The sequence below is a fragment of the Meles meles genome, chromosome 13 (assembly GCF_922984935.1).
Source record: "Meles meles chromosome 13, mMelMel3.1 paternal haplotype, whole genome shotgun sequence".
Lineage (NCBI taxonomy): Eukaryota > Metazoa > Chordata > Mammalia > Carnivora > Mustelidae > Meles > Meles meles.
Genome location: NC_060078.1, coordinates 1,576,793 through 1,719,237, shown reverse-complemented (window position 1 = coordinate 1,719,237; position 142,445 = coordinate 1,576,793). Strand labels below are relative to the sequence as shown.

The following is a 142,445-nucleotide window of genomic DNA, read 5'->3' as shown; positions in this document are numbered from 1 at the left end:
TGATATGCCTGTCGAAGTCTTTTGTCCATTTAAAAAAATCGAATGTTTGTCTTCTTATTAATTTATTAATAACATATTCTGAATATAAGCATTTATCAGATATATGTTCTGCAAATAGTTTACCCCTGTCTGTGGTTTGTCTGTTCATCTTTTTTTTTAAGATTTTATTTATATATTTGACAGACAGATGGAGATCACAAGTAGGCAGAGAGGCAGGCAGAGAGAGAGGAGGAAGCAGGCTCCCTGCTGAGCAGAGAGCCTGACTCGGGGTTCCATCCCAGGACCCTGAGATCATGACCTGAGCTGAAGGCAGAGGCTTAACCCATGGAGCCACCCAGGTGCCTCTATCTGCTCATCTTCTTAATGGTAACTTTGACAGGTAGAAATTTTTAATTGTGATGAAGTCTAATTTATCAGTTATTTTTTTTTAAAGATTTAATTTATTTATTTGACAGACAGAGATCACAGGTAGGCAGAGAGGCAAGCAGAGAGAGAGGGGGAAAGCAGGCTCCCTGCTGAGCAGAGATCCCAATGTGGGACTTGATCCCAGGACTCTGGGATCATGACCTGAGCCGAAGGCAGAGGCTTAACCCACTGAGCCACCCAGGCACCCCTATCAGTTATTTTTTGTTATGATTTGTCCTTTTTCTGTCTTCTTTCAACAATCTATATCTAACAAAGATTGCAAAGAATTTCTCTTTTATTTTCTTCTAGAAGCTTTATGGTTCTGTTTCTTTTCATGTAGACTTGATTCATCTCAAGTTATTTTTTTATTTGTGCAGTGAGACAGGAGTTGACTTTACTTTTTTCCCCATAAGAGCAGTCAGTATTTTCAGCACTATTTCTTTAAAGAATTTCCCATCACCATTGAATTATTTTGGGAACCTTGTCTAAAATAAGTCAACTCTAAAAGTAGACCTATTCCTGGACTCCCTTCCTCCTATTGACCTGTGTGTTCTTTGTTGTGCCTGAGTTTTCGCCTCTGAGAGACCACCAAGGAGCCAAGCACCGATGCAATCACACGAGGGTTTATTTGACAAGCTTAAGCTTGGGCCCAAGTATACCCGGCACAGCGGAGTAGGGACTTGGACCCCGAACGGGATTACAGTCAGAGTTTTTAAAGGCAGAGTAGGGGTGGACTCTGCGGTGGGTGAGGACAAAGGGGGTTATGGATGATGTAAGTCTCTAAGGAATTTTGGAAGCAGGTCTCCAGGACCTTGAGGGGCTAGCTGTTGTCTGGGGAAAAGGTTATTCATTACCAATAATAAAAATCTTCTCGTGAGACCCTTTAGATGTATATCAGTGGGTCATATGCTTGGGAATGATCGCTGACACTATCTTGGAGGGTTAGAGATAAAGTTTCACATTTCTCCTCTCAAGTGTCCTTGTTAGTGAGATTTAGGTTAGGAGAAATTTAACTTTATTTAGGGCTTGAGGAACTGAGTTATTTGCCTCTGGAAATTGTGCTATTGTTAACATAGCTTCTTTGTTGTAAATCTCTAGGACATTTATAAACCAAGGGAGACTCCTGCTTGCAGGATTGTGATCTTTGCAAGTTAACTATTTGCTTTTCCCCTAAGGCAGCCAGGGGTGGCCGAGGAATGTCAACATACTACCGAGGGGAGGGGAGCGGGTGGAGAGGGGGTGCAAGGTGCCAGCTTTTGCTTTGCCAAGATGGCTGTACTTACGCTAAAGCTAAACTTGAGGTGGGATGGCCTTAATTTTCTCGGCCTCCACATTCTTCCCTACACAATAGCACATGGACTTGATGATTGTGTTTATATCAGGTCTTGAAATGATGCAGTATAAGTCTTTCAACATCTACTTCAAGATAATCTTGGCCCTTCTAGGTCCTCTGAATTTTCATAAAAATTTTAGAATTAAACTTACTATTTCTTCTCCCAAAACCTGCCATAATTTTGGCAGGCTTTCCATTGGAACTATAGATCAATTTAGAGCAAATGAACATTTTATTTTAAGACATTAATCCTTCTAATCCATGAATATGGTCTATCTCTCCACTTCTTTGTATCTTCTTTAATTCCTCTCAAAAATGTTTACAGTTTCCAGGGTAAGGCTCTTGCACATCTTTCATTAAATTCACTCTGAGGTATTTGAATTTTAATGTTATTGTAAAAAGTATTATTTTATTTTTCAATAAAATAAAATCATTTATTACTTCACCTGTGTGCTTTGGCATGTTCAGTTCTAGACAAAGGGCATGCCTTTCTCCTGCTACCTCTCCTTGCAAGCATCACCCGCTGTAGGAAGTCCCTCTGTTTTCCTGGCTTGAATTAGTAATCTCATTTCAGTGTTATAATAAAGGTCTGTGGGGGCTCATGATACTGCAAAGATCCTACCATATTTAACTATGTGTTTATTGTCTGTCTCCTAACTAGACCCTGAGCCCTTTGAGAGCAGCCAGATGCATTTTCAGTCTCTGTTCACAACATTGAGTGAAGCCGTCAGCATGTAGACTCAAAAGTCAAACAAGGACATCTTCAAGTTGTAAAGAATCTCAGATGTCATCGTGTTCAATTCTCTGCATGAAACTCTGCTGTATCTTCGCATGTCCAGAATGCAGCCACCTGTCTAGTTTGGGCTATGGCCAGATATAATGCCCTTTATGCCACTCTTTGTGTCCTTTAACAGTAGATTCATGGGGGCACCTGGGGGGCTCAGTCCATTAAGCGTCTGCCTTCAGCTCAGGTCATGATCCCGGGGTCCTGGGATCAAGCCCCGCATTGGGCTCCCTGCTCAGTGGAGAGCCTGCTTCCCTCTCTCTCTCTCTGCTGCTCTACCGGTGCTCTCTCTGCACATCTCTGCCAAATAAATAAATAAAAATCTTAAAAAAAAAAAAGTAGACTCATGGAAGATCCTGCCATTAGAACTGAAGAACGTTCCAGAATCTACTTGAGTGGTAAAGATCTAGTGCTAAATCTACCTGAGTAATATTCCCTCCCCTTTGTTCTTTGGTTCTAGGCACAGTTAAAACAGTCTCATTCCTTACGTATTAAGGAATGGTACCATTCCTGTCCAATTGGTACCATTTTACAGTTTAGAAAGTTTTATCTTTACATTTCCCCATTTAATTTGAAATATTTACAGGCTTTTGGTATTCATGCCAATTCCAGGCAGTATTCCCCACTCTTATAACCCTTCCTGCAGGGGAGCCTCTCACACATCGCCACATGGTGGTTCAGTATTATTTATCATGGAAGGCATCTTATGCCCCTTCAGATTTTGAGAATCAAAAATACAAGGGAACCAGGGGCACCTGGTGGCTCAGTCGGTTAACTGGCTGCGTTTGGCTCAGGTCATGATCCCTGGGTTCTGGGATCAAGCCCTGTCTTGGGTTCCCTGCTCAAGGGGAAGTCTGCTCCTTCCTCTCCCACTGTTCCCTGCTCCCACTTGTGTGTGCTCTCCCTCTCTCTCTCTCAAATAAATACATAATATATTTAGAAAAAAAAAATACAGGGCACCTGTGTGGCTCAGTCAGTTAAGCAACCAACTCTTGATTTTGGCTCGTTTTGATCTCACGGTTGTGAATTCAAGACCTGCATTAAAAAAAAAAAAAATACATATGACATCTCATTTTCAAAAAGGCATTCCAGTCAATGCTGGTAAACAAATAGAAAATACCAGTTACTGGGGGAGGGGTCACCTGAATGCTGAATTGTCCATCAGGTATTTCTTTTTCTTCTCCTGGGTATCAGATAAGGGTTCCTCCAGTAAGAAATCCATTTTGCACATTCATGCATTCATTTCCTGCACACCCCCCAGGGGGTGTCAGTTGTCCCGGGCACTCACTGAATACATCAGTCATTCACCGTATCACTTGACAAATTTCCTAAGAACGCACTCGACACAAAGCCACCATTGTGGACACTAAGTTTCCGTAGGAAGGAAGAGCACACACTGGAAAGCACAAGGATGGGAGAACCCTGTTTCTGCACGGCCCCTTCAAAGACGCAGAGAAACACATCCCCACATGGGCAGGACAAGTGCTAGCCAGAGCTGCCCTTCAGAGCTGCCCTTCAGCCACTCACTTGGAATCCAAAGTGTCCATCAGCCACACAGTTGGGGAGCAAGTTCTCTGCCAAGCCAAATGAGTGGTGTAGTCTGGCCTGAGATGCCCTCTCTCTGCGTGGGGAAGCAAGCAGCTCTGTCCCACTGCCATCCACATCTCATCCACATCTCATGCTCCCTTAAAAAAACACTTTATTGCTGAAAAATGCTAACCACCATCTGAGTTTCCGGGAGTTGTAATCTTTTTGCTGGTGGAGGGTCTTTCATCAATGTTGATGGGTGCTGACAGATCAGGGTGGTGGCTGCTGAGGGTTGGGGTGGCTGTGGCCATTTCTTTAAATAAGACAACAATGAGGTTTGCTGCATGTCTTGACTTTTCCTTTCATGAACCATTTCTCTGTAGCACACAGGGCTATTTGATAGCATTTTACCCACAGTAGAACTTCGTTCAAAATGGGAAGTCAATCTTCTCAAACCCTCCAGCTGGTATATTTACCAAGTTTATACAATATTCCAAATCCTTTGCTGTCGTTTCAACAATCTTCACAGTGTCTTCACCAGGAGTAGATTCCATCTCATGAGGCCACTTTCTTTGCTCATCCGTAAGAACCAACCACTCATCCTTTGAAGTGTAATCATGAGATCGCAGCCATTCAGCCACATCATCCGGCTCAGCTCCACGTCTAATTCCAGTTCTCTTGCTGCTTCCACCACATCTGCAGTGAGGGTTGGGATCAACTTCTTCCAAACTCCTGTTATTGTTGATGTTTTCACCTCCTCCCATGAGTCATGAATGTTCTTAATGGCATCTAGAATGGTGAATCCTTTCCAGAATTTTTTCAATTTACTTGGCTTAGCTCCATCAGAGGAATCACGGCATGAAAACCACATCAATCTCATTGTGCTTCTCCATCAGAGGTCTTGGGTGACCAGGTGCGTTGTCCATGAGAAGTCATATTTTGAAAGCAATCTTTTTTTCTGAGCAGTAGCTCTCAACAGTGGGTTTTAAATATTCAGTAAACCATGTTATGAAGAGATGTACTGTCTTCCAGACTTCGTTGTTCCATGTGTAGAGCACAAGCAGAGTAGATTGAGCACAATTCCTGAGGACCTTGGGATTTTCAGAATGGTAAATGAGCGCTGGCTTCAACTTCAAGCCATCAGCTGTGTTAGCTCCCAACAAGAGAGTCAGGGTATCCTTTGAAGCTTTGAAGCCAAGCATTGACTTCTCCTCTCTAGCTATGGAAGTCTTCGATGGCATCTTCTTCCAAGGTAAGGCTGTTTCGTCTACATTGGAAATCTGTTGTTGGGTGTGGCCTCCTTCCTGAATGCTCTCAGCTCGACCTTGTGAAGAACCTGCTGCGGCTCGTTCCTCAGCCCGTGCTGCTTCACCTTGTACTTTCTGTTGTGAACGTGGCTTCTCTCCTTAAAGCCTCATGAACCCGCCTCTGCTAGCTTCAAACTTGTCTTCTGCAATTTCCCCACCGCTCTCAGCCTTCCTACAATTGAAGAGAGTCAGGGCCTTGCTCTGGATGAGGCTTTGGTTTAAGGGAATGCTGTGGTTGGTGTGATCTTCTATCCAGACCACTAGAACTTTCTTCAAATCAGCAATAAGGCTGTTTTGCCTTCTTATTACTCATCTGTTCCCTAGAGTCGCATTTGAATTTCCTTTAAGAACTTTCCCTTTGTGGCGCCTGGGTGGCTCAGTGGGTTAAAGCCTCTGCCTTCGGCTCAGGTCATGATCTCAGGGTCCTGGGATCGAGCCCCACATCAGGCTCTCTGCTCAGCGGGGAGCCTGCTTCCTCCTCTCTCTCTGCCTGCCTCTCTGCCTGCTTGTGATCTCTGCCTGTCAAATTAATAAATAAAATGTTTGAACAAAAACAAAAACAAAAAAGAACTTTCCCTTTGCATTGACAGCTTGACTAACGGTTTGGCGCAAGAGGCCTAGCTTCCAGCGTAGCCTGACTTCAGACATGGATTCCTCACTAAGATCAATCGTTTCCAGCTTTTGATTTAAAGTGAGGGATATGCAGCTCTTCCTTTTACTTGAACACTTAGAGGCCATTGCAGGGGTGTTAATTGACCTGATGTCAGTGCTGTGTTTTGGAGGGAGAGAGGGCAACAGTCAGCTGGTGGAGCAGTCAGAACATACATGCCATTTATCAATTAAGTCCGCCATCTTACAGGGGCTTGATTTTTGAGTGGGCCTGTACGTAGCCTTTTCAAACTGACTTCTCTTAGTTAGTAATAGGCATTTAGGTTTCCTCTGTGTCTTTTCATGGCTCCATAGCTTATTTCTTTTAATCTTTGAATAATACACCCTTGTCTAGATATGACATGGTTTGATGTTCATCTTATAGGACATCTCTTGGTGACTTCCAGTTTTTAGTGATCATGAATAAAGATGCTAGAAAACATTCACATACAGTTTTTGTTTGGACATAAGTTGCTGACTCAGTTGGATAAATTGGCAGTGAGAGTGTCAGATGGCATGATAAAAGTATGTTTAACTTTGTAAGAAACTACCAAACTGTCTCCCCAAGTAGCTACACCCAATTTTTTAAAAAAGATTTATTTATTGGGAGCCTGCTGCGGGGCTCGATCCCAGGATTCTGGGATCATGATCTGAGCCGAAGGCAGATGCTTAATGACTGAGCCATCCAGGCACCCCAGCTGTACCCAATTTTGCATCACCACCAGCAAGGAATGAGAGTTCCTCATTCGCACTGCAATTTGGTACATTGGTTTTCCAGGGTTTTAGCTATTCTACTAGGTGTATCTTCTACTACGTGTTTCATTGTTTGAATTTGCGGTGCCCTGACAACAAATGATGTTGAGAATCTTTCCATATGCTCTTCTGCTCTCTATATATCTTCGGTGATGTGTCTGTTCAGATCTTTTTTTCTTTCATAATTGAGATTTTATTGGTTGTTCTGAGGATCAGTACACAGATATTATGAATAATTTGTACATAATTCTTTTTTTTAAGATTTTTTATTGACTTATTTGACAGAGAGAGATCACAAGTAGACAGAGAGGCAGACAGAGGGAGGGTGGGAAGCAGGCTTTCTGCTGAGCAGAGAGCCCGATGTGGGGCTCCATCCCAGGACCCTGGATCATGACCTGAGCTGAAGGCAGAGGCTTAACCCACTGAGCCACCCAGGTGCCCTATTTGTACATAATTCTTAATGCATGTACCAAAATATAAGAAGCTATGTTATTTTTTTCCTAAACAACTACTCTAGAGACATTCCTGCTTAACATTTTCAGGTAAGTTTTTCTTAATAAGATACTAGGTAACAGTTTCTTCAGAGGTCGATAAGCTGTTACTTCGTAAGTCTCAGTAATTCACGTTTCACTACCATTTATCCTACATGCTCCAAATTTCAGTCTTTCACAGCACAGTGACAAAGTTATTATAAAAACCGGACTTCCATGACAAAAAGTCTTTTTTTAAAAAGATTTTATTTATTTATTTATTTATTTGACAGAGAGAGAGACAGGGAGAGAGGGAGTACAACAGAAGGAGTGGGAGAGGGAGAAGCAGGCTTCCCACAGAGCAGGGAGCCCGATGTGGGGCTAGATCCCAGGACCCTGGGATCATGACCCGAGCCGAAGGCAGACGCTTAACGACTGAGTCACCCAGACACCGCCATGAGCAAAAGAATGCACACAGTCTGAGAGCTATGGGAAAACCAAGATCAGGCAGCAGTTTCCCTGAAAAAGCAATTCTCCTGAAAAGAATATAGGAATCGAAGAGTGGTTTCATATATTCGAGATTGAGTGCTATTCCAAGTCAGCAGTGGCATCCATAGCCTGCCAGTAGCCCAGAGGAGGCCACAGGCTTCCAGTGTTCCTTCCTCTCTCTGCAAGTTGTGAATCACCCCCTCTCCGTTGCTTCTTCTGCTCCTGCTGCTGCCCACAGTGGGCTTTTCCTGTCTGTCTCACATTTAGAAGCCCTGAGAGAGGATGTGATCAGTTCAGTTAGTGCCTATCATCCAAGGTGGATCGAGCTGTCTGATACCCCTGATCTCATAGGTCACAGGCTAGCGTACACATTGGCTGTCTTTGGGAAAGATACCATCCACCCCACCCCAGCCCCGTTCCAGGCTAATTACCTGTAACGAGAAGCTGGGGTCACATGTATCAGACAAGGAGACATAAGGGTAGAGGCTCCTTGACTCCCAGAAAAGGGAGGAGGGCCACAGTGTATGTGCAATCTAATTCAGATTTTTCCTGGGCAAAGTTAGTAATAAGGTTTTCTCCAGTGGTAGCCTCTCCTCCTCGTCTTTCCTGTTGACAAATATCCACCCTTCCCCCAATACATGAACATGTGAACTAAAGATGCTCCTAAAGGAGACCACCTGAATCTGAATGAACTTCTGGTCTGGGGAACCTGTCCCTGCCATAAGGCAACAGTCTGTCCCAGAATTCAGTAACGCACCTGTTGCCCTCCTACTCTTAGGCATGATGGACCGTGGACCCTGTAACTTGCAAAAGAACTTGTCAGCAAGATCAAGAGTGAAAGGGGAAGAGGGGTATACTCTGGGCTCATTCTGTTGGGATTTCTGCTATTTTGCTGTGTATATATGCTTTATGCCTACTGATAATCTCCACCGATGTTTGTATAGGCTTTATTTTCACATGCATTCAACCTTATGACATCGCACCATGTAGATACCATGTTCATTGTGTAGAGGAGTGAACTAATGAGGGGAAAAATTAAGTCGTTCGAGCAAGATATCAGAGCTGGTAGGTGAAACCACAATTTAGATCCTCATGCTAGGAGGGACCCACGGAAAAGTGACGCTATCATGGTCTCCTCGAGGAATTTCTAACAGTTGGTGTCTTTGGCTTGGGTTTTGTTTTCCTGTGGGACATGTGTGTGAGCTTGTGTGTGTGTGTGAGAGAGAGAGACATGATCTCTAACAAGTGTACAATGTGAGATGTGGGCTGGATGTGGAAGCGAGTACAGAGAAAGACACAGGATGCAATCGTGTCTCTGGTACCTGGTTTAAATAGCTCGTATTTCCCAAAGGGGAGATGAGGCATTATCACCAAAGCAAATGTCATTTCCCATGAATTGTAGCTTGTTTTGTGCCTCTGAGACACCTTCAGAAATATTCACCAGCTTTCTCTAGTCTCTTGAACAAGACACTGTCCACAGAATAATTAATACATCCCCTTTACCTTCTCTAACTATGTCATGAGGAACGTAGCTTCCTGGGGTCTGAAGCAAGGTATCTATCAAAGGGGAGAAAAAAAAAATGCTAGGCAAGTTTGTTGCCGACATGTTTCCCCCTTCTCTCTGTGTGTATTTTAAAATGCACTTCGGTCTTGGGCCAAAATGTTTCATTGCTATTGGATCTTTCTAATTTCCACTTAAGAGCTTGAGCTTCACAGAAAAATCACAGGGCAATTGTAATTAAAGTGAGTCACATCTGCATTTCAAATGAACTCGATCCATTTCAGTTCCCATAATATTGGGGGATGAATAAATCATGCTCTCCAAGCTGTGAATGGCTGCAAAACCGAGTCCCAGGAGAGAGAGCAACTGTAGGTTTCAAAATGCTCCGAGTTATTCTGGGCAGCAAAGGTGTCACTTTGAGGACTCATTCTAAACCCGGGTATTATTCTCCTTGGAATAATGTCCTGAAAAGTGCATCATTGACCCCGTTCTCTTAACCTTCACGCAAGAGCGATCCGCTCTTTCCTCACTTAGAAAAATTTATCTTTCGCTTGTGACAGGTGACCATGTCAGACATGCTACCATTGGTGATTTATTATAAATTGGTAATTTATTGTTTTGATTTTCATCTCAAGAACCTGTCATGGAGGACAGATGGAGCATGAGTAGTTTTCGATGGGCCATTATAAGACTGTTTGTATTTGGTCACTGGGTCACCAAAGAGTTTCTGTCAAAACTAAAAGCCAAACTTCTGTTTCTGGCAGTCAGGCAGTTGGGCACCCTGTCCAACCCTTCAGATTGAAGTGACCGTATCAAGTTGTTCCTTTTAAACGCATTGTTGGAGAGCACCAAAGTAAGAAATGCACAGATACACAAAGCAAAATCAAAAGCCTTAGGAGTTAAACAAGTGGAAAGCTAGCATTCACTTAGGAGGTTTCTGTTGAACAATGGAGACCTTGAGCTTCTGCTTTGATGAGTATATGGGTGAGAGGCCAGATTAAAATCTTAGAGGCCACCCCAAGGAAGGAAGCCAGAGAAAAATACCTGCATGAGATTGGGAATCCAAAGGGCTGTCATTTCTAGGGTTAGAGTGAACCAGAAATAAACCTAATTGCAGATGGTTAAAGAAAGGAAATTCTCTATCTAGACTTATTGCTTGGGAAAAGAAAAAACATTCCCCTGAGAATTCATAGCTATAAATAAGATATTGTACAAGCTTTCAGACTAAATTCAGAAAATCTCTGTACCTGCTAAAACCCACCAATAGATAATTTTATATAAAGTCGTCTCCAGGATATTGTGAAGGGCAAATGTGAATCCTCTTTGAAAGAACTCAGCCTTAGGCCAGGACTCCAAGAATTTCCAGAGGTAACAGGTCAAGGAAATAAGTGGCTCATGGCAAATCACAAAACCCACAAGGAACTAAAGCACTATGTGTGAGAACCAGCACAATCAACAGATGTGGGGAGAGAAGTCCTCAAAGAGAACTTGAAAATATGACCTAAGAACAGCAGAACACACAAAATGACTATGAGGGTGTTTTTTTTTTTTTTTTTTTTTTTTTTTTTTTTTTTTTTAAGAACAATTAAAATAAAAAGCAACAGGTGAAATGAAATTTCAATAGATAGATTAGCCAGCAGATTAGAGATAGCTAAAGAGAATTCAGTAACTACTTGAAGATAGGTTGAAAACATGTTCTAAAATGCAGCCTAGTGACACACAGGGAAACGAAACATGGAAAAGGAGATGGGAAACAGAGAGGCTGTAATGATAGGGTGTAAAGTATGTCTTAACAGACTACAGCATGATGTAGGGAGGACAGATTGTATTTTTTAAAAATTACAGATGAAAATTTATCCAGAACAGTGGAAGGACACCCATTTTCAGATCCAAGGAATCAGGTGAATCCCAAAGTGCTAGTGGGTGGGAGACCTGTTATACAAGAGAAGAAATTGATGAACATGTCAGTAAATCTAATATACATTTATAACACAAAAATGTTAATACTAGTAGACTTCTGGGTCAAAAAGTGTAGTATTAAAATTCTAGACAACAAATGCTCTTTGGAAGGGGATTGGTCATTAAAGTTTTTGAAAGCCCTTATATATTTCAAGAAGAGGTGAAAGATGCCTTTTACTTTTAGTCCTTGTAAGCAACATACATGTACTTGAAGACCTAGGGTAGCTTTTATAATACTAGAAGCTACTTTAAAAATGGAGAAATGGTAAAAAAAATAGTTATTTATTACTATGTGCTATGCATAATAACAAAATACCAAAAACAACCCATATGTTCACTGGTAGGTGGCTGGTTGACTAAACTATGATATATCCATGCATGGGAGTTCTATGAAAGAATGAAAATATAATTTCTAAACAAAGCATATAAAAAAAATGAAATGAGTGGGTAGCAAACTCTCGATCATTCCAAAAGAAGGCAGAAAAAGGAGGAGGAAAATATAAATAGAAAAAGTGAACAAAGGTAAGTATATAATATTATAGTAATATAGAAATATGAATAGAAATCTGGCATATCAGTAACTATAATAAACATAAGATGACTAACCTCTACAGTTAGAAGCTGAGAGTGTAAGACTGAGTTAAAATAATCCTACACATAGTCTGATTACAAGAGGTATACCTATAAGATATTATCTCGAGTGACTAAAAGTCAATGAATGGGAAAATATGTATGGGCTGAATATTAACTTCCCAAAAGCTGACATAAAGAATTTAAAGAAAATAAGTTCCACTGGAGATTCACTAAAGATAAAGATAATGAGGAAAGTTTCAATGCCTAAGAATGAATTTGTGGGCTCCTTGGTGGCTCAGTTGGTTAAGCATCTGACTCTTGGTTTCAGCTCAGGTCATGATCTCATGGGTTGTGAGATGGAGCCCCACACTGGGCTCTGACTTCAGCAGGGAATCTGCTTGAAGATTCTCTCCTGCTGCCCCTCCTCCCATGTGCTCTCTCTCTTGCTCTCTCTCTCTAAAAGAAATCTTAAAAAAAAAAAAAGAATGAATGTGTAGGAAATTCATATTTAATTTCAAAATACATAAATCAAAAATTGACTATCAAAACAAGAAACAAAAATCCATGTTATTAGTGGGAGATTTTAATAAAGCTCTCTATAGATAATCATGGTGGACAAGCAATAATTGATAAATCAAGCAAACCAAATATTATTAAGTATATAGACAATATACACCAGTACTCATCAAAATTAAAGAAAACACATCCTTTTCAGGAACATATGGAATGCCTGTGAAAACTGATCATCTTCTAGGCTATAAAGCTTCCTACATCAAATTTAGAAGGAGGCATCACATACATATCGAACCACACACAATTATTCTGGAGCATGTAAACAATAGCAACTTCAAAAACCTGGAGAAAACCATACATCCAGACATTAAAAAGACTTTTAAACTGCTCATGGGTCCAGAAAGAATGAAAATAGAAATGGGAAAATAATTGGACATAAAAAATAACAAAAATATTAGATATCAAACTTACGGGACAGCCAAAACAGTACTGTGTTAGGTTAGGTATTAACATTATCTCTGTAATAATGAGGTAAGCACCCAACTTCCCTTTAACAAAACAACAGAGTTAATGCAGAGAAAGTAGAAGGATGGGATGATGAAGCGGATGGTGATGATAAACAAAGTTGCCGTAGAAAGAGAAGGATCAACAAATCCAAAAATTGGTTCTTTGGAAAAGTTTAGTGGATAGAAAATCCTCTGTTGAAATTTATTAACAAAAACAGAGGACGGGGCACCTTGGTGGTGCAGTGGGTTGAGCATAAGACTCTTGATTTCATCCCAGTTGTGATCTCTGGGTCATGAGATCATGCCCTGCATCAGGCTCCGTGCTCAGCCTGGAACCTGCTTGGGATTTTCTCTCTCCCTCTCCCTCTGCCCCTCCCCTCCACCTGTCTTCTCTCTCTCTCTCTCCCTCTCTCTCTCTATCAAACAAATAAATCTTAGGAAGGAAGGAAGGAAGGAACAGAGAGAGAGGAAGGAAGGAAGGAAAGATGGATGGAAGGAAGGAAGATAGAAAGAAAAAGAAAGGACAAAGACCCCAGTGAATTCTACTGGAAAAGTAAACGAGAATACACATCTACTGAGACAAAATGGGTAAGAACATATGATACACACCTTTATACCAGCACATTTGAAAAATAATGGATTGGGGATGCCTGGGTGGCTCAGATGGTTAAGCGTCTGCCTTTGGCTCGTGTCATGATCTCCAGGTTCTGGAATCGAGCCCCGCTTCTGGCTCCCAGCTCATCAGAGAGTCTGCTTCTCCCTCTCCCTCTGCCTCTCCCCTTGCTTGTGCTTGCTCTGTCTCTCAAAGGAATAAATTTTTAAAAATCTTAAAAAAATAATGGATTGGACAAATGCCTTTAAAATGCAGTTTATCAAGAAGACATAGAAAAGAGGAACAGTCTTAAAATGATTAAGGAGATTGACCCCGTAATTTCAGAATATTAGCTCAGAGAAATATTGAGTCCCAGTTGGCTTTACCAGCAGTTTTACCAAACATTCAGGAAGAAATAAGTACTATAACTGCCAGATAATATAAAGAAAAAAAGGAAAAAAATCCCTAATGCACTTTTTGAGGTCGGTATGACTATGGTACCAAAAACCTGATAAGAACAATAGGAAAAATTAAAATTATAGGTTGGTCTCACTCGTGAGTGTCAATGCGAAGCCTCAGCAGAACAACGAAAGCCAGCAATACATAAAAAGAGTAATGCGTCGTGACCCAGAGGGTCTAGCCCGGAGATTGAAAGACAAATGAAGACCACAAGGAGCTTTACACCTGTCAGAAGGGTTGCAATAAAAAACTACAAGAAACAAACAATGAATTCTGTTATGCTGAAAAGAAATTTTAAAAAATTGGGGCACCTGGGTGGCTCAGTGGGTTGAGCCTCTGCCTTTGGCTCGGGTCATGATCTCAGGGTCCTGGGATCGAGTCCCGCATCGGGTTCTCTGCTCAGAAGGGAGCCTGCTTCCTCCTCTCTCTCTCTGCCTACTTGTGATCTCTCTCTCTGTCGGATAAATAAACAAAATCTTTAAAAAAAAAAAAGAAATTAAAAAAAGTAATAATAAAATAAAATAAAACTACAAGAAACCAGTGTTGAGAAGGGTCAGGGTTAGAAAGGAGCCCTCGTGCACTGCTAGGAATACAAATTGGTGCAGCCACTGTGGAAGACAGCATGGAGGTTCCTCAAACAATTAAAAATAGAATCATCATATAATACAGTAGTTCCACTGAACCTGGACTGGATCCTGACGGAAGAACCAAGCGACTTTAGGAGACCTTGGAGGATCGGAAGCTTATTTAACGCTGGCGGGCCCAGAGAAGAGTAGTCTCCCAAGGTCTGAGCCCCAAGCACAAAGACGTTAGTTTATAAACTTTTAATTTCTCATCTGTGGCCATCTTGCTCCAGAGGCAGGTGGGGCAGGAGGGAAAACCTGGAATGGCTCTGGGGCTGGGACTGGGATTCCCCTACTGGATTGGTCGGCCACCTTAGAATACAGATTTCCCTTATCACCACCATTGGGTATTTACTCAAAGAAAATGAAAATGCTACTTGGAAAAGATATTATATATCTTATATATGTTTATTGCATTATTTACAATAGCCAAGATATAGAAGCAACCCACGTGTCCATCGATGGATGAACGGTGAAAGATGATGTGGTAGGTATACAGTAAGGAATATTATTCAGCCGTAAAAAAGAATGAGAGCTTGCCATTTACAATGACATGGATGGATCTAGAGAGAATAATGCTGTGAATTAAGTCAGATGGAGAGAGACAAATGCCATATAATTTCACTTAAATGTGTAATTTGAGAAACAAAACAAATGAACAAGGGAAAAAGAGATGAACAAAAACCAGGCTCTGAAAACACAGAGAACGAACTGGTGTTTCCAGAGGAGTGGTGGGGATGTATGAGATAGATAAACGAGATTAAGAGTACACTAAACTGTGATGTGCGCGAGGAACACGTAGAATTGTTGAATCACTATATTGTACACCTGAAACTAATATAGCACTGAGTATTAATTAATGTAAGCCCAGAAGTTATTCATGACAAAAACAAACAAACAAATCAACATATTAAAGATCTCTTCATTGGGGCACCTGCGTGGCTCTGTTGATTAAGCGACTGACTCTTGATATCGGCTCAGTTCGTGTTCTCAGGGTCCTGAGATCCAGCCCCGTGTGGGTTTCTGTGCTCAACAGGGAGTCCGCTTGAAATTCTCCCTTGCCCTATGCCCCCCCCAACTCACATGCATTTTCTTTCTCTCTCTCTCACTTTCTAATTTTAGTATATGTGCTGCCGAAGCGAGCACTCTCTCTCACTTTCTAAAATAAAATAAATCTTTTTTAAAAAATATCTTTTGATTGGCTGCCTTTAAATATAGTAGGAAACCAACTCCTTATTCCGAAAAGTACCAAATAGGAGTGCCTGGATAGCTCAGTCTGTTAAGAGTCTGCCTTTGGCTCAGGTCATGATCCCAGGGTCTTGGGATCGAGTCCCATATCTGGCTTCCCACTCAGCTGGGAGGGAGTCTATCCCCTCCTCCCTCCGCTCCTCCTGTCCCTGCTCATGTTCTCTCCCTGAAATAAATAAAATCCTTTTTTAAAAGTAGTGAATAAAGAAAACGAAGAATTTACGTTATCTTTTTTGTATGGTCTATTCCTCAGACCAACCAAATAGTTGATGCGAAAAGCTTTCCCTTATCACTGCTTATAAATTAAAGAATAAAAAAATTAGAATATCATGTATTTGGAACCTGTAATGATCATCAGTGGCTGTGAGCATCACATAGACTCAGGTAAGTCAATACTTTGTGTCTCATGGTGGATACAGCTCTCTGTGGAGTAATTCCTCCTTCCCTGCCCAAGAATCAGAGTTGAACAAGAGCATGCCATTGGACCTATCAAGTTATAGGAAACAGGGAGAGGAGAACATCCCGTTAGCATGGAGATGCAATTGGCAAAATCCCAAATGTGGCAAATCCTAAAGGCCAAACGATCTTGTTTCTTCAAGAAATAAAACTGTGAGAGAAAGCAGGGAGGAGGAAAAGGGTTTGGGCAGCAGCAGCCCCACGAATCCATCGTGTCCTGGATTTCTTCTCTCTCTCTTTCTCTCTGCTCCACTCTCCTGCAAGGGAGAGCTGCTTAGTCATGGTCACAAGACAGCTGCCAAACCTCCAGATAGAGCGTCCACAACCAGGGAGGAAGAATTCTGGAGCCTTTCCTTGATTTGGGACGTGCAGTCTTTTCCAGGGCCTGCCAACCAGGACTCAAGCAGAATTCGGTCTCCTGGAACCCCCAATTGCAAGGGTGTTAGGAGAGATGACTGGTATTAACTAGGTGCATTGGATCAAAGAAAAGTGGGGTTAAGGTAGAGGCGGGGAGTGGATTCTGAGCAGCAGGTGGCCCCTTGTCTCTAACATAGACAGATTGGTGTTGTCCTAGAGACACCGGTTCATCTGATGAGATTAGAGATATGGCTAGGGCCCAGATCACAGCTCACTGCTCAGAACAGAGGGACATTTCTGACTTGGGAGGGGTGTTCTTATTAATGCTAACCAGCCAGCATATAGTGCAATAACATACATAACCACAAACTGGGCTCCTCTCTTCCTCCAGTCCTGACTTCTTTGCCCAAATGCCATAAACATAAATGATTGTCTTAAAAATTCTACAAGTTTTGGGGTGCCTGGGTGGCTCAGTTGGTTAGGCATCTGCCTTCAGCTAAGGTTGTGATCCTGGGGTCCTGGGATGGGGCCTCCCTTAACAAGGAGTCTGCTTCTCCCTCTCCCTCTGCCCCCCCCTTATGTACTCTCTCTCTTTCTCTCAAATAAATAAACAAAATCTTTAAAAAAAAAAACTACAAGTTTTATTTGCTGCTCTCTAGACGCTAATACCCATGATAGCCTATATGGGGGGCATTTTTCATTTTTTAGATATGTCATATAAAAGAAGAATTAGATCATTTTTCTTTTTGACTTAACTATTTCCCCTCTCTTTCAGTTGAATGCGGAGAATGATATAAAATCATATGATTAATGGATTGAGCCACCCCTCACCATCAAGTCTTGGAATCTACAGGTATTACTAGTCAAATATCTATGCCAGAGAATTAAGCCAAAGCCAAGAAAGTTACTTCTTCCTGTCTCTTCCCACCTTCCTTCTATCCAGAGAAGGAAAGGGGATTTTTAAAAATTAACAAACTTTATTTTTTAGGGCATGTTACAATTTGCACTGTGTCCCCCCAGAAAGACATGTGGGAGTCTCCCGTTCCTGTGAATGTGACCTTATTTGGAAATAGAATTAAGATGAGGGCATTGGGGTGGGCCCAAATCCAATGTGACTGGCGTCCTTGCAAAAAAGGGAACTTGGGACCCAAACATCACATGCGCAGAGAGAAGAGGATAGCGACCAGGGATGTGATGGTGGAGGCAGAGCTTAAATGGGACAGGTGCAAGCTAGAAACATGAAGAACGGCTAGATTTCCGGCAGGACTTTCCAGAAGCTAGGATGGGGCAAGGAAGGAGCCTACCCAGGGTCTTAGAGGGAGCACGGCCCTACCGACACCTTCATTTTGGACTTCCAGCCTTTAAAATCATGACACAATAAATTGCTGTCGCTTTAAGCCACCCAGGTTGTGGTCCTTGGTTACAACTGCCCTAAGTAACTAATATATATGACAATTTTAGATTTACAGAAAAATGTATTAGGAAGCAGAAATTCCCATATATTTCCTCATAACATGCCCTCCCCCAACACAGGTTTCCCCTATTACTAACCTCCCCTCCTAGTGTCGCACATTTGTTACAATTGATGAGCCAATATTGATACATTATTGTGAAGTGAAATCCATTAGGGTTCACTCCCATGTAGTACCAGCTGCGGTTTGTTTGTTTGTTTTAAGATTTTATTTATTCATTTGACACAGAGAGAGAGATCACAAGCAGGCAGGGCAGCAGGCAGAGAGAGAGGGGGAAGCAGGCTCCCCACCAGGCAGAGAACCGGATACGGAACTCGATCCCAGGACCCTGAGATCATGACCTGAGCCAAAGGCAGAGGCTTAACACACTGAGCCACCCAGGCGCCCCTGCCGTGGTTTTTGTTCGGACATAAGTTTTCAGCTTCGCTGGGTAGATACCAAGGAGCACAATTGCTGGATCATATGGCAAGAGTATATTTTGTTTTGTGAGAAACTGCCAAGCCTCCTTCCAAAGTGGATGTACCGTTTTGAATTCCTACAGGCGTGAATGGGAAATTCTGTCGATCCTCATCCTTGCCAGATCTTGGTATATAGGTATATAGCGGTATGTCATTGTTGTTCTAATTCACAAATGCGTGATGACCTATGATTTGGAGCATCTTTTCATATGTATATTTGCCATCGCTGTGAAGCCCGGGTCTTTTGAAGTCCAGATCTCCTGCTTATTTTTAAGTTGGGTTGTTTGTTTTCTTGTTGAGTTTGCATGTTTTGGATACCATTCTGTTTCAGATCTGTGTTTTGCAAATATTTTCTCCTGCTCTGTAGCTTGTCTTTCATTTGTTAAACAGTGTCTTTTGCAGAGCAGAAGCATTTTAATTTTAATGAAGCATAACTTATCAATTTTTTTTCACTGTGCTTTTGGCTCTAATAAGCCATTACCAACCCCAAGGCCAACTAGATCTTCTCCTGTTATCTTTTGTGAGTTGAATAGTTTGCATTTTACCCTTAGGTCTAAGGTCCATTTCGAGTTCATTTCTGCGAAAAGTCTGAGATTTGTGTCTCTATTCATTTACCTGCATAAATGTTCCAGCAGTTTTCATTGAAAAAATTATCCTTTCCTACTGAATTGTCTTTGTTCCTTTGTCAAAGATCAGTTGCCTTTGTGTGGCTCTATTTCTGGGCTTTTCTCATCCATGGATCTATTTGTCTATTCTTTGTCCAGTAAAGATAAAAATAAAAATAAAGAGTAAAAAATACTGTCTTGGTTGCTGTGCCTTTTATGAAGTCTCAAAGTCCTCCAGCTTTGTTCAATATCGTTTTGGCTGTTCCGGGACTTTGCTTTCCCACGTCAAGTTGAAACTTTAGAGTTAGTTTGTCAGTATCCACGAAAAAACTTGCTGGATTTTGATTGGGATTATATTGAATTTATTGATTCACTTGGGAAGAACTGACATCTTGACAGTGTTGAGTCCTTCCAAACCATGTATATGGAGTCTTTCTCCACTGACTTAGTTCTTCTTTGGTTTTCTTCATCAGATCTTTGTAGTTTTCCTCATATGGATCCTGGAAATATTCTGTTAGAACACACCTAAGTTTTGTGTGTGTGTGTGTGTGTGTGGTAAGGAAAGAGGATTTTAAAAAGTATTTATGAAAGAAATAAAATTAGAAAGCTTGGCAATTACAGAGAAGTAAAGTAAAAGAAGAACAACGAAGTTGCAATTCAAGGCATAATTCCAAATGCAAAATACCACAGGAACAGAATATAGTTCTCTAAAAGGCATAAAGAAAACCCTGAAGTCTTCTTAGTGAAACAAACATGCAAAAAGCAAGCTGAATGCCCAGGGATACAGTTCGGGGATGAAACCAGCTTTCTACGGGTCAGAGAAAATTCCCCCTATCCGGCAAGGCTCTTAGCAGCCCCTGCCTGCACCATCCCCTGAAGTCCATCCCTGCAAGACAAGGAGAAGAGGGACAAAGTCGCAAGCAGGGCCCCACAGACCCCCAAACCTCTCTTCCACCACTCAGAAAACCAAGGCAAGACTCTGCGATATCACCTCTTCTGAGAGAGCCCAGGCTCCCAGAGAGACTGGCGAAATGCCAGTCCCTATCCAGAATTAGACATCTCCTCTCACACATGAGGATAACGGGGACAAAAGAGATATCATTTGTCAAATGTTGTTTATCAAGTACAACTGCTATAAAATTTTCTCCCGCAAAGGAAGGAGTCTTTGTTGATAAGAAGCTGGGCGACTGAGATTGGGCTCTGAGAGCAGGGCTTTCAGAAAGCAAGAAGACAGAGAGGACAACTTAACTGCTCTCGGGGGAAATGAACAGGGATTTTAGGGCATGGGGAATGCTGAGAACAGACAAGAGAAGAGAAATAGGGAGGGAAACTCCCCAGGAGGGGCATCTGGGTGGCTCAGTGGTTAAGCCTCTGCCTTGGGCTCAGGTCATGATCTCAGGGTCCTGGGATCGAGCCCCGTATCAGGCTCTCTGCTCAGCAGGGCACCTGCTTCCTCCTCTCTCTCTGCCTGCCTCTCTGCCTACTTGTGATCTCTGTCTGTCAAATGAATAAATAAAATCTTCCAAAACCCCCCCCAAAAAACCACCCGAGGAGGACTGAGCAGTATGGTTTGGGGTCAGAAGGACTAGACTCTGTTATAGAATCTCCGATTTCATGGTGTTTGGGGCTATTTCAAGGACTTCTGGGGGCTCTCACATAGAATGACCCCTTCCTCGTCTTCCCATCCATGGGTGATTTCTGCTCTGCTTTATTGTATTCTGTAAAATGAAGATCTGGAGGTTGGGGGGCGCTGGAAAGCAAGGAAAGCAGGATGAATTCCACACTGGGTCAGCATGGAGAAGAGAGTTATAGGAGGGAGAACAAAGTGATCTCACAGCAACCATTCAAGCCAGACATGATGGCAAGAATACAAATTTCAGGGAATAAGCGGACATCTTGGAGAAAAATAGGACATGAAGATCAAATGCTCAACTAGATCACGTAAGAAAGAAAAAGGTCTCCTCTTTAAAACTGATGGCAACTAACGTTAATTGACTGTTTCTCCTGACTCAGTTTTTGTGTCCAAGCAATTTACAAGCATTATGTCCTTTGACCTTATAGCCCTATGAAGTTAGGGTTCTTATCATTGTCTTTATTTGCAAATAAGAAAATTGAGACTTATAGAAAGTAATAACTTGCCCAAGAGCACTCAGTAAGTGACCAAGCAGGGAGCCGAGCCCAGACAGCCCGACTCCAGAGCCCAAAGCTCACCTAGATGGTTTAAAGCTATTTCTCTGGTCCATCATGGACAAGAATGACTCACAGCTAACTAAGAGGTCTTATGATTCACCGAAACTCTTCTTGTCAAGCTCACCAAATCACCTCCTGATGCAAAATCCAATGCACTGACTTCTGGGTCATAAAGGAAACAGAATCCAGTTTTTGCCTTTTTTTTCCCCCCTCCAATGACAACAGCTAATGTGAATCTTGTCCAAGCCAGATGCTGCTTCCTCCCTCCTTGAATCTTTCTTTTTCTCTACACCACTCATCCACATTTGACATTTCCTACTTAACTTCTTTGTCCACTGTGTTCTCCTCAACTAGCTGTCCCAACAGAGGCTTTTGTTCCATTAGTCCTCAGTCAATATTGGTTCAATTTTCCTTAGTGTTTAAGCAGGAATACGACATTTCGGAGATGCGTGGGCAGTTCTTGGAAAAGGTAAACAAGCATCTACCCAATGTCCTAGCAATTCTACTCCTAAGCATTTACCTAAAAGGAATGAAAATATATGTTCCCGTCCCTGCCCCGCCCCCACCCAGCATTCCTGTTATGAACACTCTGGTGTTCCGAACAAAGAAGTCAGACAGAGAAAGACAAACACCAGATGTATGTGGGCTCAACAAACAGACCCAGACTCTTACATACAGAGAACAAGCTGGCGATCGCCAGGGAGACACAGAAAAGGGTTTGGGAGAAATAAAGAGGATTAAGAGGTACAAACTTTCTCTTATAAAATGAATAAGTCACAGAGATGAAAAGTCCAGCCTAGAGGACGTAGCCTATAATCCTGTAATAATGTGTGGTGACAGATGGTGGCCACACTTACCACTGTGAGCACTGAGTAATGTAGACGATTGTCAAATCGCTCTGCGGTACCCTTGAAACTAATATAAAGTTGTATGTTAATTATACCTCAGTAATAAATAAATAAATAAATTAGAAAAAAAATGTTCATAACAACCTTATTCCTAGCAGCCAGAGACTGGGACCAACTGAAATGTCCATCAGCAGCAGAAGGGGTAACTAGGGTACATGAACTACCATAAACTAGCACTCGGCAATGAAGAGAAACAAACCACTGATATAAAAAGAAAAATGCGGGCCGCCTGGGTGGCTCAGTTGGCTAAGCGTCTGCCTTCAGCTCAGGTCGTGATCTCAGGGTCCTGGGATCAAGCCCCACATTGGGCTCCCTGCTCGGTGGGGAGTCTGCTTCTCCCTCTCCCACTCCCCCTACTAGTGTTCCCTCTCTCTGTGTGTGTGTCTCTGTCAAATAAATAAATAACATCTTTTTAAAAATAAAATAAATTATTCGTCAAAAAAGGTTTTTCTTCTCCTCTTGGAAAGCAGTGGAAGCTGGTGAAATAGGATCCCAGTTACTGCTGGGAGAGTTCCTAGCTTCCGTTCACTCACACCCAATATGAGGAACACAATGTTTGCCTGGCAGAATGCTTGTCAGGATGAAGCAAGACAAGGTATATATAGTACACTCCTTATCTTAGTAACTGGTACAGAGTAAAAGCTCCAAAACTGTTAATCCCCTGCCTTGCTATTAAAAACAAAAGATAAGGGCTGCCTGGTGGCTCAGTGGGTTAAGCCTCTGCCTTCTGCTCAGGTCATGGTCTCAGGGTCCTGGGATCGAGCCCCGCATTGGGCTCTCTGCTCAGCAGGGAGCCTGCTTCCCCCTCTCTCTCTCTGCCTGCCTCTCTGCCTCTCTCTGTCAAATAAATAGATGAAATCTTAAAAAAAAAAAAAGAGAGATAAGTCTTTACCCTGATTGCTGCACTCCACCCAGTTCCAGGTTTTGGCTATCTTTTATGACCACTGGCAATTTTCCGAGCATGCCTCTGACTTTTTGGAAATTGAAAAATTCAGTTCATAAGACCACAAGTGCTTTTGCCCTTGACACAAAGCAAAGCTGGGTCAAATGCAATCAATTTAGATAATGGCAAGGTTAAATGTCATTTCTGCAGTGTACTTCCTAACCTTCAGATCTTCTTTTTCTTAAGGCAGTGAATGACAGAAGGGGCTCGTTGACAAAAGGCTTTCACAACTGTCATTTTGATTCTCAAAGTAAGTGTCTACTAAACGTTATGAATTTGGTTGGTGCTGTTATTATCATGAAGAATAAAAGTAATTATCGGTTGATTTTGCATTATTGACCAGTGTAACGATTTCTGTCTCTGTGAAGTCCTGCTCTGGGGATCCTGTGTGATCGTTACATCTTTGATGTGACTGTCTTCCTCCGTCTCCCTAAGGGCCAGCAGGATGTCAGTTCTCAGCTGGGCAGAGAGAAAGTTCCCCCCCGCCCCCCATCCCCCACCACGGGACCTGCAATGAGCGGCCTCCAGGGCTCGGGAGGCTGGGGGTGGCAGGCAGATCTGAGGACTTCAAGCTCACCTCTGAGACCCTGCAGAATCTACGAGGTGGGAGGACCTGTAACATTTTAGAATCTGGGGTTCCCCCCCAGGGCCGACCAGAGATATCCTGACAACCTGGCTTCTGAGGACATATAAAAGAGGCCAACACAGCTTCACCCTCCAAGGCTGTGACCCTCTCTGCTTGGGGAAAGCCCTGCCCATCCCCCAGAGGGTTTCTATTCACCTGGAACAGCAACAGTGTCTGCTTTCTTTGCTCTCCACCATTAGACTTGATCAGAGGCCAGGGCGCAGGTGCACACATCTGGAACCAGCGAGAAAGAGCTAATATTAAACCCCACCCCTTCCCAGTTTTGACTGCTGGCGTCCCCTTCCACCTAAATCAGCAGTCCCAGGGTGCGTGGCCAGCCAGAGCTCTGAGATCTGCCCTCTACCTTCCGGTGTTCCTTGTAGACTGGCATCACGGGACTTCATCAGAATAAGGAATAGAGACGTGGGACCCTGCTCTCTTCCTGTCCCATCAGTGCTACATGGGGCGTTTTGTGGAGATGAATATTACAAAGCCTCTGTGTCCCTGGGCAAGTTCCTCTTTCTGAGCCTGATTTCCTTTTCTGTAAAGTGGGGAGGCCACTTCACAGGGCCATCCTGGGGATTGAAGGAAGAAAGAATAAAGTTCTAGCCCGTCAAAAGATGGAGGCTACTGAGGGTAATTAATTTTATAGCAACCTCCTAAAACCTTGTCTCTCCTTCTCATAATCCCGAAATAGTATTTTCTCCAGGCTTCATGACATGCCTTGGGTGTGTCATGTTGGTCATCTGGTCCCCCTCAGGTTGTTTTGCCCGGCTACTTCTGCACCCACTAGAACGGAGAGTCTCGTCTTTTCTCAGGTCTCCTCTCCCTTCCAAAGAGATGGAAAAGAGGGGTCCAAGGAGATAGGGCGTCTAGAAAATTCTTCTACCATCCCAAAGAGTCTTTGTGTTCTGCTATGATTCGGTTTCCCCTTATCAACAGCAACTACAGAACCACTCAGGACCCACCAGGTGAGCAGAGATGGGGGAACCAACAAGTTCACGTTCGTAAAATCTTTTGATGTCATCCAACACAAATGTCCCCAGATGGTACATGCGAGGTGTTTCATGGTTTTCTACTTTGGGTCGTTGTTTTCTTATTCCTTAAGCAGGATGAGCGCTGCAGAATGACAACCTCTTCTTGCTGGAAGGGTCCTTAGAGACCTGGTTTGGGGCACCCTGACCGAGGGCCACCAAAGGCCTTCAAGGGTTGGGGGGCTGTGACTCTCTGACACTGCACCTTATTTTTAGGCCTATGTGTGTTTGGGGGGAGAGTTTTGCCCCTTTCATGGCTTCTCAAGGATGCAATGTCCCAACCTCCTGATTGCACATACAAAGAGGCCAAGGCCTGTAGAGAACAGGTGGGGTGCTTCCAAACTGATTTAAACCTGGTTATGGCTGCAGGAAGGCTACTCTTAAGAGCCATGGATGGCTGCTTTACTGTTTCCCTGTATCTCTTCAGCCCATCTGCCAGGTCACCTCTCTCGGAATCTAGCAGGCTTGCCCAAAATTTCCAAAACTTCCCTGCTACCCATATCCTGTGCTGCGCCCTGGAGAGAGGGTTGCCAGAGTTACCAACAAACCGGCAGCAACAACAACAAAAAGGATGCCTCATTAAATCTGAATTTCACATAAAGCACAAATAATGTCCTAGCACAAATAGGTCCCATATCTGAAACACACTTTTAACCAGGCAACCCTCTATGGAGATAACCCAGCCTCATAAGCCGGAGCCGTGACCTGTAGCACATTTAAGGAATATTCTTGGGGCTCACTTGGTTAAGCATCTGCCTTTGGTTCATATCTTGATCTCAGGGTCCTGGGATCGAGCCCCGCATCGGGCTCCCAACTCAGTGGAGAGTTTGCTTCTCCCTCTCCCATTCCCCCTGCTTGTGTTCCCTCTCTCCCTGTGTCTCTCTCTGTCAAGTAAATAAATAAAATCTTTTTTTAAAAAAAGTTCCTGTATAATTGCTAACTAAAAATAGGGCCATCTGGGGGCAGAGACTAGGACCCCCCAAATTGCCCAAAAAGTCTGGAAGGAGTCCAAGGGAAGCTCAGAAATCCATGATCCAGGGGTAATTAATATTTTCCTAGGCCAAGTGTGGTGTGGGAAGCCTCTCTAAACTTAGGAAGGCTGAAACTAGGGGAGTCAAAACAGTCCCCTCTTAACCTAAAGTCTGTGAGAGGTTTGTCAGGGACTCCCCGCTCCTGGGAAGGAAAGCTGGCAGGGCTCACCCAGGACAAAAGGTTCGTAGGGACTCCCTAGACACCCTGCAAGAAGTGAGGAGAATGTCCCTTCTGGAGGTTAAAAGCCGGAATTATGAAATTACTGAAATTACTGTTTCTCAATAATAATAATAATATTCATATATAAAAATATAATATATGAATAATATTCATATATAATATATAATATAATATATATTATAATGATAATATATTATATATTAATATAATATAACTTCATTATTAAATATAAAGCTATAGGACATGGAAGACTGAATCACAAATAATTAGAAGCCCAAGCTCTCCAGACTGTAAAATAATTGAATCTCAACACTTGGCTTTCGTGGCGACATTGCCACGCTGATTCTGAGGCTCCGCCGTCCCAACGTCTTGCTTTCTGTAAAAATCGTTGCTAGGTCTGTGTGCCTTACTTGGGTATTTTAGGCCTCACGTCTTTGAAAATCAGTTTGAATCCTGAGAAACTACATCGGCAAAGTTAAATATATCCTGAGAGCTACAGAAGTATGCCGAAAGGCGTCTGATAAGCTCTAGTTGCAGATACGTTAAAAGACGCTGGCAGATGACACACTGTATTTCAGAAAGTAGCCTGAGCCTTGTAGCTCCTCACAGGCTGACGGAACACCAGTGATATCACATGGCTTATATAGGTCCTGTTTCTTTTATAGATTATACTGTAAAGTACTACATGTTCATTATAGTTCTCACATACATGGCATCTAAACCACAGAGATCATGATGCTGGGTATCTAACTTTTTTTTTTTTTAAATTTGAGAGAGAGAGAGCATGCGTGTGCACGAACAGGACCGTGGGGGTGGGGGGTGGGGGGCAAAGGGAGAGGGACAAGCAGACTCCGCGCTGAGCAGGGAGCCCAAGCTGAGACTCCATCTCACCACCTTGAGATCATAACCTGAGCCAAAATCAAGAGTCAGATGCCTAACTGACTGAGCCACCCAGGCACCCCTAAACCTGCCTTTGAAAAATGATACTGTTATATGAAATATTTTAAAAAGAGATTTTTGGCTAAGAAGACATCCAAATGGACAACAGACATATGAAAATATGTTCCACATCACTTGGCATCAGGGAAATACAAATCAAAACCACAACACGATACCGCGTCCCACCAGTCAGAATGGCTTAAATTAACAAGTCAGGAAATGACAGGCGTTGGTGAGGATGCAGAGAAAAGGGAACCCTCCTACACTGTTGGTAGGAATGCAAGCTGGTGCAGCCATTCTGGAAAACAGTATGGAGGTTCCTCAAAAAGTTGGAAATAGAACTATCCTATGACCCAGCCATTGCACTACTGGGTATTTACACCAAAGATACAAGTAATGATCCATAGGGGTGCCCACATCCCAATATTTATAGCAATAATTTCCATAATAGCCAAACTGTGGAAAGAGTCCAGATGTCCAATGATGGATGAATGGATAAAGAAGATGTGGTATACATATACAGTGGAATATTGTGCAACCATCTAAAACAGTATGAAATCTTGCCACTTGCAACGACATGGATGGGACTAGAGGGTATTATGCTAAGCAAATAAGTCAATCAGGGAAAGGTAATGATCTCACTGATATGTGGAATTTAAGAATCAAAACAGAGGATCATAGGGGAAGAGAGGAAAAAATAAAACAAGATGAAACCAGAGAGGGAAACAAACCATAAGAGACTCTTAATCATAGGAAACAAACTGAGGATTGCTGGGGTAGGGTGGGGAGAGGAGGAAAGTGGTGATTGGGTGATGGACAGTAAGGAGGGCATGTGATGTAATGAACAGTGCACAAGGGTTCCTATTTCTCCACATCCCCTTACCAACACTTGCTCTTTCTTATGTTTTTTATTTTAGCCATTTAGGCAGGTGTGAGATGACATTTTAATGTGCTTTTAATTCACATTTTCCTGAGGATGAGTGGTGTTGAGCATCTTTTCTTGTGTGTGTTGGCCATCTGGATGCCTTCTTTGGAGAAATGCCTGTTCATGTCTTCTGCCCATTTTTTATAATTTTTATTAAGTTATTTTAAAATATAAAAATATTTTAATATTTGTTTTTGTGTGTATGTTGAGTTGTGTACATTCTTTATGTATTTTGGATACTATCCCATTATCAGATAAGTGATTTGCAAATACCTTCTCCCTGGTAAGTTGTCTTTCAGATTTGTTGATCATTTCCTTTGCTGTGCAGAGCTTTTTATTTTGGCATAGTCCCAATAGTTTATTTTTGCTTTTGCTTTCCTTGCCTCAGGAGACATAGAAAAATGTTGTTTTTCTGTCAGAAGCATTATTGCCTGTGCTCTCTTCTAAGATTTTTGCTGTTTCAGGTCTCACATTTAGGTCTTTAATCCATTTTGAGTTAATTTTGTTTATGGTAAGTAGCTGTCCAGTTTTCCCAACACCCTTTGTTGAAGAGATTGTCTTTCTGCCACTGCATACTCTCACCTCTTTTGTTGAAGATCAATTGACCAAATAATCATAGGTTTATTTCTGGGCTCTCTATTCTCTTCCATTGATCAGTGTGTCTATTTCCTACTAGTACCATACTGTTTTGATTAGTACAGTTTTGTAATATAATTTGAAGTCTGGAATTGTGATGTTTTACTTTTTCAAGACTGCTCTAGCTATTTAGAGGCTTTTGTACTTCCATACAAATTTTAGGATTGTTTGTTGTAGATCTGTAAAAAATGTTGTTGGTATTTTGATAGGCAATGCATTAAGTCTGTATGTTGTTTTGGGTAGTATGGAAATTTTAACCATATTTGTTCTTCCAACCCCTGAGCATGGAATGTTTTTCCATATGTTCATGTTGTCCAAAAGTGGAATTTTTTAAAAAGTATAGCTTTTGCTGAAATCTAGAATTTATACTTTATTAAACATTAAGAATTTCTAAAATAAAATTATGTAATTGACTCTTCATGGCGTGAGGTTATCAACTCAGCCTTTCAACTGTGTATCCAATAAAATTTCAAATTTATGTTTGGTAAATGTGTTTTCAATACACTCCAACATTTCACTATTGTTGAAAATTGTTAGACAGTTTTTGGATAGCATACGAAATGCCTGTAGTTCAAACACCTTTTTGTTCTGCATTATTTCTCACCAAGTTTAAAGAAAGTGCAGAACCTGACATGAAGAGTGGGAGTCCAAGTGGAATGGAAAGGGTGTTCCTCTGTCGCCTCAGCTTGGCGTGGAGCCTCTGACCAGAGTGAGGTGAGGAGGGTACCCCGGCCCAGTGCTGGGAGTCAGAGCCTGCGTGGGATAAAGAGGGAATCCCCACAGAGGGGAAGCACAGCTGATCACCAGAGTCTGAGCAGGAGAGTGTCTACTAGAGTGGGGGCAGCACAGCACAAAGAATCCGAGCCAGTGTGAAGTGAGGTGGGATCTGGAGGGGGAGGTGCGAGTTTGGGTACATATACGGGAACTGGTCAAATTGTGTAATCATAACTAGGACATGGGGTCCTTGGGAGATGTTTAGATCATGAGGGTGGAGTCCTCCCTCCACCTCCGAGATTAGTGTCTCCATAAGAGAGACCCCACAGAGATCCCTCGCCTCCTCCACCTTGGAGGTTACAGGGAGATGGTCATCTGTGACCCAGGAAGTGGGCACTTGAACAGACATGGAATCTTCTAGGGTCTTGATCGTAGACTGGGATCGTAGATCCCAGCCTCCAGAACTGAGAGAAATAAACATCTCTTGTTTAAAGCACCTAGTTTATGGCGCTCTTGCTACATCAACCCAAACTAAGATAAAGCTTGTCTCTTATACTGAAAAATAACACAGATGCTAACAACAATAAAAAAAAAAAGGGAACATTGTGGCCAATGACATGTAATGAACATCATCTCTCCTCTAAGGAGCCAAGAGCTTAATTAGTTTGGAGCAACTCAGTAGAGTATGATGAAACCAAAGAGCAGCAAGATGTCTAAATGCTCAAGTCCTCTGCCTCGTACTTTTCTGCCAAAACAAAAGAAAAGCCCTAGGCTGGTTTTGGTTGCCACCAAGCACAAAATGGCCAAATTCCAAATTAGAAAGCTCTGGGGTTTAATTGTGAATGTATGGAATTATATAGAAGCTCTCTTTGATCATTCCAAAAGATGTTTCCCTCAAAGGTTGCAAATACATCTCAGCCTACCAACGATCTCAGGCCTACCACACAAAATATATATATACTTTTAGCATTTTGAAATGTGTCTAAATTTCAGTTTCGGATCCAGTTTCGACTATTGTTATGGGCTTAGTTGGATGCCCCCAAATTCCTATATTGACGTCCTAACACGCAGAACCGCAGAATGTGGCAGTATTAAGAGACAGGATTTTTAAGGAGATGATAAAGGGAAAACAAGCTCACTGGGGATGGGCACCAAGCCAACATGACTGGGTGCTTGTAGGAAGAGGAGATTAGGACACGGACGATACACACTGAAGGGTAATCATTTGAAGACAGAATGCAGAACACAGCTATCTGCAAGTCAAGGAGAGACATTTGAAGAATCGAACCCTACTGCCACCTTGATCTTGGACTTCCAGCGTCCAGAACTGTGAGAAAATAAATTGTATGTTGCCTAAGCCACCCAGCTCTTGATATTTTGTTTATGGCAGCCCATGACTCAGAAAACTGAGGACCTCCCACCAGACTTTATCCTAAAGCTCTGTTTCAGCTCGAGGGGCTTGTGTGATACTACTGTATCAAGGAGGGAGGCTCCTGCCATTCCCCGCACTGGGTCATTGAGACATGACACAGCTGTTCCCAGGGCTGGCTATATAATTTGCAAGCCCCATGCAAAATGAAGATATAGGGCCCTTTGGGCAAAAGCAGGGAGGAAGTGTTTGTTAAAGGTACTAAAATAGAAAGCTCATTTCCTCCATGGTCTCTCTTCTCAAGGGGCATGGCTGATGTTTTCTGTTTGCATTTCATGTCATTCCAAGCAAATAAAAATTTTAAAATGTGATTATGGGCATGAATTTTGCCATTCATCTTGGCAGGGTGCAATGTCAGTGTTAAATAATTCACGCATGCACTCTACAGCTGGGGCATGCCCACGTGCCCTCTTCTTATCAGAACCGTGGAAATCCTGCACAAGACCAGCTCGGCCGTCTTTACCTCACCTGGGGACTCACACGTGTTCCACTGACCCTGCCGCCCTCGGCTTCCTGATCAGTAAGGAACTTGAAAGGACCAGGAGCCGTGGGCTGCCTTTCTCTCCCTTTCCTCCCAAGTCACCACCTCCAAGGCTTGGCTAACACAGGGTGACATGAGTGAGAAAGGACAGGACAGGGTCTGGGCTGCTCACAAGAGGCCACCGCCTCCTGCCGGTGCTCAGAGCAAGCTCTGGTCTGTAGGGAAGGAGCGCTCCGGTTGACTTGGTCGTGGACGTCACGTGGTCCGCGGGTCTCGCCGACCACCACGCACGAGGTGTCCACTTCCATGCTGTGCTTACCGCGCAGGGCGAGCAGTCCATGCAAATGAGGAGGCAAGGAAGGGTGGACACCCACAGTGGGCTGTCCCCTCCGCTCATGCACGTGCTCCACGGTCCCGCCCACCTAGCTCGTAAAGCACAAGGTCAAAACTAAAATTTAGTAATTCCCAGACAGCGAGAGAAGCGCATTGACTTCACCTTAGAGCCTTTCTGAGGGTGGAGCCTTGGGGGGCGGGGCTTGGGGGGGAGGAATGGGACCTCCGGGGGTGTGGCTTTGAGGGCAGGGCCCTTTGGGGGCGGGGCCTTCTGGGAGCAAAGCCCTGGATGGGGGCGGTCCCTCTGGGGTAAGGGCTGTGCGCAAACCCGCAAACCTGGCCCACAGGGAAGCTGGTCAGGTCTTTCCCTCCGCCCCCTTTCCCCGGGGACTCCTAGGCTTTGGAGACTAAAGTCAAAATTAAAGCAATATGTCTAAATAGTTTATACTGTGGTTGGATAGTGTTTTTAACATATTAATTAACTGGTTTTTCTCAGTATTTGTCAAACGTTTCCCAACTCGAGGCTTTCTCTTAAAAAGCAGCGAGCGCAAGGCTGGCCCTTCAACTGGGTCAAGCTGTTTGGTGATTCTCTGTAAAAACCCACCCTCTTGCACTGCTCAGAAGGGCAGTGCTGCGTCCTAGGATAAACATAAATATGTATCAAATGTGTTTATGTATTATATTTATATGTATACATTGAATTCTATGTTTGCATATATACGTATAAAATAAAAATATCGTTTAAAATGCTGTTTCGCGGGGAACCTGAGTGGCTCAGTCCTTAAGCGTCTGCCTTCCGCTCAGGTCATGATCTTAGGGTCCTGGGATCCAGCCCTATATCCTGCTCCCTGCTCAGCGGGAAGCCTGCTTCTCCCTCTCCCACTCCCCCTGCTTGTGTTCCTGCTCTGTCTCTCAGTCAAATAAATAATTTTTTAAAAAGAAACACTTTATTTTAAAAAAATAAGTAAAATGCTGTTTTGCCCTCTATTCTGTTAAGATGGAACACATTCCCAACATGAGATCTTCCTTGACTCCGTGATAAAAATTTTACACTGTCTTAATGAACCCTCACAACATCCGCTCCACCCCCCCCCACCTTTCTTAGACATTACAATTAAGGTTCAGTGAAGTCCAAACACCTGGCCTGAGGTAATATACCCAGTATGTGGCCTCTTGCCATAGTCGAGCAGCCCAAATTGGGGGGGAGGGTGTTTGAGTGTCATTAGCCAGGATGAAAAAGCTGAAAGATGAAAAGAAGGGAAGTCTTGCTTAGTCTTTCTTTTTGGCCCAAAAAAGAGGATGTAGAAAGAAAGAGACCTATTACCCAAAGGAGGGGCAGGAGTCAGAGCAGAAGGGAAACTCCCATCACCAAGGAGAATGGGCTTCTCCTTCATACAAAAGCATAGACTCCCTCTCACCTGATATGTTTCTGTCCCATAGTCATCCCCCTACTCCTGCCCCGTAATAGCATTCTCAGGAAATGGCTGATAGATACATTGGACTTGCAGAATTATAGCAAATGAAGTAACCTGTTGACCCATCCTGGGAGCTTCTGATTACTAGGAGGGGCCAAGCCATCCTAGGGCAAATGCACTCATTTCAAGAGCCAGCAAAATGATGGCAAGAGTATCATAAGGGCTAGTGATCATGACTGGTCCAGAAATATTTCTGGGAGTCCCTCTTAACATCCCTCCCATCATTTCTTCTCGTCTCCAAGGGAATGGTACTTAGGTATTCTGAAAGAAATATGCATGACTAGTAAATTGTGTGTGACCCCTGCCGCCTAATTCATCCCTCAACAGCAATTAACACTGATGGTTTGAAGGATGGCTACCTTCCTGGGCAGGGGAAAGAGCTGAAGCAGAATGTATGAGGCGGCTCTTCCCCCTGGATATAAATAATTAAACCCAGTAGCCACCCTTCCTGCCCGGCCACTGTCATTTAGGTATTGCTGACTATCCCTAAATGGGAATGAGATGGGGGTGGGGGTGGGGGAGGGGAGCAGGTGACAATCAAAAAACTCTGGTAGTTGCCACTAAGGGTCCAACCTGGCATTAGACTGAGCTCAAGTCCTGATTCCATCATAACCGAGCTGTATGAACTTGGAAAACTGAGTTCACCTCTTGAAGTATCTGCTTTGCCCCCCTCGGAGTGAGCATAGTGAGTAGTACTGACCTCACAGGGTTTGTTAGGAGGATTAACTTAGACACTGTCCATTTAGCACAGTTCCTGGCCTGTAGAAGGCACACATAAAGGTTGATTATCGTTTTTATGGACCTCCAACTTTTAGCCTTCTATAAAGAACCAAATGGTATCTCTGAAAAATGCCAACTGCCTACAAGGTTGTAGGGAAAGTGGTATCTATGTTGACCTGATTAGAAAAAAGTGGAAAATCATTCTTGTTTAAGCCTTGTTGAAAATTTTCTAAACTCTGTCCGCTCTTCTGCTTTAGTAATTAGAACAAACGTTGGAGACTCGTGGTTTTCTGATAATTGAGTTGCTCGTTGTAACCCAGGGCAATTCAACATTAGTGTTTATAAAAAAATTACCGCAAATGAAGATAAATGGTGAGACGCGCACTAAATCTGATGAAAACCCTGACGTGAGTGTTTCTTCTTGGGATTCTCTCTCTTCTTTTTTTTCTCCTACGATTTGAGAGCTGATTGCATTCTACTTGGGTGATGGCTCAGGTCAAAGGCGTGGTTTTGCAGGTGCCTAGCCTTTCACAGACAATCTTGGAAGAACCATCATTGTCTCTGTAAGAAAACTGAGGGACAGATGTGGTTTTAACACTCAGCCTACAACAGTATGTCAGTTCAACAATCTACCAATGTGAATTTAGAAACGCTGAGCAGGTCCCCCTTTTGCAGGGAATATCTCTCCCATTTTCTTATAATACCTGAGTTTTACCACTGAGCAATCCATTCTTTTGTGTAAAACATCTGCCCAGGACTGTTTCTCCTTTAAATGCGAGTGAGCTTTGGGGATGGCACTCAGATCCCCTTCTTTTATTGGATAACAGTGGAGCAGGGGTTGGGTGTGTTTCAAGAGGGAAAATATCCACAAGGGGACAGAAAAAGGACATAAATGTACAACATCCTGTTTTCTAAGAATGTAAAAAGCTAACTTCCAGGGGCGCCTGGGTGGCTCAATTGTTCATCTGCCCTTCGGCTCTGGTCATGATCCCAGGGTCCTGGGATCGAGTCCCGCATCAGGCTCCCTGCTCAGCAGAGAAACCTGTTTCTCCCTCTCCCACTCCCCCTGCTTGTGTTCCCTATCTCACTGTGTCTCTGTTAAATATATAAATAAAATCTTAAAAAAAAAAAAGCAAACTTCCAATATGTATTTTTTTCCTTTGCTCTAAATATCTCACAATGTTCACTTGTTGAAAGCAATTGATTGAAACCCTGGGAAGAAACGGTAGATTGAAGCACTCATCAGAGTTGTTTGTGCTGTTTTGCAGGGGTCTGGCTGCACTAAATTATTTCAAGAAGTATTAATTATCTAAGCCACTCAGAAGAAGCCATTTACCTATTTCCTTTTCACTGGTTCTTGATCCTTCCCCCAAATTCTCACAGACCTCCTCAGCTGGCACAGAGTCTGCTCCCATCACTATAATCCCTGTCCCATACTCCCCCTCCATCATACATCATACATACCTGATAAAACCCCACCTTGGTAAAAATCCAGCCCTCTGTCCACCCCACGTCTGCCCCTGGCAGCTGAACGTGGTTGGAGAGAAAAGCAACGATGCTGGCGGCTTTCACATTAAATTCTCAACCACAAATCCAAGTGAAACATTTTGACTATTTCACATCTTCTCTCCTCCAACCTTAAGCCAGGGCTTCTCAACTCTGGCCTCACTTTTGAATCACCTGGAAGCCTTTAAAACACGGGAGTGCCCAGGCCCACCTCCAGAGGATCTGATCTAATTGGTGTAGAACAGGGTCTGGATATGAGTGTGCTTTTAAAATTCTCCCAGTGATTCTAATGTACAACCATTTTGTTCAGAGTGAGAACTGAATACCTTCCATCAGATACAGCTGATGACAGACCCTTCTGATAACCTCACTGAGAAAAGCAAATTGGGGGCATCTGGGTGGCTCAGTGGGGGTAAGCCTCTGCCTTCGGTGCACTTTGTGGTCGCAGGGTCCTGGAATTGAGCCTTGCATTGGGCTCTCTGCTCAGCAGGGAACCTGCTTCCCCCTCTCCATCTGCCTGCCTCTCTACTTACTTGTGATCTCTCTCTCTCTCTCTCTGTCAAATAAAGAAATGAATAAAATATTTAAAAAAAAGAAAGAAAGAAAAGCAAATTGGGTGGGTGTCTAGGTGGCTAAGTGGTTAAGCGTCTGAATCTTGGCTCAGGTCATGAGTTCAGGGTCATGGCCTCGAGCCCCACGTCAGGCTCCCTGCTCAGTGGGGAATCTGCTTGAGATTCTCTCTCTCTCCTTCTGTCTCTTCCCCTGCATGTGCGTGCTCCTGCTCTCTCTCTCAAATAAATCTTTAAAAGAAAATCAAATCGGTAAGGAAACAAGACCCACAGAATCCCACTAAGTTTACCTGGATGGAACCCTTACTCCAATCCCTTCTGAGTGAGGACAAGCCCCTCCACTTGGGGTTTCTTCTCATTTCCCTGATCTCTGAGTATGAATGTGCTCCAGGACCCACCCTCAGACCTCTCCTCTGTCTACACTAAGTCCTTGGTGACTGTCCCTCTTCTACCATCTATCTGCTGAGACTCCACATCTCTACCTCCAGTCCAGACCTGGATTTTGAACTTTCTTCCACTGACTGCTTTCCAGATCTACCTAAATGAGTTAAACCCAACATGCTCAAAACCAAGCTCTTATTCTTCTCCAGCTCTGCTGGTCTTGCAATAGCTCAAACAGGAAACTGTAGAGTCATTCTTGATTCATCTCTTTCTTTCACTGCCCATGTTTAATTCTTTGGTAGAAGCTGTGGATTCTATCTTCAAAATATATTCTAAATCTGACCAGTTCTCCATACTTCAGTTACTTCCACCCTGGTCCAAAACACTGTCTTCTGTAGCCTGAGTTATTGTAATAGTCTCCTATCTGGTCTTCTGGAGTCCATCTTTGCTCTGTTCTAGTTTATTTTCCACTGAGCAGTTAAAGCGATCCGTTTAAGACACAAGTCAGACGTTGTTATTTCTCTGCTCTAAGATCTCCAGTGGCTCCCACGTCACTCAATACAAAATCCAGTCTTACAAAATTTAACACTCAACTTCCTTCTCAATTCATCTCCTACCTCTTCACTCAGCTGTCTCTGCCTCTGCTCACCAGCCTCCTTAGTGTTTAACAGAGTACAGCAAGGATGTGCCTCCCTTGGGGGGTTGCACTTGTTTTCTCTTCCTAAATGTACCTGTCTTGCTCTCTGAATCCACTCAAGGATCTGCCAGTGTCTTCTTATCAAAGTAATTTCCCCTAACCGCACACACAGCCAGCACCAGCGCTGTCACAATCAACATAATTTCTGTCCCTCTCTACTTTTGACCTCTCATCAACAGCTGACACACTATATATTTATTTATTTACTGTCTGTTCTCTCTCTTCTACTTGAATGCAGGTGTTATAAAAAGGGTATTTGTGGGGTTTTTTCCCCCCTGATTTATTCTCAGTGTCCAGAAGAGGATTTGACACATAATACTCCGGACATAATTGTTGAATGAATGAATGAATGAATCAATCAATCAATGGAAATATCAGGTTATCTCAATCCTAAGAGAGATTTCTCTCAAGAGTTTTCTATAGTATTGCCCTATTTTATTCTCTGCATCTCTGGGGTGACTAGTAGATAAAAATCATCACTTAAATCAGTTTGAGCAAGGTTGGGTCCTTAAGCTTCTATGTCACCTAGGACTCCAAATGTCACAGTGGACCATGCACATCTGCCTCCAGCCTTCTCCCCCATATGTTGGTCATAGTCCAGCAGCTGCGGTATGGTTCAGCTTTCTTTTCCCTCCCCCGTCTCAGTTCCAGGAGGTTCTCCTAGGCTTTGGGCCCCCTCCTTGTGGGTGATGAAGGCAATGTAGGGAAAGGCAGCAGCTTCCCTGACTCACCGCTGCTTTCTCCATTCATACTGACCCAGCAACACATAGCCTGTGCAGTACAGGGCTGGCCAGGTCAGTCTCTGCCACCTTAGGACCTCATTTTTGTTCCCTGCAGCTGCTTGGCCATTTGCAAAATCAGAAATTGTAGAAGGAACAGGAAACAATACACCATATTTTATGGATTTTAAGATGCCCCTCCCCTCCCATTTTCTTTCACACCTCCAACGTCGGGAATTGTCTTACAGTTGGAGCTGAGCAGGTGGAAGTCCCTATAAAGGTACCACAGCCAGAGCCTGTGCCATGTGGTTACTGCTCCTAGGGCACTCCCGATCATCTACATCCCTTGGCATGCCAAGTCAGAGGCCTTTTGAGGACCATTTGAAGAAGGAAAATAAACTGGTTATTATATGAAAATCTCGGATAAGGAAAAAAAAAAAAAAGACAAACCCCACCAGCATCAAACCAAGCTGAATGGAGGGGTGGAAATTTGGATGACCTCAGAGTACTTTTATAAGAAGTGTAGCATGCAAGAGGCACCTGGGTGGCTCAGTGGGTTAAAGCCTCTGCTTTCGGCTTGGGTCATGATCTCAGGGTCCTGGGATCGAGCCCCGCATCTGGCTCTCTGCTCAGCGGGGAGCCTGCTTCCCTTCCTCTCTCTCTGGCTGCCTCTCTGCCTGTGATCCTCTCTGTCAAATAAATAAATAAAATCTTTAAAAAAAGAAAAGAAATGTAGCGTGCAAAACAATCTTGAGAAAGGAGAACAAAGTTGGAGGTATCAGTTTCTTGGATTTCAAGATATACTACAAAGCTATAGTAATCAAAACAGTAAGGTACTGGGAGAAAATAGACACATAAATCAATGGAAACAGGATAGAGAGCCCAGAAATAAATCCACATTTATATGGTCAATTAATCTTCGACAAAGGAGGCGAAAATATGTAACAGGAAAAAGTCTCCTCAAAAACAGCGTTAGGAAAGCTGGAGAGCTACATGCAAAAGAATGAAACGAGACCACATTCTTTTACCATACACATAAAGAAACTCAAAACGGACCCAAGATCTAAATGTGAGATCTGAGGTGTTCCTGGCTGGCTCAGCCTGTACCGCATACGACTCTTAATCTTGAGGTTGTGAGTTTAGGTCCCACATTCGATGTAGAGCTTACTTTTAAAAAAATAAACAAATAAATAAATGCGAGACCTGAAATCATAACACTCCTAAAAGACCATAGACAGTAATCACTTGGAGATTGGTCTTAGCAACATATTTGTGGATATGTCTGCTTAGGCAAGGGAAACAAGAACAAAAATAAACTATTAGGACTACAACAAAATAAAAACCTTCTATACAGTAAAGGAAATCAACAACAAAACCAAAAGGGAACCTACGGAATGGGAGAAGGTAGTGGTGAATGATCAATACAATAAAGGATTAATAACCAAAATATGTAAAGAACACCAAACCCCCCCAAAACCCAAACCCCAACATGTAATCCAATTGAAATATAGGCAGAGGACCTAAATAGACATTTTCCCAAAAAATACATACAGACATCCAACAGACATGTGAAAAGATGTTCATTATCACTAATCATCAGGAAAATAAAATCAGAACCACAGGGAGATCACCGTATACCTGTCAGAATGGCTAGTATTAAAAAGACAAGAAAGAACAAGTGTTGGCCAGGATGTGGAGAAAAAGGAACCCTTGGGCATTGTTAGTGGGAATGTAAATTGGTGTAACCACTGTGGAAAACAGTATGGAGGTTTCTCAAAAAATTAAAAATAGATTTACCATATGCTTCAGTAATTCTAGTACTTGGTATTTACCCAAAGGAAATAAAAACACTTGATTCAAAAAGATATATGCCCTCCTAGGTTTACTGCAGCATTATTTATAATAGCCAGGATATGGAAGCAGTCCAAGCATCCATCAATGGATGAATGGGTAAAGATACGGTGTGTGTGTATGTATGTATGTGTATAGATATATAATGGAATATTACTCAGCTATAAAAAAGAATGAGATCTTGCCATTTGTGACAACATGGCTGGATCTAGAGGATATTATGTTAAGAGATCCTTATGATTTCACTTCTTTTTTTTTTTTAAGATTTTATTTATTTGACAGAGAGAGAGAGATCACAGGTAGGCAGAGAGACAGGCAGAGAGAGAGGAGGAAGCAGGCTCCCCGGCGAGCAGAAAGGGGGATGCGGGGCTTGATCCCAGGACCCTGCGACCATGACCTGAGCTGAATGCAGAGGCTTTAACCCATTGAGCCACCCAGGTGCCCCTGTGATTTCACTTCTATATGGAATTGAAAAAATGAAACAAGTGAACAAACAAAAAACCAGAAACAGACTCTTAAATACAAAGAACAAACTGGTGGTTATGGGAGGGAAGTGGATGGGGGATGGGTGAAATAGATGAAGGGGATTGAGAGGTACAAATTTCCTCTTATAAAATAAATAAAATAATTTCCTTTTCTCATTTGGAGATGAAAAGTACAGCATTGGGAATACAGTCAATGATATTATAAGTTTGTATGGTGACTGGTGATGATACACTTACTGTGGTGATCCCTGAGTAATGTACAGAATTGTCAAATTACTATGTTGTACACCTGAAACTAATTTAACATTGAATGTCAGCTATATGTCTAATAATAAAATTTTTTTTATTTGTTTATTTACAGCATAACAGTGTTCATTGTTTTGGCATCACACCCAGTGCTCCATGTAGTACGTGCCCTCCCTATTACCCACCACCTTAATAATAAAAAATTTTTAAGTGCAGCATGATAGAAGCTCTGGGTGGCTCAGAGAACATATTGTGAGAAAAATCTGGGCACCGAAATCTCTCAGTTAGAAAGTAAATAAGAGTAGTGAGATTCTTAATGTGAGGTTTGGAAAAACGTTAACCAACAATTTTAACTTTTATTTTTATGTATGCATTAAGGCCATACGTGATAAAATCTGTCTAAATACTTACCAAAGAGCTTTTTGAATACATTTAAATTAAAATATTAATGAAAACATTGTATCATGGTTTGAATGGTAGCATTTTTTTCTTTCTTATTAAAATATACCAGGAAAGGATGCCAAGACTCAATGAAATATGGCTATTATCCCCAGTTTCACAAGAGCATGAACCTCTCTGGCTTAATAAAGCCTAAGGAATCTACTACAGAAATGGATTGTTCTTACTACCCTGGAGCCTTTTGTGCAGACTATGAACCAAAAGCTCAATATTAATCTTAAAATTATTTAATTATATTACAAAGTTGTATTATTTGGAAGATGTGTTTAAATGACTCAAAGTTAAAAGATCTCAGTATAATGCTGGTTCTATAATTATCCTCCCAGACAACATTACTTGTAAAACTTAATGATGTAGGACCATAATCGCAGCATCGAGTATGAGGTTGCCAAGCAGATGGGAAAGTTTTTTGGTTTTTGTTTTCCAATTGTTTTCTTCCCTTTCTTCTGCTCCTTTCACAAGGAGAATCAGCCACCTGTTTTTAAAAGGCTGAAATATTTTTACTGTTCTTGGTCAGAAACATTTGCTTAAACACAGTAATACTTGGTTGCTAAACCCTAGATTCTAAATGGACATAGCCATCTCATTTTTGTTGGGCTGGGGTTGGGTAACAATTTGATTTCCCAGTCTGTTTCTTTTGTGACCATATAATCCTCTCCCAGCGTTGCATGCTGTGTGAGCTACAAGCACTTGTGAGCTCATAAGCACAAGACTCTAAGGTTTCTTTGGGATTAGCACCATACAAATGCAAATTTGGGACAATGGAAGACTGTGTCCATCCTTGTAACTGTTACTGCTCTACTTTGTGCTTCCTCTGGGTAGCAAAACAAGCCATTGTTTTTAAAATACACACTCACTTTAGCTGCTGACTTTTTCATTGGCTGCCTGGAGAAGAGAAGGAATTCTTGCCTATGTATTTCAGTGTTTTGATACCTTTCAATTATTTTTTTAAATATATATCATTAAATTTTACAGGAGTATTACAGAATTCCTAATTGCAGAATTTGAAATTGAGCTATGGAGTCTTGCTTTTCATCTTCAATCTATGTGTCATTGACCTTTTTAAGTCTGATTACCTGTACGAACTCTCTTCAGAATCTTTCCCTGGTTAACACTGTATAGAGATGTGCTGGAAACCAGTTCTTTTCTGTGACACAATTCTTCCAATGGAGTTGAAATGATTTGCAAACAATTTCACATATATCAGCCAATTCATATAGAAAGCAATGCCGTGTGAATCCCTTCCTTTTTATATATCATCTTTCAGTGATGATCAGGAATTCAGGCCGTTACAGAGACTCGGGTTTGGGAGGAGGAAACGGGCTTGAGAGGGGAGGGCGACAGCAGAAGCTGCTCACCTGCTGTTAGAACTGACCATAGCTGGTGGTCCCAAAACCTTCATCCTTTATACATGCTTAGAAATAGCAATATGCCTTTCCCTTTCGTGTAATCATTTAGTTAATACCCAGTAGGATTTGCAAGCCCTTCACATCTCTGTGGATTTATTTTATTTCAGAGTGCAAGTGACTTTATGGCCCAATTACCATCATTGTGACTTATTGGATTATTGTGGGAGGGAGAGAGGAGCAATAAACAGCCTGATCATATGTATCGTCATCAACGGAATGAGTACCACGCACTCCTGGCCAAGGCAGAGGGATGATGAAACCTTTCTGATCTATTGTTTATCAGAACACTGAAGCCTGGGTGATTGTGCTATATTTTACCAGACAAGTGTGTCAAATGTATGGGTGAAGATGTTGTAATAGTGGTGTTAGAATAATTAATATTTGGAAGGTAATGAATATTTTGAGTTTAAAAGATGTCAAAGGTCAAAGACGGGAGGAATGACTAAGACCGGATGCTGCCCCCCCCCCCTCAAATTACAGGGGTATTGAAGCGAGACTGAGTTACCACCTGACCCCAGGAACGGACCGGCGAGGCAGGCTCCTCATTAGACCAAGGCTCCCGGAAGCCAGAGAGCCCTTGCGCTTGCAAGAGCTCGAAGCACCGCCGGTGGTGGAGCACGGAAGCAGCCACAGCCGCAGCAGCTGGGTCTTGGAATCGTGACCCTCGGGCCCGCCGCCTACCTGGAGTTTCCGCGGCGCCTGGTTCAGAACCACAGGGGCGGACAGCTCCCCGGCGCCGCCGGGCGCCGACTGCGGAAGGGGAAGGAGAGCGCGGAATTCGCGCTCCGGGAGCCGACTCGGGCGGCGGCAAGAACCGGCTGCGTGTCCCCCACCCCCGACACCCACTCGGTTCCTCCCTTCCCCCTGCGGGGCCGCGCGGGGCCTGTGGGTGGCCGTCCCGGGCCGCACGTCCCCGCGGGCGAGGAAGCCACCGGCCGCCCTCCCCCTTGCCGCCGCCGCCGCCGCTCTCCTCGCCCCGCCCGGGCGAGGGACGTGGGGCGTGCCCCGCGCAGGCCCCGCCCCGGCCTGGCTCCCCATTGGCCGGCGGGCCGGAGGTGCGAGGAGGCGGGGTCCGCCTCTGGCGGCTCGCGCCCGGGAAGGTCGGCCGGGGAGCGCGGGGTACCGCGGGAGGGCGCGCGGGGACGCGGCGGGCGCCGAGGAGACGCAGCGGCGGCGGTAGCGGCGACAGTAGCGGCGGCGGTAGTGGCGGCGCCTGGGCCCGGCCGCAGCCCCTGCCTCCCGCCCGCGCGCCCTGCGTCCCGCCGCGGCCCGCAGCCTGCGGCGCCCGAGCTCCGAGGGCGCTTCCCCGGGCGCTGGGCCCGAGGCGGCCAAGACGGCGGGCCGGCCGGGCGCGGGGCGGCGGGCGCTGTGCTGCGGGCTGCGCTGGTGGGGGGCGGCGGGCCGCGGCGCGGGCCCGGGGCCCGGCGCGTGCGGCTGGGAGGCGCTGTGGGGGGCGGGCGCGCGGGCGGCGGCCGGGGCCATGGCCGAGGGCGGCGGGGGCGCGCGGAGGAGGGCGCCGGCGCTGCTCGAGGCGGCCCGCGCGCGCTACGAGAGCCTGCACATCTCGGACGACGTGTTCGGCGAGTCCGGCCCGGACAGCGGCGGGAACCCCTTCTACAGCACGTCTGCCGCCTCGCGCTCCTCCTCGGCCGCCTCCTCGGACGACGAACACGAGCGCCCCGGGCCCCCGCCGCCGCCCGGCGCCCCCGACGCGCAGGAGTCCGACGAGGACGAGGCCAGCGCGGGTTGGAGTGCCACGCTGCGGGACCGCCCGCCCCCGCGCTTCGAGGACACAGGCGGTAAGGCGCGGTCCGCGGGCGCGGGGGCGGGGGCGGCCCGGGGAGGTGTGAGCGCGGGGCCGGGAGAACTCCAGACGCTCCGTGGGCCGGCTGGTCGAGGGCGGCTGTTCGTGTCAGCACACAGATGGGGCCGCGGCAGCGGGGATTCGAAGTGCGAGAATCAATCTGGTTGCGTGGTGGTGGTTGGTGGGGGCCGCTCCGACTTCCCCGCGGATGGAGAGGAGGAGGCGGAGGCCCGGGCCGGCACCCTGCCGCTGGCAAGGACCCACAGAGGGCCTTCCCTCACTTGCTGGGAGTGTCCAAGCCAGCCACACCTGTGGGGTTGCTCGTTAGGGGTGCGTTTGAGTTAGGTTAGTAAAGCCTGATGCAGCTTGTGTGTGAGTGTGTGTGTGTGTTGCGGGTAGGGGGTGCGTAAATCATTTTGTATGGATGGCCCCAGAGCGGCCTTACCCAGGTGCCGGGGTGGGGCAGCCAGCCCTTGGAGGGAGGCCCGGTGAGAGCCCGGGCGTCTTCACTGGCTCGTGTTTTCTCCAGTGAATCTGACAAACTTTGTCCATGCCTTTCAGGATCACTTGCTCAGAGCAGAGAAGAGTGAAAGGACAAGTTTAGCAGCGTTAAGGTGTCTGCTCTGGCTCCAGAAGGCACTTGTGTGTTCAGCTTACGGACACGGTCATGGTCAAGCCCCTGATATCTGGAGGTCGCAGGCCTGCTGGCAGTTGTGGCTGCTTGAAGCCCTCCTTTTCTGCCTTCTTTTTAGGAAGTTAGTTTTGAAACGTCTCTCCTTAGCCTGCAGAAGCTCTGTGGCCTCTGCCCTCTGGGAGAGGTGGAGACCAGCCAGCAGTTCCCACCTGTCCCCTGATGCTTTCTGTTCCTTGCTCAGCAGCCTACTGCGGCAGGCCCTTGTTTCTGCACACCATTTTCGTGTGTGGAAGAGTGTGCAACCAGTGTTGTTGAGGACCAGGGAGTGGCGGTACTGGGCCCGATGCAGCTCTCGCTGTGACTCTCCCTGATTATTGTTCAACCATCGGAGGGCAGGCCCAAGGGACCCCTGGCTGGTGCCTGGGCTTGGATCTGGACCTTGTGCCGCAGCCTGCTGGTAGGCTGATTGGGTTGGCTGGACTCTCTCAGCAGGGAGTGGTCTGCAGACCTCCCACGGACAGGCTGCAGTGTGGACACCCTGAGCTACCGCTGGGCTCGTAGGGTCCGAGCCAGCTGTGCCGTGTTTTGGAATGGGTGAATTTAACATATTCTCATTTAGGCTTCGGTTCAGAGTTTGGGAATTTTTAAAGTCACGTCACCCTGCATAATCCTTTTAAACCCCGTACATTTCCCAGAATGTCATAAGGGTTTCCAGCCCCAGACGGCTGTTTTCCATTCAATTAGCTCTTTAAGAATTGTACGTACCCTGAGCTCTGGTTTGGCAGACTTGATGCTGTGAGTGCTGTGATCCAGTTTTTGATCTTGGAACATAAGATACATGTCCTCTTGTTTCCCTCTCTCTCCGGGGAAAATAGGGGAATTGTGTTAGCTTAAGCCTGGTTATGACTAAGAGCCAAGAGTGTTGGTGTGAGAAGGATGAACGCACCTAAATACATTTTCAAGCAATATCATGTTTCTCAGTAACCTATACTTGGGAGAAATTCTGCATCAGAGCAATTTAATCTAGCCAACGCGGCACTTAAATGGTCATGAAGTTCAGGATCATCTGTCATTTAGCATCAGGTTCAAATTCTGCTTCCTTCAGATGTGTGCTGAGCTCACACCTGGACCGAGAATCACAGGCAGGCAGGCGCTTTAACCAAAGACATTAGTGGTTATTAGATTGATTTATACCCAATTTTGTTTCCCGGTTTTGTGTGGAAGCTTGCTTTTAAAATCCAGCCCTAATGAAGAATTTCCTTTTCTCCTTGAAAGTCTTTCCCTGCGGGAAATTTGGGGTGGTGGTGGAAGGGTGAGCCGGATGGTTTATTAAGCATGAGTTCAGATGGCCTGAAACAATGGGATATGATTTATGGGGCCTGGAAATAGATACCGGGCAGAGAAAACCCTTGTGCCCAGTGGTGGGGGGAGAGAGATGGACGGGTTTGTTAAGAGTGAGAGCTGTACCCTGGCCACTCTGAGAGCAGAGAGGCTCAGGCCCTGAGGTTTATTAAAGTGTCGAATCTAACCCCACTTTCAAGGAAGGCAGCTTGGGCCTGCCTTCCATCTTTGTTCCCTGATTTGTTGACAGACCTCAGTGGGCTGGTGGGGTAGGAAAGGGGGGCAAGCAGGACGGTGGCATTTGGATCTGTGATCAACCCTTGTAAAAGAAAATCCATAGCAGAAATGGCTGTTGCTGCTAGAAGCAGATGAGGAAAGCAAAGGACTTAGGGAACGGGTTTCCTGCCTGCCTTCTTCTGTAAAAGTGTTTGTGTGTGTGTGTAGATAAGTGAACGTGTATGTGTGCATCGGTGTCTTATACATAAATATGTATTGCTTGTGCTGGCTTGGGCTGGTTGGGGTTTTTGGTTTTGTTTTTACATTAGAGACTACAGGTGCTGTCTGGGAGCCCCTCTGATGCCCTAGAGGCATAGGCACTGGGCACCACTGAGCTTGGATCTGCGTCTGGAGTGCACACAGTAGGGAGGCACCTGGTGCCCAGCCGAGGGGAGGAGGGCAGGGCGGCAGAGGTGTTTCTGTGGTTCAGGTTGAGACTCGTCCGCTAGCGGCTCTTCCAGTCTTCCCAGACTCTTCCTTCTGTTCTGTCCATGCATTTAGCTTCCTGGATTAGGCGCTCCCGAAGCGCAGCCAGCCGAGATGAATGGAGCTATCCTCTCCCTCTCTCCCTTCCCTCTCCCCCTTCCCTCTCCTCCCGGGCTTCTGGTTGTGCCTGGAGATATGGGCCCCCTTGAGATGATTCCAATACAAAGACCATGCTTGCAGGGCTGCCTCTTAACCCCTGTGTGAAGGGAGGGTCAGGCTGGGAGCCCAGGGTCCAGAACCTTCTCCTGATCAGACTTACAGCTGTCCCTCTAAACTAACCCCCTCAAGCTGTGAGCCTCTCTGGCCCACTGTGCAAATAACCGGCACAGCAGGTGGGCTCACTCCTTGGAAGCAGCATGAAATTCAGGCCTGGCTGCTTTCCGGGCTTCTGCCCTTTTCCTTCATTTCTTTTTTTTTTTTTTTTAATATTTTATTTATTTATTTGACAGAGAGAGATCACAAGTAGATAGAGAGGCAGGCAGAGAGAGAGAGAGAGGGAAGCAGGCTCCCTGCTGAGCAGAGAGCCCGATGCGGGACTTGATCGCAGGACCCTGAGATCATGACCTGAGCCGAAGGCAGAGGCTTTAACCCACTGAGCCACCCAGGCGCCCCTTTTCCTTCATTTCTTATTCCGAGCAGTCTTGTGATTCGTTCCCTCCGAGTAGGCAAAGGAACAGGCAGATTCCCAGATGCTCCGGGGCTCCTGTGTGTTCGGCTTTGTCGGTGGTTCCTTTGCCGTGGCTGGCTGGATTCTGAGCTGTTTGCTTTTTCTCTTAGAAGTTGGACTTCCTAAGAGTGTTTTCTCCACTTATCGGGTCAGCAACCCTCGGTAATCATTCAGCAGGGAGGTGTGACCTTGAGAAGCTGGAGACGACCACAGGGCTTTGGAAATTAACATGGTTAAATGTTTTATCTTAGGGTTTGTTGTTGGTTTACTCGACTTAAAGTCTTTTCTGACCGACAAGTAAGAGGAGAAACATCTTAAAGCTAGAGTTCAATGGATACGCTAGTAATGGGTTTGTGAGCTGAGGTACCTGGGCCCTCGTCACTGGGGTCCACGGTGAGCCGCTGCTCCCACCTTTAGCTCTGTATGGCATTCGGTGGCTCCGGGAGGAACCGGGCGTCTGGGCGAGCGACAGGGTACGCCTTACGCAGTGCTCCCTAACAGTCAGCCACGTGCCCCTACCACACAGAATTCAGAGAAGGGAGCTTCTTGGAGGGAGGTGGTGTTCAGGCAGTGGGCACGACAGTGATCACAACCAGCGGTCCCCATTTATCGCGTTCCTTTCCATAACCACGCCGAGCCTTTGCGAGTACTCAGAGAGCCTCGATCACCTCCACGTGATAGAGACACCCGGCTGCGTCTGGGGCGATGAGACTGCCTGGGGAAGTGGGAGCCTTCTCATGAGGGAGACTTGATTAATCAGGGAACGTCGTGCCTTTTTATTTTTTTTTTCTTTACAGCATCTAAAACCTTTTGCCGTCAGAAATACTTTTGTATTTTTATAGGGAATTGCTTGTAACTTTTTCTCAGGGCATATGCAGTTCAGTGAGGTCTAATGCATGTGTGGATTTGTGTAACCAATCCCCACAGTTGGATAAGAGACAGAAAATCTGGAATGTTATCTCTTTATTTAATCCGTCTCAGCCACTGTGATGAGCGTTGATAGAGCGCTTCTGCAGGCAGCGGGGCTCTGAATCCATGGGGAATCTGGGGGTTGTGGGGGTCTGATACTCAGTTTTAGAGTCGGAAACTCACCTTTATTCTTAAGAAGTGTGATTGTATTTTTTTTCTTATTAATAAGTAATATACGTACATTTTAGGGAAAAATTACAAAATTTTAAGAAATCCCATAACCCCTCGTGACCTTAGATAATCATAGTTAATCATATTGAGTATATCCTTCATATATTTTAGTGACACCTTGTTGGGTGACCTGCTCTATAATTGTAATTAACATAGTGTAGTCATTTTCCGTTTACATTTTTAAAAGTCGATTTTAATGAGTCCACGGTATCACACAGTTCCCTCTGGGTGGGCGTTCTTGCCGCCTCCCCCTTGTATCCGTTCTGCTGTGATAAATATTTTTGAAGCCTACATCTGTGTGCACGTCTGTAGCACAATCCTTAGCAGAAAATGACCCGAAGCAGAATTGAATCAAGGACCCACTGTAGGGTTTTTGGTGTCTGTGGTGAACTAGGTCTCCAGAAACACACCTACGACGCTCCTGCTGGCCGTGCACCGGAGAGCCTTAGAAAGTCTTGCTCGGAGGACCCGCTCCAGGGCATGATTCCTGCCCGTTGGGACTTTTAGAGGACCGTTGCCTTTGGTAAAGCTTGCTGAGGTATAACACACACACACAGCGCGTGAGTCCTAGCACACGGCACACTGTGTAACTGCTACCCAGATGAGGATCAGGAACGTTCCGAGCACCCCAGAGGTTCCCTCCTGCTCCTTCCCGGTCCGTCACTCCCTGCCCCCTGCTTCTGTTCCATCACCAGCGATAAAGTTTGCCTGTTACCTCGCTCTGGTGGTTCGGTTCCTCAGGATATCTGTGGATTCCTTCTTGTTATTGCGAATGTGGCGTCTTAAATTTCATATCGTGTGTAGTCACGTAAGTACTGTAGTCGGTTATCCGTTCTCCTGTTAATGGTCTTTTACGTGGCATCCAGTGTGGGGCTTCTGTGGATAAGCTGCTTCAGACATTCTCGTGTTTTTGGCGGACGGATACATTTCCCTTGAGCATGTAAGCCTAGGAAAAGGTTTGCCAGACCCAGATTAGATTCAGGTCTCCCCCTCAGCCCTGTCGATCTCATGGGCTGGGTGATGTTTTGCTGAGGAGGCCTGTCTTGTGCTTGGCCAGATGTTGGCCGCCTCCATTTGGCTTCTCCCCACCGAATGCCCAGTGGCGCCCTTTCCTCCAATTACAACAATCAAACGTTTCTCTAGGCGTTGCCATATGTCCCCTGGGGAGCCAAATCACCCGCAGCTGAGAACCACTGTTTATTTTAAATTTATTTTAAATTTATTTTTTGAAAAGATTTTATTTATTTATTTGAGAGGGAGGGGAGAGGCAGAGGGAGAGGGAGAAGCCAACTCCTGGCTCAGGCCTCGATTCCAGGACTCCAGGATCATGACCTGAGCTGAAGGCAGACGCTTCACCGACCGAGCCCCCTGGTGCTCTGAGAACCCCTGCTTTAGTACATACTGCCACACGGCATTCCGGTTCATCCAGCCGCCAGCGACGTGTGGGACATGCTCTGTGTTAATTCAGCAACATATTGAACCCTGCTGGGATAAAACGATGAATGAGACCTGTCTCTCAGGGTCCAGCAGGAGAGACAAAGTAAAGACAAGGAGAAAGAGCCTCTGGGAAGCAGTGAGGTCAACGTTAACAGGGATTTATATGGGATTCTGGGGGGTCCACCTGGTCCAGCGGAGTTGGGGAGGAGGTGGCCCCTGAGCTGCTTCTTGAAGCACAAATAAAGATTACTCGGGTAAAGAGGAAGGAACAGGGCATCTCCAACTCGGGTGAAGGCCAGGAGGGGAGAGAAGGTATGCCACTCGGCCCAGGGGCGGGCCCACCCTTTTCCTACCCTGAGCATCCCGACCTGAGGCCTTCTCCACGAAAATGTCCTGAAACGCGACACGATGTCATCGTTCCCGCAGCGCAAGTGACTGTAGCTGGGACACGATGTCGCCGTTCCCGCAGCACAGGTGACTGGAGCCGGGACACGATGTCGTCGTTCCCGCAGCGCAGGTGACTGGAGCTGGGATCCGAGCTCCCACGTTCAGGAGCAGATACAGATGTTCCCAGCATTTCCTGGCGCCCATGGGGAGGGGAATGCCGTGGGCTCGGTGAGATACACGAACTTAGACAGGATGGAACCTGTGGAGAAGCCCTGAGGTCTGCCCTCGAAAAAAGGAAGAGGGAAAGGGAACAACTCGACTCGCGTTGGCGGGAGGAGGCTCGGTTCTGTCTCGGGGTGGGAGGGATGTCGTACTGAAAGGATAACAGGCTCCAAAAACACCCGGTAATGCGGCAACGATGTTCCGCCCCGACTGGCACGTGGCGCAGAGAGCCCCCCTCCCCTTTGTGAGTTTCAGAAAAAAACCTATTACAAAAGTAGGAGCCCGGGCCACAGTTAGCTCTCTGTTTAATACGCCACTTTACTAAAAAGTTCAGAACTGCAAACCTTTATACTCTCACTGCGACAGACTCCCTCCTTGGCCAGGATATTGGAAACTTCACCTGCTTCGATTTCCAGCTTCTATTCTGGGGGACACCCGCACCCCGTCTCCATTTCTTCTGTGGAAGAGGAGCGACTTCTACCAACATAAGCTAATCCGCTGATTCCCTGCTTAAACCTTCCCGTGGCTTCCGGCCGAAGCCACAGGGAATTCCAGAGTCCTTCGCGAGGCCTCCAACGCCCACAGCTGCTCCGTAGCCTTCCTTTCCAGTGTCCCCTGTAGTCCCCTGTCCTGCCATCTGCACAAAATCTATTCATCTCCGAGCCTTCATGCCTGTGGGGCCCGTACCCAGAATGTTCTTCATGGCAGGCTCTGCTTGTTAGTGTGGTCTTGGTTCAGATGTCACTGCCTTACCCCAGTCCCTCTTTGCTGCCACATATGCTAATACGTTTCCCTTGTGGGATGAGACGCTGGATGTCTTGGTCACAGTTAGGACACGGTGAGTCCTCAGTGTTAGTGGAATAAAGGAATGAGCAGAAGACCAGATGAACACACAGCTAGATTGCTAAAAGTGAGGATGGAATCAGCACCAATGGAAAAATGTCGACAAGGAGCTATGTGTTTTCTACCTCCCAAACAGTGGAAGAGAGGTTGGGCCACTCTTGAGGGAAAAGATCCCCTACTAGGAAGGCAGCGAAGCAAGTCTGGGATGTATTTTACAGGGTTTCTGTCCTGCATAGAAAACTGAACTTGGCCTCGGAGGAACTCTGCAACCTTGGGCTTCTGCGGCCTGCCCACTTCCTAAGAGCTAGAGACCCCCAGACAGGAGCCTCTTAGAAATTTGAAGGGAAGCCAGCCTCTTGTACCCTTTTATCTGTTTAACAAGGGCTTGTGTGTCCTGTACTATGTGCAGATAGTGTTCTAAAAACTTCGTTTTTTTTTTCTTTAAGATTTTATTTATATAAAATATAAAGAGAGAGAGAGAGAGAGTGCAGGAGCTGTAGAGGGAGGGAGAGGGACATGCAGACTCCTCGCTGAGCAAGGAGCCTGACGCAGGGCCCTATCCCAGGACCCTGAGATCGTGACCTGAGCCGAAGTCAGATGCTTAACCCACTGAGCCACCAGGCACCCCTAAACACTTTGTAACGTGTGTACTCCTCAGAACAATCTTGTGAGGTATTATTATCCCCATTTTTAGTATAAGGAAACTGAGTCACTGATTGGTCAGGTGACCTCAGGTGAAATATTTCCTTTGATTAGGGGTCAAGGAAACCCCATCCTTAGAGTGTGAATGTGGGACACAGTGTGTCTGGTCCTATCTGCTAATTAATGGTGTGTCCCTTGCGAGGGGCCCTTGAAGGCCAGTGTCATTCTCCAGATCTGTGTGACTTGCTGCCTCTCTTCCCGGTGGCAGCTCCTCGTTTCTCAGCACTCCCTGTAGTGAGAGGGGGCCGCTGCCTGGATTCAGGGCAGTGGAAAATGAGCGCAAGGGTGGGCTCCACTCTCAGGCCTGGCCGCGTGGAGGCGCCTCGGAGCCACACGTCAGGGGTGTTGGGGGCCGGCAGGCAAAAGGACCTCGTGTCGAGATCACCGTTTGGAGAAAAGCCACTCCCGCATCAGCCACAGGTGTCGGGGACTAAATGCTTTTCGTCCAGAAAGGAACTCCTTCCCCTTTGGTTCATCGTATGTTTGGTGGGGGGTGTTAGAAGAGCCGGGTTCGCCAACCCAGACACTGAAGAAAAGCGGATTCCTGGGGGGAAGTGGATTCATAGCAGTAGGGTCCACGGCGCGTTGCTGCGTGAGGACTCCTGAGGGGCGACGAGGGAAGACAACCCAGAGAATACAACTCGATCCCCTGTCTCCTCGCAGGGACGTTCCCACGGTGACTCTGGGAGCGGCCAGAGAAGGGTGCCGGGAAGCCACGTACATCCGGTGCGCTGGAGATGGGCGTTGAACCGCACGTTGGTGTTTGAGGCTGTAGACGGTTTGGAAGGGGCTCGGGGTTAGTTTATGGCTGGAGAGGACCTGGGCAGGAGGCCTGGGCTGTTCGTGGGCTCACCTGGTGACTTTGCACCAAGGGGCTCCTTCCCAGGTTTCTGAGGGTCAGGAAAGATGTGCGGGGAAGCCCAGAGCTGCTGGCTCATTCCAGGGAGCTTTATCTTTCTTCCTTTAAACTCCCTCTGTCCTGTGTGGCCAGAATGCACATGATGGCTTCTGTGCTACTTAGGAGATTTTCAGAACTTTTCAGCAACCAGGAACCTTAGAGAGGGCAAACCCAGGGTACCTATATGAGGCAGGGGAAAGCAGGCGCTGTCTTTGAAGTTGGGAGTGGGAGGGCCCCAGAGCCCCCCACCCCCACCCCAGGTCTTCCACACCCTGCCCCCGTGCCCCCCCCCCCCCCCCCCGCAGCTCCTCAGTTTCCTCATACTCTAATGTGAAGGGCCTTTGGCTGGGACCTGGGTCAGGAGGGGAGAGAGGTCTCTGAGAGGCGCCCAGTCCTTTCTGAGATGGTGAAGAGGACACTGATACGTCAATGAGATTCTGATGTTTCAAAGCCACCCAAAAGTGTCTATGGCAAAAGTGATTAAAAATTGAATTATTTTGGGGCCGCCTGGGTGCCTCAGTTGGTTAAGCATCTGCCTTCGGTTCAGGTCATGGTCTCAGTGTCCTGGGATCAAGCCCCACATTGGGCTCCCTGCTCAGTGGGAGAGTCTACTTGTCCCTCTGCTTACACGCTCTCTCTCAAAAAAATCACAATTTTTTTAATTTTAAAGATTTTAATTTTATTATTTTGGATGGAACTGGAATGGGAGAACACCTGTTTCCTTCTTTAGGAAACTGTACAAAGAGAAGATCAGGGATTGGGAGAAAGGATGATTTTCTGGGAAGAAAAAATGTAAATGAGTGTAATTGTCTAAAAGTGGTGAGAGTCTCGCTTATAGATGTACCTCCTGCATTTTGGGGAGGGGGAGAATCCGTAATATCTTCCAATTAAAGTTTTCCTGAGAATCCCCTGCTGACTTTGGCGGGGGAGCATTGTCCTACGTGAAGATCCTGAGCTTCTGTGAGTGAGCAGACCTCCACTCCAGAGTCACATAAAAAGCAATTCGCACCTCCTTCCTGATTTGTCTATAATGAAACTTGCTTTCCTCAGGTCCCAGCATTCGAGGCAGGTAAGTATGTTCCCTTTCGTTGGCTCTTACTAATACTTCAGCAAGATTTCCCATGTGCTTTCCTTGGCTGGCTGGGAAACTGGACCACAGTTTATGGCATCTTAGGGGATATGTACGTAGAATTCCAGTGGGATCCCAGAGTAGAACCTAATTGGAGATCAGAGACCATTGCGGTGTGAAGCTTTTCTTGAAGATCGGAAGAGGTGCATGTTATGCAAATATTATCAAGTGTAAGTTCACACTATGTATTGAAAATTATAGACTCATTATGGTCAAGGAGGCTGGAAGATAAGAAGTCGATTTTGGAAAAGATGCAGGTAAATTCAGGGAGGTGGCCAATTACCCCAGGGAAACTAGAATGGCTAAAGAATATGGCCCAAACTTTAAAAAAAGATTTTATTCACTTATTTGACAGAGAGAGAGCCAGAAAGCACAAGTGGGGGGAAGGGCAGAGGGAAAGGAGAAGCAGGTTCTCCGCTGAGCAGGGAGCCCGATGCGGGGCTCGACCCCAGGACCCTGGATCATGACCTGAGCTGAAGGCAGACACTTAACTGACTGAGCCACCCAGGCGCCCCCTGGCCCCAACTTCCAAAGATGGTGTATGAGATAACTTTGGTGGGAAGGAATGACTGTCCTTGATTCTGCTTCTCAGGAAGGCATTGTGATGTGGTGCCCAGGACTTTGGAGACAGACACGCGCTCGGTGCCCTTCCCAGCTCTGCCGCTAAAGCAACACCTTCTAGAGGGCAGCTGCAGGCACCAGGTGGCGTCACACAGGGTCAGACACGGGAGGCACTCAGCCACGTACCCCTTCCACCATCTTGCTGGGTTTGGAAGAGCGATATCAACGTCCCTGCTGCCAAAGAACCAACCAGAGTCACGTGCCCCATGGGGCACGCCAGCATTCCTTCTCCCCATCAGGTTATGGGCAGCAGGGTTGGAAAATTTTTAAATTGCCCGGGAAAACGAAAGCAAATGGCTCCAAAAGGATTTTCAGAATGCAGACTTCATACTATGTTTTGTGTACATGTCGTTCATTTGGCAGATACTGACAGGGTGCTTATGTGCCAGGTGCTGCTGCATTAGAAACTGACTTGAGAAGTTAGCAAGAGGGGGCTCCAGCCCTCAGCCAGCGCAGAGTCGATCAGTGGACGCAGGTGACCAACAGAGCACTGGGACGTGGAGTACTAGGTGCTCTCAGAAGAAGGGTGTGCTAGGAGCTGAGGGAACACTTGGGGGGAGCCAGACACCAACACTTGTGGAGAGCTGTGGGAAACAGGATGGATGCAGATGGCTCCAGGGGAAACCCAAGAACTTCTCAAATCCCTGCTCCTTAACAGCTCCAAGTGCCCGCCCGCTTCGGAGACAGAGTGGGAGCTGGGCGAGCAGGGAGCTGGGGTGGGCGTGCCCGCGCCCGAGTTGCGACCTGCTGCCCCTGCGCTGATTCGCCTGTCGGTTAATGACAGTCCAATAATGTAATGTCGGTCCAATGACATAGGATGTCACCAATGGAGGATCTTCCCCTGCGTCTGGGTACTGGGAAAGCACGCGAGGGCTGCGGAGCTGAAAGCAAGAGTTGGTAGTTCTAGCACTGTGCAGTGTTTTAAAAACTATCCACGGGAAAATATCCGGTCTTATTTGCACGTGTTTGTATCATGCACAATTTTTAACTGCAGTCCTCCTTTTACCTTCTCCCTGTTAAGATTCTCCTCTCCTCACCGCTTGCTGCCTTTGTCCCTGTAATCCCTGTTGACAGCCTGGTGCTCATCCATGAGCACGTTTGCCTGTATCCAGGCACTCGTGGGGCTCTGTCATTGTTTAACAAATATGGGCTTCTTTTATCTACCTCTTGATCTAGCGCTTCTTGTTTAATAATCCCTCATGAATAACATCCTTCTGTTCTTATCTTCATTTTTATAAAGAACGGCTGCTCACCTTTTATCAGGTGCCTTTATTTTTTTATCAAATGCATTTATTGCTATGGTCTTAGAGTTTTTTCACATTAATTTAGTGATGAGGTAAATCTTACCGATTTTCTGGTCTTGAACTCCCTTTATTTTCCTGGAATAAATCCAAGTTGGTCTCGGGATTATAGCCCTTTGATAGATGCCTGCCTTCTGTTATTTGCTAACATTAGTTCAGTTTCTGTTAACTAATCTGTCCTAAGCCAGATTTGTTAATAGCTTCCCCTTTCCTCCCTCTCAGGTTTGGGTATTAAAATTGTGCTCAGCTTCATAAAGTGAATTGGCTTATTATTGTTTAATTGCCTGTTGCCATTTAACAGTAGAATGACGGTAATTCAGCTGCAAACCTGTTTGGTCTTGGTACTCATCTTCTGAATTTTCCGTTCTTGAATCATTTTGATGATTTTATTTTCCTAGGAAATCATCGTTTCTTCTAGGTTATCAAATTGGTTGGTATAAAGAGCCTTGCAGTTTAATGATTCTTTTATTTGCTTTTATATTATGCATTTGCTTTTAATATCTCTGTTCCCAATCCTTATCTGTTTTGTAACTCTCTTTCTCTCTCCCTCTCTCTCCCCTCCTCCCTGAAACCCCCCTCTCCCCATCCCCCTTCCCCCTCTCCTCACCTCCTCCCGCACCCCATCTTCCCCCTCTCTTATCCTTAATAGGACATGTGAAGTTTTTTTTTATTATTTTATTAGTTTTTTCATAGAAACAACTTTGAGTTTATTTGCCACTCTTATATTTTTTATTAGTTTAAAATATGTATTTATTATAATTACTTCCTTTCTTTTGATTTATTGAGCTGCCCTTTTCTGATGGGTTTAAATGAGTACAAAGTTCCTTTTGTTTAAAAAAATGTTTGAAATTGAAGACATTTGACACTAAAATCTCCTTAGAGTATAACTTCTGGTGTCTTCTGTAAGTTTTGGTATGAAATAGTCTCCTTTTCATTGCTTTCAAGATTTTCTTCTGTCCTCTTATGATTTCTTCTTTGATGGAAGACTATATTTCTTAACTTGTATGTAGTTTCAGTTTTTTGTTACCTAGTTATCTAATTCTGATTCTACTGGATTGTGATCAAAGAACTGTTCTTTAAATCTTTAATTTGGAGGCTTGTAAAGGTTTTCTTTGTTGCCAAGTATGCAATTAATCTTTACAAATGTGGCTTTTCTTAGGTGTAAGAAAGAAATGTTTTCCGAGGGAAATAAGGATGTCTATTTTCTGTGTGTCCTTGTTTTTCCCTCCTTCTAGTAGATACTTCCATTCGAAAAGCTAAAATTTTACCTTGTTCTTGCATTTTTAGAGTCTTTAGGTATTATGTTGTTAGATGTATACCTGCTTATACCTTTTACATCTTCTCTCCAAACTCTGCCTTTAAAAATGTCCCTTCTCATCTTAGTACCTATAACTTTAGACCCAACTTGTCTATGACGAGTTTTACCATTCCTGCTTTCTCTTTTGCGTGGTATCTCCTCGCCCGGTACATTCTCAATCCCTTTTGCCATTTTAAGTACGTTTCTTGAACAGCATGGATCTGTAACCCCCCAATAGGCGCTTTGATTTGGTAGAAGAAGTCAGTCTGTATACATTTAAAGTAATGATAAACAGGCATGATTTTATTCCTGCCATCTTATTTTGTTTGTTTTTATTTTCCCCATTTTTGATGTTTTTAATCAAGTTCATTCTTTTTCTACTTGATAAATATAGAAGTTCTTTGCATTTTTCGATAACAGCTGAATTGAGATATAATTCACATGCCATACCCCTCACCCGTCTAATGTGTACAATTTAATGGCTTTTAGTGTAGTTAACTATACTATACTGAACTATTTGCACATTTTCATCATCCCCAAAAGAAAACTTCAGCCATCACCACCAGCCTTAGGCAACTGCTAATCTACTTTCGGTCTCCATAGATTTAGCTATTCTGGAAATTCCAGATTAATTAAATTATGCAATATGTGGTCTTTTGTGACTGACTTCTCTCAATCAGCAGAATGTTTTCAAGGCTCTTCTGTGTCATTGCACGTATCAAAATTCTGTTCCTTTTCAAGGCTGAATAATATTCCATGGGCTGGATAGATCACATTTTATTTATTTGTTCATCAGTTGATGAGCATCTGGTTTGTTCTCACCTTTTTGTTATTATGAATAAACCCCAAACCTTCATGCACAAGTTTTTGTGTGGACATAGTTTTTATTTCTCTTGGCTATATACACAGGAGTGATGTTGGTGTGTCATATGGCAACTCTGTGTTCAGCATTTTGAGGAACTAATAACCTGTTTCTAATGTGGCTGTGCCATTTTCCAAGCCCACCAGCAATGTACAGGTTCCAGTTCCTCACATCCTGCCAATACTTGCTTTTTTTTTTTTTTTTTTTAAGATTTTATTTATGTACTTGACAGAGATCACAAGTAGGCAGAGAGGCAGGCAGAGAGAGAGGAGGAAGCAGGCTCCCTGCTGAGCAGAGAGCCCTATACAGGGCTCGATCCCAGCACCCTGGGATCATGACCTGAGCTGAAGGCAGAGGCTTTATCCCCCTGAGCCACCCAGGCACCCTGCTTTTGGGTTTTTTTGATAGTAGCCATCCATATGGGTGGGAGGTGGTATCTCACCATGGTTTTGATTTGCATTTCCCAAATGATTAGTGATGTTGAGCATATTTTCATGTGCTTATTGGCCCATATGTTTCATATATACCTTATATATATTTATAAATATATATTATATATGAATATATAAATATATTTACATAAATATATAAAATAATACAAAATACAAAAAATACAAAATAATACAACATTTTATATATTTATATATAAATTTATGTATTTTTATATATTTGAATATTGGAGAAATGTGTATTCAAGTTTTTTGCTCACTTCTTAACTGGGTTGTATTTTTATTTGAGTTGTAAGAAATCTTCATACAGTCTGGATGTATGTTCCTTATATACGATCTGCAAATATTTTCTCCCATTTAGTGGCTTGTCTTTTGACTTTGTCGATGGGGTCCTTGGAAGCACAAAACTGGGACATTTTGGTCGAGTCCCATTTATTTGTTTATTGTTTTTTTAAGTTGCTTGTATTTGGTGTCACGGCTGAGGAGCCATTGCTGGATTCAAGACCACTAACATTTACCTCTGTGTTTTCTTCTAAGAACTTTATCATTTTAATGCTTACATTTATGTCTTGGATGCATTTTGGGTTATTTTCTCTATGGTGTGAGTCAGGGCTCCCGTTTCATTATTTACATGTGGCTGTTTGGGAGTAAAATACTGTTCTTACCGCATTGAATTGTTTGGCACCTTGGCAAACATCAGTTGACCGGTAATTTATTTTCCTTTTTTTTTTTTTTCCATTGAGGCATTTCACGTGCACATGTGTATTACATTCCTAGGAATTTTCCCTCCTGCGTGTCTTCTTCCTTCTTCATGGTGTACGATGCCAGCAGAAGTTTTCCGTACAGTGAAACCAACCTGAGGGATGGGAGCAGGTTATTCTGCCACTTTTCTAGATCTTTCAGTTGTACATCACGTCTGGGGCTGGTCATGCCACACTTGTTTAACTTGCCCGTGGGGTTCACAACAGTTTTCCTGGCTCTGTGGTCATCAGTAATTTCAAATTCGCCAATGTACTCATGCTCCGTCATCACAGGGAGGAAACCGGACGATGACTTTGGTGCAGGGCCTCCTAAGAACCTGGCCTTTGCCTCTCCTTTCAGCGTTGTTAATGTTCTTGAGGGCATCCGTCGGGACGTTCGTGCACACTGTCACCGCGGCACGGAAAGACGGCAGGAAAAGCTGTTTTCCCTTTTAGTAATACTTGGTCTCGTTCTCCTTCCCTTACCGAATGCATATTTCCCCTCCGTCATTTTGAAAACAGCGTACTGTTCTCCAGTGTTTTCCCCAGAACGAGACCCTGTGTAACAGGAATCCTTATTTCACTGTTGTTACACACAATCTGAAGGATTTATGACTATCCTCTTGTTGTACACATGCATACACACGAAGCACTAAATGCAGATTTTATCTAAATGGCTAAATGTTGGCCAAGACAGAAGCCAGTTGTAGGGGGAACTTCTAGGATAAAGATATCATCTTGAAGTTTTTGTTCTTTAAAAAAAAGCCTTCATATTTTATTAAAAATTTTAGGTGTCAGCATTCAAAAGGTTGACAATATAGTATAGGAATAATAATATAATATAATAATAATAATAATTTCTCCTGCTGCATAGTCACTCTGCACACTCGTGAAATGAGATGTTTTTCTTTTCTTTTTTCTTTTTTTAAAAGATTTTATTTATTTAATTTATTTGACAGAAAGAAAGATCACAAGTAGGCAGAGAGGCAGAGAGAGAGGCGGGGAAGCCGACTCCCTGCTGAGCAGAGAGCCCGATGCGGGGCTCGATCCCAGGACCCTGAGATCATGACCTGAGCCGAAGGCAGAGGCTTAAGCCACTGAGCCGCCCAGACGCACCGAGATGTTTATTTTCGTCTGGGGTTATGGAGGGGCAAGGTGTTTTTGGCTCTCCTGCTGGAGTAGGGACTTCTGTCAGTATTGTCTCCACCTCTTCCCCTAATAGTAGCTCTGGAAGATGAAGACGTCCCTCCATCTCCCAGACTTGAGGATTTGACCAGGACGTGGGATGGTATAATCTCATTGACACAGTCTCACGAACTAAGCCCTGGTTGATTGCTCACAGTCGTTCTCGAAGTATTTTCAGGAGTGAACTTCAGGTGTTGCCCTGACTCTAATTTTTCTCTCTGAGATTTCTGACTGCAGTTCGACTTCCTGTAGTCACTTGAGGAGAAACGAAGCATGTGGCGTCGCAACAGTGTGTTTTCTTTCAAGATGACAAAATCACTCCTTGATTTCTGTACGCATCTCAGATTTTCATAGACGAACGTGGATTTTGGTGTCTACCCTGAGGAGATGATGAGTACGGTGTGAGGAACACTTGTATTCTCATGACACGTCAGCTTGGTTACCCAGAATTCTCTGGGCCCGGCAGAAAGGCAGAAACCCGGGCAAATTCCTCATGACTCCAGCAGGCTGTCAGCCCTCAAAGGCCTTCTGGATGTGTTTGTGCATCGCGGTGTCTGCTGTGTAAGATGCAGAAAGAGCACAGTAGTTCAGGGGGACATTTTTCGGGAACACATTTTCCAAGAGGAGCCAGGATTCAGTTTGGGTGACTCTTGACCATTTTTCATCTTCTGACGACTGAAAGTGGTAGTTAGTCTACAGTCATTGTTTTAACATGCATTTTGAGTCTAAAGTTAGTTTCCGTAGACATAAAACTATAAGAATTGTCTTCCTAAAAGGCATTCGTGTAAGGCCTGTTATTTTCCAGCCTGATTAATGAAAACAAAATTTTTCTGTAATGCTTTCTTCCTCCTCTGTATATTAGTTTTCAGGGCTGGATTGGAAGTGATTTATTGTGGATGGTGTTAGACCTGCTCGTGGAATTTTTTTTCTGTTCCTGGATTTCTAAGGTGGCAGAATTAACTTTCTGGTTTTAATTTATCTTTACTAGACGAAGAATTCGCAAATAGGACTTTTTCTTGAAGTATTCATAGCCTGGGGCACCTGGGTGGCTCATTCAGTTAAGTGTCTGCCTTTGGCTCAGTCATGATCTCAGGGTCCTGGGATCAAGCCCTGCATTGGGCTCTTTGCTCAGTGGGGAGCCTGCTTCTCCTGATCTCTTACTGTTTCTCACTCTCTCTCTCAAGCAAATAAATTTTTAAAATCTTTAAAAAAATACACATAGCCTGAATTAAGTGACTATAACATTAAATTCTTTAGGGCTGTTTGCTTTAGTATGATGAAGGCTAATACATGAAGTAATTCTATAAAAATTATAATTACGATATCTTCCAACCTCTATTATTCTGCCTTATATCATTACTTAAATTTTCTGTCAGTTCTAACTTTGACATTTTAATTATAATAAGTCTTGGTGTAGATCTCTTTGGGGTTCATCTTTTTTGTATTCTTCAGTTTGTGACTTCTATTTAGTACTTTTTAGTACTTTTAGTACTTTTTTCTATTTGCTACTTTTTTTAGTCTCCTTATTGAAGTTTTCTCTGTGTTCATCCTTTTCTACCCTCCCCCCCCTTTTTTAAGATTTATTTATTTAAGAGACAAAGACAGAATGTGAGTTGAGTGCAAGTTGGGGGAGGGGCAGAGGGAGAGGGGGAGAAGCAGACTCCCTGCTGAGAACAAGCCCAGCTCAGGGCTCGATCTCATGACCCTGAGATGACAACTTGAGTTGAAATCAAGAGTCGGGCATTTAAGCGACTGAGCCACCCAGGCTCATGTTCATCCATTCCTCTCCTGAGTTCAGTGAGCGTCTTTATGACTGTTACTTTGAACTCTTTATCAGGTAAATTACTCATCTTAGTTTTGTTAAGTTTTTTTTTTCTTGTTTTTTGTTTGGAACGTATCCCTCTGTTTCTTCATTTGCTTGGCTGTTTTTACGTCTTAGGCAGAACAGTTCCACTCCTAGTCTTGAAGGAGCGGGCTAGCGTAGGGGATGAATCTGGTGGGTCAGCTTTGCCCTGGCCCTTGCTTGTCTAGCGAACCCCGTGATGGCCGAAGCAGTCTGTTTCTCGTACTTGATAGGTCTCAGTTGTTGGGCGTGTGCCAGGACCTGCCAGTGATCCACAGCTAGGGGGCGGGGGGATCTCAGTCCGCTCCTGGTTTCAGACTGATTAGAAACCTCACCCCATCGCTCCTAAGGTAAGGAGATACAGACAGTCCCATGGGGCTGCAGTTGTGAACCCTGCTGGCTTCCAGACTAGGCAGCCCAGAGGTTTACAGAAGCTGGAGCTTCTCCCCGAGGAGTGAGGGGTTTGATCCCTTGGGACCTGCAAACAGACCCTGGGCAGCAGGTGCAAAAATCAGGGCTCCAGATGAATGTATCCGCTCCTCTCTGGGAGGTACTGGTGAGCTACTGCAGGACCTGCAGAGCGTGCAGATGGTGTGTCCTAGGCTCTGCTTCCTGGGAGCACCTTCAGAGCCTCAAGACTTGTGGCAAACCTGAAGCCCGCCTCTCAGGCTGAAGCTCTAGGACAAGTGAAGAGGCTTTTTTATTCCCCCCACAGGAAATCTGGCTGTGCGTTCAGTCGGTTGTCTGTGCAGTGCCCTGGGATTGGCAGCTGGCCAAGAGCTGTCTCTCTGATTGTATCTGTTGGGTGGGAGTCAGGAAGATAAGCCCCCGCTGGGGCATCAGGGAGAGTCCCCTGTGTGGTCTGCGCTTGCTCGCTGACTTTAGAGAAGCAGCTGGAGAGTACAGGGGTGGGCACGCCCCCACTTTGGCCAGCAGGGGGAGATTGCACGGACGGACGACACACGCCTGCTCTGGCAGCGCTAGCGACGTGGAAGAAGAGTGCAGGACGGTGCCCACCAGTGCTGCCCTCCAGGAGAGAGTCCCAACAGGACCCTGCCCCTCTGGCAGACCCCTGAAGGTTAGAAGACATCTTTTTCACAGGGTGCTGGGGTGGCTCAGCTGATTGGGCATCCCACTCTTGATTTCCGCTCAGGTTACGATCTCAGGGCTGTGGCATCGAGGCCCCCATCAGGCTCCGTGCTCAGCATGGAGCTGCTTTTGCTCTGGTCCCCAGGATGAGCGAGTGTGTGCCCAAGCCCTTCAAGGGTGAAGCCTCCGTTCTCTACAGCCTTCAGGGTCTCCTAGACTTAAGCCCTGCCGGTTTTCAAAGCCAGGCATTTTGGGGGCTCATCTCTCTGGTGCAGGTCCCAACAGTTGGGATGTTTGCTGTGGGCACACAGCACACCCCCGGCCCCCCAGGGAGAAGCTCCCGCTTTATGAGAGCGCTCCTGATTGTGGGTTACTGCCCTGGGGTGGGGTTTTGGGCAAGACCATGCCTCCACCTCTCCTGCCCACCTCCATGTGGCCTTTTCTCCTCTGTTGCTGAGAGCTGTTCGGCTAGTTTTCAAGTCTTTTTCAGAGGCAGCTTTTTTATACCCAGCTGCGGATCCGAGCGTCTGTGGGAAGAGGGGAGTTCACAGTCTTCCTATGCTTACATCTTGGACGGCAAACAACTGTCGGTTCTATATAATTGTTTTTTTAAAGATTTTATTTATTTATTTGACAGATAGAGATCACCAGTAGGCAGGGAGGCAGGCGGAGAGAGAGGAGGAAGCAGGCTACCCACTGAGCAGAGAGCCTGACAAGGGGCTTGATCCCAGGACTCTGGGATCATGACCTGAGCCGAAGGCAGAGGCCTTAACCCACTGAGCCACCTAGGTGCCCCCAACCATCAGTTCTAAAAGGAAAGATATTCTTTCTAAAGTTATCTGGACAACATACTCTTAATATTTGTAATATTTGGATTCACCGTCATTCTGTTTCTCTATTATATTTTTTAAAGATTTTATTTTATTTATTTGACAGAGAGAGACACAGCGAGAGAGGGAGTAAAAGCAAGGGTAGTGGGAGAGGGAGAAGCAGACTCCCCTCCAAGCAGGGAGCCTGATGCGGGACTCGATCCCAGGACCCTGGGATCATGACATGAGCTGAAGGCAGACGCCAAACGATTGAGCCACCCAGGCGCCCCAAGGCCCATTATTCAAACTTTTCAACAAGAACTTGGTCTGGTAGTTGCTTGGATGAATATGAGAAGCCAGTGAGGGCAGAAGTTGCCCCAAAGAACCTCATTCTCAAATGCCAGTTTCAGTGACCGTGTAAGCAGAGGCTTGAAGCTCCCATTGGCAGGGGTGCATGCATTCTACGTCGACTGAATATTACCTAATTGAGGTATATTAAAATGTTGCTGCTGTGATCACAAAAGGCTTTGGATTTGGTCTTTTAGGTTAGCTTGACCTATTTTCCTCACTTTCTACCTGGAGATTAAAAGACCAGATTCTCAGAGCCAAGAGGAGGTGGGCTCTGCTGCGGGCTCAGCCGGGCTCAGAGACCCAGGCCATATCAGCATCCTCCAAAGAGCTTAGCCAGTGCCAGATCTGAGGGAACCTGGACCATTCCTGATGTAATGTCGGGTTAAGTTTGAGACTTAAAGAATAAGAGACTTCTGAGTCAAAATTCCCAAGTCTCCTTTGAGTCCAGCCAAATCCTGGAATTCTCCAACTTTCCCTTCTCTACTGATTTTGCTTGGCAAAGTGACCTAACCTGAGCCTCAGTTTTCTAATCTGGAAAATGGGGGAATAGTAGCTACCTTACTGCCTTTTTGGAAGGGGTCACGTGTCTGTTAAGCATGTGTAGGTCAAGCCCATAGAAAATCCTCCGTGAACACGCGTCCCTTTCCCTCCCCTCTGTCTGCTGCTTGAACCCTTCCAGGCTTTTCTTAAGGGTAAACAGTTATTGTGGGGCTCACTTGGTCAGTGAGCGCCCCAGGCTCCCTCCCTTTGCGGTGATTACTCACATGTGTCCGTGGATGTCGGTGTCACTTAGAGTCAACCCTCAGGGAATCTGTCGCTCATGAGGTCAGTTATAGGATGTGATGAGTAATGGTTGGCATTAGTCATTTCTTTTTTTCCAGGAAAGACTGGGGAAATCTGAGAAATCAGAGGTTTTAGCTGAACCCAAAGGCAGTTCCCCCCATCAGCAATCAGCCATCGCTCCTGGCAGGGGCTTCGGGGTTGGGGGCCTGCTGTCTTAGAAGGTGAGACAGTCTGGGAGCCCCTGGGCCCCCCACCCCCGCTCTCTCTACACTACATTCCTGTCCAGGTCACCTCCTGTCTTGTCGGAGGCTGGCAGGTGTTAGCGCTGTGTGGTGGGGGGGTGAGGCGGGGGCAGTGGACCGGTGGGCTGCACACAGGCCCGTGCATGGCGGGGGGTCTGGGAGGATCCCAGGGACTAGCAGCGACCGTGAATGTGGCTGGAGGCCCGAGGTCTCTAGTTTGGGAGATGCCGGGCAGCAGAAATCCCAGGGTGGGGAACCGAGGAAGTGTGAAACCCGATTACTTTGTAACCCCGGCATGCTTTCAGTCTCCTCCACCCTCTGGAAAAGAGTGGAGAGTGAACATCTCACGCAGTGATTTCTCCTTCTGGGTCCGGTCGCCACGTCCGCCTTCAGAGGGAAGGGCCCTGCGCTGCCGCCGTGGGGGCTCTGAGCAGGAGGCCGCATGCAGCTCCCCAGCCCGGCCGTGCTGGGGACCGAGCCCTTCGGGCGCTGTGGCTGCGCGCCGGCCTCGGAGCAGGCTGTGTGACAGGGGCCTGCTCTCAGGGCCTTCTTGGAGCCCTGCTCAGGGTCTTTTGCTGCTCATCCTCCTCTCCTGCCCCAACAGCAGGCCTTTGGTGCGAGGTCCCGCTGGAGACCGTCAGGAGCTCCCCGTGAGGAGAGCCCTGGCTGTCAGCAGCAGTCACCCAGCCAGTCTGCACGCTGAGCCCTGGGCCGCCCCCTCATACCCCGCCACGGGCTGTGAGGGTCGCCGTGTCTGATGTGCGTTGTCTGCCTCCCACGGTGGGTGAGGGTTGGAGTCAAGGTGACCCATGAGGATGCTCGCTACCTCTGTGACCCCAGGAGCTCCTGCGACTCAGGAGCCAAGGCCAACGTCCTTTCCTCAGACCATACAACCTGCCCCCGTGTGACAGCCTGCAGGGAGCTGTCCCTCCGGGGAGATGCCAGGAGTCGGGTGGGAGGGACAGAGCACTGAAGGGGACAGTAGTCTTCCAGGGTAAGTGTAGACAGTCGTGAGAAGTCGCCGGCACCCCACTGGCTGTGTCAGAATCCCGACCCTGGGCCCTCCTAGCCCAGGGACCTTTCTGAGCCCATTTTCTCCTAAGGCAGAGAATATCAAGCAGACTCAGAGGGTGGTTGGGAGAATGAACGTGTCTAACGTAGACAAAATCCCTGCATAGTGCCTGGCACAGACGAGGTCCTCAGTGAGGGCTGGCGCTTGCCCTCTTACTGGTGCTCTGTAGCCACACGGTGGACAGTGAACCCAACAAGTATTTACTGAGCGTGTCCTCGTGCAGGTACGTCAGGGGACAAAGCCGATCCTTGTGTTCTGGAGGGGGAAGCAGACAAGCAACCATCAGGACAGACAGATGGCCCATCAGAATGGAGATGTTTCAGAGGGAAGGAACAGCAGACAGGATGGGGGTCTTGGGAATGATGGACCAGGGAAGGGGGCTCAATCGTGGTATTAAATAGAGCAGACAAGGTAGGCCCCATTGGGAAGATAAGAACTGAGCAAAGCTTTCAGGATGCGAGGGAGTTGGCCGAGTGCATACCTGGGAAGTGGGTGTTCCTCCCATCCAGCTGGGCGAGTGGCTAGAGCATGAGGCCCGCATGGAAGTGTGCCAGGAGGGCAGGGCCGGGGTGGGGGGCAGGTTGCTGGGGAGGGTGTGGGGGGGGAGGAGGAGGACTCGGGGGTAAAGGATAGAGGTGGCTCGTGGGAGCCTTCGAGGGCGTCTTACGGACGTGGCTCTTCACTTGAGTGCCGTCGGAGCCTTTGCAGTGTTTCTAAGAAAGGATGATGTGGCCCAGTGTAGCTTTGGAAGAGCTACTCTGAGCACAGGATTGAGATCGGAGCGTGGGGTGGGCCGGGAGCGGGGACGAGCACTGCATGTGGCCCCTGCCACAGTCTGACAGGAGACGGGGGAGGAGAGGACGCTGCGAGGTGCGCAGATCCGAGGTGTGTGTTGGACCCAGGCCCAGCCGGGTACGCACATGGACTGGCCGATTCGACCTTGGGAACCGAGCGTTGGAGGAATCCCGCCAGTGCTGAGAGGAAGTAGGCATCACTTTGCTAGAAGTTTACATTCAGTAGTGAGTGAAGGTGCCCTCAGCAGCGTCTTCCTGACCCTGTGCAGTCACGTCTGCTGCCTCCTGAGATGACCATCACCAGCGGCAGCAATAGCCGTGCTGACGACCGCTGTCCGAGCACCAGCGTAGAACCTGTTGTGGCTGAGATCCTTGGCGTCAAAGAGGCGGGCCTAACCCCTTTCCCCTCTAAGGGGAGCACATGCGGAAGTCGCTGGACCGAGGGGAGGGGTTAGCTCTGCAGAAGCACCCTCCTGAGCAGAAGGGCTCCCCTGGGCATCTCCAGGCAGAACCTTCTGCTCACTGAGTAGTTGGCTCCCTGAGGAGATACCAAGTGGGCATCAGCACGACGGGGAGGGATTTTTTGGGGGGGATCTAGGTTCACCAGATAGAATATAGGATGCCAATTCAGTGTGAATTTCAGATAATAAGTGTTTCAGTGGGCCTGTCCATACGAAAACCTCTTTGTTATTTATCGGAAATTCACATGGAGCTAGGCATCCGGTATTACATCTCGCTAAATCTGGCCACCCTCTCTTGGCGTGTTCTTGCTAATTGATGGGTTGCCCCTGGGACTGAGTCTGCCACCTTAGTAACCTGCCTGGGTTGCCAAGTAACAGGACTTGACTTTGAAAGAACCATTTAATCTTGCGGGGAGAAGGTTCTGCGGGGTTCCTGGCTGGGTTGGTCTCCGTCGTCTGGGCGGAGAGTCAGGGCCTCCTGCTGAGCTCCGATCAGAGCACCCTGGGTGTTCTGTCCTTCCTCTTCTGTTTTTACCAGATGAGTTGCTCCAAGGGTGAGGTGTGGACCCCCTGCTGGGTTTTAAGTTGTAGCAGATGTCACGGTGCCAGCCCTGAGGGAGGTCTTTACCCCTGCAAACCCAGGACTGGGAACTCTAGGGTGGAGTCACGTGCCAGAGTGCAGACGCCTTGGGCCGGCGCTGTCCTCTAAGGGCTTGCGGTCTGTTCTGGGGAGACCTCTGCCTCCAGCCCTACCCTGAGCATCTGCTCGGCTAGATACCACCTCCTGTCTCTATGAGCTGATCGTGTCCCCCCGTCCCAGATGTGTATGCTGAAGTCCCAACTCCCAGCAGCTCAGAACGTGACTGTATTTGGAGACAGGACTTTAAAGAGATGATAGAGTTAAACTGAAGTCAGTGTGGGCCCTATCCAGTACAACTGTGTCCTTACGAGAAGAGATTAGGACACAGATACACACGGAGGAAGACTAGGCGAAGACACAGGGAAAAGATAACCATCCGCAAGCCAAGGAGAGAGGCCTCAGGAGAAGCTATCCCTGCCCATACCTTGATCTTGGACTTCTAGCTTCCAGGACTGAGGGATGACACATTCCTGTTGTTTAAGCCCCCGGGTCTGTGATACTTGTTAGAGCAGCTCTGGGAGACACCAGTCCACTCTAAGGAAGTGTGACAGACCCGGGAGTCACCAAGGCAGGCAGGCGGGACTGCAGGGGCTGAGGGAGGTGGCCTCAGTGGTGTGTGCCTTTCAGCCCTTTGCCATTTGGGACCATCAGGAGCCTGTGGGATTTCCCGGGACTGGAAGTGCCATGTCAGAGGGGAAGGTGAACTGTGATTCATCTGGTCCCCAGCCCGGGCCTTGGTGGTTCCTGGCCAGAGGGCCCTGGAGCTCGTGCTGGGCACTCTGCCCCCAGAGCCGGCTCTGTGTTTTCACAGGCTCACAGCTTTGGAGCTGGGTTCTTCCTGGCAGCGTCTTCGTGTGAACCCTACAGAAGGCAAGTCACGTAAGGAAAATGTCAGCCAGCTCAGAAGCTCCGAGACTATTGATCTTCCTGGAGGAGATCGAACTCCTTTACGTGGTTTAGCTGTAACATCCCTGCAGAAGAGTGCACGATCGTAGGTCACAGCTCGATGCGTCTCTGCGTATGTGTGTGCCCGTGTGTTCCTGGAGGTGGTTTTGAAAATAATATTGTCCTGGAGCTATTTTTATGGCAGAGATATCTTTGAGTAATTAGAACTCATAAATACCTCCCGGCCAGTCAAAAACGAGGAATTCGAGGGGCGCCTGGGTGGCTCAGTCCATTAAGCATCTGCCTTCGACTCAGGTCATGATCCTGGGGTCTTGGGATTGAGTCTCACATCCGGCTCCCTGCTCAGCGGGGAGCCTCTTTCTCCCTCTCCTGCCCCTCCCCTTGCTCGTGCTCTCCCTCTCTGTCTGTCAAATAAATAAAATCTTTAAAAAAAAAAAAACTAGGAATTTGAAGACTTGGGTTAATTGGAGGGAGGGACAGCAAAACTTGATTCTAGGTTGTTGGTCTTGTAGAATTTCTGCTTTTTCCATTTGGATGGTATTGGGGAGATTTTTGCTTTAGATTCTGTAGCTAGGGAAACAAAGTCTCCTGAACTTAAATTGGAGAAGTTAGCTGGTGAGGTTATTAGCAAAGTCAAATGGTAGTTCCGCTCAGCACATCAGTGTGGCTTGAAGCCTGCCCTCCCCTCCCCACTGGCCTTACAGAGGCCTGAGCCAACCAGACAGGAGGGGTTTCATCCCCAGAGGCAAGGCTGAAAGTGGCGAGGTTGACGGTTTCATGTGAGCATGAAGACGTGTGTGCGTGTGTGTGCACGTGTGTGGGTGGCCATAGACCTCAGTGGAGTCTCGATTCCCTCTCTCAGCAACAGAGAGCTGAGAATTTGGCATAAACCAAAAGGGAACTGTGTGTCCAGGGGCGCCAGCGTGCATCCCAGCCATCAACTTAGAAAGGACCCTGGGGGGTGCCTGGGTGGCTCAGTGGCGGCTCAGGTCATGATTCCACGGTCCTGGGATCGAGCCCCACATCAGGCTCTCTGCTCAGCAGGGAGCCTGCTTCCCCCTCTCTCTCTGCCCACCTCTCTGCCTACTTGTGATCTCTGTCTGTCAAATAAATAAATAATTCTTTAAAAAAAAAAAAGGACCCTGGAGTGTAACTCCAGACTCCTAGACGTGGTCTGTAGGTGCATGAAGTTCCAAGAGGCCATCTGATTTCTGATTGTAAAAAGCTGAGTGAGTGTTTTGCACAGTACCTTATGAAGAAGCTTGTTACACTCATCAGTCTGATCCTCACGGCCGTGCCATGGGAAGGCTCTACTCCTGGTTTAAGGGATAGAGGTTCACATGGGCCCCGAGAAGTCAGGGGCACCCTAGGTTTTGCAAGCCTGGAGCCCAGGGTCTTCTGTGACACCCCTCGTGCATGCTGTCGTCTGCCTCCATGGAGTGTCGTGGAGTCCATGTGGAAGGTCACCGACTCTGCGAATGCATGTGTACTGCCGGGGGTGTCCTGGGCATGCCTTAGCTATGGAGGCTCGCCACCCTCTATTGTTACTAAAGATTTATTTATTTATTAGAGAGAGAGTGTGTGTGCATGAGCAGGGAGAGGGGCAGAGGGGGAGAAAGGGAACGCGGACTCCCTGCCAAGTGGGGAGCTTGACAGTGTGGGGCTCGGGCTCGGTGGTCCATAACCCAGAGATCCTGACCTGAGTGGAAACCAGGAGTTGGATGCTTAACTGGCTGGGCCACCCACGCACCTCTCCCCACCCCCAATTGAGGAAACAGTCCTGCAGTCCCAAGGTGGAGACCCTGAAGAGGGCAGGAACTTGGGGTCTGGAGGAGGCGCTTGGGGAGAAAGGGGGGAGTGAGGAGGAGACCAGGGGGGTTGGGGCGGGGGGAGGAGAAGTAGGAGTCATGGGGGCCAGGAGATGGAGCATCTGCCTTCCTGGCCGTCAGACACCGCTGCTGAGCACGGCGGAAGGACAGGGTCCCTTGAAAGTTTCATGGGGAAGCCCGTGGGGGCTGTGAGGGCGTTTGGCAGAGTTCACCCTGCATGCTCTCTTGGCTCACAGGCGTGGGTGGGAGGGGGCACCTTACCTGTTGTGCTCTGGAAAGAGTCCCGACCAAGGGGTAGGTGGTCTCCAGGGAGATAAAAAGGGAATAGCGCATTTTGTTGAAAACCTGGGTAAAGCATATGGGACTGTTCTTTTGAGGAGCCCCAGGTAGGGTTTGAGTGAGAGAAGGCTGGGATTATGGAAGAGTTACAGTCCAGCCAGGGAGACTGAATGAGCAAGAGAGGAAGGAGCAGGTAGGAGCCAGGGTTGTGGGGCTGCAGGTGGGGGGTGGGCTCTGGGGGCTGCAGCCAGGAGCCTGCAGGGGGCAGAGCAGACCCTTCAAAAGCCACCCTGGTTACGCAGAGGATGGACTGGGTAGGGCCCCACGGGGTAGCCCCTCTTTTCTGAACTCCTTTCTTGGCCCGTCATGGATCCTGGGACTGGGCCAGAGCCTCTCGGAGCAGATGTGGTCCATGCTCTAGGATGGCCAGACCCGCCTGGGTGGTATGTCACAGAGTCGGTCCCTCTTTCCTTGTCCACCATGCGGTCTCCTGAGTTCTGGTGTCCCCTGTCACAGCATTGACCTCACATCTGTCCCGGAGCACACACACTCCTCCTGCCTTTTCCTCCCCAACCCCTCTCTCATTCCCCAGCACCACCTTCCTCCCCTCCGCACACCCCCTTCTCGCCACCCCCCTTCAAACTGAGGGTCCCCATGTCTCGCCACCCACCTGCTGCGCTGGGCTCTTCAGTTAAGCTCCGTGGGGTCTGGTGCATTATTCCCCAGGCCCCGTGAGGCGGCTGGCAAGGCTGGGAGGGGGACTTCCGTGGATGAGATCCCGAGCTGGAATGGGAGTGTGGGTCAGAGGGGGACCCACCTGAAGGGTGGTGACACAGGCCCTGGGGACATAGGTCACGGACACAGGGGCCATGTGGACCCAGTAGGAGGCAGGGACCCTCGGGGTCACAGAGCAAGGGTGTGGCTGCTGGAAATCTGGATCATGCTCTGGTAGAGGACGGATTCCGAGGTGCTCTGGAAGGATGGACGAGAGGATAAGAAGGTGGGACGGAGTCCTGGTGAGGCTGTGTGGGGCACCACGCCATGGTGCTGCCCTCCGGGGCTCTTGTGAGTGAGCGAGACAGTGGCAAAGCTCTGCGTGCGTTTTCACTGAACTTTGGCTGGGGGAAGAGCTGCCTGGAAGTAAAAGACATTTGAAGCTTTAACTTAAAACAGGGTCAGATGGTGGCCTGTTGTCAAAGCCTTCTGCCTCACCCATGGGGCTTTGGCCGTCCGCAGCCACTGGTTCCCACCCAGTGGGACAGACTGCAAAGTCATCCCAGCCTGAGACTCTGGTGCCGAGCGGAGGTGGGCCCGGGCATCCTTATACCCTGCGGCTTCCTCTTCAGGGCCACCCTCCCCCCATTACACAAGGCTCTGCACACCTCTCAGCACAGCCCAGTGTGGAATGGGGACCAGGAGGCCACCTGGAATGAGTGTCCAAGCCCAAGCCCAACGTGTGTCTTCTGTCCTTTTCTGAGTTTCTCTTCTCTCCGTCTCACTGCAGTCAGCACATGCTACTGGTGTAGACTTTCCTCAGTGAGGACTCCAACCTGAGATGGAAGGGTCTGGTAGAAACCCGAGTGGCCATTCCCTTCTCTGCTCCAGCCCCAGGACATGGGAAGGGAGCAGGAGGCAGATGGAGAAACAGTGTCTGATGCCAGTGCAGGTGTGGTCCTCTACGTCTGAACGTCCTCTGTTGGTTGGCCCCGGCTAGGGTCCCACCCTGCACCCCCAGATGAGGGGGCCCCTGGGGGGATTGGGGCACCAAGAAGGAGATGCTCAGCCTGGAATCAGGTGTTGAGCATTCATTGCATTAGAGATAGAAACCCCTCAATTCACAGATTGAAGGGAGCCGAGGCCCTGAGAGGTTAAGCTGGAGGTGTAGACCCGGCCTTGACACCACAGCCCCCAGCTCGATCCATGGGTGGGTGTGTGTGCACGCACCATCCAGAAGGCCCCTCGGGGGAGTGGGAAGGGGCACGTGTTGCCTCCTGTGGGGATTCCCCAGGAAACCACAGCAGGTCTACTGTCAAGTTACTGTTGGTCTGCAGGTAAGAGGAAAAATAAGGGCCCTGGGGTGCTGCGTAAGGCCAAACGTGGTTTTGATTGCAATTCCATTCTTTTAAAATTTTTTATGTTAAAATGATTAAAATCATGATTGAGGATTGGTGGGGGAGGGGATTCCTGGCAAGATAGTCTTTGGAGCCTTTGGGTTCCCTTCGGTTTTTTAAATTGTCACCGATGTGTGAAATCGAAAAGCCCATGAACACGAATGCCTCCGGCGGCCTCCCCCCTCCCACTGCTCAGGAGGGTCCTCTCTTGGCCGGAAGCAGGATTGTGCTCTCTCGCCATCTCCAGGAGGCTCCGTGCCTCCCAGCCTCGTCCCATGTCGGGGGCTTCTCCGAAGCCCGAGGGGGGCCCGCTCGGCAGCTGCAATCAGCACCTTGCACGTTCACCAAGGCACTTTAAAAGAAAAAAGTTCAAAGGAAGTAAGATTCTCATTTGGGTTTTGAGATCTGGGTATGAAGCTTCACAGTCCTGGTAAGCTTCAATCCCGCCTTTTCCTGTAAAAAGTTCATTTCATCTTTGCTCTTTTCTCACCACATCATTAAATGAGCGAATGCCCAGCAGGACGCCGGCTGCTGGTGCCCTGTGGCCCCCTTCTCTGGGGCAGGCTCGGGCTGCCGGAGAGCCTGGAAGAAAGTCACGCAGTTTGTGGCTTCAATTTTATCTAATGCTATCCTGAAGATCAGTGCCAGGCATTTGGTGCTGCTTAATAATAATAAGGGCCGTTCTATTTATTGGCTATTAGAAATGGTGCGGGTGAGGGTTATTTCCCTGGAAAACAGCACACCCTCTCAGTTGCGCCAAAAGGGCCGCACCGCAGGAGCTGTGTTCTGTGGATGACCAGGCACAGCTCTTTGTCCTCGCAGGAGCACAAGGTTTGGTCCCAGAAGGTGTTCTAGTACAGAGAGGAAGGCGTGTTGTAACTTAGCACATAAGGCTTTGACCTTGGGGGGGGGGCGGGGCGGGACTGGTGTTACATCTGTGTGGGGTGTTAACAATTTCCATGGACGCTGGTGTCCTCTGTGGTCGCGCCACAATATACGCCACGTTATAAGGACGCCATTTGAGAAGTCGTCTCTCTGTAAACCCTCTGTTACCTCCCTGTGGGGAAGGACAGAGCAAACATGTTTTTCCCCTAGGAGAGAAAATGAGGGGCAGAATTGGAAAATTGCTAAATTGTAGTACCCTATGCAGTTTCTGAATCTTTCCTGAATGTTGTGATGACTAAGAGCATGAGTCAGGACCCTGTATGAGACCCTCACTTTGCCTGTTGTGAATTAACCCCCACCTGCTTTGTTCCAGATGTCGGCTGTCGGTGATGGACAGGCTGGCAACAGCTCCCCACTCCACCCACTCAGCACACACATACTCGGGCAAACCCTGTCCTTGGCGATGAGGCCCTGCTTTCCTGGTGACCTACTAAAGCTGGTCACTCTGGCCAGTTGGTAGGAAGTGGAGGTAGAGAAGCTGGCCCCGAGCCCCTGCTAAAACCCACACCCCATGAGTCGGCCTCACGGCCCCTGGGAAAGCAGGTGCAAGCCGGGCTCCCTGGAGTGGGCAGGTCGGGGGGGTGCGGGGAGTGGAGGCAGGAAATGCTCCGACAGTTCTGAGCCCAGATCGCTGCTCTGGGCGACATACCCCCTAGCCCGAGACTTCATTTGCCATCACTCTTGTCGAAGCCCAGCAGCAAAGACAGACAGGAGCGCAACTGTTGCCGAATAAATGAGAGTTGATTGAGTTTGCTGCCGTGAGGATGTGCCCCAGACTGGCTGGCTTGGAGGGGGGCATTGAAAGGAGCTCTGTGCAGGGATGGGGCTTCTGCTGGGTGATTTTCCGACAGGTTTGAGGAGGCCGAGGTCAGTTCTACATTGGGGGATGTCCGACCCATCAGCAAGAGAGCGTCTTGTCCATTTTGTCTGGACGGTAGAGGATGGCCGTGGGGCTGGGATGGCACGGGCGAAGCAGCAGTGGCCGCTGATGGTAGACGGAGCAGAAGATGCTTAGTTATTCTCATGGTTGCAGGTGCCCCTCCGCCTGGTGTCCCCCCACACGACGGGGTGGCCTCATCTGATGTTTATTACATCCCAGGGCATCCTAAGTTCGGTGGGTAGTATCCCAGCCCGGCTGTCGGCAATTTCAGGGCTCTGTTTGATTTTCTCGCCTGCCCAACTCCTCTGGACACTAGTTCCCTTCTTTATAATGGAGATGGGGGTGAATCCCTGGGGCTGGTCGGAAATCCAGTTCGAGGGCAGATCTGGGTCCACCCCAGGCCCCCTGGGTCAGCAGCAGCACAGTGAAGTCCCATACAGGGTTCTAGGCAGTATGAGTTTCAGGAACCCTGCTCATCATGCATTTGTGTGTTCAGTGAGGGGAATGGATCCGAGGGATGGCAGTCATCTCGGCAAAGAAGCCTGGTCGAATGTCTGTCCTGGATCTCTCCTGGTGCCACCTCGAGAGAAGACAGCATGCATAAAGGAAATGAGGACTGTCTCAGCCATTCCGCTTAAAGCTGGTGGTACGTAAAATTGTATTACCATGAGGTAGTTGGAAGCCCAGGTCCCATGCTGACCTCACCCTCATGGGAGCCATTTCTCCTCCCTCCTCCTTTCTCCCTAGAAAACTTGTCTTGACACTTAAGAAAGATCTAGTAGTCTTTCTGGGAAGGTGTTCATGCGGATGCTGTATTTCCCTACGTGAGCACTCGGGGGCATTTTCGCTTTTAACCAGAGAGAAGGGTCTTGACCCAGAGGAGTGAAATCCTAATGATGGAATTTCTAGAACTTCTACTGCTGAGAAACTTTCCACGGTAAAGAGAAGGGCTGTGGATGCCAGGCTCGTAGTTTACCAGCTGTGGGCCCCGAACAAGACTGTGCAGACCCGGCCGATGCCTCCAGGCGAAGCTCTTGCCTTCGTCATCCAGACACCCCCAGTCTCACAGAGTTGGGTCATTCGTTTGTTGCCTGGAGGGTGTGAGGGTGATCAGCCATCCAGGATTGCGTGAGACTAAGGGTTTCCTGGGATGCAGGACTTGCAGCCCTAAAACTCGGTCGGTTGTAGACAGAGCAGGATGGTTGATCGCCAGAGAGTGGGAGAAGTGCCTGTTTGTGCCAAGGTTAAGAGCCCTTTAAATGTCAGAAGTCAGTCCCACCTCACTGCAAGGACACCGGCCTTGTGTTTAAACTCGAGCTGATGGCAGTGAGCTGGCGTGGCTGGCGCTTCCGAGCTCGCTCACTGTCTCCTGGGAGCCTCGTGGTGCCTGAGCCTGGGAGCCACACAGAGGCGGCCTCCGCAGCCAGGGGCCTTTGAAGAGCGCTCAGCTCTGCGGACATTTGAGAGCCAGCGCCACGGCTCACAGCCCGGCAGAGCTGTAAGCACGTGACCGTCAGCTGGCTTTTCCCGGTTTTCACCTCCATTCCCGGCTTCTCAGACAAAACCTATTCTGGGGGAAGGCACTCTGCACTTCTGCCTTGTGGACGAGAGGCCTCTGGGGCTGACAGGGTGAGCAGAGATGGGAAAGGAAACGGTGAGAGAAGCCGAGCTGGAGATGGGCAGCACCGGCTCAGCCCCCGGCGAGGCCAGGAATTACCAGCGCTGGCGGCAAAGCTTGGGGAAATGGCGGCGGCGTTGTCCTTTCCAGGCAAAAGCACTTTTGTGTCCAGTCAAGTCATTGAAAAGCTTCCTGACTTAAAAAGGGTCAGTGAACTTTATGGCCAGGCAGATTCCTGCTTTCTTCGGGGGACATTTTTTGGGAAGAGGGTGGGGGAGGTGGACTTGACCCCTGGGAAAGTATTTCCACCACTTAGGTCTGGTTTAAGATTGTCATTGAATGCCGCGTGGATAAACCCAGGAGGCAGAGTAGCCACGGGAGTGAACGCGCGTTACTACTTTAGATGTTTTGACTTCGACTGGTTTGGGGAAAGGTAGGTTTCTGACCGCATGGGCGGGACACGGGTAAAGGAGAGGGGCTCTGAGGGCTGTGTGATTTGGAGGCACGGCCCGGCTTGTATGCATCATGCAGTGGGATCGTGTGCAGAGAGATGGGTTCAAATCCTGCCCCTGGCACGCAGATCTGGGGTCCTCGGGCCAGGAGGGCATCACCCCTCCTATTAGTGTTTTCCCTCTGCTGAGCACACCTGCTAGGCGTTCTGCCAGGAAGTCACAGATGTGCCTCAGTTCAGCCTCACGGGTATGGGAAGTAGTTCTCTTGGGTACATTTTACAAATGAAGAAGCAGAAACTTAGAGGATAATAGTGACTCATCCAGCATCTTACAGGGGGTAAGGGCAGAACAAGGGTCTCGGGGCCGTTGGTCATTTATCATTTTTTGCCTTCAGAATAGGAGTGATTCATGGGGAGGAAAAACTCGGAGGTTCCCTTCCCCATCTCCTTTGTTCTTTCCGTGTTTCATCAGTTCTCTGCAAAGCTGTTTCCAGGAGGGCAGTTCAAAATGGAGGCATAGATAAGACCCTGAACTCACCTTCTCTCATGAGTACACCAAACCTACAGCTACGTGTGGAACATTCCCTCTGAAAAAGCCTCGAAATCTATTTGAACAGCTCTCTCACAACAGAGGATAAAAGGCCACATCAGAATGGCTAGGAGACACAGTCTTGCCAAAATCCTCACCCCCAGCACAGTGGTCCATAAGCAGGAAAGATGTCACAGACCACAGATCACTTCCTCGAGGAGTGAAGGGTTCACGCCCCACCTCAGGCACCCCAGCCCTTGGGACCTGCACTGGGGAGATGAGCCCCCAGAACTTCTGGCTTTGAAAACCAACAAGGCTTATACCCAGGAGACCCACAGGGCTGTGAAACCGAGACTGTGCTCTTATAGGACCCATGCACAGACCCACTCTCCCTGGGATGGTGTGCAAAAGGAGCCCGTTGCAAGTGCTTAGCCATATGGGAAGGAAAGTCACTGACTACTTTTTAAAGCATCTGCTGGCGGGGCGGGACTGTGGTGTAAGTCTCTCCAGGGAGTGGAAGTGCTTGGTGGATACCATGTCTGTCTTGCTTGTGCGGCCTGTCCTGGCCCAGTGCTTCCTTGTGGCTCAACGCTGCTATGCTAAACGCGTCAGGCAGGCATGCCCGAGCGCAGGGCTCCCCACACCCCTGCCAGACCCAGCGAGTGCCCACAGCCCACGCAGGGAACCCCCTTGAACATGTGGCTCTGGTGCCCAGAGGGCTTGTGTTTCTGGGCCCCATAGACCTGGGACAACTGGAGAGGCAATTCTTAGCAGGCCATCATCCCCAGGACACTGCATAGACAGCCGGCTGACACTCACCCCAGGCCCTCTGTGACCAGCCTCTTGAGCCTGGGAGAGACCACAAGCCCTGTGTTGGGCTCCCTGATCAGCATGGAGTTGGCTTAAAATCCTTTCCTCTCCCTCTGCCCCTCCCAGCCCCACCCTTCCCACTCCTGCGCTTGCTCTCAAGGAAGGGAGGAAAGAAGGAAGGAAAGGGAGAATGAAAGGGAGGGAAAGGATGGCCAGGCATCTGACAAAGTTTAATATCCATTTATGATTAAAAACCGTCAGCAAGGCAGGTGTAGAGGGAATGGACCTCACCATAACAGCCATGCAGACAAGCCCACAGCTAACGTTACATTCAGTGGTGAAAAGCTAAAAGCTTTTCTGCTAAGACCAAGAACAAGACGAGGATGCCCAGTCTTGCCACTTTGATTCAATAGAGTATCGGAAGTTTTAGCCAGAACATTTAGGTAAGAAAAGGAATGAAAAGCACCCGTATTGGAGGAAGTTTAACTGTTGGTATTTGTAGGTGACATGATTTTATAGAGAGAAAACCCTAAGGACTCTGCCAACAAACTGTCAGAACTAATAAATTCAGCGAAGTTGGAGGATACAAAGTTAATATACAAAAAGCTGTTGCACTTTTGTACACAAGAAAAATGAACTATCAGGGAAATTAAGAAAACCGTTCCATTTACAGTTGCATCAAAAAGAATAAAATACCTGGGAATAAATTTAACTGGAAAAGACCTATACGTTGTAAACCACAAGACGCTGATGAAAGAAATCGAAGGTACGAATACATGGAAGGATGCTGTATGCTCACGGCTTGGGAGAGTCATGTTGTTAAAATGTCCATATTACCCACAGCAATCTATACGTTTGATGCTGTCCCTATCAGAAGTCCAATGACATTTTTCACAGAACTAGAACAACCTAAAATCTGTATGGAACGGTAAAAGATCCTGAACATGGAAACCATTTAAGAAACAAGAGCAAAGCTGGAGGTATCGCTCTCTGATTTCCAACTGTAACACAAAGCTATAGTAGTCAAAACAGTATGGTTTTGACATAAATTCAGATGCGTAGATCAAGGGAACAGAATAGAGAGCCCAGGAAGAGATCCAAGCATGTGTGGCCCATGAATTTACAACAGGGAAGCTGAGAATATGCACTGGGGAGAGGACAGTCCCTTCAATATATGATATTGGGAAGACTGAGCCACTGTTTTATTCCATGCACAAAAATTAACTCAAAATGGATTTAAGATTTGAATAGGATACCAGAAACCGTAAAACTCCTAGAAGAAAATGTAGGCAGTAAGCTCCCTTGATCCTGGCAATATTTTTAAAAAAATTTTTTGAAGATTTTATTTATTCATTTGAGAGAGAGAGGGAACACACAGGGAGAAGGAGAAGCAGGCTCCCTGCTGAGCAGGGACTTGATCCCAGCACCCGGAGATCATGTCCTGAGCTGAAGGCAGACGTTTAACCATCTGAGCCACCCAGGTGCCCCTTGGTAATATTTTTAGGCTCTGACCCCGGAGGCAATGGCAATAAACACGAACACGTGGTCTGTAGCAAACAATAAAGCTTCTGTCCAGCAAAGGAAACCGTCCACAAAACTTACCGCATGAGAGAAGATCTTTGCAAATCATATACCCAGTAAGGGCTTAACATTCAAAATATGTAAAGAACTCCTAGAAATCAATAACAAAAACCGACCTGATATAGAAATGGGCAGAACATCTGAACGGGCACACAAAAAAGACACACAAATGACCAACAGGCCTAAGACAAGATGCTCAGTATCTCTCAGCATCAGGGAAATGCCAGTCAAAGCTGCAGTGAGATATCACCTCGCACTTGTCAGCGTGGCTGTCGTCGAAGAGCAAGAAGTAACAGGTGTTTGGGAGGGACCCTACATGCACCATTGCTGGGAACGTAAGTTGGCGCAGTCACGGTGGGCAACTGTCTGGAGGTTCCTCAAAAAACTAAAAACAGAACTATATGATCGAGCCATTTCAGTTCTGGGTAGTTTTCGGAGGAAAATGGAAACACCAGTTTGAGATAACACATGCACTCCTATGTTCGTTGCAGCGTTACTTACAATAGCTAAGACAGGGAAGCAGCCCGAGTGTTCATTGATGGATGAATGGATGAAGTTGTGGTGCATAAATACAACGGAATCCCACTCGGCCACCGGAAACAATGGAATCTTGCCATTTGCAACAACGTGGATGGACCTGTAGGATATTATGCTGAATGAAATACGTCAGACACAGAGAGATACTATACGATCTCTCTCATACATGGATTCTAAAAAACAAAATCTGCCTCTTAGATGCAGATAAGTGATTGGTTTTTGCCTGAGGGGAGGGGATATGGGGGGGGCTGGCAAAATGGGAAAGGGAGTCAAAAAGTACAAACCTGCAGTCATAAAGTAAGTAAGTCATGGTGATGTAAGTTACATCATGGTGACTGAGACGGTAATATCATATTGTATATTATGTAACTAAATGGTATATGGTAACAGGGAAGCTAGATTTATTGTGGTGATCCTTTTGCAGTGTTTACAAATACAGAATCATGTTACACACCTGAAACCAATGTTATGTGTCAGACCTCAATAATATTTTTTTAAAAAAACTGTTTCCAGAGGGCGCCTGGGTGGCTCAGTGGGTTAAGCCGCTGCCTTCAGCTTAGGTCATGATCTCAGGATCCTGGGATCGAATCCCACATCGGGCTCTCCACTCAGCGGAGAGCCTGCTTCCCTTCCTCTCTCTCTGCCTGCCTCTCTTGTGATTTCTCTCTATCAAATAAATAAATAAAATCTTAAAAAAAAAACAAACTCTTTCCCAGAAATACCGGTGTCAGTCCAGAGCCTTTCCAGGTGTCTCAGCTTAGTTACTCTTCCCTGAGCCGTAGTCGGGACCGTGGTTAAAGGACTGTTGTTAAATAAATATGTTTTCAGTCACTTAACTCAGCTTTGCTCCTTGCAAAGGTGACAGTTAAAATTGCTGCCTTTTATTTTGCCCATCAGCCTGGTGTTGCAAGTGGAATGGGCTTTCTTTTTTCTCACGATATATTCATGCCCAGCTTTGGGCTTGAAATTTTAGTCTCCTGCACAGGGGACTTTAGGATTTGGATGCACATTCCCCCATTGCTCACTCTGTCCTCCTGTTTGCTGAATCACAGTGTCTTCTGGCTGTGGGGCCTTGACTTTGAATAGAGAGACAGATGCTTGGTAATTACAAGGTTTCCTTCCTACAGTAGGGGATTGGCAAGTAATTCCTTTGTTTTTTAAGGGAGAAATTTAAGCAGCATTTTAAAGAGCCAGACCCACAGCTTTTATGTGACAGGAAAAATGAAGTGAACCCTTGAAATACTTCCACCTCCCTTCCTGAGGCAAAAGGGATTTGGGAAGAGGAAGCCTGACTGAGATTCCATTGAAGCGAAGGGCAGGACAGGAAAGCCCCAAGCCACTGTCAGGGCCATCTTGGAAGGGCACCACATGTTGCAAGAGTGCTGAGTCAGAGTCAGCTTATGCCCCACTGCTTTCAGGGTATATAAGGAAGAATTTTTTGTGTGTGTGGGTAAAGTTAGAAAATACAAATAAGCAAAAGGGAAAATACCCAAATTTCCCACCACTCTGAGCTAAGCACTGTTTGCATTTTGGTAAACATCTTTGTAGATGCTGTGTGTGTGTGCACGTATGTGTGTGTGTGTTTAATTTAAAGATGAGCTTGTACTCTATTTTTTGTAAGCTAATTTTCCCCCCATTTAAGATCATATAGTAACTAGATGTTTTTCAGTAAATATGTAGCCTGGGATACATTTAGTCGACGAGGACTCCCCTCTTAAGATCGTTGATGAAAGTTGCCAAATTTGCATCCCATCAGAAGTAGGGGTGTCCATTTTCCCAAGGCGATTCTGGTGGTTACCTTTATAAAAAATCTTTGATGGTTTGATAAAAATAATTGTCACCGCATCCCCCGTGGGCAACGTGCCTGATGCTTGTGTGGATAAATGTGAATTCATTTACTTATTAGCCTTTTGTTTTGACTGTGCAAATTGTTTAGGTCCTTTGTTTTTCCTTGAGGTGCTTTGCCATTTTTCTACTTGATATGGTAAGAACTCCTGGTATATTTAGATATTAAGTCTTTGGAATGTGTTACAAATATACTTCACATTTCCAACGTGGTGTTTTGTCCCAGCATTTGATTATGTTCCAAAAGCAGGAAGAGATTTTGAGGAAGGAAGCCTGAACTGGGAGGGTACATGCATGGTAACTATAGAGCCTTTCCTCCCCAACCAACATGGAAATCATTGCTTGGGGGAAAAGTGGGTTCAGGTTTCTCACCGAACAAACCTAAGCCAAGACAGTGCTTCCCTGCTGCCTTAGAGTGCAGAGAACCTCACTGAACTTGACCAAGGAGCATTTCCCAGTTTCTTTTATTTCTTGATGCTGGATTGTTGTTTTGGTTTTTGTTTTTTTTCGTTTTTTTGTTTGTTTGTTTTTTTTTAGAATTTGGAGCTGGAAGAACTTTTGATTTTTTAAATAGACCTTATATCCTAGTGGACGTGGTAGTATGTATGGAGTGTCATTTCTGTAAAATCATAGCATTTCTAACTGGAGAGCAGGGACATGGACCAGAAATGTGCTTTGAAGACATTCATGTTTCTAAACGACCTTACTTATAACCTCATTTCCAGGATTCATTATTTCTGAGCCAACAATAAATTAGCCTTACTGAAAGTACCTTTCTCTCTTGACCCTGATTTAGTTGCTTTTTAAGGAGCTGGTGTGGTTTAGATTCAGAATTAGAACAAAGGACGAAGCAGGCAGAGTCCAAGCTGGCCCCAGATGGCCCCCAGACTCGGGGAGGAACCCTTAACTTCTCGGAGCCCAGCAGGCTGGCGGTGGGCATGCAGGGCCGCCAGAAGGCTGTGTTGGCACGCTTGGCTGGGCCCTTGGGTCAGGTGTCTGAAGTGGGGGCTGGTGGGGAGAAAGAGGCTCACCTTTTTTGGCAGGAAAGGATCCCTCAGCAGGATTTTCCACCTGCCCTGGGGCTCACAGAGGCTGTGAACAGGATATGTTTCCAGTACCTTCTTGAACGATAAGAGGGTCATTCGGCACCAAAACAGACAGGGCTGGCTGACGTGCTGAGGACACCCAAGGAGGGAGCGGGCTGGACAGAGGCCCCTTATCTCCAAGTAAACACAAGCAGACCACAGTGAAAAAGCTAAAATCTGTATAAAAAAGGTGTAAAGTGCTTGGGAATCCAGAGGAAGGCGGGCGTTTTTTTTTTTGTTTGTTTTGTTTTTTTTTAAAGATTTATTTATTTGACAGAGGGGCGGGCGTTTTGTCTGAAGACAAAGACAATAGGAGAAGTGTCCTGAGGAAAGTCCCGCTCAGCTCGGTTGGTTTTGCAGTCCGGTAGAGAATGGACATGTGGGGCTGGAGGGGGCCCGCTGGGCACGCTCTCCTGAGAGAAGGGCGTGGGACCAAGCTTGGAGACCTGGGTGGTCCCTTACACTGGTGTCGGCGAGGGTGACGGTGAAGGAGCGGTGGGGAATGAGATGGGCGAGGTAGGAAGGGTCGGCTGGCATTCGGTACTGGGTGCTGGGCTCTGTGGAGTGTGGAGGCCCCGGGAGGGCTTGAAGGGTGATGGTTTTCGGACCGGCGCAGAAGGGCTCCTGGGCACCCACAGCCAGGGCTTCACCCAGGTTGGCAGTCAGGTGCTGCTTATACTGCAGTGGGTGGCGGTCGAGGCACCTGCCGCACTCTGCAGGGTGCTGTAGGGTAGGCTCCGTGCAGGCCAGTGTGCTCGCGGGATGGGCAAGCCTGGACTGGGGGCCGGGGGGTGGGTAGCACATACACCCAACCCCCCACACCCCCCTCAAGGATGCAGAGCCTGGGTGCACCCAAGGAGTGTCGCTCCCTTCAGTGGCCATCACTGCAGTGAAGAAGGTGACAGTGACCTCAGCAGCCCCCGGACAGACGCAGGGAGGAGAGCGGCTCCAGGTTCCAGGCTGGGGCAGCGGCAGCCCCTCTCCCCAGGGACACTCAGCAGGGAGGCTGGTGGCACCTGCTGGCCCTGAGGGGTATGAGGAGCACTTGTGGGCCGTAGGATTGTCCTGTGGCTGAGCCTGTGGGGGGGGGGGGTGAGTTGAGAAGGCAAGTGCTCTTGCTGCTTGGAGACAGAAAATTTGGGATCTGTTGGGGTTCATGTACATTCCTCAGTGTCACTCAGCCTTCAGTTTTATCTGTGACATGGGCAGAGGAATAGCTGTTTCCGAGGTTCGATGTGAAAATGGGAAGAGACAACGTGTGTGGCAGGGGTTTATGAACTGTGAAGCGCTGTGCGCACAGAGGGTGTTTTCCTCGTTGCTCCTCTCTGCAAGAACCCCGCAGGGGCTGTTCTGGCAGGAGCCCTCCCCCCCTCCCCCCTTTCCCCCCATCCCCCCCCCCCCCCCCCCCGCCCCTGAGCCTCCCACCTGCAGCTCTGTGCAGAGTAAGAGGGAGGGCTGGGGTTGGGGGCTGGGGGCAGGTCTGTCCTGGAGGGCTGCAGCAGGGTGTGCGGGTAGGGTCTCCATGTGCCCTGAGGGCCTGGTTCAGGGACGCACTGCTCCTGGAACCTGGCTGGGACACTGGTTGGGTCTGAGTTAGAAACTTGCACGGGGGTTAATTTCTCTGTGTAACGAAGTAAAGGAAAATGGCTTGAACGTACTGCTGGTTTCCTCCCCACGGCTCATGCCCACATGGGGCTTTTCCATGCCTTATTACCCGGGAGAGCCATTTGGTTCAATTATCTTGGGAGGCATCCAGCACACGTACCTGGCTGGCAGTGGGCTCCCGTCTGCCCTGGGACAGAGGCTCCTGGGTCTGCAGCCTGAGTAGCACGTGCCCCTTGCCCTGTAGGACTAGCCAGCCCCGGCCGCCGATGAACAGGAAATGGGTCACAGCAGTTAAGCGTACAGGGGCCAGACTTTCAAGGTTCAGATCCCGCCACTTCGACAAGTCCTCTAAAACGGGGACAGTAACTTCTTCTTCTTCTTTTTTTTTAAATAGAGAGGCAGGCAGAGAGAGAGAGAGAGGGAAGCAGGCTCCCTGCTGAGCAGAGAGCCTGATGCGGGACTCGATCCCAGGACCCTGAGATCATGACCTGAGCCGAAGGCAGCGGCTTAACCCACTGAGCCACCCAGGCGCCCCAGGGGACAGTAACTTCTTAAAGTGTAGGATGGAGATTAAATGAGCTAATATGTATCAGGGCTTGGCACGTGCTCTTATTTGGAGATGCTAAGGGACTGCTGGCTTTTTAAAATTCAGGTGTCACCGGCATGGAAGATTAGTTTCAGGAATTCAAGATAATGCTCTGATATTTGTGGATACGGTGAAACGATCAGTGTAAGTAGTCGTCATCCGCCATACACAGTTACAATTTTTTTTTTTGTTTTGGCCTGAGAACTGTTAATATCCACCGTCTTAACAACTTTGAAGTATGTAATACAGTGTTACTAACTACAGTCACCCTGCCCTGCAGTACATCCCCAGGACTTCTTTCTTTTGTAACTGGAAGTTTGTGCCTTTGACCTCCTCTGCTAGCTGTTACGATGGCAGGAGAGGATCGGGGCGTGGACGGAGCAGTGAGGGGCTGGCCGGGCTGCAGGACCGAGGGACAATAGGATTATGTGGAACCGGGCGCACCGATGGTGCGAGGGCAGGAGGGCTGATGTGCCCGGCAGGTCGGTGAACAGGGGCTGCTAGTGTGGCCGCCCCGGAATGGCAGGTGCAGAGAGCAAAGAGAGGAGACCCGCGGGGGAGGGGCAGACCAGACCTGCAGAGCCTTCCAGAGGGAGGCAGGCTCTCCGCTGCAGGCAGAGTGGGGCCGAGGGGCATTTCTAAGGAGGGCTGTGGCATGATGACAGTCATGCTGTCCCACGTGAAGCCACGAGTGAGGGCAGAGCTGGAGAGAATGACTGAGGGCCCTCGGGAACCTGGGGAGGTGCTGGGGGCCTTGGCTTGCAGTCGTTCTGGGACAGGGGAGCGGGCTGGAGGGGCGAGAGGGTCGAGAAGAGGGTCCCGGGAGGGGATGGTTGGGATGGGGTGCTGGCCTCCTGCAGGGAGAGCAGGAGCGGCGAGGGTGGAGTGGGTCACCTGTGAGGCGATCCCAGGGGTGGACATGTAGGTGGTCAGCCCAGAGGGCGGCTGGAGCGGGGGTGAGGGATGGAGGTCACAGAGCGAGGACTTCGGCTGGCGGTGAGGCGGCACGGGGGGCCGTTCTGGGTCCTGTCCCTCCTGGGGTGGCTTTATGGGCCTGGAAAATGGACCCCCAGGTGGCTTGGCAGTCGGGTCCCTCCCATCTTGTGTATGTCACGGAGGAACCCGGACAACAGCTGTCCTGGGTTGATTCTCAGCGGCGTCTTTAACCATAAAGGAGGGTAAAGTCAGCCCGACCCGCGGAGCTACAGAGAAGGCCAAGGGAATGCAGGCCTGTGAGAGGCTCCTCATCTGCGCGGAGCTCTGGGTCCGGCCGGCATCCGCCGGGCCACGGGGGGAGCCTCCGTGCTCGGGGCTGTGTGGCAGCTCAGTAAGAGCTTTTACGGGGACAATTGTCCCTGCGAGGTTTATGGAGGGCAGAAAAGGAGCAGGTGGAAGGTTCAAATGGAGGTGAAGAGAGAAGCAGCCCCTTCATGTGAGGAACCACACGTAGACGGGATTTAACCCAGCCCCACCAGCTCCCGGCTGTACCCTGAGTGCTGTGCCTTCCGGGACATAGAGAATGCATGAGCACATGTGGGCGAGCATGTGTGATCTGGCCACTCCGCTGCAGGTGGCTGGGAGGTTTGTGTCTGCGGAGGGAGAAGGAATGGCAGGTATGGCCGTGGAGGGCGGGCAGTGAAGGGCACGTTCCCTCCTTTGCACTCAGCATCAGCTTGACAGCAGATCTTACTAAGGAAAGAACCGCTTGATGACCCCTTTTATTATAATCCCCATACAGGTGTTGATGGGATTCCTTAGTGCTGTGTTAGGTCCTGTCTGGGCAGAGAGGCCGTGGAAGGTGGGAGCGGAGGGGAGGCCATGTCCTGTGTCGGGGACTTAAATCGTCAGCAGAAGTGGGAGGCGCGGAGCACCTGGATGGCTCCGTGGGTTAAGCGTCCGACTCGTGATTTCTGTTCAGGTCACGATCTGAGGGTTGTGAGGCTGAGCCCTGCCGGGCTCCACACTCAGCAGAGTCGGCTTCAGGCTTCTCTGTCGTCCGTGGTCGCTGCGCACCAGGCCTGCACTCCGCTGTGTCTGCAGCATTTCATTTCGTCCTCGGGATCGCTTTTAGAGGCGGGTGCTGTCCTTCCCCACTTTACAGATGGGGCAGAACCACCTGCCTGCCGCCCCCGTGCCCCTCACACAGAGCGTTCTGGAGATTTTGCAGTGTCTCAGCTTCGTGCCCGGCCGGGCTCTGTGGTCGAGTGCTTGGTTCTCGGGCAGAGCCATCTCAGAAAGGCCCTTCCATGTCCTGTTCATGGTGTTGCCGGCCTCATTGTCATCCCGGCCGGGTTGTCGCCACGGGCATCGGCCTGCCTTTGCAATGCCCTTTCTTCTTTGTACCCGTGGCAGTCCCCGCTCCCCTCTCCGATTCTGCAGCCCCAGGGGCACACGCCGTCGGGATAGAGACTGAGTCATCTGTGGGACTTCTGTCCCTCTGCGTGCTTGGGGATAAGGCACCGTTGCCGCCGTTACCTCGTGGAATTTGCTGCAAGGGGATCAGAACCCGGCACCTTGCACCCGTACACGTAGGGTTCTGTCCCACGGCAGGGTGACCGCACACGGAGTCAGGAAGGGCGGCTCTTCCCCTCACTTAGAAGGAATGAGATTTCCTGCAGTGAAGGCTCTCCTTCCTACCTGCTGCTCATCGTAGCTGCTGTTAACTGAGCACGCAGTACACGCCAGACACAGTGTTCCCAAGAAGTGCGCAGACGCCACCGTCGTCCCCCTCCCACCATCCTGTGAGTGGGACAGCTTTAGCTCCTTCATATGGCAGTGGCTGCAGACATGAATTTGGGGTTGTTTCCTGACTGGGGACAACAGCTGTATGTTTTAAAGAGCCCGAAAGACCCTTAGATGGCCTTAGTCCAACCCCTTCATTCTGCCCACCTGGGAAAAAGCCCTGTGCCCAGCATCAGGCTGCTTCTCCGTGGGGACGCCAGGTTGGCACCTTCCCGTGTCTGTCCGCTGTCCCCCACCCCCTGCTCCGCCCCTCGCTGGTGTGCATTCACAGTGACCCTCAGGGTTGGCATGCGACCCCTGAGTCATGGTCACGGGAACAGATTAAATGAGGACCGCACGAGCCCCGGGGGCAGCTCCACAGCAGGCAGGGGCTATCGGGGGGTAAACCAGGGCAGCCTCTGCCAGCCCACTCGTCAGTGGTGTGGATGGTCCCTCTGTGTTCTGCCATCATTCTGGAGCGCTCTGGAGGAACCCCAGAGTGTGGAAGGAGGAGGTACGGCGAGCAGAGGCCAGGAGGCTGGGGCACCGCAGAGACCCTTTGGACGAGCTCCAGGTTGGTGGGAGACGGGGAGCAGCACCTCCCGGCCAGCTGGAATTCTCTCCTTAGTGAAGTGTCCTAGGAAAGCTACACAAAGCCGCTCCCCCCTGAAGCATCCCTCCGGAACGGTGACTGCGTAGAAAGGGAGGAACCTGCACGTCCCGGGTTGGACAGCTCCTGGTGCTCTGCGCACGCTCTGCTCTGGTTCGTGTCAAACCAGGGGGCTGTGCCTGACAACAGAATAATGAGGGCAGCGGCAGGAGGAGTGCCCGCCACGCCTGAGCACCTCCGATGTGTCCTCGCTCCCTTAGCCCTCCCCGCCGCTCTGCCAGGCAGGGAGCCCGAGTCTGTGGTCCGCGTGGCTCAGCAGCGGCCAGATGCACAGCCAGGCTCCTGTTGCTAACGTCCGCACCCTCGGCCACCAGCTGTCGCAGGAGGGTGGCAGGTTCACACCACCGAAACCTGTGATACGGAAATGTCCGCAGCAGCGCCCGACACGGGTACACGTTTGGGGAGGGAAGGGAAACGCTCCTTCCTGCTCTCTGCCCACGTCCTCCTGGATTTTTTTTTTTATCTTTGTGAGGTTCTTCCATCCTCTAACGGAGAGAGAGAGAGAAAGCTCAGATGAGCTCATGTCTTTGAAAACTCCAACTCGGCCTGGCCGTCTCTGTATCTCACACGTAAGGTTATGAAGAAGAGGGAGTTTATCATCCTTGGTTCATCTCCAGCATCCAGGGAGGAAATTTCAGCCTGCCTACCTGCTCTCTGCCTTTAGGACCAACTGACAGTTGGCACAGAGTGTGGGAGGAGCTTCCCTGCCTCTGTGGCACAAGCTGCGCCCTCCTCCCTTCTGCGGGCTTAGCCCGCACCCCTCTAGGCAAGGCTCTCCTCGCATTTTGCCAGCAGCTGCTAACAGCTGCCTTTCCTTCCCAGAGTCTTGACAAACAATACCCCCGGTCACAAAGAGGAATATTTATAACCAGCACAAAACAAGTGTTTGCTATGTTAACATTTTTGGGATTCTTTGATTTTTTAATTTTTTTTTTTTTTGTAGTCTCATTAAAAATTCATCCCCTGAGGTCTCTGCTGTTTTCAGTCTCCATAAGTTTGGGGTGTTTTTGTCTGTCTGCTCTCAGGCCTTCCTAGAAATGTAGGTAGGGGAAGGAGGAAATCCCAAAGTAGAAAAGGGGGCTGGAATTGTCTTTGGAATTGTCTGGAGAGAATTCACTGCAGCCCCCTCAGCATGGGGGCAGGGGGTGTCAGGCAGGGGACACTCCAGGCTCTGGAAATGTGACCTGGGACCGGAGGTCCCTCCTGCTTGTCATGGACTGTTGTGACCTCCTGTGTAAGGAATGGAGAGTGATGTCTGAGGCAGCGAGGCCACGGCACACAGGACATCACTGCCAGGAAGGGTTCTAGAAATCTCTGAGGCCCTCTTTCTAGTCTTGCAAATGAAACCACCCTTGATGTTGAAAGGGAGGTTAGAAGGACATCAGGATCTCCCCCGCTGTTCTTTTTCTACTTCTAAAGGCCATACATTGAATGATTTCATTTGTTTCCAGAAATCATATTCAGAGAAGCATAAAGAAAAAAATGGAAATCACTTATAATCTTACCACTCCAAGGTGATATCATGGGAACGCTTGACTGAAATCTTTTCCATCATTTAGAGTTTACAGACCCTTTTTTGTTTAAGTTTGGACAATACCATTTGTACTGGTTTCTAATCTTTTTAAAGATGGTCTTGTGACAGTTTTCTTATGCACTTAAATAGTCCTCAAGAACATTCCTTTTTAAGTCTAGAGAATTGCATATCACGAATGTTCCTTATTTGGTGACATTTAGTTTATCTGGACTGTTTTTCCTTTATAAAACACATGCACATCTCTGAACATTCCCTTCGAATAACATCCAGGCTTGTGAATGCTTTGGAAAGGCTCATTTCTCCTTAAAAAAATTTATGCCTTTGAGGTGCCTGTGTGACTCTTGATTTTGGCTCAGGTCATGATCTCAGGGTCCGGGAGCTGTGCCCCACGTCAGGCTCCATGCTCCACGGGAAGTCTGCCTGGGGATTGTCTCCCTGTCCTCCTGCCCTTCCCTCATGCTCAAGTGCGTGTCCACGTGCTCTCTCTGTCAGTGAAAGAATGACTGAAGGAATGAAATGTTAGGACTTTTTATACTTGCATAAGCAGTATGTTTCTGTGAGCTCGAGATCGTACTGGGGCTGGTCTTTGCCGAATGCGTGAGCGTTTGGGGGAGTGTCGTGTTGCCCTTCCCCATTACGCATGGCGGATACGTGGCCCTGGCTCCCTGGTCCCCTCCAGCCTCAGTGGGCACGGCTCGTCCATCCCAGAGCTTCCCTGCCCCTGGCCACAGACCTCGCCGTCCTCCTTAACGTGTATGCAGGCGGGTACTGCTTACTCATGTTGACGCAGAGCCAGAACCTGTTTGCCGTCTCTGAATCAGGGGCTGACATGGCTTCTGAAGAGGTGTGCACAGCCCTCAGCCCTCGGTTTACTCCTTCCCTGGGGGTGAGTGGGCGTGTGTAGGGAAGCGCCATGGCTGATACTCTGCAAGATCGCGATCCCCCTGTCTTCACCCCAGTCCCCGATCTAGGAAATCGAAGCCTTTATTAAAAGGAAAACTCCCTCGGGAAGGGTCCTATGTGAAGGCATGACCCGCTGGTCCTTCAGTTCTCAGTCAGGATCCTGGCAGTGCTGCAGAATTTGGGTCGTGGGGGGACCGAGGTGGGGGTGCACCCTGGAGAAAGCCTGGGCCAGCCGGAGGTGGCAGGAGAAAAAAAGCCACCTGCTCCGGGGCCCCAGAACCTCCTTGCCCACACCTTGTTTGGCCACGGTGAGGCTCTGGGGAAGCGACCCACATCTCACATGTGCTGATCGGCTTTCGTCCAGCAACTGTGGTATGACAGGACTGAGTGGGATAGTAGCTTCCGTCTCCATCACCACTTAGCTCACGGGCCGTTGCAGAGAACACCCCTGTTTAAGGAAGATGTGAAGTTAGGGTTTATATGGAAGTGTGCCAACCTTCCCACATGCACCCTGATTTGAAGGGTTTCGTTTGAAGGATGCATTCTGTGTTGTTAGCGTTTCCGTGAGTTACTCTCCAGGAGGAACCTCTTTCTCAAGATGAGAACATTTGTGGGCTGATGGTGGGGAAGACGTTGACGGCATTTGCTAGGTATAGCGTAGGGTTCTGTGTCTCTCTACAGCTTTCCCTTCTGATGAGTCACTCCAGCTTCTGTGTCTTTATGCATGAAGATTAGGAAGAGGTGTATGAGTTTTGCTATTGACCTTTTTAGCGTGGGGTCGCCTTGCCCAGGAAGGGGATATGGAGACACCCAGGAGCTGCGCAACTGCTGTCTAAACGGGGTCGCAGTGCAATCTGGCGGGAATTTGATCCGCTGGAAGGGGAGTGCTGAGCCGCCGAGGACCCCGCTTTTTCCATCATAAGCTCCTCAGCTTGTTCTTTCCTGACTCATGACCTTAGAAATGCAGTGCCTGGGCTTCATGGGCAGTTCTCCCCCCGCTGTCGGTCTGCCTGTGCTGTGGCTGGGTGGGGCTTCTCCCAGTGGGAAGCATGCCCCTCTCCCCTCCAACCTACCCCGTCACCCTCCTCATCCTCCGTGCTTCGGCACCTGCCGTGAAGCGGCACGTGGGGAGCTGCCTTTGGTGGTGTGTGTCCATGGCAAGGCAGCCACGTGGGGGACGGAAGCAGCCTGGGTTCGTACCCATGCCCGGACCTTGAACAGGTGGCCCAAGCTCTGTGTCTGTTTCCATGTCTGCAAAACTTCCCTTAGAAATGTGGTGTCAACGTACATAAATCCCTATGGGCACATCATCACCTCTGAACTAAGGTTAGGGTCCCCTCCCCACACCAGATACCTCAAACTTTGGCACCTTGTGGAATTAAAGAATGTACCTCAGGGGCTTCCTTCCAGAAGGAATAATCTGCCTTTTGTCCAACTTTTGTCCAATCTATTGGGCACAGCACAACACACTCTGGGTTTCTACTCTAAAGTTCCTTGGTGCAGTGGCTTGGGGCTAGCTGGCCGTAACTTCTATGTCATCCTCAAAGAGCAGGTGTTTCTTAAACATCCTGGAATTATTTAGGATTCATGTCCTGGCAGGTTCTTTCCAGTGGCCAGAAGCGGGCCCCCTCTGGCCCACGTGAAAGCTGAAAGCTGCCGCTCTTGGCCTGGAGTTTGGTCTCATCCAGGGCTGTTTTTCTCTGTGATGGTTGCATTGTTGTAAGAACCTCACCCTGAAGCAGCCTCCTTTGAAGTTTAGGGGAAAAAAAAAACATTGCCATAAGAAAGGGTGATTGGAATGACTTTTGTGGTAGCAAGTATCAGCCGCAGTTTATAAAACGGCATGGGCGAGCTGAGCCTCAGAGCATGTGCTGGTCAGACAGCCACCGGTCCTCCTGATCTGAGCTAGGCTGTGACCCTGGACTGTGTCTGTGAGTGCCTGGTCCCATCCAAGCCTAGATGGGAAAAGGAGGCCCACATTTATGGAGCATATTCTGGAAAAGAAGTAAAATGAGCTCCTGCGTCTGGGGACTTGCCTTCCAGCTAGTACGTGCAGTTGGATCACAGATGGGCAGTTTGCAGGGAGGCTCTTGGTTTTCTCTGCCTCGTTTCTGTAGAGGCCTCCACGGCTGTTAGCTGTGTGTGTTGGGTGGTGTCATGGGGGCCATTAGAACTGGGAGAATCTTCCAGGAAGAGGTACCACAGTGTGGTGGTCAAAGGCGTAGACTCAGGCTGAGCCACTGGGCGTGGATTCTGGTTCTGCCCCTTGCTGGTTGTGTGGCTTAGGCAAGTCCCTTACCCTGGGACTCGGTTTCCTCATCGGATAAGTGGGGGGTCAGTGATGGTACAGATCTCTCAGAGCGGTCATCCAGGAATAAGTGAACAAAGTTACCACGTATAAAGCAGAGTGCACATAAAACAGAAGCGATGTATATGTGTATGCTAAACAAAATACACATTTTTCCGTATTTACTGAAAAATAAATAAAATCCCCACCCCCGCAGCAACCCTTGTGGAGCTGGACCTGGGGTGTGTGACCCTGAGAAAGGAAAGGCTCCAGGAAGGAGGGGATGGTAGGAGCCTGGAGGCCAGAATTGGCTCCACTCAGTCACTGTGACATTGACCTTCTCCCGTCCTTATTTCCTCCTGGGAAGGTGAGGCTGTGGGTGCCCCCTGTCCTGGAGGCTATAGGGTGACAGGTGGGATGGGGTCAGCCTCCAGTGCTCCCCCCACTGGCTTATCTCTGTAAGTTGTAGTGTGAACGCAGACTCTTAGGCTAACTGGCCAGCTCTGCCCTCTTCCCTTGCCCTATCTGGCATTGGCCCTACCTTCATTTTAGGAAGAAGACACCAAGGCCTGGGCTGCTTCTTGCTCACTCGCCTGGGGACAGTCATTACCGGGATGCACTCCATTCTTTCCATCACTCTGGTATCTGTTTCTCCATCCCTGCTCCCCTTTGTCTTAAGTTCTCTCATTCCGCATTCCATCTCCCAGGGTGTGGGTGGCTGTGCAGCGAATTAGAGGGATATAATTAGCGTGCAGGGATAAAGCCCCTCCAGCTTGCCGTCGTTCTTCTTGGACCGGCTGTGCTGAGACAGGGCCTGGTACCATCTGTCCCTGCAGAGTGCCATGGGTGGCCCAAGGTAGTAGAAAGGGGGATGGGCACTCCCCCTGGAAGCCACGCCCTCTGTTCTCCCTCCTGACCCTGGTGATCCTGCAGTGCCCTTCCTCTGGTGCCTCCAAAACACACACACACACACACACACACACACACACACACACACGAGTCTGATGAAAGGAGGAGCCCGGTGTGTACACACACACACACACACACACACACACACGAGTCTGATGAAAGGAGGAGCCCGGTGTGTACACACACACACACACACACACACACACACACGGTCTGATGAAAGGAGGAGCCCGGTGTGTGTACACACACACACACACACACACACACACACGGTCTGATGAAAGGAGGAGCCCGGTGTGTGTACACACACACACACACACACGGTCTGATGACAGGAGGAGCCCGGTGTGTACACACACACACACACACACACACACACGAGTCTGATGAAAGGAGGAGCCCGGTGTGTGTACACACACACACACACACACACACGAGTCTGATGAAAGGAGGAGCCCGGTGTGTACACACACACACACACACACGGTCTGATGAAAGGAGGAGCCCGGTGTGCGGTCCGCAGACCTGGGCTGGGCCGTGAAAGGCCGCAGTGGGCTGTGCTGGTGACGCTGAGCCAGGAGGGGAGGTGCCACCGCCCTAGTCCTAACAGGTTTTTCTGGGGAGGGAGTCCGGTACCATCTCCCTGCGTGGATCCGGCAGAACCCGTTGCCTGCCTGGGGAGCGGAGCCCAGGAGCTGGCCGCCCTGGACGGTAGGGGCCGGCGGCGGAGGAGCTGCCCCCACTCGCCTCTGCGCGTAGGCCCGGTTCCGTGCAGTCGTCTTCGATCTCTGTGCATTGCTGACCCTGGCCGTGGCCACACCGGAGCCGCTTCCCAGCCCCCGAGCAGAAGTCCGGGCCGCCCTTCTGATGCCACCAGCTGGGTTCAGGTGGCAGTGTGACCAGTACCTTCTCTTCGGGGCCGGTAAGGGCCAGGACCTTTCCTCCTGGGGCCTCGCAGAGCCTTCTGGCTTCTCCCCAGACCCTGTCATTCTCTCTGGCTTGCGGCCCAGACGTTGCGGAGGTCACGATGGGCCGGTGCCAACGGCCTTTCGTCTGCTTCCTTGGGCCCCGGTACTTTTTCAGTGCGAAGACTGGATGACAGAGACGGCACATTTTACATGCCCGGCCCAATCTGTGCATCCCTGTAACTCTGTGCCTAAGTCACCTGCGTCGATAAGCAGAGTCTAAATCCAGAGTCTTGAGGACCGTGGGACGCAGGCGCGCGGGTCCCGCCCACACCCTGCCCCTTCTTCAGGCCCACGCATGCGCACGCCCCCTTCTGCTTGCGCACGCGCACACCGTGTGGTCCCCCTCCTGTGCCTCGGGCTGCATGCAAGGGGTCCCGGCACCCGAACCCCGGGCAGGCGTCATGGACCTGACCCTGCAAGTCTTCCTCTCTCGCTTAACGTTTTCTCGTGAGCCCCTCAGTGCTCTCGACCTCTGTGAGCTGCAGGATGCTGCTGGTGACCCTGAAATATGAACAATCATTAGTCTTTGAATACATTTCCCTTTTCACTCACTCAGCAAGATCTCTCCCGAGCGCTCAGTGGGCCAGACACTGCTCCTGGCGGTACAGACACAGCGGGCAACCCGACAGACAGAACTCCCCTTCCCATGTGGACCTCACACACACCCCTTCTGGTTACTTCTCCCTAGGGATATGCCATAAATGATCAAGTCCCTGCTGACTTCCTCCAGAATCACGCGGGATTTCCTGTTTGTACTCCAGCAGCCGGACCATCGGCGGGGTGTGCTCTGGTGGCCCCCATGGTCCCCATCCCCACTCATTTTTGGGGGGCACGGGTGGCAATGTGCCTCCGCTCAGAGTTCTTTCTAAGAATTTATTTCAGTCAAGAAAACAACTCCCAAGTCCATAAATAGTTTTCAGCTTCTGTCTTCTCTCCCTAAGCCTTTCTCCTCCTTCTGATGCTTCTCTGCCTTCCCTCACATCCGTTCTGAGGGTCGGAACTTCATCACACCTGTGGAAGATCGGAAGCAACCACAAAGCTAGAAAGACTCAGCCATCTGGGAGTCTTCATGCCCACACGCGTGGGATGCACGTGGTGGTGGGAAAGGGAACATCAGCTCCTTCATTCACCAGCTCGTGTAACCTTGAGCAGGTCTTTCCTGAGCTTGTGCTTCCACAGCTGCAAAGTGGGTGTCCCAGGACCTCTTGGGTTGGCTCCTGTGATAATTAAATGTGGTCAGGGAATTGCTCGTTGTAGTGCTTGATGCCAAGAAGACCTTCTGTCAGGCACACAAGAGTTTCCTGTTCGGTCAAGTACATATTTGGAATACATGTCTTAAAGCCCAGGTGACTGCCCATCCTTTTCATCGTTCACACTCTCCCTGTGTGCCTGGGACATGGTCCCTCTCTCTGTTGCTTTTCTTGGAGGAAGGACTGGGGTGGTCCTGGGGAACATGTGCCATGCCACGTGGGACTGGCCAGAGCTGGCAGCAAGCTGGGGTCGGGCTCAGTCCATGGGCTCAGCTAAGGCCCAGCGCATGAGAGGAGGTAGGTTTGGGGAAGGAAGCTGAGGAAGCAGGAGCACCCCAGATAGAACCCGGACGTGAGCCTGGTTTAGGTTCGGGATGAAAAGCTGCAGTGGGCGTACATGGGGCAGCAAGATGGGAGCAAGAAAAAGCTGTGAAGTCATGGAGAAAATGAGCAAATTATCTGTGTGGCCCCTCTCTCTGCTTGTCACTGTGCATGAAATGGGGCCTTTGAGGTGGGCTGGCCCCAGATAGTGGCCCAGGAGCCCCTCAGCACAGTGTCCCTTCCCCATCCTCTTCTTCCCAGGTGGGAAACACGCTCCTGCTGCCCTTTCTGTATCCAAGCAGAGGCTGTAAAAATACAGCTTCCTGTGAAAAAGAGACGCAGTGTCTGAATGAAATATAAACTGTGGTTGCTATGGCTGCTGTTCTGTCATAGCCATCTGGTACGTGCGCTCTGAGAAGTGGGACAGAAGCCGGGGTACGGGACCGGCGGCCGCTGGTGTGCGTGCGATTCACTCCCGTCCCTGGGCGCGCACGGAGAAGCAGAGGCTGAGCGAGGCGTCTCCCGCTCCATCCGCGTCTGGGCTGTGAATGTCACGGTATGTTAGCGTCGCTTTACCAATGTGGGCACTGCGGCTCAACGAGTGCTACAAACTGAATGATTGTGCCCGCGACCCGAATTCCTGTGCTCAAACCTAATTCCCAAGGTGATGGTATCAGGAGGTGGGCTTTTGTGGGTGGCTTAAATCATGAGGGTAGAGGGTCTCGTGACGGGATAAGGGTCTCAGAAAAGAGAGCCCCAAGATCTCCCCGGACCCTCCCCTGCATGGAGACACAGCGAGAAGACAGCCCTCTGTGCACCAGGGAGTGACCTTCACCGGACACCAAGTCTGTCTGATCTTGGACTTCCCCTCCAGAACTGTGGGTAATTGATTTCTCTTGTTCAGGCCGCCCAGCCTGTGCTGGTCTGTCATGGCGTTCCCCATGCATGACGATTAAGAGATTAAGTCACTCAGCTCATGAGTTCTGGAGCTGGAGCCCAGTCTGGTACCTTGACTTTCCTGGACAGCAACTGTTTCAACATTGTGTGACAGGAGATGTTCACACAGTTCTCTTACATTCCTCAGGGTACTTCCATCGTCGTCTTTACAGTTTCGTCAGTCGTGAAAGGGAGATGAGGCAAGTTATCAACCCCAAATGGATACTGAGGGAAACTTCAATTTCCCAGTGTTTCAGTGAGACAGTGGACGAACCAGGAACAGAACCGGCTCCCGCCAGCCCCTCTCACCCCCTGACCCCAACAGCAGGTGACTCTACCTGTCATCCTCACAGACACCTCTCTCGACCGTGTTTCAGCTCAGCTCTAAGGAAGAAGTGAGATCTGTGATTGTGGGGGTGGCGGGGGCTGGCGTAGTGTCCTAGTGCATAAGGCGGGTCCAAGGCGCAGGGGCTGAGCCTGGACCAGCCGTTCTCAGCGGCCACATGGACCGAAGAAGGAAGGCTACAGCACATAGCTGTGGAGGGCTCCCAAACTCATGGATGTCATGGAATAGCCTTGTCACCCGGCCTTGAGGATCTGGCCACCAAGGGATTCCGAGTCACAGTGAGGCTCTGTACCTGCTAGCCTTCATTCACCCCTTTGACGTCAGAGCTGCTGCTCTGTAGGCGTGTCTGCGCTGGACGCTCTGTTAATACCCTTCCTGCCTCCTCACCTTGCATTGAAACTGGTCCGGTGGGAGGGGTAAACGTCCCTTGTTCTGTCTGTCCAAGCAGGTGGGAGCAGATCTCTGTTCACAGAGTCCTGGCCTGGAACGTAGTATACCAGCCACAGCTCTGGAGAGAGGACACGGAAGGTCCTCAGGCCCAGACGGGTGGTGCTGAGTTGACCCTTTCTGTTTCAGCTGCTCCCCGTGAGCTCATTGCATGTCAGGGTGGTCAGGGTCACCTCTGCCCAGCAGAGCACCCCTCCCCCCTGCAGGTGCTCCACAGGGTCAGCTGCAGGAGTCTAATACTTGCCTTGGCCGTCGCACCTGGACAGAATTGTGTGTTTCGTGTGAGTTAGACTATTTCTTGTATGTGTCCAGGTGCCCTGGGCGGCGAGTGGTTTTGAAGGTGAGCTGTCTTGGGCAGTTTTCACGTGGCCGCCTCAGGTGCACGTCACCCCTTCTCTGTCAAGCGGCTCTTTGTCACGTGACCTCAGGTCACGGTGGTAGATTTCATGTCTGCATCAGCCAGCACACGAGCCCCCTTCTGGAAGAGCCGCACACCCCCTGTTCTGGGGCCTGTGTTTCCTACGATCAGTTCAGCTCAGGGGTCCGATTCAGGAACTGTTTCTTTGTGCTGCCGGTGTGCTTGGCAGCCGCGGTGCTGTGTTCCTTGAGGAGGACCAGGGCAGAGTGTCCTCTTCCGTGTCCCTGACGGGGGCCTACAAGCAGGAGCACAGCCGGAGCTGCCCCGGGCTTCTCTGGCCGCGCATCTGCGTCTTTTCCAAGGGTTCCGGAGAACGGTTCAGAGCTTGCCGTGTGCTCCACGGCAAGGCACCATGGAGAGGACGGACCGTGATCTGAGCCTGCGTCGGTAGCTGGGTAAGCATTGCGGGTTAGAGCACAACGACGGGGCACTGGACGATGCTCACCGCTGCCCCGGGACACAGGTGTGGGCGACCCCATCGGGCCACACAGATGAGGTGCCGAGCCTCAGGGCGGCCAGGAACAGGGCTAGGACCCATGCCCGAGGCTCCCGCCCATGTGTGCAGACTTCCTTGATCTGGCTGCAAATCGGACTTGTTACTGGTCTCTTGGCTGCGGGCCACGAGGCTAAACCAGGAAAGAAGCCTTGGAGTTCCAGAGGGGCGTGTGGCTGGCTTCTGCAGCCAGGACCGTGGAGGGCCTGCACAGACCGTCAGACAGACTGCTCCTCCGGCACGTCCGTCAGCCGCTGGGGGTCGGGAAGGAAATACATGGAGAGAAATGAGGATCGGGGTAGCAGAAGATAAAACCCAGCTGCGGCCAGCGCTGAGGACAGTGGCTTGACCACGCTCTGTGTTACCCTTTTATAGAATGTAACATCTCAATTTTTTTTAACCTCTAAACTGAGAGGAATGTTTTTGTGATAATGGGGGATGTTCTTTCATATTTTTATAACCGCTTGATTTTGCCTGGAGATAATTATTTCATTTTTTAATCCCTTAATTCTGAATATTAAGCGATCCTTATCTATGTCACGAGACTGCAGACAATTGATGCCCCAAATGCCAGTCTGTGCAAAAACGCCATTCTCCTCTCAAAGTGAATGCTTTTGTCTCTAGAGCGTTGGACTTCAGAAAGCCACACTTTCCTTCCCGAGAGCAAGAAGGCGGGGATCCGGGCCGCGTGCGGCTGTGGTCATGCAGTGGGCACAGGGAAGGCTGCTCCCACAGGACCCTCGCTCACTCCCAGTGGGACTCGTGGTGGACTGGCCAGGACGGGCCGTGGCCTGTGTCTGAGGTTTTACTCCCTCTGCGGTGCTTCTTACTCCCATTTGATGGGTCAGGAAACCAAGGTGCAGAGAGGGTGTGTGGCCTGCCCAAGGTCACATAACCAGCAGCTGTAGACAGAGGGGGAGGACCAGAAAGAGTTCCAAAGTAGTTTCCACCAGTTCAGAGGGGCAGGAAGTTGAACAAAACAATACCCAGAGCCAGCCCACCTGAGCTGGGGACCAGGAAGTCGTTGGTGACACTCTCCCTCCCACGTCCTGCCCACTGATCAGCTGTTCCCACTTCCCAGGTGGTCTCCCTCCCTGGGACTTACCACACTGGCCCTTCTTGGCTCCCCAGAATTCCCATGTGTCCACAGGGAGGTGTGGGCAGGTGGGGCAGGGGCTGTCCGGGCTCCCTGCCCAGCCAGCCGAGGTGAGCCCAGCTGCGAAGTGTTGTCCTCCTTCCAGCCTCGCCCACCTGGCCCTGCCGGCTTCCTCTTCCACACAGATGTTCCTAGCTGCTCTTTTTTCCAGGCGTTAACATGGGCTGCTGTCCCAGAAACCAGATGCTTCTCATGGGGGGTCAGCAAAGATGCCCTTCCTCCCCACTCACCCTCCCTGCTCACCCTCCCCGCTCACCCTCCCCGCTCACCCGCTCTCTATCCACCTTGTCAGTGGGTGCGTCCGGCACTCCGTGAGCTGGGCGGGGAGCAGTAGCAAGTCTTACCTTGGTTGTCATGCTTTAGCTGGGTCTCAGGGCAGGACAGTGGAGGCAGACCCAAACAAGTATGTAAGTCCCCAATAAAACAGCCCTAGACCATGACAAATGCAGGGGAGGAGGCCCACTTGGGATGGAGATCGACAGGACCAGCAGTGATGTCTGCTTGTGGTTGGGTGGGCTTCAGCACCTAAGGAAGCTGGAGCTCCGGGAGGGCTTGCTCTGGCAGATGGGTCTGCGTAGACGCGGGCTCTGGAGGGGAAGGGGCTCACCACAGCCCGGCCTGCCCCTGGCGGGGCCTGCGCACCTGCTTGCCTGGCCTTGGAGAGCGGCCTGGGAGGCAGGGCTCATGTGCATTTGCTTTAAGTCCCAGGAGAGTTCGAATGAAGCAGGGACTGTTGTGATCTGGTTTACATTCCTTAAAAACTTTTTCTTGTTGCTAGGAATCATTTGGGGGAGGCTGTTTTTGTCTTCTAGGCCAGAGGTGGTGGCTGCCTGGGCCAGAGCACCGCCGTGGGCGGTTGATGACGCATTGTAGAGGTGGGGGTGGCCGGATGTGCCCACCGGCTGGATGCGGGGGGGTGAGGGGGTGGGGGGAGGAATCCACGGTGGTTCAGGTTTCTGGCTGAAGTAACTGGAGGGAGCTGGCGGGGAGGGCAGAAATGGAGAGGACGAGGGATGTGGAGTCTCAGTCCGGACTCGTGTAGTTTAAGACGCCAGCGTCGCTCAGGTCCTGCTGCAAATGGAAAGGATACGCTGGTGAGGGCCACTGGCTGGGGGAGGCCCTAGCCCCAGGGTTCGGGTCGGTCACCTGCAGGACCCTGGCTCACTTGTAGTCTGTTCCCCCCGTCCAGCACCATACAGGGAAGTGGAGCACAGTGCGGGGCGCAGAGGTGCGGGGCCAGAAGAGGGAGCCGCTGTGGTCGCCCCTCAGTGAGGTCCCTGCCTGAGCTCACTGGCTTCAGGAACAGTCCGGGCCCTCCCCACATACCGCATGCAGCAGGGGTTCATCCTAAAGCATGAGCAAGGCCTGCGGTGTTCACAGCCCTGTGCGCTCTGTGGGGGGCGCCCCGGCCCTGTGCCCCTCTGTGTCCACAGCCAGCTCTGCGGCCCTTCTGGGGAGCTTCGGAGACCTCACCTCCCCAGCATCTGGACTCAGGTCCCTCTTGTGGACACCCCCCATCCCCCTTCCTGTCATCACTGCGTCACTGTCTGCTGCCTGCTCCTGTCATTACACCGAGAACGCCTGGGGAGAAAACATCGTGTCTTACTTATTCCTGTCCCCAGGATCAGTATGACCCTCAGGCGTTCACTGGGTAAGCGGTTCTGACGGCTGCCCTTCCCTTACAGTCCCCTCTCTGAACAAGACACCTGTTCTTGTAGTCACCCCTGGAAAGAGGGGTTGGCTTCTAGCTTGGGGTGGTGGGAGGAGTGTCTTTGGGGGATCTGAGCATTAGTGAACCCCTCTTCCTTCCTTCCTTTTTTTTTTAAAAAGACTTATTTATTTTAGAGAGAGAGAGAGAGAGTGGGGGGTGGGGGGGAAGGGCAGAGGGAGAGAGCATCTCCAGCAGACTGCCCGCTGAGCACAGCGCCCGACACCGAGCTCGAGCCCACCACTCAGAGATCATGACTTCAGGGGAAACCAAGATTTGGAAGCACAACAGACTGAGCACCCGGGCACCCCATCACTGAGCCATTCTCAACGCTACCCTGACTCTGGGCCTGCTGTGGCATCCCGGGATTGAGGGAGCACATGATCCCCTGTAGGCCGAGGGAAACAGATGGGCAATGGTGATGGGGCCTTGAGGGCTGACATGATGGGGAGGGGAGGGGAGCGGAGAGGGGAGGAGGGAGATGATGATATGAGCTTGTGATGTGGCAGTGCAGCATCAGCACCATCGACCCGCAGAGCCCTGTACCCAGCCCAGACCCCAAGGGCACACACACCTGCTCTTCCTCCTCTGGGCCCTCCCTTACCAGCCTGCCCCCATCCGCATGCCCAGTCCCATGTTGCCTTTGCATTTTTGGCAATGCAGTTTCTCCCTTTCCCTTCAGAGTTCTTTCTCGCTATGTGGTGTACCCCTCAATCCCCCACGGGGAAGGCTGTGCCCAGGAGAGGTGGAGGGAGCCAGTGGGCTTCGCAGACCACACACTTGGCTGAAGTCGTGTGTGTGTGTGTGTGTGTGTGTGTACACGCTGTGCACGGATCAGCTACATGCCTCCTTGTCCACTCGTGAGGGCGGAAGGGACGCTTTGAAATAATTACCCCAGGCAGCAGGTGCTCTTGGACTGGATCTGGGCCAGGTGGGATAAAGGTCATGTTCACTGTAAGGCGCTTAAAAGTGAGTGACCTGGGGCTGTGTCCCTATACTTCAGAGCTTCTAGTTCTTCACCTGCAGAAGGGGATCGTGATCCACAAGGACGAGGACGTGGTGAGGCTCACCTGGGTGGTATCTAGAAAAGCTCCTATAAGTGAATCAAACGTAAGAGAGGCTTAGCTTGGCTGGGGATGTTGCCCACACCCAGGGCAGTATTATTAAACGGTCATATTAACCAAGGTAGTGATACGGATTGAATCTGAATGGCTTTTCCTCCCTCCCTCCCTCCACTCTCTCCCGTCCTCCCTCCTTTCTGCCCGGTGACTGGCCTGTGCCAACACTTCTCAAATAGGAAGCATCACAAGAGCGGAAGGGGACGGTAGAGGATTCAGAGATCCAAACCAAACAGATAAAAGAGGGAGCCGGCTGCTTCCCAGTTGCTTCCTGAAGCAGTTGGCCTGGGCAGAGTTTGCTGTGAGAACTCACTTGGAAATTGCCTGGGAGGCAAATTACTTTAAAGCTAACTTTTGGAAGAGATTTCATTCTGCTTACTCAGCATGATGGAGCAATTAAAATGCTGGTTTTCCTCCTCTTCGAGAGCTACCCCTGAATAATTTATGGCTTCACCCACCGGAGGCTATAAGTCTTCGCTGAAACAATGATTTCCACTAAGAGTGGATGTGGGGAAGCAGCCTGTTCCTGCTACCTGGGGCCCCACCGGCTTCTGGCCTCAGTGTGGCTGCCGGTCACGGCCAAGGGCAGTTAGACGGCCGACGCCCTTCCAAAAAATGGCTGGTGACCGTGAATATGGTGGCCGCTTGGCTCTCTGGGCCTCAGTTTCTTCTATAAAATGAGGGCAGTTAGAGCATTTGAAAGCCCTCAGCCCAAGTCACAGGATTTCTGTTGCTGATGCCTCAGGAAAGGTTTCCAGGTTTCCACAACAGCCTTGCAAAAAGCAGGTGTTCCATTTTCCACGTGGGGCACTCAGAGATATTTATCTAAGACTGTGCACTTAGCTACAAGTAAATTCAGGGTTTTGGCTCCCGAATCTATCTAACCTAAAACCTGTACTGCCTTGTCATTGTCTTATTTGCTGGGAAAAACTTGTTTTTCAGAGACTGCCTACACCACTAGTGGACAAAGGGGGGGATGGTAAAAATTCTGAAGAGTGTGCATAACTTTTATTAGAAATGGCAAAGCCCATCTCCTGTATGGTTATCTGGCCAACTCAGTCGGTGGAGTATGGATCCCTGGCTCCCAGGTCATGAGTTTGAGCCCCAAGTTGGACATAGGGATTATGTAAAAAAGATTTAAAAAAAAAAAAGGGAAAAGCGTGTCTCTTACAAATCCCTTCACACTGTTAGCCTGGCTTAAGTCACTATATGGAATTGAAAGCCATCTCTCTCTCTCTTTTTTTAAATTAACATATAATGTATTATTTGCCCCAGGGGTGCAGGCCTGTGAATCAATCAGTCTGATACAATTCACAGAACTCACCACAGCACACGCCCTCCCCAGCGTCCATCACCCAGCCACCCCTCCCCCGCCCACCCTCTAGCAACCCTCAGTTTGTTTCCTGAGTTTAAGAGTCTCTTATGGTTTGTCTCCCTCCCCAGTCCTGTCTTGTTTCATTTTTCCCTCCCTTCCCCCCAGGACACCCCCCCCTCCGCCTCTTAAATTCCTCATATCAGGGAGATCGTATGATAATTGTCTTTCTCTGACTGACTTATTTCACTCAGCTTGATACCCTCTAGTTCCATCCATGTCGTCGCAAATGGCAAGATTTCATTTCTTTTGATGGCTGCATAGTATTCCATTGTATATATATATACCACATCTTCTTTATCCATTCATCTGTTGATGGACATCTAGGTTCTTTCCATAGTTTGGCTATTGTGGACATTGCTGCCGTAAACATTCGGGTGCACATGCCCCTTCAGATCACTACATTTGTATCTTTGGGGTAAATACCCAGTACTGCGATGGCTGGGTCGTAGGGTAGCTCTATTTCCAACTTTCTGAGGAACCTCCATGCTGTTGTCCAGAGTGAAAGCCTACCTCTTCAGGGTGCACGTGCGTATTTCCCACGGCTGTCCCCACATTAGTCAGGAGCTGTGAGGTTTTAGCACATTGGCGAAATTATCCAAACGAGTCCCTTCAGATTGAGCAATAAATTTCAAGTTGCCAGGCGTGCAGTTGTAGGGCAGAAAGAGGGCAGGCTCACCTGCGTGGGCTTTTCAGACCCGGATTGGTGCCGGCATCCGTAGCGAAGTCACCTCCCCCAGGGCTGGAGCGTGGTGACCTTCCCTTGGCGTCCATGCGCCCGTCGCGCGTCCCTTTCCCGGCAGAGCGGAGTCCGTGTGGGGCGCGGGGTGTGTGGTGTGGGGAGTGCGGGGTCCCCGGCGCGCAGGGGACGGTGCGCCCACGCCCAGCCGCGTGCCCCGCTGGCCGCCACGGGCCGCCCCCAACCCCGGCCGCCTCTGTTTCAGGTCCCACCCGAAAGATGCCGCCCGGCGCCAGCGCCATGGACTTCTTCCAGCTCTTCGTGCCGGACAACGTGCTCAAGAACATGGTGGTGCAGACGAACATGTACGCCAAGAAGTTCCAGGAGCGCTTCGGCAGCGACGGCGCCTGGGCCGAGGTGACGCTGACGGAGATGAAGGCGTTCCTGGGCTACATGATCTCCACCAGCATCTCCCACTGCGAGTCGGTCCTGAGCATCTGGAGCGGCGGCTTCTACAGCAACCGGAGCCTCGCGCTGGTCATGAGCCAGGCCCGCTTCGAGAAGATTCTTAAGTACTTCCACGTGGTGGCCTTCCGCTCCAGCCAGACCACGCACGGCCTCTACAAGGTCCAGCCCTTCCTCGACTCCCTGCAGAACAGCTTCGACTCTGCCTTCAGGCCTTCCCAAACCCAGGTGAGCGCCCCACACCAGGCCTCCCCGGTGTCAGCCCCCGTCACCCGGAGGGCGCCCCTGCCCCTCTCTGTCCCCCCCACCCCACCCCAGACTCAGCGCTCCCAGCCCCAGCGAGGCCAGAAAACAGGGGTTCTGCTGGGACTCAGTTTCCCTCCTCCTTGCCTGCATCCCCCCTCCCCGGAGTGGTGCTGTCTTTCCAGATCACGTGTTTTCCAGGCCGATGTGCATGTTCTTCCATGAAGAAGAACCTCGGATGGTTACTGGCCCGTATTCTCTGAGCGCTCACCCCCCTGTTGCTGGTGGAAGGGGTGAGGCTGGGTAGGCGGCACGGGGAGGGAGGCGGGAATCTCAGTCACTCGTCAGGTACCGAGGAGTCTCTCGGGTGCGGGGGTCCACGTGTCCCGAGTGGGGCTTTCGGACCAGGGTCCAGTAGAGCCCCATACCTAGTGGTTATGGCCCCCTTCCCTGCTGCCCTCCCTGGTTCTAGAAGGTGCTGTTTGCTCTCAGCTCCTGAGCCCCTGCCTTCGGTGCTGATGTGGCGGGTACCCTGGGCTGCAGGGGGATTTGAGGTTCAGAACCGACCTCAAAACTGCCCTGCGGTCTCGCAACTGAGGAGGTGGCTTGTTTCGGGGATGCCTCTAACCGAAGCTTTGGGAAGGTTTTGGCCCATGGGAGCCTGATTCCCCTGACCCATTCAATGTGGAAACAAGAATTGACATCATTTTTATTTGTACATTTAAAGGGCCCTCGGTCCACCTACTCTTTCTCGTGCTGTTCCTATAAGGGCCTTTTCCTAAAGCTCAAATTCTTTTTGACTCTGTATCTTGCCTTTTTTCCGTGCACAGCTGAAAATCACAGGGTTTTTGTGGGGGAAGATACCGTGCTATTTCAGGTCTGTGGGAGCCTGTAACCAGTTTCTGGAAGCGTCCCCTGCTGTTCTGCGAATGCACTGGGCTCATTTTGATTTCCACGTGTTTGCCGCGCTCTTTCTGACTCCCGGAAGCTTCTCCCTCTTCTCTCCACCTCAGCAGATGTAGCCCATCTCCGGGGCCCAGTGCGAGGCCTGCACCCCCATGCTGGTTCCGCTTTCCTGAATCCCCCACTCTTTACAGGGCAGCGGAGTCCCATTCTTCCTTATCCCCCGTTGTGGCTCTTACCTACCAAACAGGAGGTGGGCTCTTTTTGGGACACACAAGCCCTGCATTACACAGGCCCCGCGGGACCAAGCACAGGGCTCGGCACTTTATTTTTGTTTGTTTTACTGAATATTTGCGTGGTTGGAAATGAACCAGACCAGAGCCCTACTGGCTGGATGCAAATGGAAAAGAGCAGTATTCTGACCATCCTCGGGGCCAAGCATTTGAACGGCTACTGGCAGAGGCTGTGGGCTCGCTCGGGCTGAGTATCTCTTAAGAATCCAACAACCAGCTGCTTGGATGACTTAATAGTGTAAAGACGAGAGTGCCGAGGATCCTTCCAGCTCCTCGACTAGGTCAGGCTTACCCAGAGTTACGCTCCTGTTTGGGCTGTGCTGTTGTGAGCTGGCCCCGTGCTGTCTGCCTTCGGAAACTGCGGCATCAGATACCCGAGACCTGTCCCCAGGACGATCCCCGCGCACGTGTGTGTCTGGAGCCTGGGGTAGCTTGTGGGCACATGGCAGTGCCTGCTGGCAAAATCCGAGATTGCGAGCCCGTCCCTTCCCAGCCCAATCATGGGTGCCCTGAGGGGGCACAGCCCGTCCCCGAGCCAGTGGTGACTGCAGCGCCCCTGCTCTCCTCTGCGCCCCTCCTCCCTTGCATGGCTCAGATGCACAGCAAGGACCGCCAAGACCCTTTCGCTTCATTCTTACCCTCCCCTCTCTGACCCCATCTTCTTGCATCTGGTTGACGAGGCTGAGAGAAGGTCCTGAGATAAGTCTCAGTTTGGGGAGGGGCTCCCTGGTCACGCTGGGGATTTTTTTTTCCACTTTCCTTTCTTTTTTAAAAATAGACCTTGTATTTGATTTTTATTTTTACCTTTATATTTGTGAAGTTGTTTGCTTTTTGCTCCCATTTTGTAGCCAGTGCCCTCTGTGGGTCAGGATCCTGGCAGGAAGCAAGTCCTGTGTTCTAGACGGAGAGCTGAAGAGGATTGGACGCGGGGACTGTGGAGAGTCACGTGGCCAGGGCGGGGGGACATGACCGGGGTGGTGGTGACAGTGGGAACCTGAGGTCAGCTGTGGGCCTAGGAGAGGGGGTATGCGTAGGAACGCAGGGATGACAGCGTGGGCAGACAGGGGACCTCGTCCATGCCTTGCTCCCGCCAGACAAGTCCACCACTGGGCCAAGGACCTGGATGGTATGGGTTAGAAGAGGTCGGCCTCAGCGCCACAGTGTGGGGTGGGAAAGAGGGAAGGCACATCCTGAGGGTAAGCAGAAGACCTAGGACACGCCGCCCCACAGACAGGAGCACAAGGCAGCGGGAAACTCACAGATCCCTCGGACCAGTTTTTCTGTTGGAGGATCATCAGGTGGAATTCTCTCCTTCTCCATCTTCCTCCTGGCTGCGGGCCCCGTGGATCCAGCCTTGGATTCACAGGTAGGAGCAGGGTCAAACCAGAGGACACACGCCCCCAACTGCAGTGTCCGATTGACTTGGAACATGATTAGGCCTTCCTGTTAGCCGGGGGTTCCTGCAAGTCCTGGACGCCTTCCTTTGCAGATGAGCAGCTTGGCCCCGTGTGCACCTGAAAGCAGTGGCCTTCCTGTGCGGGACAGACCATAGCCTCCCGCGAGTTCACCCGGGGGTGGGGCGCTTTCCCTCGGCCCCCCGGCATCAGCCACATTGTGCTTGGTTCTGGCGCTTACTCTCTTCTCGAAGATGCTTCTTTGTCGTAGAAAAGGTCTCTGTCCTGATCTTGATGGGAGAAGCTGGAAGTTCCAAAGGTTTCCCAGTGTTGCACCTTTTCTCCTCTGTGGAAAGCCCCTGTTTAGACTCTGGAACATTCGTTCCGGTAGAAGGGGATCGAAGGGTGTGTTTGGTTAAGGGTGGCTGTGCGCCATGCCGGAGCCGCAGGGCCCTTGGGAAGTCTTCACTCCGCCTGCTGAAGGCCGTGGGCACGGTTCTCCATCACGTGTGGGTGGATCTGCTCCAGGCTCCCGGGCGTCCGTCCACATCCCGCTGCCTCACACACACTCTGTCCTCGAAACACACGGCACGCTTGCCTTGCACACCACACACGCCCGCCCCCTGCCATCTCCGGAGCCCATCTCCTCTGGCAAACGTGACCCTCCGATATGAGCTTAGAACTTCCACAGAGCCTTCTGAAGCCCGATGGTTCTCGGATTCTAACAGTACCCCACGCGCCATGTGTCCTGTTTGTGTGCACACGTGCATGCCCACACGCGTGTTTATGCACAAATGCGGGGGAGTCGTGGCATTTCCTCAAAACTGGGGACAGAGCCATTAGAAGACTCTTTTCGGGAAGGGATTATGCAAGTCAGTAAGCGGCTGCTTTGTCTTTCCTGTATCGTAACCGCTCCACATGCAAAGTGAGCTTCTCAGACAGAGCGGGGGGACTCGGGCGCACAGCCGGCGGACAGCGCTGCGCCGGCCGGCACCCTGGAGGAGAGGGAAGAGGCGATCTGGCTGGCCTGGCTTTCGTGTGGCGTGCTTCGGTGGGGCTGTGATGGGACCCAGTGTGCGGCTGCCTCTGCGTCAGCGCACACGGACCCGAGCTCCATTGGTTTCCTGAAGGGAGCGACGCCAGTTCTATGCACTGTGGCCTCAGGGAGGGGGCGAGTAGGACCTGCTTCTTGAGCTGGGGTAGTTGAGCCAGGAAAAGGTGGGCAGCCGAAGGGCTTCTTTCTGCCATCTCCCCACCGTCCCCCACCCGCTCCATGTCCCGACAGTGTGTGGGACTTGTCCCTTTTGCTACAGTGGTTCCAAATGGGGCTTTAATGTTTTATGAGCCCACGGAGTTGGCAAGGCATGGGGGCCTGGGGAGGCACTGTGGCCCGACAGCCTTGCCAGCCCTCCCCTTCCTGAGCACACGATTGGGTGGCCAGGTTCATTGTCCGTGTGCTTTCAACAACAGAACAGTGTGGGGGCCAGACTGAACCCCATAGGTCTGTTGTTTTTTGAGTGAATTCAGGGGAGGCATTAATGGAGGGGTGGGAGGTACTGTCCAAATCACAGCTGGTGAGTTGTTGTCCTCCAGTCGGCCCTTGTCGGAGCGCGTTCTGCCGTTACCCGGGAGCTCACTGGACATGCAGAAGCTCGGGCCCTACCCCAGAGTGACTAGATCAGAATCCACCGTTTAAGGAGATCGCAGGTAACTGGTTTGTTGGTTAAAGTTCCAGGAGCCCAGTGGAGAGCTGGGGCTGGTACGCATCGTCTGTCAGTGGCCAACTGGTCTCCGCTACTGTTGTGTGATTTGCCTTCGTAGTCCAGGAGAGCCGTTGACAACACAGCAGATCCCAATAAGACTTTATTTGCAAGAGGCAGTGAACCGGACCGTACCACAATTTGCCGGTCCCCAATCTAGGGCATTGGCTCGAGGTCTGGGAATCCTGTCATTCCTCTTACTCTTCAGACACACTTGCCAATCACAGTTAAGCTTGAAATAGGACCGGGGTGGGGAGAAGTGTAGTGGATTCCTAAATGAACCCAAAAGTCTCCCCAGAAACACTTCAGCTTGAAGAAGCCAAACTTGGACCACCCCATGGAGCCATTTCTTTTTACTTTATGGTCTTGTCATTGACAACGTCTTACAACCATGTTACAAAGAAATTGGAAAAAGGCGGAGTAGGTTTAAAAATTGCCTTGGGAATCCCATGTCCCGAAGGACACAACAGTGTGGAGGAGAGCCAGAGGCTGGGTGGTGGCGACGAGGCCACAAGGCACCAGCTTTGTTTCAGGGCAGGCTCGAAGGAGAGATCATTGACCCCCAGGGGAGCAAGGGGGTTGTGGGCCAGCGCGCGAGCGGCCTGGAATGCCTGAAGAGATAGTGCGTATCTTCCTTTGTTCCTCACAGGGACAGAAGTCAGATCAGTAGGCTCAGATTAAATGCAGGTAAATCTGAATCAGTGGGGGAAAGGACTTTTTAGCAGTGTGAGGTGTCCGTCGGGAGGGTCTTTCCTGAACACAGTTGGGCAGGCCCAGCTCGGAGTCAGGTCCCCTGGCCATCCCGCTGCCAAGAAAGAGCTTGCACTGGGGACCTTGGGCTGCTAATGACAATTACTATTATAATTGTTACATTAAACATATGGATATGTAGGTATACACATTAGATATATTTCATTTTATAAATATGTCAAAGATAAAATTGCTTTTTAAATTTCCATGCACTAAATACCCGCTGCACGTCGGGGCCCGGGCGAGGTCCCTCGCATGTGGTTTCTTACTCCGTCCTTCCCAAAACGCTGGCGTCGATGTTACCCTCTTACAGGTGAGGAGACTCGGGGTCGGAGAGGTACGGTGACGCAGGTCACGCAGCCGGTCAAAGGCAGGGACTCGATTTGGGCGGCGATCGGGTGACCCTACCCTGAGCTCACGCTGCCTTCCGTGAGCCTCTCTGCTGTTTTGTTCCTGGCAGGTGCTACACGAACCCCTGATTGACGAGGACCCTGTGTTCATTGCCACGTGCACGGAGCGGGAACTCCGAAAGAGGAAAAAGCGGAAATTCAGCCTCTGGGTCAGGCAGTGCTCTTCCACCGGCTTCATTATCCAGGTGAGCCCACGACGGGCCCGGGGAGGCCCAGGGAGGCCCGTCGGGGGCACTCGGCCTGTTCGGCTCATTCGCTGACTGATGAGCTCGCTCGCTCGCTCACCCCTTCCCGGGGCTTCCCCAGGAGCTGCTGCTGAGACTGGGGCCAGGCAGGGGCTCCTCACGGGGGCACTGGGACCGCCGACACTGCCCGCGTGTTCTTCCCCGTCCTGTCCGGCCCTTCTGGCTCAGTAAGAACAGTAAACCCTCATCACGGCCCGGGCCCTGCTCTCCAGGCCGGAGGCTTCAGCCAAAGAGCTGGTCACAGGAGGTTACTACCATGTCTCTTGAGGACACGATGTGTGTCGGTCCCAGAAGACTCCTCCCGCCCCTGACCTGCTGGGTCTCTGTGCCCCCGCATCCCGTCTTGAGGAATCCTTCTTCGCAGGCCCCCAGCAGCCAGCTGGTTAGATGGGGCTCCGTGAGGAGCACAGCCGGGACCTGTCCTCTGAGCTGGCAGGGCCGCGGGCGTCCGGGCTCCGCTGTGCTTCAGGCAGGCACAGATGTGGCTTTTGGGAGAGGAGAAAGTGGCAGGTGTCTGGCCGCCGGGATCAGCTGGAGTGTGGCGTGCACAAAGGGAAGGGGGGGGGATGGCCCGGGCCGGAATGTGGCACCTGAGTGACAGCTCCTGGCCCTGCGCTGCTTTCTCCTGCCCTGCCGCGCGGGACGACCCTCTCCCGTCTGTCAGTCCTGCCAGCCCGGCAGTCACAGCCGACCCCATCTCACCGCCCTCACCGGGCTGCTGGCCCAGACCCGAGGCCCAGGATCTCACGCTCCTTCCCCCCTGAGCCAGAGGAGGAGTCATGGGAAGATTCGGGGGGCACGTCCTCGCCACGGGAAGGGAAGCACACATGCTCCAGGCAAACGCGGCTGCTAAGAAGGACCTTCCCTGCTCTCCCTGCGGGCGTGGGGGACCTTGAGCTTGGGCGTGGGCCGAGATGCCCGGCGGGACCCCAGACTTGCACCAGCTTGAGCACAGGCTTCTGGCGGTTGACACAGTGAACCTGTCCCTGAGCGGGATTTACTCTGCATGTGCAGCCTGGGCCCCCCGTCCAGTGGCTCCTGTCACCTTCATGGTGTCCTTTGCAGTGACAGTCACTGGAGACGGGAGTGAGGTTTGCTTTCTTTAACCCCTAAGGAACACTGGTCCTCCTTGGAGGAAGTACTTCCTGAGCACCTGTCCCCTGCAGTGCCGAGCCGGACACCGGGCCGTAGAGACACAGCCCTGCTTCCTCGGACACCTGCCCGTGTGGGCTCTGTGTTCTTCTGCACCACTTTTCCCTGGAAGCACTCAGTGGCTACAGGTCAGGCCTGTTACCTAGACAGGCCACAGAGCTCTCCCTCGGGACATGTCCTTCCCAACTTCCATCAAATCTATAAAATCCCCGTCGATAAAAAGGTTGGATGGGTACCTTGAAGTTTCCTTGTGTTTCTAGAACTTTCTGATCTTAGGAGTCTTTGTTGCCGTGCAAGGGGCTGTATTAGAAGCCAGAACTGAGCAGCAGTCGGGCTTTACACCGTGGCTGGGGCAACACGAACCGTTACCCTCCGGCCACCGTCCCGTGACGGGCTAGGCCAAGGACTGTCTCGGCCTCCCCAGGGCCTCTTTGTTCCTTGGTCCCAAGGAAGGGGCCCCAAGTGGGCAGCAAGGCGGGGAAGAACGCCTTGCCTGTGAGGAGCCGGGGCACATGGAAGAGCTGCCATGCGGTCTGGGGTGGGTTCTCTTTAGTTCCGCTTTCCTTGGTTCTCCACATCCTGAGTCTGGTCTGAGGAGTTTGGAAATTCAGCAGCCTGGGCAGCTGGGTGGGGCGAGCAGTACTTTCCCCAGGAGAGCTTGCACGCCTCCATCCCCCTGCGTCTCCCCTCAGCCTGTGCAGTGGGAGTGCTGGAGGGTGGGTCCTCCCCCCGGGTGCCCACGTGGGGTGCCCACCGAGGCTCGCACTGGGCCGTGCAGAGCTGGCTCTTCCTGCTACTGCTGTCCCGTGACCCCAGGCCACCTCTCCCCTCCCCGTCCTGCGGGCCGGCAGCGGTCCCCGCTCCTGCCACTTCCCAGAGTGGCTCTGGATCCAAGCATCCTCCCCACAGAGGGAAGGTCTGGGGTGGCTCATCGGCGACGTCCCGCCATTGCGGGATCCTGTGGTCCCCCTCTTTGCAAATGTCGTGTGGGGCTGGGTACAGAAGAACACTATCTTCATTTTAGTTTGTCAGATACATTCTCCTGCTCCGTGACTTTGCAGCCGAGAAGCCTGGTTGCTGAGCCTTCGGGAGGCCACGGCTAGCCTCTGGCACGAAAGGCCCTTTGCCATTCTGCTGCTTTCCCTCAGTAGCCGTCTGCCCTGCCGTGCCTGTCTGAGGTTGGCTGCATGTTTTGCTGCGGCCAGTGGGATGCGAGCTGGAGTGGACATGAGGAAATCTGAGCCGACCCATGCGGGAGTCTCCTTGGGCTTCTCTCCTCTGCCCACGAGAGTGTCCAGGCCACATCCCTCAGGTCTGAAAACCCACGAGCTCTGGGCCTTTTCCACATGCCTCTGAGCTTCCGTGCCCGTTGATTTTGTGTTGACATAAAAGACCCAGGGCCCACCAGTTCAGGCCCGTAGAGCCAGCCGGACCGCTCCCTTCCAGCTGCTGAGGTCGTACTGAGCCGATGTCTTAGAGGAACCGTGGGAGTGTGGGTGCGTTTGTAGCAGAGACCAAGGCCTTGCTTCGGCTTGGCTATTTCATTCCCCCAAGATTCAGCTTTCGTTGGCTGGACTGCATCCTCCTGAACCACCGTCAGGTTGAGGATGAGCTCTGTTTGGAACGTTCTGGGTGAAGGGATGGGGAGGGGAAGAAAATGCATGTTGGTCAGTGATTTCTCTGGCGGCTCAGGGAGGGTTAGTGGGAAAGAAGCAGGAGCTCAGCGCGGGCGACTCGTCCTGTCTGTGCCTCAGATGGGGGCTTCTCTCCCCACAAGGGCATCTGGGCGACAAGGGCATGCCGACAGCTAGACAAAAATCATACTGGGGTGCCTGGGTGGTGCAGTCGGTTGCGCATCCAACCCTTGGTTTGGGCTCCGGTTGTGATCTCAGAGCTGTGGGATCGAGCCCCGCGCTGGGCTCCATGTTCAACAGGGCGTCTGCTTGGAATTCTCTCCCTCTGCCCCTCCCACTTGTGTGCTCGTTCTCCCTCTCTCAAATAAAATTTTTAAAAAATCATAATAAGACTAATGGTGAGGGTTGTTTAGAAGAACTCTGGTATTTTTCAGTGTTTTCCCGGGAAGGGTCTATGGGGGAGGGATGTGATAGGAATGAGGTAGGAGAGATTATATGGACTCGGTCTGGAAGTTAAGGATTCATAGTCTGCCATTTCTGAGAGTGCAGGAGGTGGGGTAAAACGTTTTCAGGAGGAAGGAGCAGTGGATGGGGCCGCTGAGCTTTGGGAGCTCAGAGGGTGCGAGGGACCCCCGTGTCAGCAGCATCCCAGTGGGTACAGTGACACCATCTGCCCCCCGGAGCTCTTTCCCGGACCTTTCCCTGGTCAGCTCTTACAGAGGCGTTGGCTCAGACGGCTGGACCTGGGCTCCCACTTGGCGTCCGTGGAGCTGTCCTGCAGGTCCACTCACCTTCAGAGTCCTTCCGCCCAAAATGTCTGTCTTGGTGGTCCGCCATGCACCGGACACTTGACCGTGAATCCTGTGAGGCTCAGAGCCGTTCACGTTACTCTGGGGAGTCAGTTCCTGCTGATAGGCCCCGGGCCTTTTGCCATTGGCCGTCTGGTCGACTCTAATAGGAAGAATGGTGAGGAGTGTAATGCGTATTGTGAATGCGGGGGGGTGGGGGACGGTTAAGGAAAGGCGTGGGCCTGTCCTCAAGGAGCATTTCTTTTTTATGGTGGCACACTGTGCACAGCATGTACAGTTTACTGTTTTGGCCATTTTTAAGTGTCTGTTCAGTCGCAGGAAGTTTATTCCCAGTGCTGTGCGGCCCATATCACCATCTGTTTCCAGAACTTTCTCGTCATCCCAGGCATCTGGGAGCATAGGTCTTAGCCGGGGGACCATACACTGTCACGCAGAGAGAGTGAGCTCCCTGTGAGCTCCCTGCAGGCAAAGGCCCTTTCCACCTGCACTGCCGGTGCCGGTGCTGCTGAAGCCGGAGCCAGGTCCCCGGCGCCTGGGTTTGGCCGAGGCTTTCGCACTGTGTCTCCAAGCTCATCGTGCGCCCCCGGTCGGGCTTGCCCCAGGCTCCAGCTCTGGGCCTGTGGACTCCCAGCTACAGATAGTGGAGTAACCAGGTCAGTGAATGCACTTTGTGGTCGTGGGCCCTGTTGTCGTCCACCTGCACCTCATGCAGGGACCTCGGCGTCAGTCACTCTGTCCTTGGGCAGCTCTGTGGGATGCGAGGTGCCGGGGAATACCTGCTCCACATCACTTCCTTTCCGACTTGGCCTTTCTGGTGTCACCCCCTGACCTCCGCGGGACTCAGAGGTTGTGAATAACTGTGTGTGGCGGTTCACTGGGCCACAGTACCCAGATATGTGGTCAAGCACTATTCTTGATGTGTCTTTGAAGGTGTTTCTGGATGATATTATCAAATCCATAGACTTTGAGTGAAGCAGATTATGCTCCACAAGGGGTGGGCCTCGTCAAATCAGTTGAAGACCTAAATGGGTGGCAGGGGCACCAAACCTGATCTACCTGGAAGAAGAGGGAAGTCTCCTAGAAAAATGCATTTGGATTTGGATTTAGATTTGGCCTGCAACTCTTCCCTGGGTCTCCAGCCCACCAGCCTGTCCTGTTGGACTTACCAAGCCTCCATAATCATGTGAGCCAATTGCTTTTTAAATAAATCTCTCTCTCTCTTAGTAGATGGAAGTGATTGTGTGTGTGTGAGAGAGAGTGTGTGTGTTGGTTCTACTGCAGAGGGTTCTCCTGCCCTCCATCTGGCTTAGAGGTGAGCGACCTCATAGGAGAAACAAGTGTATTAAAGTCATTCATAAGTACAGTGTGGCAGGTGCAGCGTGAGAAATGCACATGGTGTTACGAGGCCATAGGAGGGCACCTGGGGGCTAAGAAGGGCTCTGTGGGGGTACAGAGCAGGGCATGGGATGTACCGACACGGAAGGCACCTGTGGCAGCAGGTGTGGAAGGGCGGGAACAGGAGCGTCCCTCCCCGTAGGCCAGGCGCTGAGGCGCGTCTGCTGAGCCTGCTTGTCCGTACTGTACACCCGGGAAAACGGAAGCTCCCAGAGAGTGTGTCATTTACCCCAAGACTCAAGGCCGAGAGGCTGTGGAGCAGATACGGGAGCCAAAGGGCCGGCGAGCTCCCCGTTCTGCGGTCTCCGTGCAGCCCGCGTCACACTCCCCAGGGCCCTCTCGGGAAAGGAGGAAGGAGTAACCGCCCAGCGTGGGGCATTTGTCCTCTCAGACATGGGAGTCCACAGGGACAGTATCTCTGGGACTCACTGTTCAGATGTCCACTTAAGGGGAATCAGGTGGATCGTGGTATGTTTATATCTACGGTAGAAAATTACCAGGGCTAATGGAGGCCCCTTTCGTCCCTCCCATGCCCACACCCTGGCATAGGCTCACAGAAGATCTTTAGGCTTTTGACCCCAGCCTTTCCCAGCGGTGGAGTGAGCCGGCAGGGAGTCACGTAAATAAGGCTCTGAAAATCCTGAGACATCATCGCTCCTTGGGTTCTAAACCTTCTGTACTATGTAAGACCACAGCTGATGCCTTCTTTTTCGGTAGAACCACTGCTGTCTCCAGATTAGAGAATTATGGCGTGCTCAGGAGTGTAAACTCTGTGTGTCCTGAGTCCCAGGTCTGCCGAGAGCTGTCCCCAGCCCCAGCACACCCTCTAGTTCGTGTCATTTGCAGAGGGTCTCTGAGAAAGGGAGCCCGCCAGGGGGACAGACCTGTCCCCTCCTGTGCAGCCTCCCTTGTGAGCCGGGGGTGGGGGTACTGAAAGGAGAGATTTATACAGAAGATGAGACTTCCAATCTCAGGGGAAGGCCCTGTCATCGACAGGTTGGAACTCCTTCCTCTGAGACCTTACATTTGCTCATCTTGGAAGCCTTGTGACCTTCCTGTGGGGTCAGAAGGACACGCTCTCTCTACAGACTGTTCCGTCTCTACTAGGTCAGAAAGATGGAGAATCCAGTGGGAAAAAAGTGGCCAGCAGTTTGGTTAATGTTACATAGACCCACAGTGACCACAGAGCCCTGAGATTCTTTGAGGGGAAAAAAAACAAAGCGTTGTAGTTAAAAAGAGCAGGTTTCTCCTGTCTGAATGTGTTGCGCTAGGCCACCTGCCTCTGCAGGGTGAGACGCAGGGCTCCCCGCGAGGGTTGTTGGCAGGCAGGAGAGCCCCAAGAAGGGGGTGGGAGGAACGCATGCCCATGAGTGCACTGCGGCATGAGCCTGAAGGGATGCTCGGTGGAGAGCCTGGGCCGTCTCCAGGGCTTCGAATGGCTGCCGCGTGGGGCAGGGACAGAACCAGGCAAAGCCCTGGTTTCTGGCTCAGGGAACTGACGTTCACTGGAAGTGGTTGGACCTCAGAAGCCAGAGTTCAAGATGGAAACTCCCAGGCCAGCGGATCCCCAGTTCCCACCCCCTCCCTGCGCATCCCCCAGCATGTCCAGGCCGAGCCCAGATGGGCGTCTGTGAGGGGGGCTGCCGTAGAGGTCCCTTCCCCACGTGGTGTTGGGGGACTCGCTGATCCGGAAGCATCTCTCTTCCTTTCAGCCTAATCTGTGGCGTTGTGACAGCCTCTTCTAGGGTTCAGGAAAGGATCCCTGGCATTGGCGGAATGCCGGCTCCGTGCCAGGCTCCGTGCTTAGGGACTCTGCGCATTACTCATTTTCTCTTCCCCAGAACCTTATGGTGCCCGTTCCACAGCGACGAGCTAAGGCACGGTGAAGTGAGCTGCTTTGCCACTGGGTCGGCCATAAAGCGGAAGACCGGGGGTTAAAGGTGGCCTCTCTGATGCCAGGGCCCACGCTCTTACCCACCAGGCTGTTTGAGAGAATTTTCTGCATTGGAGACAGAAACCCGTACCTGTTTCTTATCCGCTGTCACTGCTCTCTCTTGTTTTGAGACCTGCTTGCTGCTTAGATGGAAAGAACTTGAGTTGGTGCTGGCTTTGTCCTTATTTGATTGTTAGTCTTTTTTCTATTTGGTCCTGACTGATCACTAACTGGATTAGCTTGAACGTGAGGGTCCGAGTGGGATTAATCCACTAGAGTGGATTTTGCTGTGGATCCAAAACCGGGCAGGACAGCGCGTCCATCCATCTGTTTCATTGCGCCTGGTGAGGACGCGAGCTTCCCTCCTGGCCAGCTTGGATTGGTTATGTCGCAGGATGGAGTTGGCTGGGGAACGAGACATCTGTCACATCATCTCTGCGTGTTCTCGAGCAAGTAGCGGAGGACTCGTCTTTTGGGTGGGGCTCCTTTGCCCAGCCCTCGTCAGAGATTCAGAGGCGACAATGCAGGACTAAGTGCCGGTCGGAGGGAGTCAGGCACTGGCTGGACCAGGTCGAACCATGGTCTTCTCCCCAAGGAACTTAGACTCTCCAACTGTGTTGATGCGGATGGGTGCAAAGAGCCCACGGAATGCTGGCACCCATCCCTCCACCACACCTCACCGAGAGGTGAGCCCGGTTCTTGCAAGGGTCCATGGTGCTGAAGGTCCAGCCAGCGACGAGGACAGCCTTGGCGCCACGGGCAAGGTAAGAGGCAGCAGAAGAGACAGCTGGTGGCAGGAGTCAACAGTCAGGGGGTGGTTTGCAGGCTTCGCTGGAAAATAACCAGGCTAATTAACCAAAGGAGGCATAAAGCAGCTCTGTCCCTAGAAGTTTCCATTACAGCGACGACTGGCCCACATGACTGTTGAATACTTGAAATGTAACTTGTGTGACTGAGGAATTGAATGTCTCATTTGACTTAATTTTGGTTAACACGGAACAGCCACGTGTGCGTCTAGAGGCTACACAGTGGGTGTAGAGCTTGGCTATTTTAAAAAGAAATCACCTTTACACACAGCTTTCGCTTACAGGCAGTGGCCTTGTGAGGTACACAGAGCGTAAACGATCCTTACAAATGAGGAAACCATGGGCTCAGAGCAATTAAGTAACGTGCCCCAAACTGCAGAAGCCAGTGAAAGGCAGAGCCCATGCCCACAGAACCCAGCAGTTCCGAAATTGCCTTCCTCGTCTCCGTGTGACAGACGCTACTCCTCTCGTGGCCAGTGACCGTTACTCACACCTTACAGCTCTCACAGGTGGCCGCCCCCGGATGCCCCAGTCGCCAGCCTCCCACGTCCCCGGGAGCTCGCCCTGCCTCCTTTCCGGCAGCATAGACCTTGCCCGTGCCCGTGCCCCCTGCTTCCCGCTGTGACACTGCCACCCGCCACCTGCGTCCGGCTTGGCTGGTGAATAAAGGGTTCGAGCAAGGATCACAGACCCTAATGATGAGTGACTTCGCCATCCCCAGAATTGCCGTGCTCACACGGGGGCATGACAGCAGCAGGGAAACCGGATTCTTTTCCATTCCGATGGTTCAAGACCAGCATTGCTGAACCAGATTGACCCCGAGACAGGGAAAGTGCGGAAACCCCAGTGACAGCTTTGTGGGTGCATCTTAATGAACTCTCAAGCCGTCAGTTACTGCGGCTGTTACTAGGGTCCTTTGAAGAGGGTGGGGTGGGGAAGGGGCACAGAAGCCCGGCCCCTCCTCTCCAGGTCTTGGGGCATCACAGAAGTGGGCTGAGATAGAAGTGGGCTGCGTCCGCCCAGGTGTTACTAGAATCCATATCGCCTGTGCTCCTTTCTGTTGCAATGTCTCTAAAATATGCAACATTTGGAGTAACATTCTGGGGCAAAGTGTAACGATGCGTATTAATTTCCTTTCCTTTTTTAGTAAATGTATATATTTAAAAGTTAATAAATCATAGGAGCAAGAAAACCTTTTTAAAGGAAAAGCTTGGCAATTGAAAGATACATTTTTCTGCCCTAAAGACACTAGTCAAAAAAGCTCGTGGCTCCCCAAACCAGGCAAAGACCCTACCAAAAAGGAGAATTTCAGACCAATATCACTGATGAATATGGATGCAAAGATTCTCAACAAGATCCTAGCAAACAGGATCCAGCAGCACATTAAAAAGATTATCCACCATGACCAGGTGGGATTCATCCCTGGGTTGCAAGGTTGGTTCAACATTCGCAAATCAATCAGTGTGATAGAACACATCAATAAGAGAAGAGAGAAGAACCACATGGTCCTCTCAATTGATGCAGAAAAAGCATTTGACAAAATCCAGCATCCGTTCCTGATGAAAACGCTTCAAAGTATAGGGATAGAGGGAACATTCCTGAACTTCATAAAATCTATCTATGAAAGACCCACAGCAAATATCATCCTCAATGGGAAAAAGCTTGCAGCCTTCCCGTTGAGATCAGGAACACGACAAGGATGCCCACTCTCACCACTCTTGTTCAACATAGTATTAGAAGTTCTAGCAACGGCAATCAGACAACAAAGAGAAATCAAAGGTATCCAAATTGGCAAGGAAGAAGTCAAACTCTCTCTCTTCGCAGATGACATGATTCTTTACATGGAAAACCCCAAAGACTCCACCCCCAAACTACTAGAACTCATACAGCAATTCAGTAACGTGGCAGGATACAAAGTCAACGTACAGAAATCAGTGGCTTTCTTATACACCAACAATGAAAATACAGAAAGGGAAATTAGAGAATCGATTCCATTTACTATAGCACCAAGAACCATAAGATACCTGGGCATAAACCTAACCAAAGAAGTAAAGGACCTGTACTCGAGGAACTACAGAACACTCATGAAAGAAATTGAAGAAGACACAAAAAGATGGAAGACTGTTCCATGCTCTTGGATTGGAAGAATAAACATTGTTAAAATGTCTATACTGCCTAGAGCAATCTATACTTTTAATGCCATTCCGATCAAAATTCCACCAGTATTTTTCAAAGAGCTGGAGCAAATAATCCTAAAATTTGTATGGAGCCAGAAGAGACCCCGAATTGCTAAGGAAATGTTGAAAAACAAAAACAAAACTGGCGGCATCACGTTACCCGATTTCAAGCTTTACTACAAAGCTGTGATCACCAAGACAGCGTGGTACTGGCATAAAAACAGACACATAGACCAGTGGAACAGAGTGGAGAGCCCAGATATGGACCCTCAACTCTATGGTCAAATAATCTTCGACAAAACAGGAAAAAATATTCAATGGAAAAAAGACAGTCTCTTCAATAAATGGTGCTGGGAAAACTGGACAGCGATATGTAGAAGAATGAAACTCGACCATTCTCTTACACCGTACACAAAGATAAACTCGAAATGGATAAAAGACCTCAACGTGAGACAGGAATCTATCAGAATCCTAGAGGAGAACATAGGCAGTAACCTCTTCGATATCAGCCACAGCAACTTCTTTCAAGATATGTCTCCAAAGGCCAAGGAAACAAAAGCAAAAATGAACTTTTGGGACTTCATCAAGATCAAAAGCTTCTGCACAGCAAAGGAAACAGTCAACAAAACAAAGAGGCAACCCACGGAATGGGAGAAGATATTTGCAAATGACAGTACAGACAAAAGGTTGATATCCAGGATCTATAAAGAACTTCTCAAACTCAACACACACAAAACAGATAATCATATCAAAAAATGGGCAGAAGATATGAACACTTCTCCAATGAAGACATACAAATGGCTATCAGACACATGAAAAAATGTTCATCATCACTAGCCATCAGGGAGATTCAAATTAAAACAACATTGAGATACCACCTAACACCAGTTAGAATGGCCAAAATTAGCAAGACAGGAAACAACGTGTGCTGGAGAGGATGTGGAGAAAGGGGAACCCTCTTCCACTGTTGGTGGGAATGCAAGTTAGTGCAGCCACTTTGGAGAACAGTGTGGAGATTCCTGAAGAAATTAAAAATAGAGCTTCCCTATGACCCTGCAATTGCACTACTGGGTATTTACCCCAAAGATACAGATGTAGTGAAAAGAAGGGCCATCTGTACCCCAATGTTTATTGCAGCAATGGCTACGGTCGCCAAACTGTGGAAAGAACCAAGATGCCCTTCAACGGATGAATGGATAAGGAAGATGTGGTCCATATACACAATGGAGTATTATGCCTCCATCAGAAAGGATGAATACCCAACTTTTGTAGCAACATGGACGGGACTGGAAGAAATTATGCTGAGCGAAATAAGTCAAGCAGAGAGAGTCAAGTATCATATGGTCTCACTTATTTGTGGAGCATAAAAAATAACATGGAGGACATGGGGAGATGGAGAGGAGAGGGAGTTGAGGGAAACTGGAAGGGGAGATGAACCATGAGAGACTATGGACTCTGAAAAACAACCAGAGGGTTATGAAGGGGCGGCGGGGGGGTGGGGGGGTGGGAGGTTGAGGAACCAGGTGGTGGGTAATAGGGAGGGCACGTACTGCATGGAGCACTGGGTGTGATGCCAAAAAATGAGCACTGTTATGCTGTAAATAAACAAATAAAAATAAATATTTAAAAAAAACCAAAAAACTCGTGGCTCTCTAAATAGTAAAGTTTTGGCAGCAAACTCCAAGTTCACGGGGCTAGATGATGCCCTCTGCCTCTGCGCGCCTGTGGGACTGTTTCAGCATAAGGATGTTCGCTCCAGATGTCTGGAAGGTGAGACGGGACTTGTGGGAGGCATGCCAGTCAGGAGTTCCACGTTTCCGGGAGGGGTGTTTCCTACAGCGCCGTCTTTCCTAGGCTCTTGCAAAAAGCACCCAGCATGGAGTATGAGCGTGCGTGTGGGTGTCCAGCGATGCTGTCTTTCTCCCATTATGACCTTTAGGGCAGGCTTGCGACTCTGGACACTATTCATTTGTGTATCTGCAGCGGTTGCCGTGATGGTGGAGTTGGGATGCGATTGCGTGGAAGGCGATGGTTTGTTCATAGCCTTATAATTTATTCATTCAGCTAAGGAGTCCAGATTGGCATCTTCGACCTACTGAAGTGCTTCCGTCGAAGCCCACCCAGACCAGTGGGACAGTGGACCAGAGGGACCCTTAGACAAGCCGCACCTGTCGGGCTGAGCCCTTTCATGGCTGGGTTTTGACCACCCAGCTAACTGTTCTTCTAAGTGGACAGGGCCTCAGGGAGTTACAACTTTATGTGTTAGTTATCGAAATGTAGATCCAATTTTATATTCACTTTTAAAATAAACTCATACCAGAGTGATGGGGGATAGGAGCAATAAGTGAGTGGGGGTTAAGAGGTTCAGACTTCCAGATATAAAGTCAGTCAGTCATGGGGATTAAAAAAAAAAGTCAAGCATAGGGAATATAGTCAGAAATATTGTAATAACTTTGGTGACAGATGGTGACTACACGTCTTGTGATTGTCATTACACCTGAAATCGACTTATATTATATCGTATATTACATGTAATACCATCATAATGTAGTTAATAGTAATAGTAATAATACAGTGTTATGTGTCAACTAAACTTCAATGAAATATTTTAAGAAATCACACCTAGCAAAAAACAAAATAAACTTATTATTTTATAGTAGTGACTGCCCCAAATTTAGGACCATCCTTGGACTTGGATTGCTATCCCTCGGTCTTCCTCCAGATCTCCTAATAGGAACGCGAAGACCTTTGATTCCACACCTGTCTCCTCTTGCTGCGTTGGAGCAACCGAGCGCCTGCTTCTTGGGAAGAGACTGGCTAGAACATTGGGAAATGCCAGTGTCCACATAGGCCTGCGTGCACAGACTAAGCTCTGCAAGTCCAGGATGGCCCTGTAATGGGACCGCATGCCGCTGACTTCTGGGGACTCGTGTGTCTCGCAGGGGAGCAAGAGGCTGGCCCCGACCAAGAGGGTCACCCTCTGCACACGTGTGCTTAATTAGCTCAGGGTCTGTTAATAGCCGCTAGCTTCGATCAGGATTGCCTTTGGGAGCAAACACAGCGAGTTCTGAATGCACACACGCCTGAGTAATTCTCATAGGGAAGTTCTTTTGTAATTATGTTCAGTCATTTTGCGATGAAATTGTATTATATGTTTGGCATCTAAAAACAAATATTTCAAAATATCTGTAATTCTGGTGTAGAGAGACAGCCACCTGAGGATAGAGTCAGCGTATCTACAGAAACATGCACACACACACACACACACACACACACACACACACTGCATTTTATAATCTCGTTACTTCACTTACGGAGATGTTGTGAACCTTTTACTATGTTATGCAGTAACTTTTCTAGATTGTGATTTTTGAAAAATTGCACTGTATTCATTATACCTACAGATAAAAATTTTAATCAGCCTCCTTTTCATAGGAGGTAATTAGGTTGTTGCTAATTTTTAAAAAAGATTTATTTATTTGAAAGAGAGGGCGCAGGGAGGGGCAAAAGGAGAGGGAGAGAGGCAGACTCCACTAAGCCCAGAGCCCAGGAGGGCTCGATCTCACAACACTGAGATCATGACCTGAGTCAGAACCAAGGGTCCGATGCTTCCCTGACTGAGCCATCCGGGCGCCCCAGGTTGTTGCTAATTTTTTGCCATTATAAAAAACCTGGAGTTCATCAGGTGCATAGAAATGCTGCCGTTGAAGCAGTGTGTGGGGAGTAGGCAGACCTCGAAGACGCTCAGAAGATTCCTGTTCCCGGTACGCGCACCTTCTCCCAGTTACTCCTGTAACACTTTCAGGGAAAACGTGAAAGCCTTTCTGTTTTCCTTAAATCAGAAGGAAAAAAAACAGCCACCTTTCAAGCTGAGGAAAGTATTTTAACATATCCTATGAATGTACTGGTCTTTACGCCAGCGCAGATGTAAAATGTGATTTCCGTATGGAGGGAGAGAGGCGCAGGGCAGCGGAAGGGCCCGTGAAGGTCACGACCCAGCCTGAAACCACCTCGGCTGGAGACATGGGTGTTTGTACCGATGGTGGCACGTGTCCCCTTACCCTCGGCCCTGGATGTGGGGAGGCTGTTTTGGAGGTGATTTCAGTGGATGGATGGCCTCGAGCTTCCGTTACTGTGAAGGGTTGCCGATCGCTGGTGATTTGTAGCCCCTGCCTCGGCCGCCTCTGCCCCCGCTGAGCTGGGAGGTGCCCCCGCCCTACCCCCTTCACCTCCACTTGCCTCTGCGCTTCCCTCCTTGTCCTGCAGTGAGTAGAAGTGGCCGTTCCTCAAGTGTGCGTGTGAGGGATTCTCGGCTCCCAGGTCAGGCTCTCCAGTTCCCTTTGAGCACCGCCCCGCAGGACTGTGATGGGTCCATGCAGCCCCTGCGTGCCCTCACACCCCACCCCAAGGACATGCACGCTTCCAGCATGCAAAGAGCAAGGGAGAGCACACCCGTCTGAGCAACCGACTCTAGTCTGGCAGTCAGAGGGATGACGTTTTGAAGGTGCACCGTGCTTTGAAGCCCGTTAGCCAGGCACCCGGCTGATCCGACTTCTGAAGGGCTGACTTTAGAGCCCCAGTGAGATGAGATGGGTCCCCGGCTTGCCTGGTGCCCTAGCCGGGACAGCTCCCAGCAACAAACTACTGGGAAGACGTGATCCTCTCTAGGTTATTCTAAGACCCAGGAGAGAGTCCCTGTTTTCTTCTGTTGGGACTCAGGGCAGTGTTGCCCTACAGCCCGCTCATGCCAGTCTTCCATCCCACACGAACCCAGGGCTGCATGTTTACGCGGGGAGGGCCTCGTCTGCCGTGCAGCTTTGTCGGGACACCTGAGGTTGATGTGTGTGCGGCTTGGTTTTTCTCTCTGACACTGTATTCCTTCTCCAAGTTTAGCGCCTTCCCCTCTGTTATGGGCCAGGCTGCGCCCCTCACATTCATGTGTTTGAGTCCTAACTCGTAGTCCTACAGAATGTAATTATAGTTGGAGATAGGGCCTTTATTTTTATTTATTTATTTATTTTAAGGATTTTATTCATCCATTTGACAGAGAGGTCATGGGGGGAACAGGCTCCTTGCTGAGCAAAGAGCCCAATTTGCAGCTCAATCCCAGGACCCTGAGATTATGACCCAAGCAGAAAGCAGAGGCTTAACCCACGGAGCCACCCAGGTGCCCCAAGATAGGGCCTTTAAAGAGGTAATTTATAATTAATGTTAAAAAGATGTCATTGGGGTGGACCCTTATTTAATATGGCTGGTGTCCTTCCAAGAAGAGGAGATTAGGACACAGACACAGAAGGATGCTCTGTGAGGCCATGGGGAGAAGACAGCCGTCTATGAGCCAAGGAGGGAGGCCTCTGCCAGCCCCTCGATCTCAGATCTCAGATTTCCAGCCTCTAGAACTGGGCAAAAGTGCATTTCTGTTGTTGAAGATGCCCAGTTTGTGGTCCTTTGTGATGGTCGACCAGTAGACTGACCCATCAGCCCGCCACCCCTTTTCTAATGCCTTGTGAAGAGTGGCAGCTAGAAGACCGCTTAGGGTTCGGGCGGAGAAGAGTGAGATTGGCAGCAGCCATGGCAACAAGCCAGGACCCCGCTAACTTGGCTGCTCAGGGTACGCAGTGGCCATGCCCAAAGGCTTTCGAGTTTGTTTCCTAAAACCCTTCTTGCTTCGTCACGTCTCGCACCTTGTACGCAACGCAGTTGTTTTTTGAGCTTGGTCGAGGGATTTTTCCATAGGGTCCTGTTAAACTTTGCCTGCCCTGGGCCAAGTGAGCCAGTGACCGTCCCATACCTCAGGGAGGCCCTCAGAAGCCACGTGCGGTATCATCGTGGCTGGGCCTGAGGGGTGCCCACGATGCACCTCCCTCCCTGGTGGGAACCTGGGGTTTGGGTGGAGGATTTCCTTTTGAATGACACACAGGACGCAAACGACCGGTTCCTACGGTGGATTTCAAGGGACATAGTGCCCCGTGTGGGTACGAGGGGATCTCAGGTAGGCTCTCTGGGAGAGGTGGGTATGAATCCGAGCCTTAGGAGCAGAAACCTGTGGCAGTGGCCACAAGATTGGACGTTGCTGAAGGAGGGAAGGCACGTTCTGAGAAATGGCCTGGCTCGGCCAGAATCCCCCATGACGCGTGACAGAAACAGAGCTTGGCTTCTCTATCTCTGTGTTTTCTTCTCTATCAAAGAGATTTCTTCTGGGAATTGAGGTGGAAGAGGCGTAGAGATCCCAAAATGAAATGTTGGGAGTGCTGCCGAGTTGTCTAAAAAGATGTTCTGTGTCATCAAGCCATTGCCTGCCAGGCCACAGGAAAGTAGGGTCCTCCGTGAGGACATCTCAGAAGACGAGCTTCTTTTGCAATTGGAGTCACATTCGCCTGCTCCTCACCGGCCTCAGGAACATCAGAGCATGTGACCAAAGTCATCTGAGCAAAGATGGGTGTTGTGGATGGGACTGGGTCCTCCCTGGGGCCATGTTGGTTTTTCACAGCCGAGCATCATCGACTGTCTGCGTGGACAGGCGTGCACTGGGCAGTTCTGTGTGTCAGAGGACAGGCAGGGCTAACCTCCTTGCTGACCGAGTGTCTGTTGTCCCTGGGGCCCCTGACTGGCACCGGTGAGCACCATTAGCTGGTGACGTGCTGCCAGTGAAGGCACCTAGAACATTCCACAAGAAGAACTCTTCTCCCTGAAGGAGAACAGTAGTTGGTACCCATATGACAGATTCTTCCTGACTCGGTCCGTCACTGGGAGGCCCGCACCCTTCTTGAATCCCTTCCCATTTCCTGTGATTTTCCCCTCTGGTGATGTTCCTAGAAGATGTTCACGGGACAAAGAGTGTAAGCATAGCTTGCTAATCCCAGCACGTCCTCTTTGCTGGTGAGTTTTCAATCCTTGATCCTGACTCTTCTGTGTGGTGGCTACTGTAAGGAAAAAGGCAACAGTGAATGCAGACGCACTTCGTGAATTAAAAAAAAGACTCCTGAGTGGCTCAGTTGGTTAAGCGTCTCTTGGTTTCAGCTCAGGTCGTGATCTCAGGGTCACGGGACTGAGCCGTGTTGGGCTCTGTACTGAGCGTGGAGCCTGGTTCAGATTCTCCCTCTGCTCCTCTCGCTCCCCACCCCACAAAAAACCCACAACTGTATTCAAATGGAAAGTACACGGACGAGTTTATCCTTACAGGTGAGGTCGTCTTAAACTATGGTTTCTCATAAAGTGAAGTCCCTCCCGTGCTTCCGAACTGGGGGGTATGTTTGCACGGACCTCATTGCCAGGTTTGTTGCTCATCATAGTTTGACACTTTTCTTCTTTACCTTGACATTTCCAAACTGGAAATCCGTGGGCAGAGCCACTGGCCACCTCGACTGTGGGGTGGCCTTGGGGGCGACCTGGGGCCTCTGCGGCCCGAGGAGGTGATGGTGTGTTAGGGGCTGCAGAACCAGTGGCTCAAGGGAGAAGTGGCTTTCCCACCCCTCTGGGGCCCAACGAGGGCAGTCTGGGCCGGCCCGGCCCCGCGCGAGCTCCCTGACCACTGTGTGTTTCTGTTCCAGATCTATGTGCACCTGAAGGACGGCGGGGGCCCTGATGGGCTGGACGCGCTGAAGAACAAGCCGCAGCTGCACGGCGCGGTGGCCCGGAGCCTGTGCCGGAACGCGGCGGGCAAGAACTACATCATCTTCACGGGGCCCAGCATCACCAGCCTGACTTTGTTCGAGGAGCTGGAAAAGCAAGGTCTGTTGTGTGGCACGCCGGTGCCAGCGGGGCCCCTGCCCCCTGGAGAAGTGGTGGGGAGGCCTCGGGTGCAGGTGCGAGGTCGTGACCGGCGAGAACCGTAGGCCGCCACGGCCAGGAGGGAACACAGTTTCAGCTGGCTGCGTGCCCGCCGCGTACCTGGACCCCGCCAGGCACCGGAGATCGGAAGGGACACCTGCCACGGGCTCGCGCTCTGCCCACGGCACCTTTGTGTCCTTTCTTGTGAGACCGTGGCCGTTCAGGGCTTCTCCTGGTGTCCTGGTCCATTCGGGCTGCTCTCACCAAATCCTTGAGATGGTGCGGCTTATAAACTCCGGGCAGTTATCTATTCCTCGTGGTTCTAGAGCCCGGAAGTCCGAGGTCATGGCGCCGACACGGTCGCCTGAGGACCTCTTCCGAGTTGCAGACCTCAGGTGACAGAAGTGACCAGGGGGCTCTCTGGGGTTGCTTTTCTCAAGGGCACTTCTCCCATTCACGAGGGCTCCACCCTTGTGACCCCGGCCCCTCCCAGAGGCCCCACCTGGAACACCCTCCTCTGGGGCCTGCGGCTTTCAGCGGAGGAATTTGGGGGGGACACACGCACTTGCTCTGCGCACCTAGACACCGGTCCCACGGAGGCTCTCAAGTCTGGGCTCAGCCCCATCTGTAATGAGGGCCCTGCGGTTGACAAGGAGGACACAGGGATTTATGCAGATTAGCACAGGCTGCTGTGCCGTGGGCCTCGGGAAAGTCTTCGTGGCCCTTGGTGCCGGGATGCTTTGTTCATCGGTTCGTGGCTCGGGCAGAAACGGCCGCTGGAGAAAAAGATCTGGACCGAGTCAGGGAGCCCAAGAGCAAGCTGCTTACCCTTTGCTTTGTCCCACATTTTGGGGATTTATATCAACTCAGGAGAGACATAAAAAGCCTCTGTCCTGCCATGGCAGCCACTAGAATTGCAGACCTGTTGCTTAGCAACGGGTCACACATCTGGCCTTAAAATCCTCTCGAGTCTCGGGGAGCCAGCAGCTTCTGACCTTGACCTCGGCCACGGCGAGGAAGCAGCAGCCCCGGGACTCTGAGCTCTGCTGGGTCTCAGTCCTCTGTGAGGTCCCGTCCCTGACAGGGCTTGGGGTTTACCTGTGGGGAGAACTCAGGGTGCAGAGGTCAGAGTATGCAAAGAGGGGCTGTGGAAGTCAAGTTGCAGAAAATTGGCCCTCGTGTGTGTTACCAGCCTCCTGGAAAGAAGGATGGGCTCCCAGGGTAGGCGGGACGGTGAGAGCCCGGGCTCCATCTCTACCCGCCTGCCCGCCCGCTCCAGTCCCAGGGTGGGCGCGTGGCCAGGAAGGCCCGGGGTCCCCGGAACTGCCTTGGGGTGGACATGCATGGACGAGGGAAACATGCACACGGGGTACACAGTGTTTCAGATCACTGACGATAACAGCGTCAGTTTTCAGTGACCTCCAGTCTTTGACTGAAGACCCGGAGGACGAGACCGTCCCCAGCGACTTCAGTCAGAAGTGTCTGCAGGCGTCTGGACCGGGGCTGGCCATGGGGAGAAGTAGGCTTCCCAGGACCCACTCAGTGGGGCAGGCTTGCATGTGCGTGTGGAGGGCCAGGCAAGGCCTTGAGCCCCCATGGAAGCTTCTGTGCGTGGAAGGCCACACTGCCACTCCTCCCTTTAGTGGCTCTGTGTTCAGAGGCAGGACGCTGGCTTGGTGCATGTTGCTCGATGATTCTTTCCTCTGGGCTTAACTTGTCTCCAAGGGGACGGCGGCTCCGTTTTGCATACTGCCTCCGGGTGCCGTGCAGACAAGCACCGGGCTGGGCCTGGGGCTCTTCGGGTCTTGGCCAGAGTGTTAGTGGTCCTGAGTGTGGTCAGGCTTGGACAGCAAACAGACCTGGGCTTAGTCCTTGCCTCTGCCCTCCTTGCTGGGAGCCTGGGGGCCTCTTCAGTGTGGGTGGGATAACCCGAGTGCGGAAGTTTCTAGAGGCAGGTTGGATGATCGGTGCTCACGCCCAGCACCGTGCCGGGTGCGTAGTGAGTGCTCGCGACGAGACTCCTGCGGGTACTGCCGATTCACGGCACATGTGATGGTCTCACGTGTCATCTTCAAGGTCCTTAGAGAAGTCCTCTGGGATAGAAGTCCCCGAACTGTAGCAGTCTCCCCTGCGGGACTTCTAGGCGGTCTGTCCTCCCAGTGCGTCGGCCTCAGAGCCAGGCAGTCCCTCTTTGGTGCTGGCCTGCGTGGGTTGTCTGCGACCGTGTGGACCCAGTTCTGTGTCCCTGTCCTGCAGAGATCTACTGCTGTGGCCTGCTCAGCTCCAGGAAGAGCGACTGCACCGGCCTGCCCCTGTCCATGCTGACCAACCCGGCCACGCCCCCGGCCCGGGGCCAGCACCGCATCAAGATGAAGGGCAACATGTCTCTGATCTGCTGGTACAACAAAGGGCACTTCCGCTTCCTGACCAATGCCTACTCGCCCGTGCAGCAAGGTGGGCGCCGGCAGGGGCTCTGGGCCGCCCTGGAGACGGGAAGCCCTTGTTCCGCGGCTGCGTTGGTCCTGGGGTGGGGGAGGGGCAGGGCGGCAGGAGCCACCTGGGCCCGCGGGCTGCCATCCCCGGGGCTTGTCAGCTGAGAGGGAAGCCACGACGGCGGGATTTACGTGTCCCCTGGCTTGTGAGTGGCCGTGTCCGAATGGCATGTCCCCCATCACCTGAAAATTAGGATTCTCCAGAGAATCTTCCCTAAGGGGAGGGGAGATACCGACTGTTTTATCCCTTCAGTGTCTTCCTTAGAGGTTGACCATGGGCGTTGTGGGGCGTTCAGGCGGCTTTCAGGCGATTCCATCATTAATTTCACGTGGGGGTTAGAATCCATTCATAACAGAGGGATTTAGTGAGCAAGGACTCTAGAGTTCAAGTCACTACAGCTGAGAGACTTTCAAACTGATGACAAGGAACAGGAACGGACAGCGAGGCACTTGACAGAAGTATCTGTGGTTACAGGGTGTGTTTGAAAATCCCCTATATTCCTTTGATTAAGACATCTTTTCTCTTTGCTTCTGAAGGACCTCCACGAGGAGCTCCGTTGTGTGTGTGTGTGTGTGAGAGAGAGACAGAGAGAGAGAGAGATAAGTGGTCTGTACACATGTGGTGTGTACGTTTGTGGGGGCTGTGCTTAATTAACTGTTGTTCATTCATTCCTGCCCCTCACCTCTGGCACACACACCAAATCCCGTTTCAGCAGAGACGGAATCCCGGGACACAAGCCCGTGGGACTTAGGTGTAGAGAGCTATAGAAAGCTGCCAGCTTCTCCAGGGCTGTGCGAAGGGCATTTAGAGGAAATGTTTGGAATTGACCTTGTAAGCCAAAGGTGAGACTTTGAGCTGGACTTCTATACACTCCTGATGGGGCAAGAGCCTTCACAGGGAGAGTGTTCAGGAAGACAGTGTAGGAGCTGCCTCCCACCAGATTATGTGTGACAGATTATAAATTGTGCAATGTGATTTAAGACGACAGAACCTTAAAACCCCAGTCTCAAGGGCTGGGAGCCTTAAATCCGTCACCAAGGGAACCAGCAAAGAAGACGTTGATCAGGAAGAAGAGAAAATTGGTAGGGTTGGTCTTTAAATATGGCAGAATTTAGTGTTGGTGTTTCCTTCAGTCATAGTGTCCATTTCTAAAGTACTCCAAATCACAAAGTCCTGGGGCACTTGGGGGGCCCAGTTGGTGAAGCATCTGCCTTGGGCTCAGGTCCTGATCCTGGGTCCTGGCATGGAGCCCCGCATCGGGCTCCCTGCTCAGTGGGAAGCCTGCTTCTCCCTCTCTCTCTGCCCCTCCTGCCTCATGTTCTCTCTCTCTCATGCTCTCTCAAATAAATAAAATCTTAAAAAAAAAAATCCCCAAATTCCCAAATCTTAGACTCCCTTAAAAATCCCAGGGAGTTTGCCTCAGCCCTCTGACAGCACCCCCAGGAGCACTTGGAGGCAGGGGAGGGGGTGTGGAGAGCCCAGGCTGGGTGACCTGCCTCTCCTCCCTGAGGGACATCCTTTAACTAGTCTACAGCTTCAGGTGATTTTTTTTTTTTGTAACAAAGGGAGATATTTTCCTTTCAGTGTACTTAAAAAACATGATTTTTAAAAACTTAGTATTTCATTTTCTTTCTTTTTTTTTAAGATTTTATTTATTTATTTGACAGACAGAGATCACAAGGAGGCAGAGAGGCAGGCAGAGAGAGAGGGAAGCAGGCTCCCTGCTGAGCAGAGAGCCCAACGCGGGGCTCCATCCCAGGACCCTGATCATGACCTGAGCCAAAGGCAGAGGTTTAACCCACTGAGCCACCAAGGCGCCCCAGTATTTCATTTTCTTAAATGTCATCATTTTTCTGCCTCCCCCCGATTCATAATCCATTTTCTTCACAATATGAATAATGACAATAGTGAGTATCTCCATACGTTGGGGAACATCTTGGATCATTTCCTCAAAATAAAGCTGGGAGTGCAGTGGCTGCCCAGAGATCTGAACATCTGGAGAACCATTGATGACGTGTCGCCCAAAGACCGCACTTAACCACTGCGACGGGCTCTGGGGGGACCGACACTCCTCCTAAGTTTCCCAACACATTTTTCCCCCTAAATTTGTCCGTCTGGGGGGTGAAAATGCTACAGAATTTTCAATCTAAATTGCATGACCACTGGTGGGGTTGAGCATCTCTGTGTATTTGCAGCCAGTTTACAGTGATTTCTTCGTATTCTCAGTTTGTCCTGTGAAGCACTTGTTGAAAGCTTATTTTTTGCTATAGCAAGTATTTTTCTGCATTTTTTAAATTTTGCTTTTATTTATGACTGGTATTTTTTAACCTAAAATTGCATTTCCTTCTGCATGGGCAGAACTGTTGATCGCGCTCTTTGTTCTTAGAAGAGCTCCAAAAGTCCTTGCTCTGGGCCAAGGCTGGATAAGGGCCAAGATCACCTGCTTACCGTAGAGCGGGACCCTGCTCTTCCCAGTAACCCACCATCAACTGGAGTTTTACTGTTTTTTTAAATTAAGTGTAAAGAGTGGCCTGACCAAGGGGCCTTGCCTCTGTGCCTGAACCACTTAAAAAAACACTCTTCTTCTACTTTTTAAAAATATTACTCAGAAGATGAACTCTCAAATATCGGAAAGACTGCCTCTCAGCTTCATACTCTCCTGCTGTGATCATAGATGTATGCGCCCTTCTAAAAGTTGAGAATTTCCAATTTTAGAAAATAGACAACCAGTTAGGAACATTCTAGGAATCGGTTTCTTATTTCTTCTGGATTCTAAGGAGAAGCATCCCTTCCTTCAGAGAGCTTGAGCATGGTCACTGGCTTCTTATAAGTCCCATATCCAGGGACATCCATCCGGAGGACCCAGCTCTCCCGCTCTCTTTCTGAAGTCCGTTTTGGAGCTGTCCTCTCCCTACCAGAGCCTTTGCCCACGTGGGGTTCAGACTGCACAGGACCCACGCACGTACAGAACGGCGTATAGGACTGACTCGGGGCCTGACTCATTCAGCCTCATTCAGCACAGCACAGGTAGCCTAGGGAGGTGGAGGCCAGGATGGCCATTGCGCGTGAGCACACGTGTTTGTCCCACCAGGTTGGACAGATCGTGGGGTGCCGTGGAGGTACGTGCGTAGGGCATAGCTAGGCATGGAGACTTGCACACAGCCGTGACTATGCAGGGCCTGCCCAGGGTGATGTCAGCAAAGCCAGGAAATGTCACATAACCTCTTGTCAACGTGTCCCATGGCCGGGCTTGTTGGTGCTCGGAGAAGGATATTACAGGGCAGCCCCACGCTTTGTAGCTGGAACAGTGTCTGAGAATCCACAATACTGCCAGGGACGGGGTGATTTATAAAGTGGGGGAAAAGCTCAAGCAGATGGGCGCAACCCGCCGCTCTGCCGAGGGTTCCAGCAGAGAGCCGTGTCTAGTGGATGGGGAGGGGACGAAGGGCTGGAGCAGGCCCCCCGGGGCTGGGGAGGCTGGGACGGGGCAGTCCAGGAATTACGGCCCCAGCAGTCACCCAATCTCAAGGTCTCCAGGGACTTCTTGGTGTGAAAAACCAGTATCAGGGGGCATGGCTGGGGGACAGGGCAAAAAAAACCAGAAAGACCCCCGCTCAGGGCTCAGTCTGTGCACATGGTTCCCTGCACGCTGGTCTCCCGCGGTCCCGCGGTGAGAGGGTGGGAGACACGCTAGGTGGAGCCCCTTGGGCCCGCAGGGGACCCCCTCTTGTACTTCAACTCTCTTCACTCAAGTAGTCCCCAAACTTCCCAACCCTTTAGACTGATCCCTTTAAAAAATATATATATATACACACCAAAAAATGGCTTTTGTCATAATCCCGTGATGCTGTGGGGAGGCTGGCCGGAGCCTCACCTGAGCCTTCTCCCACGTCTCGTGCATCACCTCTGGACGGCAGCTGTGGGCCTGTGGGCGGGTCTGGGCAACGAGGTCGTCGCGCAGCAGTTTGGGCAGCGGGGTGAGGAGGGCTCACTGATCACCCGGTCAGTGGGAGGTTTCCCTGGACACATTCCCACTTGCATTCAACAGAGGGAAGGTGTTTGAGGGCTTGGGGAGGGGGGAGGGGGCAGCCTTCATGTCGGGAGGGGGAAGGAGGGGAGAGTCAGTCCTGCACCTCCCCTTTGCTCTCCAAAGGCCCGGCCAGGTGCATCGCCCTCCCTGGTGCCACGTAAAGCCACCTTTGGTCCCGTCATCGCCCCGCGTGCCCGCAGCGCCCCTGCACACACACCTCACTTTATGTTGTCCTCAAGTCCTCGGAAGCTTTGAGGGACTGGAGTCCGGCTTCTGTCTCCCCCTCCCCATTGGCTCCCTGGAGGGCCGGGCAGGGTGGAGATAGGCACCTGCGTCCGTGGGCATGGGCAGGAGACAGTGCGGACCGGGATGTGACCTCCTGTCTTCTCCGCAGGGGTGATCATCAGGAGGAAGAGTGGGAGCATCCCCTGCCCCTTGGCGGTGGAGGCATTCGCTGCTCACCTGAGCTACATCTGCAGATACGATGACAAGTACAGCAAGTGAGTGCGTGGCGGCTCGCAGCGGACTAGCGGTGGCTGGGTGCTCAGGAGTCCCCCGTTCCAGGATGAACAGAGCAGGCCCCTGGGAGATGAGATCTCGAGCCCTCATCCTGGCCAACTGGGCGCCCGGCCTCCTTCCCCACCACCCTTGCCCGGGGTGGCCGTCCTTCCACTCACTTGGGCGGGGCCATCCCTTGTACTGGGCCCTGAGCCTGTCCCCCTGCCCCCACCGCGGCCAGACTGCCCTTCCCCCATCCCTCACAGCTGCGACCCTTTTCCCAGCGCAGGTTGGTAATTCTTTTCCCTCTGGATGTCCGCAGCGGGTGCACACCCACGGCACCGTAACAGGAACCCAAGGAGCGATTGCTAGTGAGCCTCAGTGTGATGGTTAATTGCCAGGGTTGAGCCTCACAACCTAGAACAGAGTTGGAGGAACCCCCAAGGCGGGCGGGCGTTGACTCAGCCCACTTAGAGGGGAACCTGCTGGGCCTCATCACGGCAGAGAGAAAACCGAGGACCGGGTTCTCCCCGGAAGACTCAGCCTAGGCTCGCAGGGGAGCCCCACTCCATAAGGAGCCTGTGAGCCAGTGTTCACAGCCCGCCAGCCGCCTGCTCAGAACCTGCTGATTCCACACGGTTCCAACAGAGAAACCTGCATTGACTTAACAGACACGTTAGGGACCACGCTGGGCTGCTGGTGCTGACGACATGACCTTCAGACACCCCTCAGGTGCCGAGTGATGGGGACACAGTGCAGGGAGGAGTCCGAAGTTGGGTTGGCCCTAGAGGGGCCTCCCTGAGGTGACATCCGTCCTGGATCTGAAGGGAAGCCGGGGTGGCAAAGAGATGTGCGCTGGGAGGAAGGGGACACGTTTCAGATGCCTGCCGCTGAGGGTGAACTTGCCCTTGGGACGTGCAAGCGGTCAGTGTGCCTGGGACACAGCAACCGAGGAGGGCTCTAGGCAAAGAGGGCCGCCCCTCGGGCCCTGGTCCCTTGGAGCTTCCGAGCCTTGCCGTGGAAGGCCAGCTCCCCCTTCCAGCATCTCCAGCGTCCCGCCCCCTGTCCCCCAGTCCTCTGATAGGAACGGTTTTCATCTTCTTAGTCTTAGGTCAAGTTCACTGTGACAGCCTCAGCGGGAGCCAGCCCCCAGCCAGCTTCCCACCCCGTGGCTCCGTGGCGGCACTGACCATGATGAGGCCCTTTGGGACCATCCCCCCGCCCCGCCCCGGGCGCCCGTGAGCCCCAGGGTCAGCCTCTCTTACTGCTCTGTCCGCGTAGGTATTTCATCTCTCATAAACCGAACAAGACCTGGCAGCAGGTGTTCTGGTTCGCCGTCAGCATCGCCGTCAACAACGCCTACATCCTCTACAAGATGTCCGACGCCTACCACGTGAAGAGGTACAGCCGGGCTCAGTTTGGCGAGAGACTGGTGAGGGAGCTGCTGGGCCTGGAGGAGGCCTCCCCTGCCCACTGATGCCGCCGCGGCCTGGCTTAGGGGAGGACCAGGGCCAGGAGCCTGGAGGAGGGAGAGAGCCTGCCCTTCTGACCTGCCCAGCCAGAGCCCTGGGGCACCCCTGGGGGGTTTGGCCCAGCCCATTGGGGAGCCCTGGTCCTCCGCAGGGCCCAAGGTGGGCCTGGTCAGACGATGGCTGCTGTCTGAGTTTCCCTTCAGAGAAGAGCACGTCCTCCCTCCAGAAGCCGCCGCCCACCCAGGGCCGGGCCACACTCAGACTCTGCACGCCGGCCGGGCGCCGTCGGTGGCCTTTGCCCAGCGGGGCGCCGCACCCTTGTGACCCCCGTGGAGCTCACCTCAGAACGGGGGACCCGGGAAGGCTGTTGCCGCCAGGGGTGGGAGGAGCCGTAGTGTGTCCCGCTGGAGAGGCCTGTGCTGGGAGGGTGTCAAGACCCAGGTGACCTGGTTCCACGTCGTGCCACGTCTGCCGCGGACCAGAAGCAAGCCGGTGGCGCTCCGGCGGCCGGGCCAGAGACCAGAGCGTTCTCCAGCGCTCGCCTTGGGCAAGTCTGGAACGAGAAATGCAGGGGGCCATGAGACGCGGGGGTGAAATGGGGGAGCGGCTGCCCGTTCTGGCTGATCAGTGAGGCGTCTCTGCTCATTTCGTTTCTCTGCTAGTGGCCGGGGTGGGGGGCGGGGGTGGGAGGGGGAAATGCCAACAGAACCGCAGTGATGTGTGATGCTGTTTTTATTTTTAAATATATCTTCAGGTTATTTTCTTACTGTTGCTTAAGATCTTCTGTAAAAGGAAAACGTCCCCCTCCTTTTCCGCCCCCTCCCGCCCCCGCCCCAGCCGTGACTCCTTGCATGAGCACAGTTTGGCGTTCGGGGCCCTGGGACTGTTCCGGGGTGAGAGGGGGCGGCCGGCTTCCAGAACAGACGTGGTTTCCCCCCGCCGAGGATCACGGGGGACCTGTGGGCCTTACGCTTGTCACAGACGTCACCATCGGCGAAAAACCTGTTAGCGTCGCTGAAGCAAACGACAAAAGGTCTGGGGAGGACGCTTGCTGCTTCTCCCCACCCCCACCGTGTGCGGTGACCTGGCGGTGTCTGCCCCGGGCTGGTGCACCTGAGCCACAGCATCTGGGCCCATGGGAACGCAGGTCCGCGGGTCTCCGAGGGAGGCCTCGCCCGGCTGGCCCACTGGTCTGCCCATCCGCCCCCAGACGAGAAACAGCGATTTCCAGAATTACAGGATATCCTCCTTGCACCCCAATTATGTAGCCCCCTCGTTTTTTTACAAATGCAAAATCTCTTCTACTCAGGCTTTGGGACTTTGTTGTTTGTTCACACTCAGTTAATTCCCAGCGTGGCTGGCAGCATGCTCCCGACTCCGCGTCATCCCCCTGTCCCGGGTTCCTGAGGACCCCCACGCCCTGTGGTTGGAATTTGATGCCACGGACTGTAGGCCCCATTCTCGGTTGTGTTTCAGAACACCTTCACCGTGTCCTTTGATTGGATTGAAAGCACTTTTACCACATGGAGAAATATATTTTTAATTTGTGACGCTTTTCTACGAGGTCCACTCTTTCTGAGTCTAATGTGTTTCCAACACTTGGGGAGACTCTGATGAAAGCTGATGAATTTTCTTTTCTGTCCAAATAAGTAAAAGAAAAAAAATAAAAATCTATTTAGATGCTGATTCTTTGTTGACATGCGGATTGCTTTCCAACATCAGGGACAAAGTATGGGCTACTCTTTTAAGACTCGACTTTTTATTTCATCATCTAGTACATACGATCTTGAACTGTTTTTAGTATCTTTGCCTCTGAGCAGTTTAAAAAAGAAATGCAGTTAAGTTTTTTTTTCAAGATTTTATTTATTTAGGGGAGCCTGGGGGGCTCAGTCGTTAAGCCTCTGCCTTCTGCTCAGGTCACGATCCCGGGGTCCTGGGATGGAGCCCTGGGTCGGGCTCCCTGCTCAGCGGGGAGTCTGCTTCTCCCTCTCCCTCTACCTCTCCAACCCGCTTATGCTCTGTCTCTCTCTCCCTCTCAAATAAATAAAATCTTCCCCCCAAATTTTATTTATTTGATAGAGGGAGAGCACACAAACTGGCCCTATGAGAACAGTTGTATTCTAGGTGCCCAGGAGAAAGTCTAGACTTGCCTGTACCTGCCTGCCAAACGGGCTTCCTCCTTATTTCTTCTAGTCGCCGTCATCATCCACGCCCACCCAGAGAGGCGCCGTTGGGACGGTGGGTGGGTGACTCTGCCTTACCAAGTAATTCGAGGGGACTTATACCATTCCAGGGCTCTGGGTTTTACGTGGTAGCCCCTGTTTTCAGACGAAGGCTCAAAGCAGACAGAAACTTCTAGTGGAGCCCTGCAGGGTTGGGAAGAGTTTCTGTCCTGGAAGGAGGACAGAGTGACAGGGAGTACTGGTTAGGAAAACCGGCAGCCAGGGGCGCCTCCCCCTGCCGATGATGTGAGGCTGAGAGCCGTGGGGAATCTCTCCAGTTCAAATCCACCTGACTCCAGTGTTTGGAAGGGTTTAAAGCCCTCAGCGTGACCTCGGATGGGCTCCCTTAGCAGCTGGCCGCTGCTGGTGCCAGGGAAAGGGCCCAGAAAGTGGCTGTCAGCAGCACGGGGGGAGCCGGCACAGCCCCGACAAAGGCGGGGAGGCAGCGGGCACCCGTGCATCCCTGCCCGAGGAGACCTTTCTACCTGGGGCCTGCTGTGGCGGCGTCCGCTCCCCTGGGGGACGGCTTTGCTGCGGGTCTCAAAAAGAAAACCAGAGCAAGGAGCTTCCTGACCCTTGTGGAAAACAAAACAAAAGTCTTGAAGCTTCTCCAAAGAAAAGCTCTCTTAGGGGCGCCTGGGTGGCTCGGTGGTTTAAGCCACTGCCTTCGGCTCAGGTCATGATCTCAGGGTCCTGGGATCGAGTCCCACGTCAGGCTCTCTGCTCTGAAGGGAGCCTGCTTCCCTCTCACTCTCTCTGCCTGCCTCTCTGCCTACTTGTGACCTCTCTCTGTCAAATAAATAAATAAAGTCTTAAAAAAAAAAAGAAAAAAAAAAAAGCTCTCTTAGACCAGCTGCACCGAGCTTTCGTGTGGTCCAGGTCCCAGACCCAGGACGGCACCGTATTCAGCGTTGGGTAAGGTGAGCCTTCGGAGAAGGGAACGTGGGTGGGCTTCTGGTATGTTCTGTTCGCCTTCCCGATCAGTTTCTTTATTTCATTCACCTTGTCTTTTCTCCCCCCATTCTGCGGCCCCCAAACCTCAGTTTTGAACAAGGACTGACTCTGGTCGGTGGAACATTATAATACGAAGGCCCTATTTCTAAACTCTGCTGAGTCACGTAGGAAAACCTTGGCGTCTGGATCATTCTTGGCAAAGACTTTTGGTTTCTTGGCTCCGTCAAGCAAGGCCCAGCCGCCAGAATCGAATCAACTCTACAGCTGTTGTAGAGAAGACCGCAGATGCCAGGACAGGGACTGGAAGGCTCTGGTCGTCGTGCGCGTCCGGGCAGTGCTATCGTCCCTGGGAACCTGGCCTCAGCACTGGGCAGT

General features: G+C 50.1%; 1 protein-coding gene across 1 annotated transcript; it reads left to right on the top strand.

Moving 5' to 3' along the window:
- Positions 1-43,371: 43,371 nt before the first annotated feature.
- On the top strand, positions 43,372-140,580 carry PGBD5 (piggyBac transposable element derived 5). The gene is made up of 7 exons (XM_046028042.1): positions 43,372-43,723; positions 106,528-106,955; positions 112,531-112,665; positions 130,182-130,362; positions 132,658-132,855; positions 137,319-137,424; positions 138,704-140,580. The coding sequence occupies exons 1-7, from the start codon at positions 43,405-43,407 to the stop codon at positions 138,897-138,899; spliced, it is 1,563 nt and encodes a 520-aa protein (XP_045883998.1). The 5' UTR covers positions 43,372-43,404; the 3' UTR covers positions 138,900-140,580.
- The last annotated feature ends 1,865 nt before the right edge of the window (positions 140,581-142,445 follow it).

Coding starts and splice junctions, on each gene's coding strand:
- PGBD5 (XM_046028042.1), top strand. CDS start 43,405: ATGGCCGAGGGCGGCGGGGGCGCGCGGAGGAGGGCGCCGGCGCTGCTC. Junction 130,363..132,657: donor CGAGGAGCTGGAAAAGCAAG/GTCTGTTGTGTG, acceptor CCTGTCCTGCAG/AGATCTACTGCTGTGGCCTG. Junction 132,856..137,318: donor CTACTCGCCCGTGCAGCAAG/GTGGGCGCCGGC, acceptor TCTTCTCCGCAG/GGGTGATCATCAGGAGGAAG.